Source organism: Lissotriton helveticus, chromosome 3_2 (assembly GCF_964261635.1).
Source record: "Lissotriton helveticus chromosome 3_2, aLisHel1.1, whole genome shotgun sequence".
NCBI lineage: Eukaryota > Metazoa > Chordata > Amphibia > Caudata > Salamandridae > Lissotriton > Lissotriton helveticus.
Window position 1 is genome coordinate 262,119,881 of NC_136062.1, and position 144,179 is coordinate 262,264,059.

General features: G+C 45.8%; 1 long non-coding RNA gene across 2 annotated transcripts; it reads left to right on the forward strand.

Annotated features, from left to right (window-relative positions):
- Nucleotides 1-7,145: 7,145 nt before the first annotated feature.
- Nucleotides 7,146-113,095, forward strand: LOC144826288 (uncharacterized). Of its 2 annotated transcripts, none has more exons than XR_013609762.1 (3): nt 7,146-7,224; nt 48,324-48,557; nt 112,634-113,095. It is a non-coding gene; the product is annotated as an uncharacterized LOC144826288 (long non-coding RNA). The 2 variants fall into 2 exon arrangements; XR_013609763.1 differs by having other exon boundaries at nt 7,149-7,228.
- The last annotated feature ends 31,084 nt before the right edge of the window (nt 113,096-144,179 follow it).

The following is a 144,179-nucleotide window of genomic DNA, read 5'->3' on the forward strand; positions in this document are numbered from 1 at the left end:
GAAAGGGTTTGTCATTGTGAATTCAATGACGGCAAACATGATGAAGCTGCTCCACTTCAATGTATTATTGCAGAATGAATTTCAAGCATTTCCCCATGTTAGCCTATGGAAAGAGCAACCCTCATAGGTAGTGAAAAACACATGGATATTCCTCACTACCTGGGCAGGGAACACATGTGTACCTGCCAGGCCTTTTACCTACCACTCGCTTCAACACTTAAAACGTACCCTTGGTGCTCTAGTGCTAGTGAAAGGTCCTCTCAGGATCGCTAGTGATTTAAACAGGCCAGCCTGGGCAGAAGTGCAATTGCACGCACACAAACCTGAAATGGCAGGCTGGACACATATCTAGCAACACCATAGGTGCAAGTGCACACACCTGCATGCAATGGCAGGCTTGACTCATGTGCAAGCATATCATTGACGCAAGTGCGCAGACCAGCCTGGAATAGCAGTTGGCCACATGTTTTAAAACATCATTGGTGCAAGTGCGCAGACCCGCCCAGTCGACAAATAGCACACCCAACCATATCAGCTGCATACTCCTCAACACTCGCTCCCTCCAAACATGCCACAGAAATCTGGTACTTCCTCGACTCAATCTCTCCCGACATCGCCTTCATCGTGGAAACCCGGACTAAACCCAGCTCTGGCCTGGACATAGCCATCTCCATCCCCGACGGCTACAAAATCACCCGCAAGGACAGCACCCATTGACCAGGAGGAGGCATCACCATAGTCCACAAGAACACCCTCCGCATGACCACCCACTCAGACGACCCAATGACAATCATGCAACACCTTCACTTCCAGATCCAGACCAACCTCAATACCAACCTCTATTGCACTCTCATCTACAGGTCTCCTGGCTCCCACCAAGCCATTGTCAACATCATCACATCCCAGGCTCTCGCATCCCCTGATTACATCCTACTCGGCAGCTCCAACTTTCACCTGGACAACCCCAGTGACCAGAACACCACATCCCTTCTAGGGAACCTCAACAACTTTGGACTCAAGCAGCTAGTCACTGCTCTGACCCATGCAGTGGGACACACTTTCGACCCCGTGTTCTCCGCTAGCGGAAACATCAACTGCAACCACATTACTGAACATCTTGGACCGACTACCAATGCATGCACTTTGCCTTCACCACACCCACTGTACACCATCACCCGTTCCGCCCCCGACTAGCTGGTACAAGGTCACCAAAGATTATCTTACTGCCTTTTCAGAACCACCACACAGCCGACTTTGGCAGATGCTAGCACCCCAGTACCTGGTGATCTCCGACTCATGGATCTCCGACTGCGCTGACACTGTCACACCTCAAGAAGGCACCCTGCAAGAAATATTCCAAGAAAGCTATCTGGTTCACTCCTTCCCTACAGAAGCCCAGACACACTTGTAAACGTCTCGAGAAGAGATGGAGGAACAATAAAACTCCAGAAACCCACGAAACCTTCAAAACTGCTGTCAACGCACACCACCTCCTCCACATAACCACAAAAGAAATGGCCCTCCAAGACAGAATATATGCAAATGCAGATAACAGCAAAGAACTCTTTGCCATCGTCAAGGAGTTTGCCAGGCCCAACATGGAGAGCACAAACATCCCCCCCTCTCAATACCTCTGCAACATATTCGGCACCTTCTTCCACCACAAGATCAGGCAGATCTACAACAGTCTGACACCTAAGACCCTCACTATGCCTGACACCACCACACCCAACCGCACCAAACCCCAACAGATTCTGATCATCTGAACCCCGCTCACCACAGAGGGCACATTCAAAACAATGAAGAGCATCCACTCTGGATCCCCTTGGGACCCTGCACGCACCACTTCTTCCATAGAGGAGCCACCTCAATCGCCCCAGAGCTTCTCGCATCATCAACTGTTCCATTGAGACAGCCACCTTCCCCGACGACTGGAAACATGCTGAGATCAACCCCCTGCTGAAGAAGCCATCCACCGACCCGACAGACCTCAAGAACTTCAGCCCCATCTCCCTGCTCCCTGTCCCAGCCAAGGTGATTGAGAAGGCCATCAATGCCCAACTCTCCGAATACAACAAAGTGAACGACATCCTGGACATCTCCCAATCCGGCAACCACAGCACGGTGACCACACTCCTCGCCACCACCGACGACATCCGTTTCCTCCTCAACCGGGGTGAAACCTCAACCCTCATCCTGCTGGACCTCTTGGCTGCCTTCGATACCGTCTCCCACTGCACCCCAATCATGGGACTCCACCACGCTGGCATCCACAAAAAAGCCCTGGACCAGTGGCGGCCGACATGGTTTGCCGGTGGCAGGGTGGGTGTGGGAGTGTAAGAGGGTGGGGTTGCCAGGAAGTGTGGGGAATGGTAAACAAAAAGGGACACTTACATTGCCACGCTTGTCCTGCGCCTCTGTTCCTGCTCTCAGAGGCACAGGAAGCACAGAAAAGGCTCCCTTGACCAATCACAACGGTGCAATGCAGAGTTGTGATTGGTTTTGAGCATGCTGGTTCGCGCTCAAAGAGGGAATGGGGGCTTGGGCTTGTTCTCCATGCAGGCTGTTATGTAGCCTGCATGGAGAACGGGAAAGTGTGCATGCCTGGTTTGGGTGACGGAGAGGGCCAACCAAACAGTAATTGCACACTTTGGACTGGGCAAACTACTCCACCCCAGCCCTACTCTGAGGGCAGAGCAGACCCGCCCACCCACAAAGCAACAGGAAACATAAAATAATAATAACTCAAAGTTATTATCTTTTTATGTTTCCTTTACATTGCACTGCTTAAAAGCAGTGGGGCAACACTCCTCCACCATTACGGAGGAGCTGCCCGTGCCCTGGACTGGATCCATTCCTTCCTCACTTGCCGAACACAGCGAGTCAGACTACCTCCCTTCCTCTCACTACCCACAGAGATCAGCTTTGGGGTGCCCCAGGGCTCCTCCCTGAGCCCCACCCTCTTCAACGTCTACATGGCCCCCCTCGCTGCCACCATCAGGAGGTACGGACTCAACATCGTTGCCCTAGGCCAACAACACCCAGCGGATCCTCTCCCTCACCAACGAACCCACACCTACCAGAATCAACTTCCACAGTAGGATGAAGGCTGATGCCACCTGGAAGAAAGACAGTTGCCTCAAACTCAACTAGGACAGGACCAAAGTACTCCTCTTGGAACCCACCCGCTCAGCTTGGGATGACTCCCGGTGGCGTGCTGCATTGAGAGCCCCCCCACCCTCATGGACCACGCATGTAACCTCGGTATCATACTGGAACCCTCACTCACAATGAACCATCAGATCAATGCCGTATCCTCGTCATGCTTCCACACATTCCACCTGCTTCAAAAGACATTCAAATGGATTCCAGCTGACTCCAAAAAAGACGGTCACCCACGCACTCATCACCAGCACACTCGACTACGGCAACACACTCTACAACGGCGTCAGCCAGAAACTCCTAAGGAAACGACAGAACGTTCAAAATGACACAGCCAGACTGGTCCTCAAGATCCACCACTGTAGCCACATCACTGAACACTTTAGAGAACTCTACTGGCTTCCAGTCAACAAAAGAATCACCTTCAAGCCCCTCACACATGCCTACAAAACCCCCCACAACGCAGGACTAGCTTATCTGAACCACGCCTCTCATTCCACATACCTGCCAGACAACTTCCCTCTGCCCAACTGGCCCTGGCCACCGTACCACGGATCCACAAGACCAGGTCTGTCTTCTACCTCCCCGCATGACCTGAAAAACCCTGCCTCTCCACCTCAGACAATCCCCGTTTCTAACCCAATTCAGGAAGGATCTCAAGACCTGACTCTTCGACAGAACCCCCGCACCCAGATGGATCAGCAGCCCCCCTCCTCCTCTTCAGTGACTTGAGACCCTCACAGGTGAGTAGCCATACTCTATAAACCCCTAATTGATTGATTGATTGTTTGATGGCAGGCTGGACATGTTTCAGCACATCATTGGTGCCAGCGTGCACACCAGCCTGCAATGGCAGGCTGGTGACCTGTTTCTCAAACATCAGGTAAGAATCACTTCCTAACATGGGTAGGAAGGGTATGCACACCTTCACACTGCATTTACAGTGAAAAAGAGAATCAGCAAAACCCAAGAGTTGTCCCATGGGGAGAGCTGACCCCTAGGTAGGGAAAACCACATGGGGGTTCTTCCATACCCGGGCAGAGAACACACATGTGTACCTGCACGGCTGCTCACCTACCCCAGGCTTCACCCCTCAGGACTTTCCCCAGGGCTGCTCTAGTGGTAGGAAAATATCTGTAGGGGGAACCATAGCTGTCCCCCAGCGCCCACAGCTTAGAACCATGGTGGAAGTAGGGTGACCAACCGTCCGTAAATTTCACGGACAGTCCGTAATTTCGTCCGTCTGTCCGTTGTCCGTGAAGGATTCTTTAACGGACGCCATTTGTCCGTAATTTTAACTTATCACACAGCTGGCCCCCACCTTCCTTCTTGACTCTAATGCTGCTGAGGTCGGGTGTAACAGACTCCTATGCTGTATGAAAGCTTAGATACCAAGCAGCACTGGAGAGGCACAGCGGGATGGCAACCCTCACACCTTCAGCCATTGATGAGCTGTTAAGAGGTGCTTGAAGGTGACTTAGAGGCGGGAGGGGGGGGGGCTGCAGCTTCAGGAGCTTCAGGAGCATCTATTCAGATGCAAACAGCCCTGAATGCATCTTGTATCTGCAATTGGTGTGAGACATTCCCCCTTTCTGCCCAGGGCCCTAAACATCCTAGAACCGGCCGAGGCAGCACGTGGTTCTCTTCACAGAGCTTAATTAGTCACTAAATTGTAAACAAACCTCGATTCTTCAAACATGCAGTCTATATTGTAATGAAATAAAGAAAGGGCACAATCGCACCCACACTGATTAACAAAGTATGGAGGACAATTAGTTAAATCAGTTCTCTTGGAGTATCTCCTTTCAGTACTGTACATCAGCGAGGGGGGGGGGGGTTAGGGGGGCAAAATTAACATTTTGGAAACGCAGCCTGTCTTCTCATTGTCTTGTCCAGGAGGGGGTGAGGAGCTCTCCCCCACCCTGGAAGAGACCAAGATGATACTAGAATACTGCATGCCCACCCCTGTGCCCACCCTGGTGGATGCTGTTCCCCCCCATGTGGTGGCTCCTGCCGCCCCACCCCCTGCCGGTGATGGCTCCTGCCCCCCCCCCCCGTGATGGATCCTGTCTCTGCCCTGGGTGGCTTCTGTCCGAGTCCTGGGATGGCTTCTGCAGCGAGGGTGAAGTTCTTGATGGGTGGGCGAGTGAGTATGTGAAGGGATGGCTGGATGAATTAGTCAAAGGGTGAATGGATGAATGAAAGATTGAATAGATGGATAATGGGAGAGGATGGATGGATTGATGAGTGAGTGTAAGGATGGAAGAGAGAAAAGGGAAATAGCTGGATGTATGGGTGGAAGGGTAGCTGGATGGGTAAAAGGGTGGATGGATGAGTGAAAGGATGGATGAGTGAAAAGGTGGATGATGAGTGGGTGGATGGATGAGTGAAATGATGGATGGATTGATGAATTGATAAGTGCAAGGGCGAATGGATGGACGGATGAGTGAAAGGGTGGATGTAAGGATGGATGAGTGAGTGAAAGGGAAGTTAGATGGACAATATGATGAAAAGAGGAGTGAAGGAGTGAAAGGATAAATGGATAAGAGAAAGGATGGATGAGTGATAGGGTCAATGGATGGATTCATGAGCGGATGAGCAGATGGATGAATGGGTGGGTGGGTGGATGGATGGAAGGATGGATTGCTAAGTGAAAGAGTCGATGGAGAGAGAAAGGGAGGATGATGGATGACTGAAAGGGTGGATGGGTGTAAGAATGAGTGACTGGGTGGATGGATGAGTAAGTGAAAGGATGGCTGGATGGGTGAAAGGGTAAATGGCTGGATGGATGAGTGAATGGATGGATGGGTAGAAGAGTGGATGGATGAGGGTACAGATGGGTAGGGTGAAAGGGTGGATGGATGGATAATGGTTGGATGAGTGAAAGGATGGATGAAGGGATGGATGAGTGAAATGATAGATGGAAGGATACATGATGGATAGGTTTGCAAATGGCTGAATATGTCTAGATATGGCTGGGCTTACTTATATACTATTGCGCGACCTCTGATGTGTCTGTAAAACGTATCCAATTGTCCTGAAGTTTTGTCCTGAATTTTGACCTCCTGTCCTGAATTTGTGTCCTGAATTTGGACCCTTTGTCCTGAATTTTTACACTCACCGTCCTGAATTTGCACCAATGCCAGTTGGTCACCCTAGGTCGAAGGGGCCCGCTACGGGCCCCCAAGGTCCCTTTTCCCCTGCCTGTTCATGGCAAGCTCGCCGAAAACAGGCGGGTGGAAAGGGACATCGTATTCCCTACGGCTGTGCCTATTGTAGGCAATGCGAGGCTCTCCACTGCAAAGGTGGGCTCAAGGAGCCCAAGGGATCCTTACGCCCGCCATTATAATATAGCAGACAGAAAAACATGCAAACGATGGCGGTCTTACAGTCATCGTAATCGGGCCCTTAGTTTTGCAAATTGTAATGCAAAGGGTAGCACTGTGTGGGAGAGCGAGGCCCCTGCTTGGCAGTGTGTGTAGGACACCAGGATGCACACTTCCTCAGGTACCTCTGGCACAAAATAATGTACGTGCAGTATGTTATGTTTTTCGTCAGTTCCTCTCAGTTGGAGGCACCTTTGGCCAATAGGAGTTGAAAGAGTTGTGGCCATCCATGTAATGGGGTCGGTGTGAGAGTATTAACGGTGCCCCCTCAGCTCTTTTTCCCCTGCACCGCAGAGAGTCACAAAGCATTGCGCTAAGAACGCGTCGTTTTTCCATGGCACCCTTTGCAAGTGCAGTCAGGCTCAGAGGACGTTTAGCACTCATGGGTTATGCTAAAAATGTGAGGAGACTCGCGAACACTCCCATCGCTGCCCATACTTACATTGTTTGCTCTTGGCTAAAAAACATTAATATTGTCAAAGCCAATAGCTCTCGAATCGCCGACCTCTATTGGCTTTGCCAATGCTTGTTGTCTGAACAATTGCAGCAATGGTGTATGGGTCTCCAAGTACGTTGCCATGGGTGCCGTGGCAACGAGAAACATATCCACAGGAACAAGAACGCACCTGCCAGTGACTGGGCAACATTGATAAGAGCAGCACCGGGCTTCGCGCCGGTAGGTAAACTTCTCAGCCTTTATTACCTGTTCTACAGTTTGTCTAGCTCACTCATTATTGCACGAGGAAAGCATGTCACAGCTCTTCTATCCTGAATAGTTATAAAGGAGTTCTGTGACGTCGAGTGACGTCATTGCTTCTGAAGCCAGCGTGGGGAGTGCGGGACGCCGCTCGCATCAGTAATCCCCCACCCTTGGAGTCCATAGATGTGCTGGGCTGCCGCCTCCGTCATCGGGCAGCACAGCGCCACCCGTCAGCAGGTGAGCATGTACCAACCACATAGGCATAGGCCAAAGAAAGGCGAGGTAGGGAAAAGTTGGAGGTATTATCTCGTAGGGATGGAATAAATAAATAGAAAACCTTCACATAACGATGTAGAGGCGTGCAGCTGTTCCGTATAGCGATGGGCAACCCAGAGAATTTTGAGTCCACCCAGGCTTCCTTTGTTGTGTAATATCTTGCCGAGTTGTGTTGCCACCTTAGCTGCCAATTTCCCAGTCTGCTTATGTGTGATATTTCTGTGTTTGTAGTGCGTGCTCATGTGTGACGTTCCCAGTCTCCGGGGTGACACTTTAATGTAAATGTTATCAATGGCCAAAGCATTAAAATGTCATCCACATTGGGAGAATTTCACCCTCCTGACGTAATTACTGCCTCATAGCAGAGGACTTGAATTAACAGCAGCAGAAAGTAGCCTGGTATAAATTAACCTCAGTGTGGACTCTTCAGGATTACTCTTGACAGTAAAACTTCCCTGAAGTGTCCTGCAACTATCACAACCTAGTGCAAACCTGCGTGCAATGTCTTTCCCCAAAGGCCTCTAGAGCCTGCATTGTTTGGTGTCACTGACGACTGTGATTTTAAAAAATTGGAAAGTAATGTGTAATGCGCATTGCACAGCATTGAGCGATAACTCGCTCAGGACACCTCCACGCCGCACGGCCCTCCAGCTGTTGGCGCGCCCCTGCCCTGCGCCACAGGCTCGCCCCTGACCTTGGTGCCCCCTCGCTGCCGCTCGTTCTTCCTCCCTCGCAGCTCTCCGCATTTTTCGCCAGCTTGTCTTAAATTGTACTTCTGTTTCGCCAGTTTGTCTTAACTTGTAATTTTTCTTTTAATTTAATTTTGTGCCTTTTGTTTGGATTGTACCCTCTGTTGTGTGCCCCCCGCTCCCCGCTTCCCACCGCTGCTCCCTCACGGCCCCGCCCCCTTTCCTTTCTGTAAACCCCATTGGCCACCCCGCTCCCGCCTCCCAGCTGCTCCTCCCTCCCACTTCGCCTCATATGGAGACCGTGCGTACGCGCAGCGGCCACGCGCAGCCTGTCTACGCCCGTCCGCATCTGGACCGCGCCCAGCGCCAGGACCCCTAGTCCCCGACGATGCCAGCGCACCCGACGTACCTACGACGCCGCCACCCTCCATGCACTCAATGCCGGCCGGAACCCCCCCCTGCTACCGAGCCACCCCGAAACGCACCCACGGACCCTTCACCTGCCAAGCCTGCCGACTCACCTACCTCCGGACCTGCACCGCACCCACCAAGCCAAGCATCAGCAACAACCACCTCAAGTGCATCCTGCTCAACACCCGCTCAGTCCACAGGCACGCCGTGGAACTCTGGAACCTCCTCGACACAACCTCACAAGACGTCGCCTTCCTCACAGAAACCTGGATGAACGCCTCCTCAGCCCCCGACATCGCCATAGCCATCCCGGACGGATACAAGATCACCCGGAGGGACCGCATCAACCAAACCGGAGGAGGCATCGCCATCGTCCACAGGAACACCATCCGCATCACGACCAACTCCAACGACACCTTCACCGCCGCCGAGCACCTTCACTTCCAGATACACACCGACCCCAAGACCACCCTCAGAGGCACCCTCATCTACAGACCTCCGGGACCACGCACACAATTCAGCGAAGCCATCGCAGACTTCGTCAGTCCACACGCCCTCACCTCCACAGACTACATCCTCCTAGGGGGCCTCAACTTCCACCTGGAGACCAACAAGGACTGCAACACCACCACCCTGCTGGACAACCTCGCCAACCTCGGACTCAAGCAACTGGTGAACACCCTCACCCACTACGCCGGACACACGCTTGACCCCGTCTTCTCCTCCAGCAAGCACATCTCCTTCAGCCACTCCACCGGACTACACTGGACAGACCACAGCTGCGTCCACTTCAACTTCAGGAGAACCACGACCCACCACCACCCGCAACAGGTTCCCCGCAGAAGCTGGATCAAGATCACCACCGACCAGCTCACCACCGCTCTCAGCCAGAACCCGCCCACCAACACGACGGACCCCAACGAATTAGCCTGCAACCTCACACAGTGGCTCACCAACTGCGCCGACGAACTCGCACCACTGAAGTATCCTCCCAGCAGACCCGGCAGCAGGAAAGCCTCGTGGTTTACCATCGACCTCAAAAACTCCAAGAAAACCTGCCGCACCCTCGAGAAAGCCAGGCGCCACGACCAGACAGCAGAGAACATGACCGCCCTCAAGAACGCAACCCGCAAACATCACCAGCTGATCCGAAGCACCAAGAAGACAACATTCAAAGAAAGACTGGACAACAACACCCACAACAACAAGGAGGTCTTCAACATCGTCAAAGAGCTCTCAAATCCCAGCGCCTGCAACACCGACATCACTCCCTCGCAAGACCTCTGCGACTCTCACGCCTCGTTCTTCCATCGCAAGTTCACCGACATTCACAACAGCTTCAGCGCACAAACCACGCACCCTACCGCCGAACCAGCGCCCCAACCACCACCCTCTGCACCTGGACCCTGTCAGCACCGAAGACACCACCCGCATGATGAACACCATCCACTCCGGCTCCCTCACCGACCCCTGCCCACACCACATCTTCAACAAAGCCGACTCCACCATCGCACCCCAACTCCGGAACAACATAACAGCTCCTTTGCATCCGCCACCTTCCCGGAGAGCTGGAAACATGCCGAGCTGAGCGTCCTCCTCAAGAAACCCACCGCGGACCCCACGGACCTGAAGAATTCCGCCCCATCTCGCTCCTCCCCTTTCCAGCCAAAGTCATCGAGAAGATCGTCAACAAACAACTCTCCACCTTCCTCGAGACCAACGGATCCCTCGACCCCTCACAGTTCGGCTTCCGAGCAAACCACAGCACCGAGACCGCCCTCATCGCAGCCACCGACGACATCAGGTCCCTACTGGACAACGGGGAAACGTCTGCCCTCATCCTTCTGGACCTCTCAGCAGCCTTCGACACAGTCTGCCACCGCACCCGGATACAGCGCCTCAGCAACCCGGGATTCAAGGAGCGGGCCCTGGAGTGGATCATCTCGTTCCTCGCCGGAAGAACCCAGAGAGTCCGCCTCCCCACGTTCCGATCCGCAGCCACCGAAGTCATCTGCGGCGTTCCGCAAGGATCCTCACTCAGCCCCACCCTCTTCAACATCTACATGAGCCCCCTCGCAGCCATCGCCCGCCAACACAACCTCAACATCATCTCCTACGCCGACGACACCCAGCTGATCCTCTCCCTCACCAACAACCCCGCCACCGCCAAAGCCAACCTCCAGGAAGGAATGAAAGACGTCGCGGAATGGATGAAGATCAGCCATCTGTAACTGAACTCAGACAAGACGGAAGTCCTCATCCTCGAATCATCCCCTTCGGCCTGGGACGACTCCTGGTGGCCCCCTGCCCTGGGCAGCGCACCCAAACCAACGGACCACGCACGCAACCTGGGCGTCATCCTGGACTCCTCCCTCACGATGACCAAGCAAGTGAACGCAGTCTCATCATCCTGCTTCAACACCCTGCGCATGCTCCGAAAGATCTTCCGATGGATCCCCACCGAAACCAGGAAGACGGTCACCCAGGCCCTCGTCACCAGCCGTCTGGACTACGGGAACACCCTCTACGCTGGAACCACAGCCAAACTCCAGAAAAGACTCCAGCGCATTCAGAACGCCTCAGCACGACTCATCCTGGACATCCCTCGCCACAGCCACATCTCGGCCCATCTGAAAGACCTGCACTGGCACCCCGTCAACAAGAGGATCACGTTCAGACTCCTCACCCACGCACACAAGGCTCTCCATGACTTGGGCCCGAAGTACCTCAACAACCGTCTCACTTTCTACACACCCACCCGCCAGCTCCGATCCGCCAGCTTCGCCCTCGCCTCCGTCCCAAGAATTCGGAAATTCACCATCGGAGGAAGATCCTTCTCCTACCTGGCAGCCAAGACATGGAACTCCCTCCCCACTCACCTACAGCTGACCCAGGATCACCTCTCCTTCAGGAAACAACTCAAGACCTGGCTGTTTGAGCAGTAGCGACCCCCCCGCCCCCTCAGCGCCTTGAGACCTGGCTGTTTGAGCAGTAGCTACCCCCCCGCCCCCTCAGCGCCTTGAGACCCTTACGGGTGAGTAGCGCACTATACACATTTTTGTGATTGATTGTGATTGTGATTGAACTACTTAATTTCATGTGGCTCTCTTTTTTGTGGTGAATAAATAAGAATGTATTTTAAATTAACAATGTTTAACTGACAAGCAGTCATTCATTTTGTGTGACTTCTCCTGCCAGATCTGACTTTTCAAATCACATCTCATTACATTCTGGGACTTGTAGTTTCACTTTTTCAATTAGGAATGTGAGTTTAAATACCAAAAGTTTAAGTGATGTTCGCTTAAAACCCCTGCTCACAACTGGGTGATGGTGGCAAACGTAGTACAGACTCTACTCAACTATGATAACTGAACTGAGTCTAGAGCACCTCATGCTGTATTAGTATCAAGGTGCATTTTGCACTTAACTAGCCACCTCTGGCTAGCCTTCCACCTCAGATGAAATCGGTTTGAAAATTCCGATCTCTCTGCTAATGTTCTGGCTGTTTCAAAATGATCATGTTTGTATAGAGGCTAGCAGGAAGGATGCCGAATGTCTTTTTTTAAACGTCACACGCCCAAAAATCAAGAGTACATGGCTGAAACAGAACGCGAGTGCCGAACGAGCTAATTCGTAGGAGAAATCACCAGAGCCTGGAGCCCGCTGCACTAGACAGCTGCATGAGCATCCAACTTGCCTTGGTATGCCATTGAAGACAATACGGATAATTGGTTGTAACACACACCAGTACCACAGGTAGAAATCCAACCCCTACAATATTCAGCAACAGATATTGATCCAACGATGTCCTATCATATTCCCATCCAGCCCGGAAGAAGACCTTGCACATAGTGATGGTCCCATTTCCTTAAGGTCGAAACACGTCGGCATTTCTTAGTGGTCCAGAGTAAAAGAAGATACAAAGGGACGCTGTTTGACTCAGCCAGTAGAGCCGGACTGATTGGACTCGCAGAGCTAAAGTGCTAAATAGTCTCTGGCCCCTATCAGGACCCTAAATATAGATATGTGCACAAATCAGAACAGGATTTAGTTCTGGCACGGTTAAAAGGATGACATTTCACAATAATCACAATTAGGATATATGGGAAAACCGTGTTCACCATTGATCTGTCTGTGTCTTAATGTTCTAACAATATTTTTCCACTGTTTAGTATGTATGAATGTTTTAATAATGTCCATCATTGTACAGCAAAATTGTGCCATGTATATATGTATTATGTGTAATGCTCACCTGGAAATATAGATGAGTTTTTTCAATGTACTAGGTGAAGGGAAACTTAATTGTTAAAAATTCTTCTTGACAAAGGCAAAAAATACCTAGCGAGAAACCACAAAGTCAATAAAAGGGACATCTGTGCATGAAAATATATTGTGATTGATGGTGTCAGAGGTAAAACTGTTGTTGATATATTTGATATTAGATTCTGGCCTCTGATTTCCTTAAATGAATCATTCCCCTTAGTTTGATATTCAATGTAGGAGGGCAGCATACTTAGCTAGGGGAGAAGACTTCCACACTTCTCTCCAGCAGAGAGTAAGTCTGCATTGGTCTTGAGGACAAATACATTTTAAGGCATGGGCAAAGTAGGCAATTGCCTAGGGACCCCACCTTCCAAGAGGCCCTCTTAGAAAGGGATTTTGCTCTCTATCTAGCTTGCCGCTGTATATTTCCATATCTCAGCCTCTCTCCGCCCTGCTTACCTCTCTCGACCTCTGAGTCTCTCTCTCTTTCTCTCTCTCTCTCTCTCTCTCTCTCTCTCTCTCTCTCTTTGCCCAGTAGCATCTTAAGGACTTTGGGGACACTAGAAAGACATATTTTAACTGTTTATGTGTGAACCCCATTTCTGAAAGTTTGTTTGGCATCACACAGCCTTCAATTAGCAGGAAATGGGTAGAAACAGGGGCCCCCAAAATGTGTCTGTGATAGTTACAGTGCTTATTGTAAGCCCGTAATTAAAGACTACACAGCTTTGGTATTCAGCGCACTGACTTTTTATTGCATTGGCTGTGGGCTTTTGGGTACCGGCACTAATTAATTTACAAAGTAAGCCCTGGATAGGTACAATATACAACCCATGGTAAGTAGCTACTCGTATAAGGCCCACAGAGGGAGTGCCCAATCCAGTGCCTAAACGAGGAGGCATAAAATATACTTGCAGGGGTGCACGGAGAGGTTACACTGTTGCAGGGAGACTTTTAACCCCCACAGTGGAATAACCACACAGACTATTCATGACAATGCAAAGATTGTGTTTGCTAACTGTTGCAACAGGGAGAAAACCTTTAGCGTACCATATGGACTGCACCTCAGTCCTACCCAGACCCTCTCTGGCTTTCTCAAATTTCTTCTCACAGGTAGGCCTTTTTATACATAATATCACAATGGTTTATTACACACAGTAAATAATAGTTGACTTGCAAGTTACAGATTTAAGACGGACAACAATTGAAGATATGTGACCTCATAACCCCGAGCTCCGACCTAGTCCATTATACATTCTTTATAGCACTCCTATCAGTGCTGAACAAACTAGCACTATTCTGCTTTTGAATGCATGTGAATTTCAATGTAAGTGAAATGTGCGCTTCCAGTATAGTGCACCTAAGACCTTCATGTGCTCAGAAACAAATTACTTCACTGCACCCGTTGTGTAATCAAGCACCTTAGCCTTGTGTGTGCTCTGGGCTAATTCGATGACATGAACCCATTGTCTATCCAGACCAAATTCTGATTGGAGGCACGGGGTACATGCCGGTGGACTTGTGTGCTGATGTCGTGAAAGCTTTCAAGTTTGTTAGACATGAGTTGGCCTTAAACAGAAAATAATTTTAAGTTTCCTATTCCACTGCATCCTTAAGGTAACTCTTCACCTTGTTCGTGTCCGTGCAGGGTTTTGACCTAAACTGTTTTTGAACCATATTCACCTGGGTGGTTTCTGCTTGGGGTTGTTGTTTCACTATATTCTTGTGTTTCATATTTTCTACAGTGTGTTCATCTTTCATATTTCCTACAGTATTCCCCCATCTAGTTGATATTTCAACTACTTCATTTAGACTCAACGAAAAAAAGGCAGTAAGGCTATCAGACAATTGCACTGGAATGTTATCTATATTATCAGTAACACAATCAGAAACGCTGAACTGTTTGTGACTGTACTGCCCATGAATCACCACATAAAAAGACTTTTTTACAAAGATAAAGCATGACCGTTTATTATCTAGACATATATTATTCTTAAGGGTTAAGAAAAATGCTATACCATGATCATCTCCTCAATTTCTTGTGCAATATTTCCATCATCAACAATATCTGCAATATTTACATTAAATCCAACCCAGATCTATGGGAATAACTGTTAGTAATACATAAGAGTCACGTATTTTCAATGAACATTTTCTTCATAAATTTCTATTCTTTTGTAGATACAGGCAAATAACTGCTTTGTCTCATTTAAGAAGCAATTGAAAACATTCCTCTTTCCCAGGCCAGATCAATAATTTTCAATCAGAGCTGATGTCAAATCACTTGCAACTTCTTCAGCGCCGTGATGTCCTTTCAGGATGAATGTTAGCGCTTTACAAATAAATAAATACAAATACAAATACAAATCAGCCCAGCCAATGTGTTTTGTCCTTGTGGACTTCATCATGGATGAAAAATTTAAAACATATACAAAAATTGGCATAATGCTGATCAAATATATATATATGTACAAACAAACAAATTGTCATACACCTTATTTATACAAGAAAGAAAAGTGAAGACAAATATACCCTGATTGCACCACAAAAAACCTTATATTCCCTTGTACAAGATCAAGTATCCATATTTTCATATACCGGAAATACTTATAGGTGTCAGAACTAGGACTCCAAGCAATTTGGTGCATTCAAGTTCATGTAAAACATACAGACTTTACAAGCAAGACAGTCTGGTTAAAAATTAGTCACCTCTACTACCCTGATCAAAAATGCATCTCCTTTCTCCCCCAACAACCACTTGCAATTTATCTCCAAAATCCTGGTATACTCCTATAGAAGTGGCCTGCGCTAAATATAAGCATATATCAGACCGTTATCTGTGGAAAGATATATAAGTCATGATAACAAATAGTAACTACAATGTTCATATGTGTCATGATGAGAGATGTACACAGCCTAGTTACTTACTTCAAAATGTATCTCCATCCCCATTTGTGTGTGTATAGCTCTAATATGTGTAGTTCTAGTCCTCCTTCAACAAAAGGGATAGGGTCTTCTCACAAGTATCTAAAAATCAATAGGGAATAAAATATAACCTATATCAGGCTGCTATTAGATTACTTTCATTATTAGTAGTTACCAGTTTCAAAAAAATAAAAATTAATAAATAAACCAGCATACACAATTACCCATTTAAAGAAAAACTACCGCCTAACAATCCCTCTAGCCCAACAATCCTACTAACTGAAGCAGGACCGGATATCCTAGGCACTTACTTTTGTAGCGCGAATCAAACAACAACCTCTATCTTCAAGAGTCAGGATGTTAGTGCCACAGATTCTCATTCAGTATTTAAACATATTTCCCAAACCAAAAGGAATCCACATTGGATTCTCTCCAATAAAACACTTATCATACATGAAAGACTATGTGTGGTACCGTGTTTTCACTCTTGTCTACCAGGTAGGCCGACCTTTCATATTGCTTCTGTCAACCCAGGATGGTAATATCCAACCTTCCCATAAGTCATTCTAACCTGCGGTCCAATCGAGGTTCCGCTCTCATAGTCACAAAAGCACACCATTCAAATCGGACAAAACAAGACCAGTTGTAGAGGGATGTATGACGTTACAACGCATGCTTTTACCACGCATGCTGTTACAACGCATGTATTACAACGCAAACCTTTACAACGCATTACACTTGGGGCTGCTGGATAGTGAATAGTTTAATTTACTATTCCAACACCAGTCCCCGTGGACACAAGGGAAGGTGTTGGATAGTAAATCAAAACTATTCCCTATCCTAGAGTGCCCCCCAGTGTAATGCGTTGTAAAGGTTTTCGTTGTAATACTTGCGTTGTAACAGCACTGCGTGGTAAAAGTTTTGTTGTAAAGGATGTTTCCCGTTGTAGAGATGTACAACATTATCAAATGGTCAACAAATGACTATTCCAAAAATCAAACACCTCTCTATATCATGCAGTCCCTATTTTCTTGCATGTCTTTCTCATACACAATATTTCTTCCCTGATATCCTGCCTATCAGTGAAGATGTATAGTACTCCTAATAAATAGTCATATTTTTTGGCATTAACTGGGAAGCGTACTACTTTGACATGAGTTCATTGCATTTGGGCCTTAATCCTCCACAGGTAGAGATGTAAAAAACACTGAGCTGTATCTGGGGGTACTTTTTTCGTGGAATTCAGTCTATCTGATCCAGCAGCATGAGGCATTATGGAGCACACAAAACAAGATTCTTTCGTGGTCTCTCAATTTATATCTGACATATGGTGGTACCACATATTATCTGACAGTTTAGTATGGGCATTACGGGTCATTTTGTGATTAGAGAGCTCTCTTTCGATGTGGAAGACATTAGAACAACAGAGTACTTTGGTGGCAAAGATAAAGGAGAATAGAATCAAGTGACAAAAAAGAAACATAAAAACAACAATACGTATCTTTTGTCTTGTCTTTAAAAAAAAGAAATAGTCCAAAGAATGCAGAAGGGGGTGATTTCACAATTGCAATCTTCATCCCCCTTTTTGTTCTCTTTGCATAGTTCTAGATTTTTGGCGTGAGGTTGGGTGAGACGCATGTGACTGCGATGAACCCAGGTCTTCCTGCAATCCATCTTGAGGGCAGAGGGGCTGACCATGGTAACTGTCAGGGGGCCCCCGAAGCGTTTGTTTTCCCTTTTGCGGGCGAAATTCTGTATATAAACTTCGTCTCCCACATGTACAGATGGAAGGTCAACCTTGGCATTGGCACGCTTCTCCCTTTTCCTTGGTAACTTGTTTGGAGATAAACCTTGAACGTTTCATTAGTTCAAAAAAATAAATGTGCATCTCTCCATTCAAGACTTCTGAAAACATTTCTCTTTATATTTTACTCCTTGAGACAGGGACTTGGATTTTCATAGATCTCCTTGTCACTATTTGATGGGGTGTCAAGTGATGGTCTGAACTGGGCGTATTCCTAAGGGAAAACAGAGATATTGGCAAGCAGTATAGTCATTTCTCATTCATGGTAGCACATAACTTGCTGATCTTGATCTTCAAGAGTCCATTCAGTCACTCAACTATGGCATTACTTTAGAGATGGTCTATGGAGGATAACTTATGCTTATTCCTAACTGCGCAGTAATATGCTCAAATATTAAATGCCATTGTCGGATCTTGTCCCTTCTGTGATTCCCCATCTTGGTATTACTTAATGAATTTGGAATGTAGCTGCTTATTTTGGTGTCAGAATGTATGCACGGTCCTGCTTAAATCAATTGGGTAAATGGCAACCCGCCACAGAAGGAGGAGCCAAGCCTGAGATAGCCGCCACTCACTTACTTGCTGGAAAGTTGCCGCCACCGCCAGGAGTCTCAAAGGGGCAGCCAGTTACCCGGGAGAACGCCGCCACCGCCAGGAGTCATCCTACAGCTGATAACTCGCGCCGCCGCTCCGGGACTACAATTCCCGGCAGCCTACTCGGCGGCGCATTCTGTGACGCCGCGGGAGCGCCAGGAGGCGCACAAAAGCTGCGCTGCACCCCGCTTCGCGGGACGCCCGGGCAAAGGGCGGGCCCTCTACGGCCCTCATCGGCACGAGGAGACAGGGACAGGGCCCTGAACTCTGTTCAAATCTCTCAAGTAAGTCACTATCTCCCAAAATCACCTGCAAGTATCTGTGATATCATTCTTCGTTTAGCCCACCACGTATCTACATAGACGCTATCTACAAAATTGCCTTTCAACATGTCAAAAGCAAAATTGATTGCCCCCCTCAATACCATAGACAATTATATGGTTCTGAAAGTTGCTAAGATTAATAATGACAGGAGATCATCTCTGGGGTTGAGTTATTCACCAGAACTGCCTATTGACAATACGCCTTTGTGTACTTCCGTTTTCGATATTAGTAACAAGGTGTTCCAGACTCCGGATAACAACTCATTGACCCAGCTTCTAGTAGCCATTGTAGAACCAGTCCCCGAGAGTGCACCTGAAGAAGAAATAATCCTCCTAGATGAGGAGGCCCCTGCTCCGGTCCCAGCACCAAGAGTAACGAAGGGGGGGAGAAGAACATACCCAAACGGGGCGGTCTTCGATCAAGCAAAAAGCGTCCCGAAGTATCCTCCCTGGAAAATAGTGGAGATGATACAGGGGGTACTACGGGAGGGAAGGTACACTTAGACGAAGATCAGTTCAAGAAGTTGCTAAATGCCGTAGATAATAAGATCAAAACTATAACTAAGCCACTCCTAAGTAAAATAGATCAGCTTACGGAAGAGGTGAATAGGCTGGGGGGTCTTCTACAAAAATCATTAGAAGAAAAAGCGAAAACCCCATTGCTAAAAACACTTATAGTTGAAACAAAAAATACTCAAACTGCCCCCAGGTTAGAACTACTGGAAAACACTCTCTTGAACTCCGTAGAAAGGACTGGTCCAGGGAGGGGGGGGCCGAGGGAATTAGATATCAACAACGGGGACTCGGCAGGGTCGAGCCAAAGAGAGAGAAAAGAAGATTCTAATTTAGAGACGGGGCCTGTAGAACTAATCGTAGAGGTATCTCCACTAATATTGGTCTTAGCAAATGTCCCCCAGCAGGAACCAGGGCAAGTTGAGAACATTCCATCCTTGATAAATAAATCACTACATTGGTTATCAAGGAACATGGCTTTTATTCCGGGAGGCAGGGATCAACTGGCACAAGAAGTAGTCAAAGCTAGAAGAGTTGAATGGAAAGGGGGATTGTGTGGTGTTACACCTTTCTGACCCAGAAGTGCTGCCAAACATTCTAGCGAATATATACCCCCCCCCAGCGCAGATCGACTGAAATTGTGCCACTAACTTTGGATTTCTTTTATACAAAAAAAGGTAATACTCTAAATCCAACTATGCTGAAAACTAAATGGAACCCTGTATTAAAAAAGGCCAAAACCCTTGATACTAGGAATAATTAGGGAATCCCAATGGAAAATAGGTTCTCGGCCCTTTCTGGTCTAAGTGAATGTGATTGACTGGAAGAATGGATGAGCATAGGAAAGGCTAAGGCTGTAGAGTCTCAATATAGCGGAAATGATGGCATTATAAAGCATCTAGAAATAATTTGCAGGGAGGGTAAGATACTCAACCCCTGGGAATATCTCCCCAGTATAGTAGAGCACATCCCACTAAATACCTCTACTACTATATGTAATGAGGAAAATAGCCCCTTATTCCCATTGTCCCCCCTAACCAGGGTGTATCATCACAAGAGCGGAATACCCTGATGAAAGGTAGCCTTAAATTTATTTCCTGGAATTTAGCGGGAATTCACCATAAATTAGAAACCCCCGAATGGTGTGAGTTTATTGACTGCCATGATGTTATTATGTTTCAGGAAACTTGGGCAGTTGCACCAGTTTTCCGGCAGGGCTTCCTAAATTTCTCTGTTCCTGCGAAAAAGAATACTAAAGGGCGGCCCTCAGGGGGGCTAACTATTTGGGTACGACAATCTTTACAATGTACCATCAAGCAGAGATCCGTTTGTAATTGTGACCTACTCCCACTTGTGTTCACCTGAGCTTACTAGCCAGTATATAAACACGCCGCCCTCCGCCTCCCTCATATCCACGGAAGCCGCGGACGAAGGAGGAAGCACAAGCGTGCTAGGGGCACAGTAAGTACGGCATAGCCGTCTCCACTGAGATGAAGCTTGTATACAATCTTTACCTTATGGAGCTGTAATATACAACTGTTGGGATTGAATTACATTATACTCCCTCTTCTCCCTCTCTGTAGTTGAGACCCCACCATACCCTTCTGTCAAAAGCTGGCTCATGAGGCATTGACCCCCCCATTGATAAGTATGCATTTGAATACCTCTAATCCCTGGTTTTTCCCAACCACCATGTGTTACTTATTCTGTGTGTGACTGACCGTGTGTTTTCTGAAGGAAATCCTTAATAATCTTCACAGTTTATGCATGATCCCCTACCTTGTATGTTTGTGTGTGTTTCTCATTTTTCATTACAGGTGAATTAGAGATAAGCGCACCTTGGGATCGGCGCATTTTTAATCTATTGTTCTTACCTTGCAGGCATACTACATTATTAGTGTGGTAGCATATGTGTTGTAATTATTAATTTGTAGTTACTCACATAGTCCTTTTTTGTTCACTTTTTTGTACATACACTTTTTTCTACCTTTGTGGAGAAACACTAGTGAGTGACAGGGGGATCTCCCCTAGGTCCTGACGAAGAGGCCTCGCGCCTCGAAACATGTTGACCCACTTAGGAGAGAGAGCCCATTAACCTGCTCCATCTCTCCGCTTCACTTTTCTTTTAATAATACCAGCCAGTGTTTAATAAAATTGTTTTTTTTCCACTAGGCCAGGTGTTTTTTAACTCACACTTATATCACTCCTGACCCCACTGACACTCACTCCAAACACATAGCACCTCCATCTAAAGGTGCTCCAGCGTATCCGCTTGTCGCAGCACTGCCCCGCCCCGCAGCGGGACGGGAAGACCCCGATGATGAAGCATGACACCAAGGGCCCTTTTGGTGTGTGAGGGGTATTTTAACAAAGATGTTGTATTCCAATGACATCTGGATACACATCCACCCAATGTGAGGTGGCCCTTTCTGATTAAACTACAACACCTGGGCTGATGGCCATAATTTGGCCTTATATAATATCTATGCCAGGGGAACTCAAGGGGGCAAAGCCTCGGATGTGATAGGTGCATTAGATAATGACTTAGAGATTCTTCCTCCACAGTACACTATCTTAGTGGGGGGAGACCTGAATACAACATTTGAACCTCTAGGACTCGAGGACAACGAACTGGCCATTGAGGAAGATACCAAATGGGGAGTTCCCCAATTGGATCTTCCGATGGTAAAAAAATGGACAGAAGTGGCAATACAGGTTAAGAGCTTATGCCTGGCCAGGGGACTGAGGGCAGTAAATGGCCGCACCCTGTCAGACCCACAGGGCAAGCCCACTTTTGATAATTTGAGGACAAGTAGAAGGATAGACTACATCCTTATAGATGTTAGAGATTGGCAAAAAGTGGTAGATATGCAAGTGACATCGAGATTGGAGAGTGATCATAACCCGTTGTGCCTGCTTTCTAACCTGGATCAAGGTAAAAATCCAACTAATCAGGAAAGGGGTGTTATGACACTAGATGTTGTTTCAACTAATAATCTCCGTCATATTAAATGGGCAACGCTAGTAGATAAGCCCGGGGATATGAAGGTTTTAGAGGAGATAGTTATCAAAGAGGTCACCAGACTACAGATTCATAGCAATGAATTACATTTTAATCAACTGATTGAAGAGTCACAGTCAATGTTCTTTGCTAACCTACAGAGGCTTTTTTTCAAACAAACCAAGCTGAGGAAGGGTCCTGGCCCATTGATAACAAGAGGATGGTATGATAAATCTTGCAGAAAAGCGCAACAGAAACTCAGTGTAGCATTGAGGTCTAAAATAGGAGTATTAAAGGCCAGGGATTATTATAGGAAAGTACAAACTACGGCAAAAAGACTGTGGGACGAGAACATATGGTTAGATCTGAAGAAAGCATGTGTCGCCAAACAGCAGAAAGAGTTTTGGGCCATCCTAAAGTGGGGCAGTGGGGGAATAGCAGACTGCCCGAAAAATCATGTAGCAAAGGAAGCATGGGTGGACTTTTTTAAACCACAATACGCAGATAATTCACCCCCTCCAACAGAATTGCCACTAGAAAGGGTATTCTATACTCATGGAATATTCTCATTGAAAGACGTAAACGAGGCAATGGACGGGGTAACTAGAGGAAGGGCGCCTGGAATTGATGGAATACCGGCGGATGTGTTTTTATCTGACAGGGCCAACTGGTGTAAATATTTTGTATGGCTTGGCAATGCCATCGCACAAGGAGCAATGATTCCAGCAACATGGAAAGGTGCTGAGATAATACCAGTTTTTAAAAAAGGGGATAAGGCCTTACCAAGTAATTACAGGCCCATTAGCCTTATCGACTCTGCACAAAAACTGATGGGCAGGATGTTGCAAAACAAAATACAAGCCTGGATAGATGATAAGGATATCCTTTCCCCGTACCAAGCTGGCTTCCGTCCATTAACTAGCTCTGTTGATCAGGTATTCCACTTTCTAACCATGCTCTGGAAAAATGTAACCTTGACAAATGGCCCATTATATGCTGTTTTCGTTGACCTAAAGTCAGCGTTTGACTTAGTACCCCGACAAAAACTTTGGGTTGTCTTGCGGGATCTCGGAATAAGCCCTGAATTGCTCACCCTACTTATGAGGATGCACGAAAATAACTATGCCAGGATTAGGTGGGGTGCACAGGGAGACGTCACTGAACCTTTCCCTGTGGAGCGAGGGGTAATGTAAAACGAAGGGTTCAGGCAGATCAGGTCGATTACCCCTTTCAAGGTTTGCCCGGCGTCAGCCGCTTCTCACCCAACTCACGATTATCAAATAAAGAGGCAGGCGCTGGAGACTGGAAGGCAGGAAACAGGAGTTTATTTCCGATGGAACAGAACACGTCAAATCAGACAACAGGGTATCTTCTCGAGGTGCTCTAACAAGTTTCTCTACGACTCCGTCTTTTATACACAGGTTTATGATGCACAAACATTCCTCATTGCAATAAAGACACTTTGAAGTACAAAAAGGGCATGTTTGGGATCCCAGCTCCAGGCCCATTCCCATACCGGCCGCTCTGATGTTGTTTTCCCCTCCCAAATGTGACATGTGATTGCAATCTGCAGCCGGACATTCCAACAGGACACGAGGGCAGGAGGGGGTAGTCTGATCTAAGGTTGGGCAGGCGATAAGATCACGTTTTGCTATGCGGGGCCGGGGGGTATATCCACGAGACCTAGTTTTATGACTTGGGACTGGGTCGAGAGGCCAGGTGTAGCCGGGGGGGTCATCAGAAGAGAGGAAGGGTGTTCCTGGGAGGAATGCAGGGGTGTCGGTCAGATCTAGGGGTGTGAAGGCCTTCATTAATCACCGCTCCTCTGATGTGAGGCGAGGTCCTACTGTAGGAAGCAATAAACTGCATCTGTTGGGCTAGGTGATGGCCTGGGATCAGGCCGGGCAATCAGGCAGGGAAAAGAGGTTACCGAAAGGGTCTGTTCTATGGGTGGGATGAAAGAGCGAGGGGGCAGGGGTTCAGCATGGAGGCAGGGTCGTGTTTAGAGGTGCGTTTATGGCCCGCGCAGGAGAAACCGGGGGCTGTCAGGGCGCGGGGGAATACTCGCGAGGCTGGGGAGTGGGGGAGAGAGAGAGAGACGCAGGCTATTGGCAGTGGGCAGAGAGGTCATGACACAAAAATGGCTACTATCTATGTTCGTGATGGGGCCTAAAAGGGGACAAGATGGCGGGGCCACTGTTTCGTGACTTTCGCTTTACCTTCAACAGTGGCGAGGGTGAACACAAATGAACGCCGCTTATGTACATATACATTGTCATTTTCCACAGTCGCCGCTTTTTAACATAAGTTAGGTCATTTCCGTGTTTATCATAACTGACGGGGTGTACATATAGTCGTGTGTTGTCAATGAAATAGCGTTTGTCAATACTGGTGGACTTGCATATAACCGTGTGCAGTTGATGCGACATACGAGGTGGAATACATATAAATTTACATTTGTCGTATTTAAAAAGTGACCGATGAAACATTTTACAGGCAAAAAGTGGTTGAGGGAGGAATTTAGTCCAATACAAGCAATTAGTCAAGGGGTGTAGAAAGTCCCGAAAAAAAGGGGGTTGGGGGTGTCTTCGCCACAGTGTCTTTTTAGTAGCGGGCCATCACTGGTAAGCTCTGGTAGTTCGTTTTCTTCCGTTGGCGCTGTTGAGCACCGGCGGTGGAGCTATAGGTCCAGCTCGGATCCTTCTTTACACGTCGCAGGGTGCGATCTGTCTTCTGCTGTTAGACCACAGTCCTGTTTCCTAACTAATCTTTTTAAGGGCACCTCATGCTGGGCACCCGCATTTCTTTTCTCCTTCCTTGGCAAACCCTATTCTACCTAAATGCTGTTCTTTTTCTCTGAGTCAAAAACCCATGTGAAAGGGAAAGGGGGGGTTTTGTCGGATAATCGAGGGAAGAGAGGGCGGAGTGGGACCAGATCTTTGAGACAAACCAAGGGAGCAAAGGGTGATGCGCAGGCAGGTCCATCAATCGGGCTCAAAGGGGCGGGGACTTCTGGCACACGCTGGTCAACAAGTAGAGGGCTTCAAGGCAGCCCTCCATTCCTTCATTTTCTGCGTTTGAGAGTGGTGCATCGTCCCGTTGCTCTGCGGCTCCATCTTAGGTCGAGGTCACACGTACCTCATGATCTGTGGCCAGGCTGTGCGTCAGGTCCGGCCCCTCTCTTCCGGTGACTGTGTGTCCTTGAAGGGGTACAAAACAGGTTTTAGAGAACTGACAAGAGAAGATATTTATACATTTCAATTCCGTCCCAAATCTAAGTAGTTGGGGGTTCGTTCATCGGTCACGGTCAGAAGTTATCACTGTGGAGCATGTATACAGGCATGTCTACTGAGTATGTGCTAAGCCTATTTGGCGTTCATTCATGACGTACAGGGAGAGATCCGACTCTTATTGACTGTGTACTTCATCAAATTCGAAATCGGATCCTTCGGTAGAGACTCGTTTTTCTACCCCAAGCCCTGGCAGTCTTCTATCATCATGAGAGAGGGGTAGAGGCTAAACACTCTTTTCTCGGGGAGCAACAGTTAATCAGGGTCATCAGTTATACTTCGAGTTTCCGGAGCTGGGGTCAAGCGGGAGGAACGGGGACGTTTTGGACCTCCGTACTTGGGTGCGGAGGGGTGGGGCAATCTGGGCATAGGAGATTGTGTTTCTAACGAGCTGAGAACAGAAGGCCACTGACATATAGTCCTCCTATAAAAATGGCCAGATTAGGGGACATCAGTCGTCTTACCTGTCCTTTCCTTCATAGCCAATTCGAGTTCTATCATTTTTACAGAAAGGAGAGGTAGTAATATGGCAAATTACAATTGTTTTAGTTTCTGGCAATTTGTCGAACACCTTTGTGTTCGAAAAACCAATTAGGCTCGTGCCGGCGGGGCACAACGTTACCACATAAAGGAAGAGGGAACAGGGGGACCCTCGGAGAGAGAGTCGTCCGCATTTTAAATGAACTATTCGGTACACGTACGACATGGAGAGAAAGGAAAGAGAGAGAGAAACGTGTACAATAATAGGCCATTTTAGTGCGCACACAACACAAAACAGTAGGGTCATGTTATATAGGAACACAGACTGAGGGACAACGTAAATCCATATACTACGTACACATGAATTCAGGTGGGGGGGGGTACATGTATTTACATACAGAACTCAAGACAAAACATAGAACAGTACTTGGCCAAAGATATTTCCTCCTGCATGCTGCGCATCCTTAGTTTCCTATTTAATTCGCCTGGCTGTCTTTTGCTGTTGGTCTCTGTTGCAAATACTTACACTTTCGTCAATTGTTCGGGAACTAACCTGGTCGGGCTAGTACTTACGGTGGGATCTTTGAATCGTTTTTAGCGAATGGGTATCCAGGCTGAGGCAACGGAGGGTGTCAGTTGGGAGAACAATGGGCAGCTTCGAGTTTCATGTCGTAAGAATCTACTCGTAGGTGCACGTCATTCTTGGTTGCATTATTCGGGGGCCGGTTGGAGTCATATTTTTGTCATACTGCAATAACCCGCCAAGTTTCTGCTTCAGGCCACCCCTCCAGTCGCTGGGTACAGAGAGAGAGAGAGATGGTCTTTTCTAAGTAAGGGAGTGTTATATCCATGTCTGTTCGTCGTGTATAGGTACTATGTTCAGACCCCCTTTTTCCCCATTCCATCGGCCGTTCAATCATCACTCAAGTCGTACAAAAACATCTCTCTTATCAGGTCAACGCGTGCAACGTATATCCAGTCGAGTTACACACATCCGGTCATACACGCGTGCATTCATATCACCCAAATCCGCGTTGCTTAGGTCTTCTCCACACTTTAGTCGATGTTCCGATGCGACCTGCAGAAAGAAGGGGAAGAAGAAGGGGTGGGGGCAGCGTTTAAAACACATCCGCGCGCATAAACCCAAAAGGCTTTTACTTACCACGTATTCGACCTATCTCCGCGGGGTGCAGTCCCTTCCATCTCGGCGTTTTAAGCCCAGAGGGACTGGTGGTGCGGGAGGCATAATCATTGATGGACTGTATATTGCATAGATCGCCCACGTGTGGTATTGCGGATCTTGTGGGGGGGGGGGGGGTCGAAACAAACGGGCAGTCAGTGTAAAGTGGGGTGAACTCGTGTTCTTCCTTCGAGGAGGAGGGGTGGTCTACAGTTGTACCGGGTCTGGCTTATGGGCATCTGAAACAATTTCCCTGAGATATGTGGCATATAAAGAAAAACAGAACATCGGGACCTTTGTCGATTGCTTTATGTTGCACAGAAGTAAAATATAATTTTAAAAAAAACAACACACGCAACGAACTTGGACCATTCATATTTGCAATATTTCTGGGTACTTTGCTTTTTAACCTTTAAGTGATCGAATTGCCTTATTTTGCCGGTATTTTACATATATCGGAAACAATGGTCATGTTTTCGAACTTACCAATCCAAGAGCTACGACTATTTTTGCTTTTCCCAAAACTTTTAATTAAGAAAATGCTGACATACAAATGCAGGCCTACAACCACGTGGGCCGGCCACGGAGCAGACTGGAACTGTACCTGAGGGCATATTTATTTGAGGAAAACGTAACTGAGTTGGTGGTCGTTTTATTTCATCAAGGTACGATAAGTGCAATAAAATTATATCGAAAATTCATTGTGGGCAAGTACCATAAGTGTTGAAAATTCGAACTTTCAATAATACTGTAATCAATGACGCGTCAGAACTTAATATCAAATCATTGTCCGAATGTTCAATCAATACTCATCCCCTCCCGCCATGTGCTTAAAAAAAAACTGCATACATATCTCTTGATATCAAATCTGAGCATCCGGAACACAACAGGGAGTTGCGGGTTTCGTTTGTATCGGCGCCATTTTGGGTGGGGTCAGGTGGGTCCAAGTATAGTCAAAATGTCTCCACCAACTCGTGGTCGGACCAGAACCTCTTTCGGCAGTCCAAAAGTTTCGTTAAGGGGCAACAGAAGGGACCGGTGACATGAACCATCAATCAAAGAAAAGGGAGGGGGCAACAATCTTTCCTACCGGGTCATACTGATGTTCCACCGGAACTGATCAAATCGGTAGTCTGCAGTATTTTTGGTCATTCAAAACTGAGGCTGGCGCCAGCATGAGGGCGCCAACGTCTCGTGGCTACGTCTTGGTCGTTCTGCGGGCAATCATGGCAGTCGTTCCCCATCGGGGGCCTGAGGCCCCTGCAGTTCTCGTAGAATCTTCAAAGCTGAGGAGAACGCTTCTGGACGGAGGACTCGTTTTTCTAGCTGGCCAGCGACCAGGCCATCCTTGCACGCCAGGCTCATTCCTGCAGGGTCGACCACCATTTTTAGGAGTTCTGCAGCTACCGGCAGTCACTGGGTCGAAAGAGCAGACGGATTCCAGCCTGCCGGGCGAGGCGTCGTTGCACCGCCGCAGTGGACGAGACCCTGCTGGGTGAGTGGAGCGTCGCTGCACCGCAAGAGTGGACGAACCCTTTGCCGGGTGCGTGGAGCGTTGGGGGTGCAGCTGAGGAGCCTCCACCTGGGGAGGTGGGAGAGGCTCGTCTGCGCCGCCTCTCCCTCCCAGTGCACCCCACGCCGTCTCGCTGACATTCGTTATGGCTGGACCAGGCGATGAAAGAGGGGGGGGGGTCAGAGGCATATGCAAGACATCCCCCCCCCCGTGGCCTGCAAGGCGCCGGGAGAAGAAGGGAATGGGAGGACCAGTTCATTCCGGGCCGGGCCATTCACCCCACGACTTCTCCGGCCGATGGCGGCCAGCCGCTCTTTACCACGGCCACAGGAGCGGGTCCCCCGGTCAGCCAACCGCGGGGCTCGTCGAGCGGAACGCTGATACATCCTGGGGGCAGGCCTCGGCGCGTGGTGTCGCCTCCGGGCTACTTGCACAATGGTCCTCCACCCCAGGCCGCCACCGACGCTACCTCGCCAGCTGATGGCTTTTGTAGACTTTCTAACGCCCAAAAAACCTACTAAAAAGTAGCCCAAAGTAGCCCAACATTGCTACTTTGAGGAAGGAGGGACAGGAACGGCGTCAAACAGGCGGCGAATTGCATTGTGGGTTTGGTGTTGCAGCCGTTTGCCATGTAAATAGTTGTTTAATATATAGTTGTAAAATAAAACGTTTTAACATGTTCCCTTGCTGGAGTGTTGTATATTTCTAATATTTGCCTAGGATTTGTCGTTATTCGGGCGGAGTGGGCGGTGGAGCCGAGCTGTCTTGCAGTCATAGCGTTGAGTTCGGCTCTTCTCACTAGTTTCATATTTCCTGAGGGGTTGTTCCTAATGTTTCCATTTCAGCGAGGTCGAAAAGAGATCTCATCAGTGGCCTACTGATGTTGCTCGATTCCTTTTGCTTTTCCTAACGATTTTTATGTTCTTTAATTTGCTAGCACGATACAGCGGCTAATCCGCATTTTTCTTTATATATGTCCTTTTTATTAGGGGTGTCTTCCGGTGGAGCCAGATGGTCTACCTCTAATAAATGGTCCGGGCTGAACCAACTACTGATTAATGGGGAGAATATAGGCATGACGGGTTACAACGGGGACAAAAGTCTGCACTACCTATCCTTCACTACTTTGCGGAGACTAGATAGAATATTTCTATTCTACAGTATTCGCAAATAGGGAATACCCAAAGAGAGAACCAATTCCAAACAATCAGTGTTCGGACAAACAATCAATCAATCAAATGAGGAATAAAAATAGGCGCGACGGGTTACAACGGGGGCAAAAGCCTGCGCTACCTACCCTTCACTATCTGCAAAGAGAGAGGTCTTCCTGTTCCTCCCTGTTTGTAGGCAGAGAAGATCCTTTCAGAGAACCAATTCCGAACGATTAATGTCCGGTCAAAAAATCAATCAGTGGGGGATAAAAATAGGCACGACGGATTACAACGGGGGCAAAAGCCTGCGTTACCTACCCTTCACTATCTGCAAAGACTAAACGGAGTATGGCGACTCCGTGCTTGTTTGCAAATAGAGAATGATCCAAAGAGAACCAATTCCAAAACAATAAATGCTTGGGTAACAATCAATCGAATGGAGAGGGAAGTAGGCGCGACGGGTTACAACGGGGGCAAAAGCCTGCGCTACCCACCCTTCACTATCTGCAAAGGGAGAATACTCCTATCCTTCCCCGTTTGCAGACAGGGAATCTCTCAGAACACAACAATCAAATGCGTAATACTAGTATTTTCCAATGACAATCAAACAATCAATTCGCAATTTGTCGTGTTACACGACCTTACCCGGACCGCATGGACAGTTTCTCGTCTTCCGTTTCCAGCGCCCGATCGTCCTCTATTCTCCGTAATTGCTGTGGCACTCCTGATGGTTCCCAGTCAGGACCGTAGATCACTCGAGAGAGGTCTGCTCGGAACCAGTGAAGTTCGGATGATCGGCTGCCAGACAAGGGTCTATCGGGCAGGAGCTCTTCCCGATCGTTGCAGTCGTTCACTCTGTCGTTGGGACCTCTCCCACTGGATCCACGTGTCGCTGATGGGCCCCACGTTGGGCGCCAATTGTAAAACGAAGGGTTCAGGCAGATCAGGTCGATTACCCCTTTCAAGGTTTGCCCGGCGTCAGCCGCTTCTCACCCAACTCACGATTATCAAATAAAGAGGCAGGCGCTGGAGACTGGAAGGCAGGAAACAGGAGTTTATTTCCGACGGAACAGAACACGTCAAATCAGACAACAGGGTATCTTCTCGAGGTGCTCTAACAAGTTTCTCTACGACTCCGTCTTTTATACACAGGTTTATGATGCACAAACATTCCTCATTGCAATAAAGACACTTTGAAGTACAAAAAGGGCATGTTTGGGATCCCAGCTCCAGGCCCATTCCCATACCGGCCGCTCTGATGTTGTTTTCCCCTCCCAAATGTGACATGTGATTGCAATCTGCAGCCGGACATTCCAACAGGACACGAGGGCAGGAGGGGGTAGTCTGATAAGGTTGGGCAGGCGATAAGATCACGTTTTGCTATGCGGGGCCAGGGGGTATATCCACGAGACCTAGTTTTATGACTTGGGACTGGGTCGAGAGGCCAGGTGTAGCCGGGGGGGGTCATCAGAAGAGAGGAAGGGTGTTCCTGGGAGGAATGCAGGGGTGTCGGTCAGATCTAGGGGTGTGAAGGCCTTCATTAATCACCGCTCCTCTGATGTGAGGCGAGGTCCTACTGTAGGAAGCAATAAACTGCATCTGTTGGGCTAGGTGATGGCCTGGGATCAGGCCGGGCAATCAGGCAGGGAGGAAGAGGTTACCGAAAGGGTCTGTTCTATGGGTGGGATGAAAGAGCGAGGGGGCAGGGGTTCAGCACGGAGGCAGGGTCGTGTTTAGAGGTGCGTTTATGGCCCGCGCAGGAGAAACCGGGGGCTGTCAGGGCGCGGGGGAATACTCGCGAGGCTGGGGAGTGGGGGAGAGAGAGAGAGAGACGCAGGCTATTGGCAGTGGGCAGAGAGGTCATGACACAAAAATGGCTACTATCTATGTTCGTGATGGGGCCTAAAAGGGGACAAGATGGCGGGGCCACTGTTTCGTGACTTTCGCTTTACCTTCAACAGTGGCGAGGGTGAACACAAATGAACGCCGCTTATGTATATATACATTGTCATTTTCCACAGTAAGGCAGGGCTGCGTCCTGGCCCCCACCTTATTCTCTCTCAATATCAATGGCATAGTAGACTTTTTACAGCTATCTCCGACAGATGCCCCGATACTAGATGGGGTGCGGGTTCCAGTATTAATGTTTGCTGATGACACTTTACTGGTCTCGCGGACCCCTAGTGGTTTACAAAAGACAATAAACGCTTTTGGTGATTTCTGTCGGATCCGAGGCCTGGAACTAAATACATCAAAGACTAAGTTTATGAATCTGAACCCTGCAAAGCAATTTAAGGGGAAAATGCATTTTAATGGGTCTCTATTGGAAGAAGTGAACGCCTTTACCTATCTAGGTATTTCCCTACAGGCCAACATGAACTGGAAATCCCATATGGACTCTGTGGTGTTAAAGTTCAATCAATTGGCCGGGGCTATAGCACAAAAACATAAATCTTCATTCACAAAACCCATCCAGCCAATAATGGAGATTTACAGTATGAAAGTGTTGGGCGCCTGCCTATACGGATCAGAGCTATGGGGCTTTACCAATCTGAGTATCTGAGTACTCTGGTCATTGCAGAAAATAAATTCCTTCGTCGAATGGCTGGTCTCCCGCAGAGCACTCCTTCGATCCCGCTCCAATATGATCTTGGGAGGAAAAAGATTGAGGATATGGCCAGATTGCGTCCCCTCCTATATTGGAGGCGTATAAAGACTACTCCTGAACTGGGACATTACGCAGCTGCTCTTATGGACGTTGTAAGCTCTGATCGGTTCTATAACATATCTTGGCTTAAAGAAATTAGGAACTTGCTCCAAAAATTGCACCTAGGTCACCTGTGGACTGCAGTAGACCCGCTAGTCTTTCCATCCAAGGCATTATTGAAAAAAATGTATTGGGATATGATATATAATACTGTTTTGACTTCTAACCAATCATCCATGTTGACATCACAGTTCTTGGATTTTAAAATTATCCCCAGATGCGAACAGTATTGGGATTTGATTTCCAAACCCTTGGATAGGAAGCTGTATTTCCAGTTTAGAATGGTCCCCAGGCAATGTAAATATTTGTTCCTATTGTAAAGTACATGTAGAGGACATCCCACATTTTCTTTTTGCTTGCCCACTATATGCTGCCCCAAGAAGTAGATGGCTAAAACCGGTTTGTAGGAATTTGGGGACAAGGAAACATCTAGAGGCACTAAGGATATTAAGATCAAATTGTGCCCCCATCCTTGCTATCGCTGTAGCCAAATACTTGGGGTGGGCCTGGATAATACGTACGCGCATTTTAAACTGCAAATAATTGTGGGAAATGTAATTACAATGCTAACTCAATTCGTCAAGGCCCTGCACTGTGACTCGGATAATAATGTATGATTTTTATAAATTGAAATATTCGCCCGCACTGTATAAATTGATGGTATTTAATATGTATTTTAACTTGTTCTTAAAATTTTAGTGTAGTATTTATTCTGTTTAGCTTAGGGAAACATGCTTTTATGACAATGCTGTCGAATAAAGTATTAAACTTGAACTTGACTTGATATTGGCAAGCAGTATAGTCATTTCTCATTCATGGTAGCACATAACTTGCTGATCTTGATCTTCAAGAGTCCATTCAGTCACTCAACTATGGCATTACTTTAGAGATGGTCTATGGAGGATAACTTATGCTTATTCCTAACTGCGCAGTAATATGCTCAAATATTAAATGCCATTGTCGGATCTTGTCCCTTCTGTGATTCCCCATCTTGGTATTACTTAATGAATTTGGAATGTAGCTGCTTATTTTGGTGTCAGAATGTATGCACGGTCCTGCTTAAATCAATTGGGTAAATGGCAACCCGCCACAGAAGGAACCTGCAGTTACTGCACCTACCTATCATATCTAGATGAAGGGCTTTAAAGGTACCTTGTGGTCACGGAATGCATCACTTTCAGGGTGGGATTAGGAAAAACTGTTGGCAGATACTACAGTTGTGCAGATACATGGTAATTGTGACATGCAAATTGGGAACAAACCATTCCTGTTGAATCTGTGTTTCCAAATACTCTCTGGAGATATGGGTATGGATGTGATCCAGAGCAATCGCAAGAACAGCCTGTGGCATCACTGGTTTAACTGTACTTGTTGCCTGCACAGTAGGGCATCCCCTGACTGGATGCATCCTCTATTTTCCCATAACTGTGTTTCGTGCAAGGGAGCAGCCGCCTGCAGTTCTCTCAGGTGTCAACTTGCTGTCTCAGTATAATGAGGTGTGTTGTTGCCAGTGGTAGTCTTGGATTCAGACTCTGGGGATGAGCAGTCAGGTCACCAGAACAGGGGCAGGTTTGATGGCACAGTTAAGGGCGTGTGCCTAGCTGCATCTTTGACTGCTTGATCGACTAGTGCATTACCCCGGGGCACATAATCTTGTCGACATGTGTGCGCTGCACACTTCACCACCACCACTGCCTGTGGTAACACGAGTGCCTCTATTAGTGCCTCTAAGAGGTTACTATGCATCCCAGGACAACTGTATGATTTAAGAAACCCTCTCCTGCTCCATCTCATGATACTGGAGTGTACAGTGGTTGTTACATAATCTGAATCTGAATATATGATAATGACTTCTCCTTTTTGACGTTAAAGAACTTCTATTACTGCCGTTAATGCTGCTGCTTGGGCGGAATAGTGTGCTGGTAATGTCAGCTGCTCCACTGCCTGTAATGTATATGAGGAACTTGTTCTTGTGACTACTGCTGCTCCTCCTGTGTATCTAATTTCTTTCTCCTGGTCAGTGGTAGAAGAGGCATCAACAAAGAAGACCATGCTACCTGGTATAGGATCCTCTGTTGCATGATTACATTCGTTGGGACTATAATTTGCACATCTTCCTTAGAGTCTAATTTTGGGTGGGCACAGAATGTCACATGATTCGCTGTATGGCACTTCACAACTTTCAAAGAAAGCAGTGATAGTATCACCTCATACCAAGACACTCTCTGAGTTGTCATCAACCAAACCGGAGGAGGCATCGCCATCGTCCACAGGCACACCATCCGCATCACGACCAACTCCGACGACACCCTCACCGCCGCCGAGCACCTTCACTTCCAGATACACACCAACCCCAAGACCACCCTCAGAGGCACCCTCATCTACAGACCTCCGGGACCACGCACACAATTCAGCGAAGCCATCGCAGACTTCGTCAGTCCACACGCCCTCACCTCCACAGACTACATCCTCCTAGGGGACCTCAACTTCCACCTGGAGAACAACAAGGACTGCTACATCACCGCCCTGCTGGACAACCTCGCCAACCTCGGACTCAAGCAGCTGGTGAACACCCCCACCCACTACACCGGACACACGCTTGACCTCGCTTCTCCTCCAGCAAGCACATCTCCTTCAGCTACTCCACCGGACTACACTGGACAGACCACAGCTGCGTCCACTTCAACTTCAGGAGAACCACGACCCACCACCACCTGCAACAGGTTCCCCGCAGAAGCTGGAGCAAGATCACCGCCGACCAGCTCACCACCGCCCTCAGCCAGAACCCGCCCACCAACACGACGGACCCCAACGAAGCAGCCTGCAACCTCACACAGTGGCTCACCAACTGCACCGACGAACTCGCACCACTGAAGAATCCTCCCAGCAGACCCGGCAGCAGGAAAGCCTCGTGGTTTACCATCGACCTCAAAAACTCCAAGAAAACCTGCCGCACCCTCGAGAAAGCCTGGCGCCACAACCATACAGCAGAGAACATGACCGCCCTCAAGAACGCCACCCGCAAACACCACCAGCTGATCCGAAGCACCAAGAAGACAACATTGAAAGAAAGACTGGACAAAAAAACCCACAACAACAAAGAGCTCTTCAACATCGTCAAAGAGCTCTCAAATCCCAGCGCCTGCAACACCGACATCACTCCCTCGCAAGACCTCTGCGACTCTCTCACCTCGTTCTTCCACCACAAGATCACCGACATATGATAATGACTTCTCCTTTTTGAAGTTAAAGAACTTCTATTACTGCCGTTAATGCTGCTGCTTGGGCGGAATAGTGTGCTGGTAATGTCAGCTGCTCCACTGCCTGTAATGTATATGAGGAATCTTGTTCTTGTGACTACTGCTGCTCCTCCTGTGTATCTAATTCCTTTCTCCTGATCAGTGGTAGAAGAGCCATCAACAAAGAAGACCATGCTACCTGGTATAGGATCCTCTGTTGCATGATTACATTCGTTGGGACTATAATTTGCACATCTTCCTTAGAGTCTAATTTTGGGTGGGTACAGAATGTCACATGATTCGCCGTATGGCACTTCACAACTTTCAAAGAAAGTAGTGATAGTATCACCTCATACCAAGACACTCTCTGAGTTGTCAGAGTTGTCTTTGACTTCTGTACTATGGGAAATATTGCATGTTCTGCATAGAGAGTCAAGGGTGCCCCCATAATGATGGGGGTGCTTGTGTACACTGCAAAGGCTGCAGTGGCCAGAGCCTTTCAAAACTGAATCCAGCAACCCACTGAGGAATGCAATGGGTTTTTCCCCTAGCGGATACTTCTGTGTGAGTGCAGCTGTCATCACCTGGCCTTTACAAGGGCAGAATAAATAGAACTCCTTGGTGTAATCAGGAGTTCCCAAGACTGGAGTATTTGTTATTTCAGTTTTCAGCTTCTGAAAAGTCTAATTCATCTCTTGTGTTATCCTGTCTTCTCTGTCTCTTGCCTGTATGATAGCAGCGTACAATGGTGCTATTAACATGCTATAATTAAAAACTCACTATCTCACTAAATTACAGAGACCTAGAAACCTTTGCATTCCTTTGACAGTTTCTGGTTCTGTCATTTGGCGGATGGAGGCTGCCCTTTAAGGTGTTACACATCGACCAGACACTGACAGCAATTGTCCTATGTATTGGACTTCTTTCTGGCAGTACTGAAATTTCTCTCTCTCAACTTGGTATCCTCTCTGGCCAAGAGTGGTTAGCAGGGGTATAGGGGCATATGTAGGTAAATCAATTTTTGCAATTCTGAAAATGCGATTTTCTGCGAATCGCACTTTTGGACTCGCAAAACACGATGTAGATAAAAAATCGCAATAAAATAGCGATTACCAAAAAATCACAGAAGAAAAGTGTGATTACTCAAATAGCGATTCCTTATTAGCGAATTCGCTAATAAGGAATGGCAAAAACGGGAAAAACCCATTCAGGTGCAGAATGATGACATCACAACCAGGAAGTGTGACTTCCCATGCTGTACCTGATTGCCTGCACCTGTTCCTGAGTCAGTTGCTGCCTGAAAGACAGTAAGGAGAGAGTGTGGTTTTGTCTCTGCAACTCATACAAGCTGAAATGGAATCCCAGGGTGGGGACAAGCAGGCTTAGGAACACAGCAGGAAGAGAAAACAAAAGTTCTCAGAGAGGGAGCTCGAGGTGTTGACTGAGGAGGTTGTGAGGCAACATGACCTCCTGTTTGGGAAAGCCTCACTCCATGCTCCTGAGGCCAGGAAGAGAAAAATTTGGAGTGACATCCAAGAAAAGGTCAATGCCATAGGCGTAACCGAGCGTACCACTGAGGACTTAAGGAAGAGGTGGTACGACATGAGGCAGAGATCAAAGGAGAGGGTGGCCACCAGACTGGCAGAGGCAAAGGCGACTGGAGGTGGTACCTCAACTGCACCAGATCCGATGCCCCTGGAGGAGTTGGTGGAGGGCACACTCATGCCTGAGTCTGTGACGGGTGTGGCTGATCTTGACAGCTCCGAAAATAGAGACACCAAAGAAGCTAAGATGCATGCCAATATCCCCAAAATATACCCATCCCACTCAGAGCCCAAAATACCCATGCATGAATAGAAATCCAGTCCATGTGTTGAGGGTCACCCAGAATTGCATTATGGGAAGTGTAGTCCCATGCACTGAAACTTGGTCCTGTGACACATACAAAGGGTACATAGGGAAGAGTCATACTAGCAATGTGCAAAATAGACAAGTAGTCATGTCATTAGTAGTATCAAGAACTTTAATGTCTTGAAAAAAAAAATTGACACACAACTCATGTGTGCTATTATTTTTTCAGCTGGACCAACAACACAGGACATAGTGGCTGCAGTGGGGGAGACAGCAACAGATGAGGAACGGGCAGGGCAGGAGAGGTAGGGTGCCGCAAGGGGCACACCATAAGCGCCACTCAAACGCGCAGAATTGTTCCAGCACTACAACCAATGGCATCAGTGTCTACGGATGCTGATGAGGACACACAGTCTGCTCAATCCCAAATCCCAAGGCAAGGCACAACACAATCCTGCGCACCAACCGCACCCGGCAGTGGTGCAAGACAGAGGGCACGGGCCACCACCAGCAATGCCTCCTCGAGTACACACTCAGTCTTCACAGGCCTGGAGGGCAACATGTTGCGTGTATAGCGCCTGCAAAGCAAAGGGATAATGTCAATCCAGCGCCAGCTAGCACAACATAACCGCCACATGTCGGAGCTGAGACTTGGGGTGACAACCATCGCACAAGTTTCAGAGGCTAATCTGAGGGGGAAAAGAAGGGATAGGCAGGCCAGGTGCAGGAAACAAAATCGGCTACACACCCGCCTGGACCAGTTCAGTAGGGTTGTCAGCCGCCATTCAAATGCAATCTCCATGCTAGCACGGAGATGCATAAGCATGCAACATGAGATGGCACACTGCTGCCAGGATGTTGCCAGGGGCCTGATGCAGGTCACACATGCACTAGATCAACTGCGGGCTGTCGTCACCAGGGGAATTGGAACACCAGGGAGCTTGGACACTGATGGGAAGTCCAGCAGGAGCACACCGACTCCACCAATTCCTGCTGAAAGGCGCAGGAGTGGGCGCCAGGCCAGAGCTGTGGATGACGAAAGTGAGGCAAGTGTGCAGGCTGAAGGAGGGGCATCAGGGCGTGCTCGCCGGAGGTGAAGTGGCGGCATGCATCTATGACATCTTGTGAGGCAATACATGCCATGAGGAGTAAATGACTCACTTCTATGATGGCACTGTGAGGAAAATAACATGTGCTACCAACATAGTTACAGTCACACTGTGTTACTTTTCACCTCCTGCAGTTAAGGGAATAAAACGATTTTCTTTGCATCAACATTTCACCTAGAAGTAGTTCTGTGTGATGTCATCACGTCTCAGACGCCCGGCAGCTGCCCCGGCTCCACCTGCACATCTGCGTTGGGGAGCTGGATCCTCCTCATCTGATGTGTCTGCATTTGTCAGATCCACTGGGGTGCCCTTCTTGGTAGCGATGTTGTGCAGCATTGCGCAGGCCACCACAATCTTGCAACATGTCTCCTGGCTGTACTGTAGGGTACCTCCACTCTTATGAGGGCACTGGAAATGGCTTTTGAGGATTCCAAAGGTCCTCTCAATGGTGGATCTTGTGGCTCTGTGGGCAGTGTTGTAACTCCGCTCTGCTGCTGTGGATGGATTGAGGTAGGGTGTGAGGATTTAGTCCCGCACAGCATATGCACTGTCTCCTGCAGGGATGAAGAATTTTGATGTTTATTGATTTACTGCCAGTTCAGACATTACATACTAGTGTTTGTGTGTGCCATACAATTATCTAGCAGGTATCCCTCTCCAAACTCGCCATTTGTGAGCCTGCGATGTAAACCACAGTGTCGGAAAATGAAGGAATCATGAGTGCTCCCTGGGAATTTTGCTTCAATATCTGTGATTACATGTTTAGCATTGCAGATTACCTGAATGTTTAAAGAATGGTATGATTTCCGGTTTCTGAACACATACTCATTGTGTGTTATGGGGGGGACAGTGCGACATGGGTTCCGTCTACGCAGCCAATCACGTGGGGAAATTGAGCAATTTGGTAAAAATCTTGTTTTGTCTGGCCAAGTTCCTGCTGTGTGTTTGGGAATTTGATGTGGTTATGCATCCTCTGCTTGATAGCATTGAGGAAAGCGTGAAAAAAGTGCGAAATTGCACTCTGGGAGACCCCTCCTACTGCGGCTATTACCCCCTGGAAACTCCCTGATGCTAGGAGGTGCAGTGAGCACAACACCTGTATGTGTGTGGAAATGGTGTGTGCCCTGTATGTGGGGTGCTCCAGCATGGGTGTCAGCTCCTCTATCAGCTCCAGGATACTCTCTGGGGGCAGCCTGTAGTGCACATGGATGTCCTCCTCAGTGCACTGGAAGAGGGTGATGCGTGTCCTGTAGATCCTCTCCTGGCGTCTCCTTCTCTCTTCAGCCTCTCAGATACGCAGCCTCCTGGCTATTACATAAAGCCCAGCCATTGTGAGAAGCCACTGTGCCATTGTGGGCCAGTTTAAATAGGTTGCACCTGGTTACCACCTGTTCTGAGTTGGCGGTATTTGAGAAGTGCAAAATAGCGAATTTCGTAAAATCGCAAATTGCTATTTTTACCTACATAGCAAATTGCGAATTTGCATTTTGCGTGACGTTGTTTGCGATTTTCGCAATTATTTGGATGCAGCTTGCGAATTCGCAATTTAATTTGCAGAATCCATGCCTCGCAAAATTGCTAATCGCTAATTTTGCGAATAGCAATTTTGCGTGGCACAATACTTACCTACATCGCATCACACATTTTTGCGATCGCAAACACCCTGGATTCTGCGAATCTCAGGGTTTGCGATCGCAAAACACCTACCTAAATATGGCCCATAGTGTCTCTTTTGCACTGCTGCTCAGTGGGACTACAGATCAATTTGTCATTGCCATATTGAAACAGAGTGCTGTCACATTGGAAATTTTATAAGTTCTTTTTTTTATTGCTCTGTTGAACACGCTACCGGACTCACAATACACTTGGGGTAAACGAGAGTACTAGTGCTGAAACCCACAATATGAGAATACTATCAGATAGTGGCTGTCTGAATGGAGAGGGATGCTAAAGAAGGCATTCTTTAAATCAAACCTGGTACCCTGTGGAATATTTGTCAAGATGATGGAGGAGTCAGGGATAATTGGGAAGTCTGATACCACTATGTTATTCAGGCGGCAGGGGTCTTGAACCATGCGCCAAATTTTACCCGTAGATTTCGTGACTGGGTAAATTGGGGTGTTACAAGGAGACAATCCAGGGTAAATCACTCCCTGTTCTGACAACGCCTGAACAGTAGGGGCCTTTCCCTCACCTGCTTCCTTGGACAGGGGATATTGCTTAACTCTGGGTAGGAGGACACCTTCCTTCAATGTAATTCGGAATGGCGTGGCAGTATGGATGAGGCGAACATCTTGGGGACACTTAGTCCAAAAGGTTTCTGCCACTTGGGACAGATTTGCTCCTTAATTGAATCAACCACTCTGCTTGGTGTGGGAGTTCTTACTTCTAACACTATCCTTAATGGTATGTCCTCTTGAAAAAATTACAATTGTCTTTTTGGGGTTATCATCAAACAGCTGGTCATCCAGTATCTCTCTAACTATTTTTCCTGGCTCAAGGACAATGAAACCTGGCCAAAAGACATGATTATGGTCGCTGGCTATCAGAGCTTCATAGGTTGGTGTTGTTTTCAAAGCCTCTGTCTGTAATATCAATTCAGCATGTGACAGCCCAGAGTCCTGTCCCTGTTGTCAAAAACAAAATTCTTTGGGCAATTCAACCTCTCTTCCCAGTAACCGTGGTGTTTCTGCAATAATGGTATATACTGCTGTAGTATGCTGTAGTGAAGGCCTCCCTATCAGCGGGTCATGCTCTAATCTGGTCTCTGGTGGAGGAATCTACCGTTAGTGCCATGATTCTGGCTGGTGGGTCACCAGGGGTGGAACAAATCATGGTACCATCTGATTGAAAATGAATGATTATATTTAATTTGGCCATCAAATCTCTCCCTAACATATTATCTGGGGCAGCTGAAGAGAACAGTAGACACCCATTAATGTGCCTCCCTCATACTTCCATCTCCACTGGCTTGGTAAAAGGAGCCCGTGTAACCTCCCCAAAGAATCCATGTGTGTCCATTGATCTGTTGGAAATTGGACGGCCTCTCTCTCTAATACAAGATTTGGTTTTCCTGTATCTACGAGGAATGCATGCCTTTTGTCATTGATAGCTACCGTCACAGTGGGTTCCTAATCTGGCCTGTGCATTACTGATAAAACCGGACACACAGAAATACCCTCGAGGCATCCTCACTGTGTGTATCCTCCCACAGAATTTATCTGCAAAGAACGTCCTTCCCTCAAAACTACACCTCCTTGTCCACTTTGAAGTGAAGTCCCCATGGAAGGTGCTTGGTAGTTTTACTGAGGCAGTTGCTGCTCTTGATGCATCACTGGTGGCTGCACATTTTGCGAGGATGTCTGGGGCACATATATGATTTGTGTGCTTGGTTGTGACTGTATTGTCATATTTCCTGCTTTATTGTAAGTACCTACTCTACCATTTTGCCCTCCCATCATTTTGTTTTGAGGTCTTTAATAAAATGATCAAACGTCAGACAATAATAACATGCCTGATCCCTTCTCTGAGGACTCATCCGAACTCTTCGTATTCCTCCTCGTCCTCCACTGCAATTTTCTGGTACCCTTACATTGTTCTGCTGCTATGAGTACTGTTGTTGGGTGGTTCCTGGGACCCATCCCGCAGACATTGCAGTCATCTGAGTGGCTGCTGCTACTAAAGCACCTTCCATTGCTCCTTTCTTCACTGGTGTCTGCTGCACTATCATGGCTGCTGGTTACTCTGGGACTTCCTGTTTGTTCCTTTCTTACTCTTGCTTTTTTTTGCAAAAGTGGATTATGTGTGCTGATATTTCTGTCCAGGGTTTGGCTTCTAGTGCCACTATGTTGTCTAAGCTGTCCTGCATGTCAGAAGGCAACCCCTTCTTAACTACTTTATAAAAATAATACAGCGTTACCTCCTGTCACCTCCCAACTCTGATATACTTCCTGAGTCCATTTTTCATTTATCTTATTTATCTATTGTGCGCAATTCTCATTTGGCTGCACAGACTGAGTTATGAAAGATCTGATGTCCGGCTTGTCGAGGTACATTTTCCTTAGCTGATCTCAGACTACAGTTCTGACCAAATTAAATAGAGACCCATCACATCTGGGTTTAGTGAGCAAATGTTCCATACGCCAACCTTTTGAAATACTATGTCATTCTCATTCCCTATGAGGGAACTAAGCAGGCTCTGTATGTCCCTTGATGCTAGGGTGATACCTGTAGTTTGTTTTTCAAATGCTTCCAATGTTGCCAGTCTCCATGCACCCCTTGTGTAGTCCATTTCAATAAGGGGCCTCTCTTGGATATCATGGGTGGGGCAACTTGCTTCTGGGGTTTAAAGCAGTTCCCCCATGCTCTCTGTTGACAATGTATATGTACATAAGCGGCGTTCATTTGTGTTCACCCTCGCCACTGTTGAAGGTAAAGCGAAAGTCACGAAACAGTGGTCCCGCCATCTTGTTCCCTTTTAGGCCCCATCACGAACATAGATAGTAGCCATCTGTGTGTCATGACCTCTCTGCCCATTGCCAATAGCCAGCATCTCTCTCTCTCTCTCTCTCTCCAGCCTCGCAAGCACCCCGCGCCCCGACAGCCCCCGGTCTCTCCTGTTCGGGCCATAAACGCACCGCTAAACACGACCTTGTCTCCGTGCTGAACCCCTGCCCCCTCGCTCTTTCATCCTACCCATAGAACGGGCCCTTTTGGTAACCTCTTCCTCCCTGCCCGATTGCCCGGCCTGATCCCAGGCCATCACCTAGCCCAACAGATGCAGTTTATTGCTTCCTACAGTAGAACCTCGCCTCACATCAGAGGAGCGGTGATTAATCAAGGCCTTCACACCCCTAGATCTGACCGACACCCCTGCATTCCTCCCAGGAACACCCTTCCTCTCTTCTGATGACCCCCCCCCCGGCTACACCTGGCCTCTCGACCCAGTCCCATATCATAAAACTAGGTCTTGTGGATGTACCCCCTCCGGCCCCGCATAGCGAAACGTGATCTTATCGCCTGCCCAACCTTAGATCTGACCACCCCCCCTTGCCCTCGTGTCCTGTTAGGACGTCCGGCTGCAGATTACAATCACATGTTACATTTGGGAGGGGAAAACAACATCAGAACGACCGGTATGGGAATAGGCCTGAAGCTGGGATTCCAAACATGCCTTTTTCGTACTTCAAAGTGTCTTTATTACAATAAAGAATGTTTGTACATCATAAACCTGTGTATAAACGACGGAGCCGTAGAGAAACTTGTTAGAGCACCTCGAGAAGATACCCTGTTGTCTGATTTGACGTGTTCTGTTCCGTCGGAAATAAACTCCTGTTTCCTGCCTTCCAGTCTCCAGCGCCTGCCTCTTATTTGGTAATCATGAGTTGGGCGAGAAGCGGCTAACGCTGGGCAATCCTAGAAAAGGGGTAAAAACGACCTGATCTGCCTGAACCCTTTTTCATCACTCTCCACACTCTGGTGTATGGATTATATTCTGTCCGTTAGTTTCCCAAAACTGCTCTGGGTTTTTCCTACCTCTCTCTCCTGATTTTGCTTGTGTTTGCTTGTGTCTCCGATTCTCACTACCTGATAGCCAGTCTTGCGAACTCTCCGGTGAGACTATTACGCTCTCCTTCTGCTTAGGGAGGAAAGTGTCTTCTGCTTTGTTTTCTCTCTTGAAGTGCAGGCTGATGTCCCACACCTACAGTCCTACGACCATAGTCACTCCACCCTGCATCCTCTACCTTCCTTCGCTGTGGGGTAGACACTAATTCTCTAATTACTCTTCCTGTGTTATCCTTTTCTGCAGCAACTGCGACTTTGCTGATGATATTTGTGACTGGTCACTACTATTCCTTGAACTCTGCTCTTTGTTTTGGTCCTGCTGGAGAGAGGTTAAATCTCGGTGCAGTACGAACTGCGCTTCTAACTGCCCTGAAAATTGGGACTCTCCTACCCTTGTTTACTGTCTGGGAGTACATGCCTTCTTTGGCCTTGGCTTTTATGGGGTGAACTTGGGGGGGGGGTTCGGGGACTGTGGAGAGGTTCCATTTTCAGGGTTCTCAAATCCACTGCAGCTACTTGATGCTGTACCAATGGGTAGGTACTGTGGGTTAGGGGTCTCATAGGATCATACAGGGGTGGGGGAACATGCGAGGTACTAGAGGTATCTTCCTTGAGGAGTCTTTTGACTTTTCGCAAAATATTCTCCGTGAAGAATCCTCCTTGACTCTATCTTCAATACCTTCTAAAAGTTCAAGACTTGGGACCTGATTATGAGTTTGGCTGTCTTGGAGCAGATCGCCACGCCAGCGCCCCGCTCCAAGCCCGTCTGCCAGATTACGAGCCATTTCGTGGTTGGGCAGGCGGTGGCGTAGTCCTGCAGCAGTGTAGTTCAAAGGCTCATTTGTGAGCCTTTGAACTGCATCGCCGAGGGAGCGCCAAAGCAAGTTTCTGCACGACATGGACTTTCTAGTCCATGCCATGCAGGAACTAGGGTTCATGCACACAGAGGGACACTCCATCTCCATGTGCCCCCCTGCATGGACCCCTATTCACAGGGGCACTAGGGGGCCCTGTAGGACCCTCTTACTTTCCTGACCGCTACCAATTTCATGGTAGGATCACTGCCCTGAAAAGTATGCAGGTCAGGAAAGTCATAATGTGGTTGGCGGTGCGGCAGCAGCACCACCAGCATATTGCTACCCCAGACTACAGCACCAACGCCGAGAGCTCACGGATCCCCGGAGTTTGCGGCGGACCCATGACGGTCCAACTGCAAAGTTGTAACACGGCGGTCAGACCACCGCTGCGGTGGTAGCCGCCATGCCTCTACGGGTTTGGCTATCCCATGGACCGTCAAACTCGGAATTAGGTCTTTATTCTTAAGGAGGTATTCAAGGTGCAAGGCATAACAATTCAAAATACTATTTGAAGAAAGAGGAATAATGTCAAAACAAATCTTATACATTTACAAATTGTTAGAACTAGCAGTCCCAAGAGATTTGGGGAACAATTTAATCAAATATCTTTCAATACAAGCCAGCGAAGCCAACTATTAACTTGTAAGATAATGGAAAAATCAAGTGAGATCATTGAAGAATTTTTGACTCTCCATTTTCTAAGTACTGCTACAGGTGCTTTGGAAAAATTAGGCTGCTTCATAATCCTGCAGACATGGACTGGGTTTGTGAATTCGGCCTGGTGGACTAAGTTTTTTTTAGTATGTATTATTATTGAGGAATACAGAGAACAGAGTTACAGCTCACTTTGATAGCATCAATTGCAACTGAGAGCTGGCACTTCCTACAGTGGACAACAAGACCTAGAACACTTTAAGCAGCTAGATTGTGCTGCCAATGCTTGCTGACTGGAAGAGCAAACCTGTACCCACCAACCTCTGCCTGATACCTGAAGAACACATTCCACTTCTGCAGATTTAAACAGCGAAAACTGCCATTCCAAGGCGCGCCAACCTCCATCACGTGGCACTAATACCAAACAGTCTAACCTTACACTCTGCTTGGCCGTGTAACACAGTTCAGGCCATGTGGGCTGAAGGCTCAGTTGCAGGCCCCAGAGCTGCAGTTGGTTCTTTTAATAAGTCTGCTTCCAAATATCCTTAGGTCATGAGGCAGGGGGTGAAGCACTACATATGTTTCAGTTACTCCCCACTGTAAGCAAGGTCAAATACCCATTACGTGTTGGTCGGTGCTATTCCTCTACCCCAATGTTTAGAGACTTGTTGTTTTGGCCAGTAATAGTGCAAGTGCCACCAACTGTCTGTTGCTATCCTCATGCTCCCAGCACAACAAAGCCATCATGACTTCCAAGCAGAGGTCCTCCTTCACCATTTCTGACAGAGTGACACCAACCTCAGCCCAGTAACCATGAACATGTGGATATTGGCATGCAAGATAAATATATTTTGCATCAGACACACCACATTGAAAACAGTTTTAATGCATGCCTAGCCTCATTTTACAAAGACTCAGTAGAGCATAACATAAACTATAGAAATAGCAGATATAAATCATACGAAGTTTGCTGCTCGATGACAGTCTTGGTGTCTGAGAGAAGAAATACTGCCAGACCTCCCTTTATTTTTGAAGTTAGTGACACATCCAGCGCCTTCCTGTTGAACAGAGATGTACAGCGGCACAACTAGCTTTCAGGGTGTGTCCATGGCCAGCAAACATCCAAGCATTGTGGTAAGCATTTGCGGTACGCTCAAGAACGGCCTTTAGCCCATATTATAAGGACGTATCTAGGGTGTGCACTCTGTTCCCTCTCTGAATTTTCTGATGTCTATGAAAAATCTGTATCAATACAGATTCACCCATTTATGAATGTGTAGTTTGTTGAGCTGTGAAATTGACTTGTGTTCAGAGGTCGGCGAGTCGGTGAGTGTAGCAAAGTCAAACCCTTCCTTTCCCTCAGTCTGTGCCATGCCTGTGCCGTGCTATATACCGTATTAATCCTATTTAAGGGAGTGTGATTCAACACGCGTCCTCCTAGGGATGCGCCACAGTCTTCCATTCTGCACTTATTCGACACAGAGGGGCGGCAATGTCTGCATATTGAATACTGTCGCACCGGGCAAATAAAGCAGATAGAAGGGTTCATGGGAGTTCCTTCCTACGGATGCAGCTCCATATCAATCAGGGAGCGGTTGATAATGAGGCCAGCAGAGCTGCACTAGAGTGGGATCATCCTGCAGCTGGTTTTGTAGCTCCCCATGACTTGGGTGCTTTTAATGGTCAGTTGGACAATGAACAGTTCTAAATAAATGTTTGCAGTAGGTCTGCGTATTTCTAAAATCTATAGGGGCAGATTTACAAGTCCCTTGCGCCACGTTTACGCCGCTGTTGCGTCACGCAAGGCGGCGTAAACGTGGCGCATCCCTACGAGGCATTTACAACGTGATGCATCTATGGAGATGCGTCACGGTGTAAGGCCCTGCGCCACATGAAACCTGCGTCAGGTTTCATGTAGGCGTTCCGGTGCAGGGGGGGGGGCGTTCCGTCGCAGGAACGCCCCTGAAAAGTGACTCAGTGAAATCTACAAGATTTCACTGAGTCACTTTCCCAACGCTGATGTGTCAAAACCCTGCGCCTGCTTGAAGCAGGCGTAAGGCCTGACGCACCACGTTGAAGATAGGGCAAGTTGGAAAACTGCTGGAGTTGCGTGCCGCACGCAACACAACTTCAGCACTGCGACAACTTTACGCCCAAGATGCGACACGCATCTGTTCATTCCTGCACCATGGTGCGCCGCATTGTAAATGCGGCGCATCATGGGTGGCGCAAGGATGAACTTGCGTGCCGTATCTTTCCTGGCGCATCTCTGCCGATTTGCAGAGATGCGTCAGGCAATGTAAATCTGCCTCATAGTTTGGAAGCGCTTTTTATCTTTAACCAAAAATATATTTGCACATTTTGTGGCAGCCTATCTTATATTGTGTGTAATGCAGGTTTCAAATAATAATGTGCAGATTTGAAGAAAGAAGAATGTAATGTCAAAACAAAGCTTATAAACTGACAAAGCATTTGAACTAGCAGTGCTTTCTGCGACAGGCAGGGACTTCCTAGTACTAAAAATACACAAGTCACTATTCCCTGCTGGACCAAACAGGATTCCTATGTTAAAGGAATACTTTCTACATTTTAAAGTCTTTACATGTTCTTCTGCACATAGGGATGATCCATACCACTGGTTCAGCCTTGGCAGACTGCAGAGTAAGAAGACATTGATAGAGTGGGCAGTTCCTCTGAGCCCAAACTTCCAAGTGGTCCAGCCCCTGACCACCTTCCACAAGCACAACCAACGGACCATTGCACCATCAGAGTTTGCCAGTCAGAAGGTGGTGCTTGTTCAACCACTTGACAGTGCCACTTCTGTTCCAGCTTCTCTGTTGAGACTACTCTGCAGGTATGTAATACTACAGGATACTCCTAGCAGGCCCATGTGATTTTATGAATTTTCTCACCTTCTTCATATCTTCATTATTTGTGTGGTTCTTAGAAACAAATATGAGAAACAGGGGGAGAAGGAGGATTAATGAGACTAGGTCGGCCTCCTTGGGTTCAGTACAAAACAGTGTGGATTCCACTTGTAGGACCCTTGGACCTAGCTCAGCTACAGGTGTATGATTGCTTTGAATCAGTGTACCTTCTAGAAAGAAAAATGTCTTTCTAGTGTCCCCTCACTCACCGGGGTTTCCCCACGGTGACATGCTTCATCATTGGGGCCATCCCAGTTCTCTACGAAAAGGGGCGTGCTGCGACTCACGAACTACGCAGGAGCACTTTAAGTGTGAATGACTATGTGTGGTGCAGAAATGTGGTGGAGTGGGTGTGTGTGAGTATTAAAAATACCATGCTTAGTGGGCCTAACTGTTTTATTGAGCTCCTATGCAGGTATATTAAAAGTGGGGTTAATGTCACTGTAGGGCAACCTATAATGTGATTGACTCAGTGATCGATATGGTCGACATGTTTCATGCTACCCCTAGCATTTCTTCGGGACCATGCAGGGACCAGCCCTGGATATGCCACTCCTAAATCCCAATTGTGGGAACAGTGAATTTATAACAATAAAAAGTTGATTTTAGCATGCATTTATATTAAAAATACATACGTTTCTCTTTAGTAGAAGGTGCTGAAAAATAAAGCATATTATTAATAACAAACCTTCCCTGTGGGAAGGCACACATAGTATATTCGCATGCCGCTCGCATTCTGTGCTTAGAAAGATGGTTTGCCACCTTACAACCAACACGAAGAGTGTGAATTTTAATGACGGAACCAAATGGGAATTAAGACAGATGTCAAATTGCAATACCAGTGGGGTAGTATATATGATCACCTGCACTTGCAATTTGCATTATATCGGAATGACCACACGCAAGGTGAGCACCAGGATAGTAGAGCATCGTAGCACCATCAGGTGCAAAAGAACTACAACAAGAATGACAAATCATTTCATTGAAACGAATCACACTCTCAACGACATGAGGTGGGTAGTGTTGGAAACTGCCAAGACCAGAGAGAATCAAGAAAGGTTTCTTCATGAGCGCGAACAAAGATGGGTGTTCAAACTACGCACAGATACGCATGGTTTGAACGATGACATCCCCTGGGGTGCATTCATATGAACTTTCTCTTGCCATATAAACAATTATCAAAAGGATTGGATAATAACAATGAAAGTTACTTCGGTGTTCCCTTTCTGACATACTGAACCCATTCCAAGATATTGTTCCCCAACCTAATGTGAACTTCGAATATCTTGTATGGTACCACCATTGACTATGATTCTGAATGCCATCACCATTGATTCCGTGTTACTGCGTACTAATACTGAGTACTACCCAAAATAGTCCCTGTATAGACCACTATCTATTGCTTTTACCGTGGATATAACCACTGACAATATCTTGTAATACTCTTCCATACATATTAATCCGGTAATATCAGAGCAATTCCTATATAAACTACCTCCTATTTATATGTTTACCGTGGGTACAATCACTCATAATATCCGATATTATTCTCCCGTTTTCTGAATGTTATGGTAACATATTTAAAATAATGCATAAATTATTATGCGACCTGAGGTTTTATTTTTAGTTTTATTTTATTTTTATTTTGTAACCTCAAGCCGTTTTTCCGCTACACCAAGTTCGAAATACGAGCATTTCTCGGCAACTCCGAGTAAACAAGCCGTTTTCGATTTCTATACCTCGCGGACAAAGGCATCCTCTCAAGATGGCCGCCGCGTGTGCAACAGTCTAGTCCCTGAGGGCGTCTCCGCCCTAGTTCTGAGACAGAGATTTACAAAAACAATACGCCTGCAGGGCCCGGGTAAGATGTGGGCCCGGGGAGGTACTTAGTAGGTACATTTGCGCGATTTCACGAGATAGGAAGTAAGTACTCCATGTTTGTGAAAACGGACAAAGCCAGTCCAAAGAACGGCGATATTTGAAACTGTTTACGAACTCGTAGGTCTTATTGATATTGACCTAACAAACATTGTATGTATTCATCGTTTTACAGCAGTGTGTCCCATAAGTGAAATTGACCCCCAGCGAGACCATGAAGTGTCAATTTTCGCTTCAATAAGTAACTATTGGAGACCTTTATTTTTCTGTGTACCTGTTATATGTTATGTATGTCAAGTGTTTTGGTCACATCAAGTCCTGTCTTGTTTAATTGTGTGAATTCACGAACAAACACCACAATCTTTTGGACTAATTTTGGTAAGCCTGCACGCGCCAGTATGGCGCAAACCATCTTTCTAAGCACAGAATGCGAGCGGCATGCAAATATACTATGTGTGCCTTCCCACAGGAAAGGTTTGTTATTAATAATATGCTTTATTTTTCAGCACCTTCTACTAAAGAGGAACGTATGTATTTTTAATATAAATGCATGCTAAAATCAACTTTTTATTGTTATAAATTCACTGTTCCCACAATTGGGATTTAGGAGTGGCATATGCAGGGCTGGTCCCTGCATGGTCCCGAAGAAATGCTAGGGGTAGCATGAAACATGTCGACCATATCGATCACTGAGTCAATCACATTATAGGTTGCCCTACAGTGACATTAACCCCACTTTTAATATACCTGCATAGGAGCTCAATAAAACAGTTAGGCCCACTAAGCATGGTATTTTTAATACTCACACACACCCACTCCACCACATTTCTGCACCACACATAGTCATTCAGACTTAAAGTGCTCCTGCGTAGTTCGTGAGTCGCAGCACGCCCCTTTTCGTAGAGAACTGGGATGGCCCCAATGATGAAGCATGTCACCGTGGGGAAACCCCGGTGAGTGAGGGGACACTAGAAAGAAATTTTTCTTTCTAGAAGGTACACTGATTCAAAGCAATCATACACCTGTAGCTGAGCTAGGTCCAAGGGTCCTACAAGTGGGATCCACACTGTTTTGTTCTTAGAAACAACCCTTTAAATCAGTAGCTGCAGACCCTTATCTAAACTCTACTTCATTCTGCTCTTTAATTTCCCATGTCTGGTACTCCATTGTCGCAGTTAGGAGATATGTAGTGACCCTGCCGCACACTATAATGCAGCAGTTTTACCTTCTTGAGGCTGAGAGACTAGTGCTTAAATTGAACCAGTGGTTTCTGGTGCTCGGCACCGGCACTTAATTGCCAACAGCGGCACTTATGACAGTCTTGCCACATGGTGGTGCTGTTTGTACTATTTATAGATGAGCACAGAAACTGTTGTTTATTAATTCAATGTACCTTACGAAGATGACAAATATCTGCCACTTATGCCATTCTTATAGCGTTGGGGGCCTGGAATAGTCTGAATTGTCACACTTGTAACTGTGTGATGGTTAGTAGGTGTGTTTGTACAGTCATTGGCAGGGCAGCGCTGGCATGGGCAATGGGTGGTGCAAGTGGCATCCTGACAGGGGCCCTGGCACTTCCCTTTTTACAAATTAAACACTGTGTGAGACTACAGACAAGTTGTGGATTCCTCACATCCTGATATTAGGTGTGAGAATGCCATCCACACTAGTGTAGGGTGAGTTGAGCCAGATGTTTTTGTTCAACTTCTCTAAACTAGCAGAAGGTGAAAAAGTCAGATACCCTAATGCAGTGCTTAATTTTTAAAACAATAAGTTCCAAAGCCCAACGTTTTGCGCAGAAGCCTGTGAACAGTGTTTCAAACATTGGGGATGCTGATTACCAAGGTGCGTAGTTTTAAGTCTACCACATGCCTCAGCCACCCACCCCCAGACATTCTCTGCCTCTTTATCTCTCTCTTGCAGGTACTTTTCAATCCCTTCTTTCTCCCTTTGCCCTGTGTTCTGTCTTTCTCGTCCTCTTTCTTTCCAACTTTTGTGTTTTTCTCTCCCTCGATCTGGTTGAAACTGAGACGAGGAAAAATAAATGCTCGCCCCTAAACATGAGGGCCGGCAGGCCCCACCGGCAACAACCAACTCAAATTAAATGCTGCTTAAAATTTGCCCAAACAGTTTGCCATGGGTTTTAAAATGTTTAGAAAGACAATCAAAGTTTTGTTGTTGTTTTCTCTCCAAGAACGATTGGGTAGAATTGATGCCCTTGACACCATGCTTAAGTGTATCAATTTACTATTGAACAAGGACATAAAACGCCACCTGAATGTAGCATACCTAAAGCCCCTCAAGTACAAAGCACAGTGACAAAGCACAGTTAATAAATAGTGCAGTATAAAAAAACAGTAGGCAAATGCACTGATAACATTAGTGGGGCATGGCCTCTCCTAGGATGTGCCCGTAAAACAGACCTTTTGTCTTGAATTTTTACCAGAATTTTTACCCATAGTTCGGAATTTTTACAGTCCTGACTTGAATTTGCCTCCATGTCAGGTGGTCACCCTATAACCCGACCTTTGCAGACTCTTAAAACAAAAGCAAATGGGCAGTATTTTTTTCTTGGAAATGTTGTAACCCTAGAGCTGAGTCAGCAAAAAAGTAATGTCAGTCCTGGTGAGTGGTGGGGACCTTGTGATTTGCAATCTCTACCTTTTTATAAGGCCACACTTCCCCCTATCTCCCTTTCTCTCAGTAAACCTGCATCAATCAAGTAAAATAGAGCAAGGAGCTTCCTGATACCTCTAATCTCTATTTGCAGTTCTTGGCAAAACAATGATGTAAGTCCAGGGGTAGGGCGGTAGGGAACACTAAGTTTCTGGGAGGGGAACGGACAGCTTTAGGGAACCGCCAAGCCAGATTTCCAGCTGGACTCTTAGAGCCAGTGCACAAGCCGAGCCATCAAAAGATGTTAACAATGTGACAAATGGCATGAACAAATGTGATAAAGAATTTAAAAGGCGTTTGGACAAAATATTGAGTCCAAAATATTGTGTGGACAGTGGACAACAAATCGTGTCAAGAATATAGAGGAAAAGAATATTGTGAAGGTAAGTTTCTATGGGAAAACAACATTTTACTATACTTAACTCCACATATATGTACCTTGATGATATATTGTCAAGGTTTGTAGAGCTGGAAATAAGAATGGTAAATATATACTTACCTATTTGCACTTACCTTCTCGATGTGTTGACCCTTGATATTTTTGACATGATGATCTGTCCACACAATATTTTTTCCTCTATATTCTGTAAGTGATCCCTGTAAAATGACACAAATATATATTTATTCAGTTATTCTATTATTTTTACTCAATTAGTAGAGTTAGAATCTTAAATATGACATTATATACACAAGTTTATACATGTAGGGGACTAGTAGTGAGATTTCTGTCTAAGATTGTGTTGAACTTCACAAGTTACTCCTTACGGAGCTGTAACCAAAGCAGCAAACGCTGCAGGAGCAACTAAACCTCTTTGTTTTTAAGACAAAGCCGTCCACATAGCAGAGCTGTCTGGTTGCGGGAGAATTATTGGGGACGTTCTGAAAGCTTCCCTGGGACTGCATTCAGCCCATTGCTTATCAATTAATTTGTGAACTCACATTAGCTTGCTTTCATTTGCTGGCTTTATTTGTTTCAGGCTCTCCAGCATGTCTTTTTCCCTCCTGTGAAGCATAGCCTGTTTAGCACCACTCTGACTCGCTCTTTGTATTGTTCCACAGGTGCTCATTTTCAGGGAACTCTGTTTTTTCTTTTTCATGAGGCAGTCCAGGAGAGCAGATGTGTGGTTCAGTTATCTTCTGTATGCTTATGCACAGCAGTAAACTGCTGTATTCATTTGAAAAAGGTTTCCTACCTCCTATCTTTCTGCTTGACTGATTCTATTTATCACTGACCCTCCAGTTCATGAATCTGTGTCTATCAGCTTGTTTATTTCAGTCAATGCCCTTTACTAATAGCATAACTTAAACAGTTCTCTTCCTCAATTTCGGACTGATGCCATGGGCACTGGAAGCAGGGGAATCGGGGGCAATAAAACACTGCCAAAACAATCATGCTGGAGTTCAAAAGTGAATGAGCAATAAACAGGTCTTTAAACATTGTTTTTATCTTGTCACATCTGCTGTTCATAAAAAGATAGAGGTCAAATGTTAAGCTCTGTCTCATAGGGAGCTTGGTGTTTACTTTTTCTCCACTGCAAAGTGACAAGATGTATGTGACGGATGTATGTCAGTACAACGCGATCTTTTAGATCGCGGTACTTGACATTGCAGATTTTACAACGCAAGTCGTTACAACGACTTGCGTTGGAGGGCGCGGATTTAGGAATTTTATAATTCTATATTCCAACACCAGTCCCCGTATCAGTAGGGAAGGTGTTGGAATATAGAATTACAACATTCCTTATCCCACAGCGCCATCCAGCGCAAGTCGTAGTAACGACTTGCGTTGTAATAGCTGCGTGGAAAAGGTTGTGCGGTGTAAACACCGCGTTGTAAACGACATTTACCGTATGTGACTATCTTATTAAGGTATGGGAATGTAAAAAGGATGTAGGGTGTTATTTCCTTCTAGCACACAACAAAATGTAAATGCCTTTAAGGGAACTGTACATATATTTCAGCATATATCAGAATTAGGAAAGCACAAATGAAGCACATTCTTTATTAATTCTCAAGTATGGTGGAAACAGATATTTTAATAGGATCAAAACAATCCATACAACAGGTAATGCTGATTTCCACACGTTAGAGTTTGTGTGTTTTATAGTTTTATCAGTAAAACTGTATGTCTGTGGAAATGTAATGGTCATTTCAATTGAAAATGTGCATCATGCTACCATACCATGCATATTTCACTTTATGCAACTACACTCTACACCACTCCACTCTACGATATTCAACTCCACTATACACCACTGTCCTTCACTGTGCACCACTCCACTGTACAACACTCTACTTCACACCATTCTACGCCACTGTACACCACTCCACTCTATGCTACTCCATTCTGACACTCTACTCCACTCTATAAATTCTAACCACTCCACTCAACTCAACTATTTTACACCACGCCACTGCATAACACTACTTCAGTCTAATCTGTACACCACTCATCTACTTCACTTTACGTCACTTTACTCCGCGACACTACTGCACTGTACTTCACTCTGACAAGCCACTCTATGCCACTCCAATCTACTGCATTCCACCCCACTGGATGCCACTCTACAACACTCTGCTCCACTCTACAAAAGTCTATTCCTCTCTATGACACACTACTCCACTCTATGATACTCCGATTTATGACAATCCGCTTTATGACACTCCACTCCACGACATTCTACTCCACACCACTATATGCCCCTCCACTCTACAACACTCTGCTCCATCTATGCCACTTCACTCTACACCACTCCACTCTACTTCACTTTACAGCACTCCATTCTACTGCACTTTAACCCCCTCCACTCTGTGACACTACTCCACTATTTGTCACTCCACTCTATGACACTCTAAAACACTCTCCCTCTACACCACTACAGTCTGCACCACTCAACTCGACTCCACTTTACAGCACTCCACTTTTTCCCACTCCACTCTATGACACTACTGAACTCTACTCCACTATTTGCCACTTCACTCTATGACACTCTACTCAACTCAGTGACACTCCACTCCACTTTATGCCACTCAACTCTACAACATTACTCCACTGTATGACACTCCACTATACTCCATGACACTCAACGCCACTTCAAACCACCTTACTCTACACCACTCTATTCTACTCCACTGTATGACATTCTACTCCATTCCACTCTTCACCACTTTACTCTACACCCCTCCACTCTACTCCAGTGTACTTCAGTGTACACCACTCCACTCTACTCCACTTATGCCACGCCTCTCTACGACACTACTACACTCTATGCTACTCCACTGTATGCCATTCTACTCCATTCCATTCTTCACCTCTTTACTCTACCCCTCTCCACGTACGCCACTCCAGTCTACAACACTACTCCACTCTGCTCCACTGTACACCACTCCACTCTACAACTCCGCTCCACTCTTTGAAACTCTGCCACTCAACTTTATGACATTCCACTCAAATCTGCTTTACGCCACTCAATGCCACTCTACTCTACTCCACTCTGAGTATATACTATACTCCATACCACTATATGCCCCTCCACTCTACAACACTCTACAACACTGTATGCAACTTCTCTCTACACTACTTCACTCTACACCATTCCACACTAATCCACTTTACAGCACTCCAGTCTTCTCCACTTTAAAGCACTCTACTGCACTTTCCGTTTCACTCCACTCTGATACTCTACTTCACTCTATGACACTCCAACACCACACATCACTCCACACTATATCAATCCATTCTAATCTACTCTACACCATTCCACTCTACGCCACTCCACACCATGTTTCTCTATGCCACTTTACAACACACTTCAACACACTGCACACACTCTATCACACTCCACTCTGACACTCCACTCTACAACACTCCACTCTACTCTACCATACTGTACTCCACTCTACGCCGCTCCATTCTACGACACTCTACTCCACTCCAGTTTATAACACTCTACTCACCCCCACAATATGCCCCTCCAATTTACACTACTGTACACCACTTTTCTCTACACTTTTTCACTCTACACTACTTCTCTCTACTCTACCTTGCGGCTCTCCACTTTACACCACTCCGCTGCACTTTACATTTCACTACATTCCACGACACTCTACTTCACTCTATGACACTCTGACACTCCACTCCACTACACTCTATGACACTTTATAGCACTACACTCTATGCCATTCCACTCTATACCACTCCATTTTACGCCTCTCCAATCTATGACACTACATGCCACTCTAAGCCACTCCACACCACTTTTTTCTACACCATTCTGCAACACTCTGCTCCAGTCTTCAACACACTACAACACTTTATCAAACTCTACTCTGACATTCACTCTACTACACTCTACTCCATGACACTTCACTCTACAATACTCTACTCAACTCTACCACACTCTACTCCACTCTATGACACTCCACTCTACTCCACTCCACTCTACTCCACGCCATTATACGCCCCTCCACTCTATGACACTCTACACTACTGTATGTCACTACTCACTACACTACTTCACTCTACACCACTCCACTCTACTACACTTTACGGCACTTCACTCTACTGCACTTTACCCTATTCCACTCTACGACACTCTACTTCACTATATGACTCTCTGACACTCCACACCACTCCACTCTACTCCACTTTACCACAGTCTACTCTATGCCAGTCTAGTCCATACCACGCTCCAATCTATGACACTCCATGCTGCTTTATGCTACTTTACTCAACTCCACTCTAACACACTCTATGATACACTGCTCCACTCTATGACACTCCACTCTGATATGCCACTCTATGACACTGCACTGCACCTCTGTGCCACTCCACAGCACTCTACTCTATTCTATACCGCTCCACAATACGACACTTTACGACACTCCACTGTCTGTTACTCCACTCCGCTTTATGACACTCCAATCTACGACACTCCACTCAATGCCACTCAAAGCCTTTTTGCTCTTTTCTATGCCACTTCACACCATTTTGCTCTACGACAATCTATGACACACTGCTCCACTCTCTGACTCTCCACTCCACTTTACAACCCTCCACTACGCTACACTGCACTCTACAACACTCCACACCACTTCCTCTATGGCACTCCAGTCCATAACACTCTACACTACATCACTCCACTGGGCAACACTGTACACCATTGTGCGACATCACTGCACTCTACGCCTCACCACTCTATGAAACTCTGCAACACTGTACTTATTTCTACACCACTCCACTCCTTTCCACGCCACTCTACTCCACTGTGACATTCTACAACCCCTACTGTACAAACCCACTCTAAGAAACTCTACACCACTCTACACCACTTCACTCTACACCACTCCATTCTACATCATCTCCACTCTACAACACTCCACTCTACAACACTGGACTTTATGTCATTCTACTCGGACCCTCGACTCCACTCTATTTCACTATATGCCCCTCCAATCTACAACACTCTATACTGCTTCACTCTACACCACTCTACTATTCATACTCTACACAACTCTACTCTACTCCACTCTAACCCAATCTATGCATCTCCACTCAAGGGCAATCTGCACCACTCTACTCCACTGGCACTCTCTATTCTACTCTAATCTGCGGCACTCTACTTCTTTCCAGTCTACAACACTCTACTACACCCCACTCTACTCCCCTCCACTCTATGCCATGCTGCAGTACGCCACTCTATCTACGATATTCTGCTCCACTCTGATACACCACTTTATGCCACTCCACTCGAATGCACTCTTCTCCATTTACCTCCACTCTGTGCCACTACACTATACGCAACACCACTCTCCTGTATGACACTCCAATCTACGACACTCCATGATACTCTACTTCACTATATGCAATTCCATGCCACTTTCCTCTACTATACGCCAGTCTACAACGCTCTGCTCCACTCTACAACACTCTACTCGACTGTCGGACACTCCACTCTGCACCACTCTGCTCCACTGTGACACTCGATTTTACTCCGCTCTAGACCACTCTACTTCTTTCCAGTCTACAACACTCTGCTACACCCCACTCTGCTCCCTTCCACTCTATTCCATGCCATAGTACGCCACTCCATCTACGACATTCTGCTCCACTCCATGCCACTCCAATTATGATACTCCACTTTATGCCACTCCACTCTTATACTCTCTACTCCACTCACCTCCTCTCTGCGCCACTCCTCTCTATGCCACTCCACTCCACTGTATGACACTCCAATCTACGACACTCCACGACACACTACTCCACTATACACAACTCCATGCCTCTTTTCTGTACTCTACACCAGTCTGCAATGATCTGCTCGACTCTACAACACTCTAATCCACTATGTGATTCTCCACTCTGTGACACTCCACTCTACTCCACTGCACCCCACTCTGCCACACTTACTACAATCGTCACCACTCCACGACAATCCACTACACAACATCTACTCTACATCACTCCATTCTGTGGCACTCTACTCCACTCTACGACACAGTACTCCACTGTACAACACACTCTACACCACTCTACTCTATGCCACTCCACTCCATGCCACTCCACTCTGTTACTCCACCCTATGCCACTCTACTCTGTGAAACTCTACTGTTGTATAGCTCCTATATATCCTTATATCGTGTTAAGTTAGCATAGGTACATTTGAGATTTAAACGCCATTTTTCCTTTCTTGCAACTTCTGCACACGACCCTTAATTGTTGACTTAGCTTTCAACCTAGTGGTTTGCCGTGGTGTATGTGAGAATAATATGTTATTGCTCTGATATCAGTTTTGTTTAATAAACCATGTCTGCACGGAGAGTGCTGAAGTTTCAGGAGCAACACGATATGGAATTGTTATGAGGTCTGATCTCCACGCCTTCATAGTCATAACACAAGTGCAGCCTTTGCCAACTTGGGCTTGAGGCGGGATTGATATTGCTTTGCACGAGAATTGTTAACACACTTGATGCGGTGCACATGCAGAGAGAGCTGGTGTATGCTGATGTGATTCCTTCATGCTAGGACACTAAGGTATGGGCCCGCCCTAAAACAACCCAAAGAGACCTTCTTAGCTAATAATATAATATATGTGTTAGGGAGGGTGAGATATAAGTGTTGTTAACTCTTATTCATTACAGCATGTTAACATGCTGTCACCATTCGCTTTTTATGTCTTAGTAACTATGCTGATAATTTTGATACTGATAATAAGTATACTTGTATTATCTAAGATACTGCGCCTGAGAAGACGGCATTAGTGAATAAACATTTCAAATGCACATGTGTCTTCTTTACTCCATGTTCTGGTTTGTAATGATAATATAACGAAAGAGTGTTCATGAGTCCCACGTACCCTGAGGTACTGTAAGTTCATGTTCTGGTTTGTCTAAACATTGGGAGTTTGATATGTCCAATGAGACACTGTAGCTAGCTCGGTAAGGGGTGAGTTGGTTGCTAAGGTAAGTTTTGGGACACCCTAATTTGCCGAGGTTCCACTCCTCTGTGCACAGTTCTGTGTGAGTACAGAAACCCTGCAACATGGCGCCCAACGGTTTCGGTGGTCTTATATCATGACACTCGAGTAGTTTATCGTTCATGCCTTAACCCCTTCACATCCGTTTCCGGAAAACGGGGTGTCGGTGAAACCTACCTGTTTTTTAAAATAGGTCTTTATTCAAGCTTGATTCTTTCTTAAACGGTTTCTTTGAATTACTACCCAGTTGTGCTACAAAGTATTCTTTGTGTTTTCTTGTTTCCAGTGTTGTCATGGCGGCGGTGGCTATTGCGCAGCATAGTCGCGTAGCGGTACGCAATCATCTTCAGACGTACCAAGTCCCAGTAGATGGGATGGCTGTCATTTTCGTGGTATGTGCAGATCCGGCGTTTCCTTACGAATTGTTTTACTCTTGGGTTACGTTTCCGGCTGTGGACGCTAATTCTGGTTTGTTCCACTCCTACACCGCCTCGGATGTCCCAGCTGAATATACGCCGTACAGGGCATTGGAAATACCTATTGATCATTGGCAGCATCGAGTTTGGTTTGATGGCGCCCTCCCCCACTCTTTGTCACCTGCGAGGTTAGGTCCACTCTCAATTCCAGGTACTAATTGGCCTGCGTTGGGTGGCTTTACCCCGCACCCGAATCACGGGGCTTGTACCCTGGCAGAAATTCGCAGGCTACATGTAGTTTCCATTTCCGTGATTCGTGCCTTAGTGCAATACATCGGTCGACATCTTCCTGGTGGTCCCCAGGGGGGTGCGGCCGCTCCCATGGAACGAGGCGGAATGCGTCTCAATCCAGTGATGGTTAATTCGGTTTTTGGTGCGCGTCCAGTTGACAACGATGACTTCCCATTCTGGCTAGCAGAGAAGTTTGATCAACTGGAGGCGGTTTTTCCGAATTCTACTCCTGCTGATAAACATAGAATGTTAACGATTACTCTACCGAAGGATATAACTCCTGAACTTGCTGACTGTGAAAGCTGGGGGAAAACGTTTGCGGCAGTTTATACGAGGTGCTTCGGCACCCCGTCTATGAATGCCCTGCCTGAAATCATTAGACGTGTTCAGAATGATCACGGTCCAGAGGCAGCGGTTGAATTGGGTATGCGCCTGTGTGGTTAATTTGAGATTGTAAGTGATCTCATTCTCTCCAATGTTAAAGGAGATGCAGTTGACTTTCAGGTGTCGAATGCTTTGGCTGCTCTGCCCGATGCCGACAAACCCCGCCAGTTAGCAAAGATTGTGGTGGCCGCTTATAAGACAATTGGCCGCACAAGTAGAGGTCTGAAATATTTTCCAGTGAAAAACAACCTCAGGGACAATCTGCAGTGACAGATGTCCAGCCCAAGTCCAAAAAACAGAATTGGCCTAAGAAACAGACACAGGGGAAGCAGACTAGGCAAACTCAGGATTCTGTTCCTGCAATACAAGCTCCTGCGCCGGCAGAAAGAGTTTATGATTTGCGCGATCGCGCGATGATTAAATCACCTGATCGTTTTCAGGGTTCTGATCAACGCTCTCCTCGTTCCTTTCAGGAAACATCGGCCCAGAAGACCGGTGGTGGAGGAGGGGGTGGACGTGGACGTGGTGGCCAGCAAGGACGTGGTCAGTCCCGCCAGACAGACGGCGCAGTGAAGCAGGAGGATTCTACGCCTAAGCGTCCGCAGTTTGCGAAGAAGAAAGTCGCGGCCTTAACAGCGCATAGATATGCCACAGATAGTGAGAACGCGGCTTCGGAATCTGACGTGGGCTCTGACCTTGCTGGACAGCGCGGCGGAGATTACCATAGTCAGAGAGGCGCTCCGTCCACTACTGAGGGTGACAGCGACTGAAGTTTTTGTTGTTATAGAAACAGCCGATACGAGATTGGCTCCCCCTGAAAGACTTTTTGAAATTGTCCTGTTAATTGAAGGTGACATACAGCGTACTGTCAGAGGGGTATTTTGGGAGAACCTTTCGTCTACGTACGACATTTTGCTTTCCGAGGCTGACTGGCCCCCACCTTTTGTGCTCGCAGCGCCGCGAGGGGAGGAGGTAATCCTTCCCAGTTTCGCGCACACTGTCTCAACTGAGCATGCGCAGCATTTTGCAGAAGAGTGGGCTCGGGCTCTCGCGCCGGCTCTGTACCGTAACCAATGTGGTTGGGACAAATTGTCCCCATGCCACGAAATTCCTTTGCGGTCTGAGCCGCAGCCTCAGCCTCAATATCCCATACGGCGTGAAGCTAAAGCGGCCGTCGCAGAAATCCTTGAACAATTGGAATATCAGGGAGTTATTGAAACGTGTGTGTCACCAATGAATAATCCCCTTTTTACTGTGACCAAACCTGACGGGTCATATCGTTTGGTATTGGATTACCGGCATTTGAACTCGCATTGCCGTAACTGTGCAGTACAGAATACTCACGGCTCTGCCCTAGTGGATAGTCTAGTGCGTAAGCGTTTCAAGACAACGCCTGACATTTCCAATGGTTTTTATGCCCACAGACTGGATGGCTTTAGCTCCCAATGGACAAGTTTTACGTCCGCTGGTGTGCAAAAATGCTTCCGGCGACTCCCAATGGGCTACAAAAATAGTCCTGGGGTCTTCACCTCCAGAATAGTCACACTATTGGAGGGAATCGATCCGGATGCGTGTTCTTATGTGGATGATATTTATCTCACAGACGACGAAATTTGGATGCATCTGTGTCGAGTGAATTCCATAATTTGTACCTTTGCAGACATGGGTTACAAATTTAATTTTGCAAAATCGCACATTGCAGAACACACAGTGTTGTTTTTGGGCTATGAGCTCAACAATGAGGGTAGAGGTTTGGCTCCTCACTTCTTAGAGAAGTGCGCACAATTGCGCGCTCCAACAACACTGAAAAAATTACAATCTTTACTGGGCTTTTTGAATTTCGGCAGAACTTACATTCCGGATTATGCCCAGCGTATCAAGCCTTTATATGCTTTGATACAACCAACTTTCTCCAAATCATGCTGGCTGCCTGAGCATTCAGCCATTTTGCTATCCTTGCAGGCTGATCTGCTCGCTTCTAAATATTTACTGACTCGTGATAACCACACCAACCTGGTAATAAGAATAATTCCCGGGACGGTGGGTTTCACATACCTCACTTTTAATGAAGGTGACACAGTACCTATCGCTTACAAGTCACACTTGTACACTTCGGCTGAGATGCGGTTTCCCACAGTGGAAAAAGTTTTAACTGCTGTACAGATGGCAATTCTAAAAGAACGAGCTCTGTCACAGGGGAAACGCATGCTAGTGGTAACACCCTGTCCTCATTTGGAGGCAGTCACGAAAGCCAGTGTACCAAATTCAAAGGCTTTGCACCCTCGGTGGATTCAGTGGGCTGCGTCATTGTCATCCACGGATGTCATGTTTATTTTTGACGCTTCCTTACGGTCGCAGGAGTACTTGCAGTATGAATTCGTTCATCCTGCTCCTCTGGCGATGCGACCTTTGGAGGACTTCCATTGCATCATTTACACTGATGGGTCGGCGCAGGTTGCGCATGGCTCTAAACATGCCTACGTTTCCGCATGCGCCATTGTGGTCGGTGCTATGTTGAATGATGAGTTCATTTCCAGGGAGGTACACACGTTGCCCCTGGGCGATTGCACCGCACAATTGGCAGAGCTTCGTGCTCTCTTACTAGCTTTGGAGTACGCAGATCCAAGTGTTACTACTCTAATTGTAAGTGATTCTTACTACTGTGTCCAGTCTTACAATGAAAACTTGTTCTTTTGGATTCAAAATGATTTTCATGATTCCAAGGGTAGCACAATAAAACATAAAATGATCTGGGTTCGAGTGGCAGAGCTTAAGGCTATGTTGCCACTCGTTTATGTGATTCATACTCTCGGTCATCAGCGCGTGGGAGTTCACGCTGTTGGCAACTCGCTTGCTGATGAAGCGGCGAAATCAGCAGTATCTACATACTTAGTTGCAGCAGTTACTAGGTCTAAAACCAAGATTGATAGCGACATCTTGGCAGCGATTGCTGCCTCTGAGAAGGGAAGTAAACATCCTGCGGGATTCCCTTCGAAGTATAAATACCACTTAAGTCCCGAAAAGGTTCCTTTTGTGACAATTCCTGATGTTGGGGAACGGCTGATTCCCAACTCGGATCGCAGAGCAGACTTGATTACAGCGGCTCATGAAGGTGTGGCGTCTGCGCATGCGGGCGTCTCGGCCACTGTAACTCAATTACAATTACGTTTCTGGTGGCGGGGACTGTACAAACAGACGCGTGATTATGTCCTTCTTTGTGACATATGCCAGCAGATTAAACCTTCAACTGCTACGCGTCCGCCTCAGACTCAGTTGTACATTTCTAATAAACCGCTAGGCTGTGTTTATTTAGATCACTGCGGTCCATTTTCATCTGATACTGCGTATAAATACATCTTAGTAGCAGTTGACTCATGCACACGCTTTGTGTGGGTATGGCCACATCGCAGCGCTGATTCACGGACTGTCATTAGAGATTTGCGTATCTTTATAGGGATTTTTGCCTGTGGTACCTTCCATTCGGATCAGGGTCCGGCTTTCGCCTCTAAGGCGTATAAGGATGCCATGATTTCGATGGGGGTCCAAGTCAAGTTTTCGTCACCCTACAGACCTGAGGGTAATAGTGTAGTTGAACGAATGAACCGTGATTTAAAGCAATCTTTGACAGCCCGAGTTATAGGCACTGGCAGAAACTGGCTGGCTCACCTCTATGGCGTGCAGCGTGCTCTTAATAATCTCCCTAGAAGGTCTCTGGGTGGGCGGACCCCATACGAAATGCTCTTTGGCATCAAGATGTACGTCCCTGACCTTGACGGTCTAGACTCTGTGGTTCGCGCCACTTCCTTTGACGCAGATGAACATTGCAATGTTTTACAGAATCTACAAAAGACCAGAGACAGTCTTGCAAAGGAACATTTGCCCTCCACTTCGGATGATGCGTTGCAGATCCCGGTAGTTGGCTGGCTACCCCAAGTTGGAGAACTGGTTCGAGAGAAGATCGACAACAAGAAAGAGTTTGGTCCCTCCTATCGAGCTCCAGTCCCAGTGCTTGGAGTGAAGGGCACAAGAACAGTCATTTTACCACCACTTCCAGGTCGTAAGGAAAACAGGTTTATTTCTATTGACAATGTCAAGATACACAGAGTGGCCGATTCTTCTTAGCATGACACCGGCTGTTTCCTGTCCTTCCATTGTGAGAAATTCAATTATGCCCACTTCCTCTAATATTGAACCTGAAGTGGCCATCGAATTACCTGCTGTTTCCAGTCCATTATTAAATAATTTGCCCGGAACTAACATGGATGAGACAGACTATACATACCCCACTGATTTGTCCATGCCTGACCTGCAAGCTCGTTTAGCCACGGAATCCGGATTTTCATTTGACTCTGCTTCCCTTGCCTCGAAAAAACCCTCTCAAATTGCGGTATATGCTAGCCTGTTTAAAAAACATTTTTTGATTCCTCCTTGGATATACATTTGGCTGGTCCTTTTTTCGGTTTACCTTTTTATGTCAATTGGTTTTGTGTTTTATTTTTTTCGGATTATGAATGGACACTATGTCGAGGAGAGAACTTGCATTACTCATTTAAATGGAACATTGGCCCCACTTTCCTCTTCACATTCTACACACAGATTAAAAAGAGACTTGACTTTGGTTAATGGTTAACATCACAGCATGGCCTGTTCTGGATGGAATCGCGTGGGATGCAGTTCGTTTTCAGATTCATGGCCCAACGGAAGTCGTTAATGTTCCTAATGTACTAAGAGTTAATATGGGGGATGTGGTGAAACAAAACATTCGTTCTGATGATTGGGATGTTAATGCTGTGGAAAGTTTGTTTTCTGATTTGAAATACTATGCTGCTTTTGATGCGGAGGATTTATATTTAGAATCTGCTAATTATGGTGAATTGTTCTGTTACCAACATTATGGCAATCACTTCTTACACAAAACATCTTCCAGAAGGGAGGCTGTTAATTTTACTCAGTGGGAACATTGCCCAGCTCCTACACAAGGGAGTTCAGAAACGTTTCTTAAAAAGTATACTTATTTCACTGACTTTAACCAGACCAATCCCGAGTCCTTTTATTTTAAATTTCACAAACAGCCACTGTCCAAGGTTAGACTTACCGATACAAAATTGTTGTATTCGAAGGCCTTCCTAGATCAATTAGTTACTGGGGGCTATGAGTTATGGAAGGAAACAATAGACCTTAAATCAGTTTGGGGTTCAAGGGCCTGGCAGGTACGAGGCACTGAGGCTTTGCACCGTGCATGTCTCATCCCAAATCATATGTTGTTTTTAAATGAAACCATTTCCCAGACCACATGCTTTGGATTGGCTACGTCTAAAAGGTTAAACACCCCGTCTTTCCCGGAGTTGGAGGAATATGAGAATTGGAGTAATTTTACTCAATTGTCCATTAAAAATATACAGGCTCTGCTTCTTAATTCCTCCTTTAACATTTCCAGTATGAATCCCAAGGGTTGGCTGCTTTGGCACCGTAGTGCTGATTCTTGCCAAAAAAGATTTTTAAATATAACTAACGGTTTTCAGACTGTTAGATCTGATCCCCGGTTTGATTTGAGTCATACTGTCACCTCTTACTCTGTGGGCAAGTTGTGTCAAGCTTGGCTGAAACATTCGACTTTACCTGCGGTTAAGTATCACCTTTCCAAACTGAATGCAGACGTGGATTTGAATGATTTCATTAAAGGCCCAGCTAGTGGCAGGTCGAAAAGGTGGTTATATGGGGTTTACAATGAAATTTGGAAACTCTCACAGATTGAGGCTGCTTCACGCCTTAGGGCTATTGATCAGGCGAATCTTGAGAAAGTGCTTGCAGTGGTTGACAATAGCATTAATGTGCTTTCCTCTAGAATTTACACATTAGATAATATTGTGTCGTCTGTTGTTGATATTGTGCATGATGAAGTGTCAGTATTATACCATGGTCAAAATCAATTACGGTCAATCATGCAGTTTGCATGGACACTTCAGACTCTGAAAATGGGTAAAGTTCCCTGGGGATACATGAACGTTTCCTCTTTATTTGCACGGTTTAATTTGACAGACAAACAACGCTTGCTTTCAATGCGTGATGCTTCCTTTTCTATGCTACATATTGAAAGGTTGGAATCTTTACCTTTTTCTGTGGCAGAAGCCACTGCTGCTACGTGGCTTATCCACGGTTTAATAACGCTGCCTTTTGCTTTATATAAGTTTTCAAATTGTATGAAATATGTGCCAATAGGTCGTTTTGAACCCTTAGGTAGCGGTTTTCTTCATGAGGTCTGGTCACTCCCATACACATACAGATGTTTCAAGGATGAACAGGAGGTTTATCTAACAGGGGATGAGTGTACTGAGACGCCAGATCATTCTTTGATGTGCAGACACATACAGTTACACGGTTCATGTAACAAGGACCGACCGAATATGGCTTGCGTTTTACAGGGCACGCCAGTTCCAGCTATCATCCCCACGTTTAAATTGTTAGAGAATGGTAGTTATTTAATGCTCAATAATGAAAACTGTTGTGGTTTAATTAAAGGTATAGCTTTCATAGTAACAGTTAGTGAGCGAGTTATTTGCTGCAGAAACGTTCTTTATCCTCCCACACGTGAACATAGGGAGTCTTCCATTTGGCCACAGATACCGACCTTGGGAGCAGAATTCAGCGGCATGGCTAGAATAAGAGCTCTATTGTCCCAGAAAGAGGTGGCCTTGAGCTCGGCCCGTGAAACTTTCGTGCTTCACATTGCTAACACCCGTACGGAGGTTCAGGCTCTTTTAAACACTGATTTGCCTTTGCATTTCGGAGCCATGGTCCGTTCTATCTTTAACGCATCCTCCACAACGGGCCTAGCGCATTTTTTTAAAGTTGTTAGCGGTGGTCTCGTGACTTCCTTTGAGAAGATTTTTGGAGTCATCCCTGCCTTCTTCCATTCTATTTTTTCATCCTTATTTGGAGGGTTCCCGTTTTTACTTGCATTAGCGGCTGGCGCATTGGTGGTTTTCTGCCTTTTTAAATATGGATGCCCTTCCTGTGCAAGACCACGCTCAGCTGCTACTGACGCGGTTTCGCAACCGCATGCTTGATTATTATGGCACACTGCCGTTGGCGACTCTAAGCACGGCGTTTGGATTATCTTTTCGGTTCTCCTATTTCACCTGTGTCCAGCCTGTATTTCGCTGCCTGACCTGTGATTTCCTTTGGGCCATTGATTTGTGTCTCTGCGGACCAATATCTTCTGACGTCGATTTTGATCAACTGATGAGTCCTATCATTGCTCACGAGTTGGTTTGTTCTGACGAAAGGATTATGGCCTTGGCGGTGGCACATGGACTAATGGGTCCCTGGGATGTGTTGTCGGCAGCGCAAAATTTCTTGGAACAAAGTTTTCTTGAAAACCCACCGAGCTGTCCTCTGATGGTTATAGAGGATCCGGTGCTGGAAGATCACGTATGTTCCTTTCATCTTTTAAATTGGATGGCTGAACTGTTTTCGGATGAGGACAGTGACTTCCTCCTGGAGGCTGTTGCAGCTTACTTTTCATATACAGTCTTATCATAGACACTGCCTCACATGGACATGCTGATTGATAGCATTTCCTTGATTTTATTGACTTTTGGTCAAGACATTTTATTTTTGCTTGCCTATTGGCTTGAGCCACATTATACTTGTGGGCTATTTTTTAGCATTAGTTTTTTATAATTGAATTTTTATTCATGCTCGTTTATATTTGGATTCTGCTCTCATGTGATGGCACTTCTGTTATCTTATTTAGTCCGTTCTCGGATCATGGAGGGGTGTTGTATAGCTCCTATATATCCTTATATCGTGTTAAGTTAGCATAGGTACATTTGAGATTTAAACGCCATTTTTCCTTTCTTGCAACTTCTGCACACGACCCTTAATTGTTGACTTAGCTTTCAACCTAGTGGTTTGCCGTGGTGTATGTGAGAATAATATGTTATTGCTCTGATATCAGTTTTGTTTAATAAACCATGTCTGCACGGAGAGTGCTGAAGTTTCAGGAGCAACACGATATGGAATTGTTATGAGGTCTGATCTCCACGCCTTCATAGTCATAACACAAGTGCAGCCTTTGCCAACTTGGGCTTGAGGCGGGATTGATATTGCTTTGCACGAGAATTGTTAACACACTTGATGCGGTGCACATGCAGAGAGAGCTGGTGTATGCTGATGTGATTCCTTCATGCTAGGACACTAAGGTATGGGCCCGCCCTAAAACAACCCAAAGAGACCTTCTTAGCTAATAATATAATATATGTGTTAGGGAGGGTGAGATATAAGTGTTGTTAACTCTTATTCATTACAGCATGTTAACATGCTGTCACCATTCGCTTTTTATGTCTTAGTAACTATGCTGATAATTTTGATACTGATAATAAGTATACTTGTATTATCTAAGATACTGCGCCTGAGAAGACGGCATTAGTGAATAAACATTTCAAATGCACATGTGTCTTCTTTACTCCATGTTCTGGTTTGTAATGATAATATAACGAAAGAGTGTTCATGAGTCCCACGTACCCTGAGGTACTGTAAGTTCATGTTCTGGTTTGTCTAAACATTGGGAGTTTGATATGTCCAATGAGACACTGTAGCTAGCTCGGTAAGGGGTGAGTTGGTTGCTAAGGTAAGTTTTGGGACACCCTAATTTGCCGAGGTTCCACTCCTCTGTGCACAGTTCTGTGTGAGTACAGAAACCCTGCAACACTACTCTATGCCTTTTTACGCCACTTTACTCCACTCTATGCAACTCTCCACCCCCACTTTATACCCCCACTCTGAGATACTCTACATCACTCCACGCCGCTCCACTTTAAAGATATACCACTCTTTGACACTCTCCTCCACTCTAAGCCACTCTACCCCTCCACTCTATGCCACTCTACACCACTCCACTTTATGACACTCTACACCACTAAACTGTACTCCACTCAAATCCAATCTACTCAGGTCCTCTCCAATCCACTATGCTCCACTCTGACATTTTATTCTACTTCACTCTACTCCTTTCCAGTCTACAATCATCTACTATACTGTACAGTACGTCACACTATGCCACTCCACGCTATGCCACTCTGCTCCACTCTACACCACTTAACTGTCCTCTACTCTGCGATACTCTACTTTATGCCACTTATCTCCAATACACTCTACTCCACTCACCTCTACGCTGCACCACTCCACTCTGCGTCATTCCACTCTGAAGCACTTCACTCTGCTCCACTCCAGTCTACCCCACTCCACTTTACCCCACTCTGAGCATGCACATTGCCTATGTTTCCTTGATGTGCTCTCTCTGCCACTGTTTATTCATCAGTTTACACTTCAGTCTTGGTGGTAAGAGGATATTGTCCTGTGCATCCCCCAACTTCAGAATCTTGGGGGATAAATACCCCTGATCCCTTACGGTTCCTACACCCATGGTCAGGGGGGATAACCCTGCTGGCCACAGTCTGCCCACTGTCATAGCTTCACAGTTGAGCCCAGCTAATCCGGGCCCCCAAATCCCTTCATCCATCATAACTTTAGTCAATCTTCAATAACCACATTCCTTATACACCGCTTCTTCTGTAATCATGAAGGTCATGCTGCTGATAGCAGTCAAATAGAACCCAAAAAAGGATGCCTCCATTAGAGTGCGCTCTGTCGCCACTCTGCATATTACTTTCCTTGTTTGTCTGAAATTTATAGCTGTAATCTACCCTCCGAATACCGATGAATGGGCAGAAACTCCTGAACTCTCTGCAGCTTTAACCTAGCTCTGCCTCCTCAATATATTCTTCCACTGCTGATGGAAGAGTGGGGGTAAATACATTTTAAAAAGTATGCTGATGGCCTTCCTCTTCTACCACACCCAGAGTCCTTTGAAGAATGATAGTGTGGGAGCAAACGAGAGAGCAGTAAAAGTTAGAAGCCAATGGATTTTTCACTGGGACATAGCTAGGCATATGGCTCGAGCGAGTCTTGGATTTTCAGCGCCTTTGCTACCTCTATTTCCAAGGGTAAACTCAACATGGTGAGCACGGAAACACACTCCATGGGTGTGAGGAGTAGAGAGAGAGAGAATTATCCTTTGACGAGTGCAGTGGAGGGCATCTAGCTGTGAAATAAAGATCTGATCTGAGGGAAAGGTGCGGTTTTATCAGGGTTCTCCACATCTGCTCAATGTGTCTGAGCATTCCTGCACTTCTGTCTTCATCATTGCACAGTGGAACGTTTACAAGGGGGGGTTTGATGGGAACTGCAGATGGTCTCTTCCTTATCTGGTTTGAAGCTATGTTCGCCAGGTGCCAGTCAGTGATTTTATGGAAATGAACTGGCGCAGTCATGATTGAATAATGAATATAGATGTTTTCATGTCTTTCAATATAGTAACTGTTGAACGGTATGTATAAACTTACCAGTAACGTCTAGGGTTCTACACTGCATCCACTTTAGTCATAAAGAACATTTCAGCCTAATTCTTTTTAGGTCTAGCCTATAAGTAGGAACACTTCGACCAGAGAGCTCATATGCCGACAAATCATACACATGCACATCATACATATATAGTTCTGTACAGATACAGAAAGGGGTTTTCGGAAAGCCTCTTTGAGCCATTGGCTACAGTGGTCCTGGTGGCTGTAAGCATTGGCATTTGGGGTCAGGCCATCAGTGTGGTTTTAGCACCAACGCATTTCTAGAATGTGGACTACCAAAACCAGTAGTCTACACATGCATTGTAGTTAATTCTTTCTCTTAAATAAATATTTCATTTATATTTTTGTATACTCAGGCCCACTCTGCCACACACTATCGATTGATGGCCCGTGTCCATGTTGGTTTTGCAAATGCTTGTTGAAATGTGTTGCAGGCTGTGGCAAAGTCATAACTTTCCAAGGTGACTCTTATATTGTGTGAGCACACAACTTGACAGCCATCCTGGAGTTATTTAGATAGTGATACAGACACCTTAAGCTTTTTAACTATGTTATATTATCATTTCACAAATTTACATGAAGAATTACAAAGTTGGCATTAGGTAGGACCCCTTCAGCAATTGACTTTCATGCTTTTTTCATTGTTTGCCATTTCTTAGATGGGCTGTCCAACAAGGCCCATGGTCGTTTGAGGATGGTTATATTGTTTCATTTGTGTTCCCATTAGGTTTTGATGAGGAGGCCATTGGATAGTTTTTCTGTTAGACTGCGGAAACGACATGTAGTTTGAGACATATTTTGTGCTCTTTGATGTATATACTTTCCAGGCCAAATCCATTTTAGTTTATTGTTTTTATGTTAAGTCCAGAGTTAGGCAAGACCTTTTGACTTTACTAAACTTTTATATATAATTAGGGCTCCCGGTTTTATGGTATTCAATTTTTTATCATTTCCATCTGTATTTCTCCATATTTATTTTTGGGCCATTTTCTCTGTATTTATCCACATTTATTTTGTGTTGTGCGTATAAATGAAGTTGAAAAACCTGTACATTTCCATATTTATTTAACTGACGCGCACTCATACTTTGATATCTGTCGTGGTTTAGCTATTTAAGCTGTCAAATATTACTTAACAATACAACCACTGGTAAATACTAGCAGTATATCATACATGTATGTTGACAAATACCGTTATTTAAATACATTTCATCCTGTTTTTCAATTTCCCATGCTGTCCATATGCTCAGCTGCTTGCCTATAACTCATCAAAGACAGCATGGAGAGTCACTTAAAAGGAGCACAATTTCTGTATTCATCCACTTTTAAAAATAAATGCAGACATAAAACACATTGTTTTCTGTCTGTATTTATCTGTAAAAATCCGTACAAACGGAAAACAGGGAGCCATATATATAACATACAAACTTAAATGGACTTTCAGCTTGCCCTCTTAATTGGCCTGTTGTAGCATCTATCACATTTTTATTCAACTCATTACAGCATGGGACAGTGGGTCAGACCTCTAAAGCCATTGGCTAACATCACCATGAGTGATGTCAGGGATTACTGTGGCAATGTGTGCTTTTTGAGACAAAAAAAATATTTTTGATTTTAGACATTTTCTATTTTAATACTGGTAAGGACATTTTCTATTTTAATACTGGTAAGGGCCTGGCCGCTCCCCCATCAATAAGCCATTCTGTAGTATGTAACTTCACCCGTCATTGGAAGCAGCATGAAGGAATCAAACCAACAGGAGTCCAATCCAGCCCCACTTCCTCAGCAGGGATGACCCATATGCACCCTGACTATCTTTGGAGACTATCTCATCCAGGAATTCTGTAATCTCTGCAATTCCAGTTACAAAGAACAAACCTCCTCATTATCTTCACAGTGTGCCTATGTGTGATAATAATGAGTGATAATAATAGTTCTTTATTGTAAATACTTTCCTATGTGAGCTGTTATATAGTAGAATACAAATTTTAAAACAACCGTTAATTAAAATGCTAAAAACACAGGTATTCTTAGAATCCTAGTAGTTTCGGCGACCTATTCTAAATTAGCCAGGGCAAATTCAAAGTTCAAAAAGTTCAGGCTTGTGTTGGCTTTTCAGTTTTTTTTTCTAAATTAATTACATATTTGATTATTCGACAAATGAATTGTGGATCCGCTGAGTCCAACGCATGTAATATCGCTGAGCGGCATGTGCGAATTCCTTTTTCGTTGGACTTTACCCTAAGTAGATTCCGGCGATCACGATCCATTACTGGACAAATGCAGATTAAGTGGATGATGTCTTGTGCAGCTGCACCACATAGAGTACAGTCCTTCGGGCCCGGTGTCCTCCAGCCGGGTTGGTCAGCGTTTGTTAGCAGTTTTCCCATGCGTAGCTTTTGATACTTTAGTTTTAAATGCGATGGAAAAGCAAGGCCTAGATAGGGAGCTGGTACCGGCCTTTTGTAGGATTGTATTATCTTCCAAGCATGTGCTCGGTGTCTTAGAGTTGTTTTGTCTTCGATCAACGAGTGCATGTTGACTGCCTTTTTTACGATCTGTTTGAAAGATGTTACTGGTAACTTCCTTTTCCATATTGACGCCATCTCGGTAATTTTCAGGGAGGAGTTTAGGTACTTCGCGTACTGGGATTTGGAGTTGCTTTGCAGAACTTCCCAAATTTTGGGAAAAGTTTGGCTTTAATAACTGTAAGTAGGGGTGTAAACAGAGGGCCTTTTAGCTGCTTGGACAAGATGCAAAATGCATACAGTAAGGGTTTACCTTTCTTTTCGATAGCGTCAAAATGAGTGGAGAAGATGAACCGTCTATCCAGATATATCCCTAGGTATTTGTAGCTATCCACTACTTCCAGATTCTTGTTATCAATTGTGAAATTCAGCTGTTTTGTACGACGATGCGTTATTATCATGACCTTAGTTTTTTTACTGTTTATTTCCATTAGATTCTGTTTGGTATATTCAGCCAGTTCATGCATGAGACGTTGTAGTCCTATTTTAGTTTGACTGAGGAGGACAACATTGTCGGCGTAGGATAGGTGCGTGAGGGGCAAAGTTCCTAGCCGTGGAGGATGTGCATTGATCCCATCTAGCCTTGGTGTCAAATCAGCCATGAATAAATTAAACAAATGGGGCGCCAAGAAGCAGCCTTGTTTTAGTCCTTCACTGCTTGTGATCTTCCGTGTTAGCCTTCGGCCATTGTCGACCTTAACCTGCATCCAGGTGTTGGTGTAAAGGTCCATTATTGGGTTTAAGATTGTATCCGGCAGACCCTGCTGCTTTAGTTTGGCCCATTATGTTTTTCGGCTAACACGATCAAAGGCCGCCTTAAGTCTACAAAACATAGATGTAATGCTTGACGCTCATGTAGGCTTTTTTCAGCTATCAGACTCATTGCTATGGCGTTTGCCATGGTGCCTATGCCACGGCGAAACCCTGATTGATTTACGGGAATTTTGTTGTTATCATAAGACCATTTTGCAAGGTCGGTTAACACCAGTGACGAGTAATATTTAGCCTCGGCATCGATCAGCGAGATCAGGCGGTAATTTGCTGGATTTTTTCGGTCCCCGCCCTTGTATATTGGATTGATGATCGCGCCTCACCAGCTTTCCGGAATCCGACTGGTGACATTAATCGTCCGGAACAGATTGCTAAAGCTACAGGCCCAATAATGGGGATCTTGCTTGTAAGTTGCCTGGGGGATGCCGTTCGGTCCTGGTGCGCTATCTTGTCTACTTTTCTTTATTATTTGCAATATTTCTACATCTGTGTATACTCGAGATGTTTGGCCTAAGCCTGCCTGCTTCTTATACGGGATATTTACCAGATCAAACACCGTGGTGGACTGAATCTCTGTGTTTGAACTTTTACATACAGAGATTACTGTTGATGATGGCTGCGTTATGGGGTTTATTGAAAATTTATCCATGGCATTTCCGAGACGCAGGTCGTACTTATAGTACTTGTGGTTCTGTTCAATGAATTTATCTGTGACCAGAATGCACTGGAGTCTGATTTTTTAGCATTGTACAATACTTTTGTCCAAAAATTGATGTCCTCATTTTTTTTCTCATTCCAAATATGTTTCTTGTATAATTTCTTTAGGAAACGAACATCCAGCCATACTTTGGATTGGGAACTATGTCCTTGTACTCTCCTCAATGACTGTCTCAAATGCCTTCTCAAAGCATGTGATGTCTGGCTGAGGTGGCTGTTCTTATTTCCATTATGCCTCATTTTGACATTGACTCCTACCTTTGGTAATTTGTTCAAGAAGGTGGTCCATATTTCAACGGTCAGTTGGTTTTCTGGGACAAGCGTTTGCATTAGATTTTTTGCATCTAGCGCTATTTGTGTTAGTGTGACACTCGTCCACCTTAAATGTTTCAGATTTATTGTTGACATTTCCCCTGCTAATATTGGGGCCTTTAAATGTTTGGGAGGAATTATTTTAATTTCAATGTGCTGTGCCGAGTGATCACTATCAGGAGAGCATATAATTAGAAACTTCTTGATTAGCCCTGAGAGGGGAAGGGAGACTATAGTGTAGTCCAAAATTGGGCTTGAGCTAGGACCAATGTAGGTGCAATTTGCGGGTCTGTCCTGTTTTATTCTCCCGTTTAGCACGCGCATGCCTAGCTGTTCAAGATCCCACATCATTTGCCGACCCACTTTGTCCATTCTTTTCGCCAATGGGAATACCTGCATTTCTACAGCCCATAATTCGTTAGCAGTGATGATGTTATCTTCGTCTTCATGGGGGTGTAATAAGTTAGCAGTAAAATCTCCGGTGAGAATTTTCTTCCAGGTTGGCTGATCAAGACGAAATTCTGCTATTACTTCGCTGACTTTTTTGAAAAGCTCTTCTTTAGTCTTAGTTTTCGGATGAGCATATATGTTGATGAGTATGATAACTCCTGTACTAACGGGTTGACTCATTTCCAATTTTATTATTTGTACGTCAGCGGTAGTCGTGGATAATTGGGAAGACTTGATTTTTAGTGCTGTAGAAATATAAACAGACAACCCCCCCCCCCGTTAGCTCATCCATAGTGCTGAGTTCGAGTGGCACTAACATGATGGCCTATTCTACCTGGAACATCGACTGGGGCTGTTAGCCATGTTTCCTGTAATACAATCATTTCATACGTGTCCCAGAACTCCATTTTTCCTTTGTCTCTTAAGATGTCTTTTGCCCCGGCGATATTCCAAGATAGAATCTTTATGGGGGTTTGGTCGATGTTACCACCCTATTTATAATTTCATTCTTCTCTTGTTCCACTGTTTAATCTTTGTTGGTGTTCAGATTTTGTGTTTTCCGCTCCCTTGGCACCTTGCAGTACTGAGTATGTAGTACTTTTTTCTGGTGAAATATTTTTTTCTCTTGCGGCGCCTTTGATTAGGAGAGGGAGCGGGTAACCTGGTGTTACCTCTTCTTTGAGAGTGATTCCCCACTCCTCAAATCTAGTGGTTTCATGTAATATCTCATTGACAATTTCTACATTCCTCCAGGTTGCTAGGGTGCTTTCCTTTACCATGTTTTTACCGGAGTTTACGAATTCTATTGCCATTAGGTCAGCAGATGTTATGTGTTGTAAGCTTGGGAGTTCAGTCATCAGGCGTAAGATATTTCCTCTATTCAGGTAGTCTTGTGGGCCTTGTGATTGATAATTTGGAATGAGTAGTATCCTCCCTTTTGTGTTTAATGTTTTGTCGTGTATTTGCACGGAAGGAGTCAATACTTGCTTGTTTGTCCATCGTCTCATTACGGCTTTTTTGTCTTTAACATTAGTGTCATTGGGTAGTTTTTTTGCGTTGTTCTTATTATTATCCTTCCCAATATGATCTCGAGACTCATTTACTTTTGCAAGTACTTTTGGATTATCTTTCTTCAGACTGCTTGATCCAATGTTTGTGGCATGTTCATCGGCAGTTGTCAAATAGACTGGACTCGACCTTGTTTCTTTTTCCGTGCCACCAGTAATCTTTGGGCCGTCTTGATCCATGATTATCTTGACCAATAGTTGGTCTTGCAAGCTCTTGTCGACTTTCACTTTAACTTGCCTAGAGTTTTTGGTATTCAGTTTGTTCTGAGTTGCTCTAGGACAGCCTGTTGTTTGCTGGACGAGGGATACTTTTTGTTTTTTATTATAGGCTTTGACTATTAACTCCCTGGGTGCCCTTGTTTTCCCGTCCTTCTAGAACTATTCTCTAAGTCCTTTATGGTCTGTTCATATTCCGGCTGTGTTGTCCGAACTACTTGTTTTAATTTGTTCCCAGTGTTTTTAGATAGGTCCATTGGGCTCCCAGCTGTTCTGTTTGTTCGTAGTAGTTCGTAATCGTTACTCTACTCTCAAGACTCCGGATTACACTACTCCTTTCTGGGGAGTAGGTCACAAGTTCATCATCATTACTACCCTCTCTGCATGCTGATGTATTTAATCTTGGTACAAAAGGGGTGGTGATGGACGGAGCATCTGAACCAATCAAACACTCACACCCAGTCAACAGATCTGGGTTTAATCCATCACCATTCTTTAGCCCACTCTGCCACCCCAGTTCAGACATGGCCATATGCAAATCAGTCTGACCCTGTGCCTCATGGGAACAGTTCAGCCCGAACTGCCAAGCCATGCCTTCCCTGGACCGGAAACAAGCTTCCGAGGACCGGTTTCTGGCATTTCAGCCGTCTTCAGCCCGGCTTGCTTGAATCCAGTGGCAAAGTGAGAAAGGGACTCACGTCTGAGCATACCATGCCAACTTATGGTGAAGAAAGTGGTACAAAAGGGGGTGGTGATGGAAGGATCATCTGAACCAATCAAACACTCACACCCAGTCAACAGATCTGGGTTTAATCCATCACCATTCTTTAGCCCACAGATCTGTTGACTGGGTGTGAGTGTTTGATTGGTTCAGATGCTCTGTCCATCACCACCTCCTTTTGTACCACGATGTATTTAATCTTGGCACGAGTGCTTTCCCACTGAATTGTACTTACATAGAGGTGGACTGATGTTGTTCCTCATTAATACTTTGGTTTTGAAGTTTTCTTTGATTCTTGTCCGTTGAGGTAGACTCATGTTCTTCCTCTTTAGTAGTTTGGATTTCGAGTTTTCTTGGGATCTTAAAAAGGTTGAAAATTGGATAATTGACCAAGGCCTGCTTGTTTGCAGGTCTAATATTTAATTGTTGATTTCTGGCTTTTCTCGCACGTTTTTTTTTTGTCGTTTGGTTAGGACTGGCTGTTGGATTTTTGTAATTTCTATCTGGTCCAGTTTTGGTTGATCTATTTCAATGATCAGTGGATGACTTTGTTTGATCAGATCCAGGGATTCATCCTTTGGTAGTTTTGGGTCTTCAGTTAATTCTCCAAATGTTGTATTTTTTGGCCTCTTTTGTAAAAAGTTTAGGTCTGTTGATTGTTGTGATTTTTTGGGGGGATTTTTTCCATCTTCTTTTCTGTTTTAACTATTTCATCATTGGACGTGACTTTTTGGTGGTCTGTGATGATAGTATCTCTTCCTTCAAGTGTGCTAAAGGTGCCATGGTGTATCATGTTAGCCGACTCACAATTTGAACGTTTGCATTCCAGTAGGATGTTTTTAAGTATTATTGGTAACTCCATTAATTTATCAAGTATAGGACAACATGTGCAGTTTGGGAGTTGGGCCGAAGATTAGGCTGGTTCTGGAAGTTTGCAAGTGTGTTTGCCAGGATGACGATTTTATTGTTTATGTCTGAAATATGCTCGGCGATTAGACTCATGAGATTTATTTGAATATCGAGTTTATCGGACTGCATATTCAGTGTTGTAATGGATGTTTCTAATATTTTCCCCAGAGCGCCATGTAGTTTTATTATAGATTCCAAATTGTGATCAAGTTTTCCCTTGAGGGTTTTTTCTGCCTGCTGACACTGGTTGGTGTTGTAATTTTGTGTGTTCGTTGTGCTTTTTATATTTTCCTCAACAGTTTCCCATGCCATGTCAGCTGGATGTTCCATATTTAGTTCAGTTGATTGACATGTTTTTTTAAAAGCTTTTGTGGATGCTAGATCAGCCATGTTCCGACATGCTCGATATCTCTATTATTGTTATTTCCTGTCGAGCTTCTTGACATATTTTATTAAATGGATCCGTTGGTACTTGTACTTCCTGTTCCAACCCACTTGATATCTCTATTATGTTTTCCTTTTCTAGTTCTAACATCAGTTGTTTGCATGTATGGCTGCCAACTGGAGTTTTTTCTTGCACATCGTTAGATGAAGTTGTAGGCTTATTGAATATTTTGGTTAGCTTAGGGTCTGTTTCACTTGTGTGTTTGATTTGTTTGTCGTGGGTTGACATTGCGCTCAATGCTTGTAGAAGTTCCTTGTTGTCAAAAAAGGTTTGAGATGCCAACCACGAGTCGCACACCTCGTCATTTTTATTGAAATCGACCTTATCTTGAGTTAATCGTGACTCTTGTCTAGGCGTTGAATGGTTATTTGGTTTTTCCTTATACACTGCGTCTGGTTTGCTTATGTCATTGCATCCTCGGTCGTACCCTGAACCCGGGGGGCTCCCCGCCCCATATTGGTCCAGATTAGTGTCGCTGATTAGTAGTGCTGGTAATACAGTTGTCCTTATTACTATGGTTTGGCTTATATGCAGTGTGGGATTTTCCAATGGGTTTTCCGAGGTGCTGTCCATAATCCTGTCCATGGAACCATGCGATGTTTTGTACTTTGCTTGTTCTGGCTCTTGGCCGTGACCTCCCCATTCTATATGTACTTGAGATTGTGATTGAATTATGTGCTTGTTGGTCCCCTGGTATGTTGGCCTATGCGCCTCTTGGGCTGTTGGCTTACTCTTACCTAGTTCTTTGATTCCGATGGTGTGCACTGTGCTAAGTGTTGGGTGAGACGAGGAAGTTGATGTGTCGACCGTCTGTGAAGTTACTTTGTACGGTGTCAGTGGTTTTTGGAGACCATTTGACGTTGCTGGCATTGTGTAGATTGCTGCAACTGGGTCTTTCAAAAACGTGAATTCATTGAGCCAAATATCGAGTACATCGGTGGAATCAATGGGGTTGTAGGTGGATTAGCTACACTACTCTGGGTGTTATTGTTGGCTGGTTTTGATTTGGTTTTCCGTTTCGTGGGTTGTGGTGGGTTTTTTCGTGTCCTACCCGAACTCATTATTCCTAGAAGAATTGACGTAGAATTGACGTGAGCCGACCCCTTGCTACCAGTGGAACCAATGGGACTGGTGTAGTTGTACCTGGTCTTTTTTTTTTTTCTTTTTACTACTGTGCCAATCTGCCTCTTCCTCTGCCGTCAAGAGAGCGTCTCTTTACTTTACTTTACTCTGTGGCTCCAACTGCTATTGTTCCAGAAGCAGTTCCGGAAGAAGATTTGTGTGCAGCGGCTGCTGGCAGTTGGTAATTATTAATTATAATTAACTCCGGGGTTTGCGTGAACACTTACTCGCTGCTTATGAATAACCTCGTCTATGTCTTTGTGCAGCATGTACAGCGTGCGGAAGGGTCTGTGGGTCTGGGGCCAAGAGGAGTTGGGTGTGGGTTAGTCCGTCAGATTGAGCTGGCTTAAACCACCTCCCCCTTCCCCTTCCCGCACTCCCCGCCTGGGTTCGCCGACCGGGTCTGCCTGGGTCTAGTTGATGGTTAAAGTGACGTTCTACCCCCTGCGCTTCAGACCGTGTTTGATTGATCAAACAGCCCGAGGCTCCTCAAGTGGAGGTGCAAAGATGCAGGGGCTTGGAGCACCCCTAAGGACTCCAGTTGCTCCTTGCTAGTTTCCCTGCTGTGGGGGTTTGATGCTCTTTTTATCCGGCCTCAAAGCCTCAAAGCCTCCAGACTCCCGAGCCTGCGGCAGCAACAGTTCTCAGATTGTCTGCAGGTTGCTTTAGGGATCCTTTTCGATGTGGTTTTGGAGGGTTTCCCGAGACCCTCGTCTTGCCCCAGGGCCAGCAGTTCCGGGTACCAGGGTCGGCAAGCTGTAGAGTCCCTGGCAGCCTCCCAAATCACCAGGGGCTTCTAAGCCCTTCTCAGCCTGCCTGCCTCTGCCTCTATGTGCCCCAGACCGCTTCTGTGCAAAACGCTGGCAGAAGCAGACCACCAGCAGCAGATAACAGATGCAGCCACGGTCCCTGGACGTCTTGCTGCTGGCGTCTTTCACCTGGCGTCTCTCCGCTCCTAACCAGCTGCTACTGTGGCTCTCGGGATCCGTGTTCCCACGCCTGATTTGGTCGGTGGTGTGTGGGGTGTGAATCCCGGAGGCTCCTGCACCGCTTCTCTTCGCTTTCTTCTGTTTTTTACCGCCTCACCGCCTGCACTGCCTGTGCTCGCGGTACTCGGCAGTGTAAAATGCTACAGGGACCGTGTGCGAGTTCTGGGTGGCGGTATTCCTGATCTCCGCTAGCCGCTCCGCCGGTCGCCCCCACCTCACCGTCTCTGCTCTCTTGCTCACTCTCTCTCTGCCCGGTCACCTGGAAGAACCGGAGTGGAGCATTAGAGTGTGCCTATGATGTCTTACAGAGGCTTGCATCACAACATGGATCTGTGGTGCATGTTCCGTGCTCTCCCATGAAAGCCCGATCCTTCATTGATACTAATGTCTTTTAAGGACCTGGTAAAGGGCATTCAGCTTGGAGGTGTGTGGCTTGGGATGGAGGTGGTGCCAGCTTCGAGTGGACCTGAATTCTATGGTTGGGGCTCTGGTCTCCTCCCACCACATTCCAAATCTATTGACGTCTTCCATACACTAGGGGGCTGTGATGTGGAATCTGTGGAGGTGGTTATGCATACTGTGTGCCTGTGTAGGAATTTGTAAAACAGAACAGTTACCCAATAGAGCCGCTGGGCACTGTGGATCAGAAAACTGTTTAAAATAGCCATGTTTTAATTTGATTCCTGACAGAAATGTATTTAGAGATGGAGCATGTGAAAATAAATGGCCAATTCCAGTGTTAGCTGGTGAAACTGAGAAGGAGCACCCAGAAAGATTGCTCAATTTCACCGCAGGCATGGAGAGCTTTGTTTGAAAGACTGAATGGTGGGTGTGTTGAGAAATGTGGTTGCGAAATGTTGATTGCAAGTATAAGGTGCCCCGTTAATAAATGGAATTATGGACAAGGCAAAGAGATTTTAAGATAACTCTTGTTAGAAAATATTCTTTTTGCATGGTTTTCCCCTACTTTTTGCTAGATTTAATTGCTGGTGTATGGACTCTGAACACTGGGGCATTGCCATCCAGGGTCCAGTGAACCCTAAAAACATGTAGAATTGGCTAATCCTTGATTGTAAATTAGCTGTCAATGATGAACTGCATGATATTGTGCCACCACTAAAGTGACAATGCAATCAATGCATGTCTTAAGGCATGCTCCTGAATGTGCAGTTTTTAAATTTCAAATGTGAACTGGAAAATAAACATGTTGCCAGGCCTAAATCTTCATGTTTAACACTTATAATTCACCCCTAAGATAGGCCCTAAATGCCCAAAAGGCAGGGTGCACGGTATTTAAAAATTTGGACACATATTTTCAAGTTTTACGTGTCATGGAATTGAAAAATACCTAAAGACTTTTTCTGTGGTTAGGCTGGCTCTCCTATAGAAAAGCATTTGGTTACATTAGAACACCTTAAAACGTATAGCCCCCGTTTGAGAATAGCTGGAACCATTGTTCATGTACTCAAATAAATAGAAATTTAGAATCCAATGTGTGGAAAAGTCGGATTATAAATTACTATTTTGAAAATGCCACTTTTAGAAAGTTGGTATTTTCCTGCCTAAAGCCTCCAGTTGCCTTTTAAGAGTTAATCCCAAATTGTCACCTGGCAGCCTAATGGGAGGTGTGAATGGCTCCCAAGAAAGGAAACAAAAGGGCATTGACTGCAAGGCAGTGTGTCCTTCTCCTGACAGGATGGCCTGGGGAATGTGCCCACCTACTGCACAAGCTTCAAATAGGCATCCTCTGTCAAAGGCAAATCTAGCTCACAACTATATCTACCCTGGCCACAGTGGCACCAATCCCAGTGGGGCGATAACCTGTTGCAGAACTGGTCCTTGTTTCTCTAGCCGAACCTCAGGGGTGTGCGCAGAACTCTGACCAGTGGAAGAAATATTCTGTCATTTTTGGATGTTGCCAGAGCACTGGGGGATTATTGAGGCCCAAACCCCAGGAAGTGATTTCAAAGTGGGTTGCCCCTTGGAACTTGATAGAAAGTTTCCACCACCTACAAGCTAGTACCAGGCATACAAGTGCCACCCCTGGATACCTTCTTCAAAATACTGCTGAACCTGAAGTAGACAGTAGTAGAACTGCACCTGCTGAGCTCTCTGGACTTTAGAAAGAGGACTGTACCTATGTAACCTACAGTGAAAAACCCCATGGCCTGGATCTGCTGCCTCTTGAACCTAGGACTCCAAGGACTAGTTTGATAGCCTCCTGTTAAGCTACGTAGACACAAAGGCTATAAGAAACCCACCTTCTTGAAGTTCCCAGCTGACCAGTTCCAACTGGACTTGCCCTGGACCTTGCTGGTGGATTACCCTGGAGTGGGTCCTGACTCACCCCCACGCCTTAGAGGTGTCCTGTGACTTGGGGCCCATGGATAAGTGTGAGATTGTACTCCTCCAGTCTAAGGTTGTGACATAGAAACATTTTCAAGGATTTTAGCCAACTGAAACAGAGATTACTAATGGTCCGCTACCAACATCGCACTGATTTTAGGACACAACTTGCTGGTCTGCCCCACTGAGAGGATCCTAACGTTCAAAAACATTTCTAAGTCCGAAGGTAGAAATCTTCAACTGACATGCTCACCAAAAAGTTCCAGGAGGCGAGGCACTTTCCATTAAGCCTAGGCAAAGCACCACGCTACGCTTGCGTAGTTTGTGCTACTTCGCACTACGCGAATTGCACGTAACACAGTGCAAACACACGTAGCGTAGTGCAGCGGTCATTTTTTGCTTGCTCGCGGTCCTCAACGTCAAGGTGGCGACCGCAAGCAAGCAAAATGACATCCCGGCGAGACTTTTTCCTCGTTCGCGATCAACAACATTAAGTTGCCGATCGCGAGCGTGGAAAATACACCTCCCGGCGAGCTTCTCAATGCGGGGAGGTCAGGCTTCTCATTGCGAGTGGCTGCATATGCTCGCGACCGCTCGCGATGAGAAACTACCAGTCCGAGTTGAGAAAGCTGGCGCTAGAGTACAAATCTACTCGAGCGGCAGAAAATGACCACTTGCACTGTGCAAGATGCAGTTTCCACTGATTGCACAGTGCCGACAAGCATCCGCCACTGTGCAATCAGTGCGAACAGCAATTTGCACAGTGCACTAAGCAGTTCGCGTAGCTCGCGTAGTGCGAAGTGCACCTCGCGTAACTATGCATAGCGCTATTTTGCAAACTACGCCCAGGGTTACTTTCCATGGGTGCAAATTTCTCCTGCTCAAAGTTTTACCACCAGAAGTCAACGACTTCACCGGGACTTTGTTCGATGGCTGTCCAGCCAGTCTCGCCACAGCCTGCTGCCTTGTCCCGCTGAGGATTTTCGACTTCCATTCCTGAGTCTAAGTCAGAAGGTACAATTTTCACATGGACTGCATCTGGTCCCTGTATTTGACTTGCGCACAGTCTAGTGCAACCAGATGTGAACGGTGGCACTTTTTGGTGCTATAAGCATCAGATGTTGTCATTTTGGTGTCTGTTTGCTCATTAAAAGTTTATCTAATTTTATAAAATGGAGTAGGGGTTTTGTTATATTTTCTACTTTTTAACTGTATTGGTACAGATAAATCCTAAACACCTTTCTGTCAATGTTAAGCATGTCTGATCTGTGCTACATCTCTTGAAAGGAGAATGGAGAATGGCAATACAACCTTTCGACTCCATGCCTAAATTTCAGCTTCCTCGACAACCCATTGTGGGTGCTTTTTCATAAAAAAGAACAGCCTTGAACCAACAACTGTCCGATGAGGCCAGACTTTTATCATTCCCTGACAGACAGACCAAATCCAATCAGGGGTCTGCTTCTTTTGCATCCTGGGTGCCCCTCCAATCCCAGTGCATGTTTCCTGCATGTTCACTATGTGATCAGTCCATGTGAGGAGGGCTCTTCCCATCTCTTGGTACATGTCTGTCCTATCCACCAAAGATGAATTTTTATTAACCAGTAGGCCCAGACCATCACCTAGCAGAAAGGGAGAGAGTCTACATACAGATAGGAGATGGTGCCTACTCCAAACCACCAAGCTTCTTCTGAGAACAAGGAGGGGCATGGGGGAGCTGTAATGTCCAGCAGAACTGATACCAGCTCGGCTCACATTAAACTAAATGGCTCACCATCCTTACCCAGTGAACCTATTGGCTCTCAATACACACATACTGCATACCACAGAGGTAAAAATACTCCAGGTAAAGGAAACTGCACACACTCTACCAGGAAGGAGTTAGTAGGCAGCGCCTCATAACGGCTACCAGAGTACAGGTACCCCTGCATATAGACTGATGCTGCCACTACTGTCAGTGTACCACAGCCCAGGTAGAGAAGGCAGTAGCCACTCTCTTTAGAAGAGGGATGCACTATACATGCTCCCTCAACCTCCGAGCCAAGCTCTATGGTCTCAATCCATGTGAACAGGAAGAACCGCAGTGAACATGACAATAACGTGTGTCCACTGAGGGTCTTCCTGTTTACATGGGTTGAGACCCTAGAAATCAAGAAAACTTACAGTACTTTCAAGTAATTTGCCTGGAGATCAGTATAGGGCAAGGAAGTATGCTTTCCTGAGTCGTGCAGAAGTCTTCCCGTCCCAACAACCTCCTTTATCTCGGCCTTCATTTAGGGAATACTGTTTCGCAATTAAATTTGAATCTAGTCTAGACTCAGATTTTTTTTTTCACTTTCTTTATTGGGTTTTCTCCAAATCGGCAGTGCACAACCAAAACAACATGGTTACATTTCGTCCACCTCAGCTGAGGCGAAAAAACGACGCTGTAAGAATATACGATAATAACTACATTCGTCACCATTGAGAATCCCCTCCCCCCCTTGACATTATCTTCAGTAAGTCTTCTCAGTAAATGTTCCATACAGAAACTTACCCAACTGTAGGAAACCCCCCACCTAACCTCCCTTCCCAACAGCCCTTCTGCCTGCCCAACCCCCCACCACCAGGCCTATGTAACTCAAGGTCCATGTAACTTAGTGTTCATGCGGGATAACCCTGCGTCTCCCTCTCTTGTCCTCGGTCCCTCCCCTCTCCGGAGGACTGCTTCATTATACTGTCTATAGAGACTTGGGAGGCCTGTCCCCCTATCTCCTGCATCATTGCTCCCTATGCCAGTAACACCTTGGGCAGCTTGGGATCCCTCCTGGTATTCCTTATATGCCCCTCCTCCACCAGGGCCCATTCACGTAAATCCGCCCTCCATTTTGCCAGTAGCGGTCCCTGCTGCGATAACCAGTGAATCGCTATACACCTCTTAGCTATGACTAGACCCAGGACCAGGAACCGCCTGCTTATCTTCCGTTTCGGGTCCCTAGGAATCAAACCCAGTAAACAAGCGCGTGGATATAATTCTATAGACCACCCCGTAACTCGGGTCAGATCCCCAATAACCTCCCCCCAATACGTCTGGATCTTTGGGCATGTCCTTACCATATGCAGAAAATCTGCCGGGTCATAGCGACATCTGGGGCAGTGCGGTTTCCTGGAGCCATCAATGCCGTGCAGCCTCCTGGGCGAGTGGTATGTCATAAACCACTGAATTATGTACTGGATTAGCTTAAAGCGATTGCTCACCGCCACCTTCTGTACACGGCTGTGTATTTTTTCCCAGTCCAGCGTCGTGACCTCCTGTGTACACACCTGCTGCCATTTATCTTCTATGGGTAGGGGGCCGTTCTTTTTGTCGTCCCTCAACGCTCTATAGAGGAGAGTAAAACACTTTCTCCCTCCCGCCATAGCAATCATGGTGACTAGGGTGTGGGTGTGCCCCGGGGCGTCTGGAAATGTGGGCCACAATTGCCGTGCCGTTGCCGCCAGTTTGGCATACTGCAAAAATTGCCCTGTTCCCAACTCGAAGGTGGCCACTGCCTCCTGATAAGTGATAAATTTATCATCCGGGTAGAGGTCCGACAACATTAGGCAACCCCCCGCCTGCCAGGCCACTACTGACATCACCTGGTCAATCCGAGCAAAGGGCGGCATCATCCAGAAGTCCGCCTCTGGCGCAAAGAGTCTATCCCGAATTATTCTCCGGACCACTCGGTTCCAAATTGCAGCTCCAAGCCGCACGAGAAGGGGACCGCGCTCCGTGAGCCCCCCAGCCGCCAGAACAACGCCCCTAGCTGCCGGTCTCCATACGTACCTGCCAACAAGGACCTCTCCCAAGAGGGGTCCGCGTCCAGCCAAGGAATGGCATGCTGAAATTGCGATGCAAAATAATAAAGTTCCAAGTCTGGGATTTCCAACCCCCCTTTATCACAGCTGCGTTTCATGACCACTAAACTAACCCTGCATTGCTTCCCGTTCCATAGTAGTTGGACCAACATTTTATCCCTAAATACCCTTTGCGGAATTTCAAAGTAGGAGCCTTGCATGGTATAGAGACATCGGGGCAGGACTACCATTTTTATTAACGCAATCTTTCCCATCAGGGATAGGTTAAGAGTGTCCAAAAAGTAATACTGCCCTGCAGCCCTCGAATTATCCTCCCCATATTGTGTTGATAGAACACTGCCTCTGTCCTCCCGACCCATATCCCCAGTTAGCGGACTGTGTCCTCAACCCATGGAAACTCTAACGCTGGACGTTGGTCCACTCCCCAGTCGCTATCGGTCCCAATTGCGTAGAGTGTTGACTTTGTTCTATTAATGTGAAGCCCAGAGGCCCCTGCGAATTGGGCCAGCGCGGCTAACAATGCCAGCAATGACTGGGATGGTCGGTTTAGGTATATTCGCGCATCATCGGCATACAGTGACACCACATGCTCCGAACACCCCACGCTTATGCCCTGTCCCACCAGTATTTCTCGCAGATGACACGCCAATGGCTCCATTGCCAGAGCAAATAGCAAGGGGGAAAGCGGGCAACCCTGCCGCGTCCTCCTTGATATGGAGAATGCGTCGGACACGTAACGCCCTGTACGGACCCTCGCCATAGGACGAGCGTATAGCAGCTTAATCCAGTTGACAAATCCCTCCCCTAGGCCCATCTTAAGCAATACCTGCCAAAGGTAAGCCCAACTAATCGAGTCAAACGCCTGTTCGATATCGAGGAACACCAAGGTGCTCTGTTGTGACTGCAAGATTGCAATATGTGCGCTAGGCTGCGGATATTCCGCAACTTATTTCTGCCCGGTATAAACCTGGACTGTTCATCATGGGCCAGCCACCGAAGATAGAGGAGGAGCCTAGGCGCCAACACCTGGCTGATCATTTTAAGATCAACATTTAGCATTGGGATGGGCCTATAAGAGCCGGGGAGGAGGTGATCCTTCCCGGGTCTGAAGATCATCACAATCAGTGCTTCCCTCATGCTCATGGAGTCTGAGAGTATACCACGTTCCTCCGCCTCCATTGTGATCTCTAGCAGCTTGGGGATCAGCACTCCGCCATACTCTTTGTAGAGTTCCGCTGCCATACCATCCATTCCCGGGGACTTTTCTGTCTTTAGGTGGGCGATTGCTGCTCGAATCTCCTCCTTACTAAAGGGACCCCTCAGGGCTTCCTGACTTTCCACGTCGATACTAAGCACTTTTTCTTCCACCAAATAGGCCTCCACTGCTTCCAGGGTCGCAGGTGACTGGAGTATATTTTCTTAAAATGGGCTAGGAAAACATTATTTAATTCATGTTGGGTATACACCATCTGCCCATGGTCATTTGTAAGTGGCAGGACGGGGCAAGGCTGCTTCTCCGCTCTAATCAGGTGTGCTAACAGCCGCCCTGCCTTATCTCCTTCCGTGTACCAACGACCCCTACTCGCTGTTCTAGCAAATTTGCCTAGCGAGTCCCATATGTCCCATATCTGCCGCAGCACGTCATCCCATTCCGCTGACCTATCATTATTCGTGGGAAGTTCTTTTTCCAACGCCGCTAACAATTCCTCCTGTCGCCGCAAGTCACGTTCCAACGCTTTTTTAACCTCCACCTCCATGGACTTACATATCCCCCATACCACCACCTTCACGGCATCCCACTCAGTCGCCCTTGTGCTAGCGGAGCCCCAGTTGACCTCCATGTAATCATCCAGCCCCTTCGATATGGCGTCTTTATAAATTGGGTCCCTAAAGGCTTCTATATTGAGCCTCCAGATCGGCTCCTTAGACCTCGGTCGGGCCAGCGAGTATGCAATTAGGAGCGGGGAATGATCCGATAAATAACGGGCTAGGTATTGCGTCTCTGCTACCCGGTATACTGCCGGCTTTTAAATGAAGAAATAGTCCAACCTACTATAAGTATTAGCAGCAGGATTGTGACATGAGTACACTCTACGTCTAGGGTTACGGCGGCGCCACACATCCAGTAAATCATAATTGTGAAGCATATGGCCCATCGCTTCCCGAACTCTAGGCTTGGCATCTAGCTTTGGAAAGAATCAGTCAAGCTCCCCATCCAGGGCACAATTAAAGTCTCCTGCCACTACTAGTTCAGTATCCGGGTCCAGATCCAGCTGCCCCATGACTCGGCTCAAAAAACCCCCATCATTGCTGTTTGGGGCATAAACATTGACATGGCATAAATTGCACCCTTCTAGGGTCCCCACCACCACCACAAACCTCCCGTCTGGATCCTGTTTAACATGCACAGCCTTAAAGGAGACTCCCGGTGCCACCCAAATAAGCGCTCCCCGAGCAAGCCCTTGAGTAGGATGTAGCAAAAAACTGACCCCTCCACCTGCGTTGGATGAATTTCAGACAGTCTCCCCATAGGTGGGTTTCCTGGAGTAGGGGGGGCTATACTGACCCCAAAATGTCTACGGTATGATGCCGCCCGGATCCTTTTCACCCCATTATTGAGCCCCCGCACGTTACACATGATCAGATTGCATTTCTGGTTATCCCTTGGCATGAGTATATAGTCGACCTCTCAGTCCCCCACCTGTTGTGTGGGGACCCCCCAGTAGCCTCTTGTCTTGTCCCCCTTGGAGGAGGACGCCTTCGAACCCCCGCATACCACCATAGACCAGACCCGGCAGCAACCCCAACAACCTCACATCTGGAAACCCCAACTCCCCCCGCCCCCGTCCATGTCAGACTGTGTTTCCTGCACCAGACAGAGTGGAGAAAACTGGTTCTGTGTCGGGATCGTCTCTATTTCCACATGAAGAGTGCCATCTGGTCCCACCACGATACGTCCTCCGTCGACTTGCTCTGGTTCCCACCTTCGTTGTCCTTCTGTGTGACGTTGCTGGCTCTTCGGCTGATTGCTCTGACGCCGCTGCTCCTGCCTTCCCTGATTTTGGTCTGGGACGGCCAGGACCAATGAGTCCATCCAGTCAGTGCCAAAGAAGTGGACCTTGTCTGCGTACTGCACCCAGAGTCGTGGCGGGAACATCAGGCTGTATTTAATGTTGTGGCTACGCATCCGGTGTTTAACACCGAGGAAATCATTCAATAGGTCTTGTACTTTTGTAGTATAATCAGGGTAGATATGAATGTCATGGTGTTCAAATCTGGGCGGGCCGTTGGCACGGATGAGCTGCAAGATCATGTCCCGGTCCCTGAAGGTTAAAATCCGGGCAATAAGAGCTCTGGGCGGGGATCCTGGTCTCAGGGGTGGCCCCAGGGATCTATGTGCCCTTTCCACCACAAACATTTTGGAGAGCCTGAGGTTGGGGATCACTCTGCTGATCCAGTCCTCCAGAAAGAGATCCGCTGCCGGCCCTTCCACTTTCTCGGGGAATCCCAAAAAGTGGAGATTATTAATTCGAGAGCAGCCTTCCGCGTCTTCCACCCTTTCCTCCAGCAGGGCTGTATGGTCCTGAAGCACTGCCACAGTCTCCTGCAGCTGCCTGACCTCTGTCTGCAAAACACTCAGGTCTCCCCCATGATGGTGACCCTGTCTGCCACCTTCCTGAGGTCCAGTCGCAGGTGATTAATGTCCATGGCCATCCCATCCATTTTGGACTCTAATGCCACCCTGGAGTCTCGGATCACTTCCATGATATCTGCCTTGTCCCAAGCGGCCGAGTCCTGGTGGGTTCCTTGCTCTATATCTGTATGAAGGCGGCCCGCCGCAGTTGGCCTCGGGACCGTGTATTGCACAATTTTATTTGATTGGGCACCTCTCAGCGGTCAGTCTCTCCCCATACTCAGCGCAGCCGCCCCAGGATACTTCCTGGATGGCTACCCGACCAAAAGTCAGCAGTGCCCCAAGCAGTCCAGGGTAGGATTATTTTCAATAGTCCACCTCCCCTTTGGGGTTTCAGCAGTGACTTTAGCAGTCAGGCCCCGCGGCCGTCGCTCCTTGCTATTACCTGGCCTTCTTACTCTCTCCACCAGTCTCCACGGACCTTCACAGTGTGTTACCCTCTCGGGCCCGGCCGGACGTCAATTCTTGAGAGTTACCTGGCCCTCTGCCACTCTTCTCCAGCTGTGCCGGACCGTACCGGAGTGGTATCCCTGTGCACCTGGTCTACCACCAACTCGTGGGGCAAACTGATCTGGCCCAGTTCCCGCTCACCAGGGGGCCATGCCATTCAGGGTGGTGGCCCTCTCACCTCTGTACCCGGGGTACTGCCTCCGCCCCCTGGCACTGCACCCTTCTGTAACGCCCCCAAACCTTTGCTAAGTCTCTGTCTCCCGGCTCACCTGCCGGGGTGTAGTCAGGCCTCTCCTTGCCCCTTCAGACTCTGTTGCCGTCAATCTTCGGCCTCCAATTTCATGTGTGCAAGAGGGAAAGGGGCAAATCCTGCATTGGATGCGTATGGCAGCACGCCACCACAACAGTGCCCTGAACGCGCCCCCCACGCAGTTCAGGCCCACGCTTGGGACCCCAGGCAATATCTTCTCAAGCTTCAGGTGCAGGTTGCGTAGCCTCTGCCTCAAGCCAGCGAGGGCCTGCCAGACGCTGCCTCTCACTCACTATTTGGGTCTCCCCGCCATGCTGCTAATTGATCTCTGCGGCTGAACTCACAGGGGGCATAGGGTCGCCATTGCACACACCCGACGTCCGCCTCTCCGCTCCTCCCGATGGTCACCGCCTCCTAGATCGGGTCTCTGTCCGGGCCGTCCCTGCCTCAAGCCCTGCCGCCGTGACCCCTCCTGATGCTCATCGTCAGTCCACGGAGACCCGCCGTTCCGTCTGTTCCTGCACTCACTGTCTACCAGCGGGTAGCCCTCCGCCTGGGGACCGCCGTAATAATCACGGGTCGGGACTCCACGGGATTGCACGCCGCTGCCACTGCCCGCCAATTCTTCCCCTCTTCACAGGATAATGGCGGCCACCATTACGGGGACCAGGACTCCCCCGGGATCACTACAGCTCGTAGCGCCGGTCCACTACCGCAGACTGCCACCACAATAGACCACCGGGTCAGGGGAGTGTTCTGCCACCAGTATGCAAAATTAGGGTTTCGAAAACACCAGGTTTATGAAGGATATTTACCATTCGGGGCAGGAGCGCCGCAGAAACACTTCTAGCCGGCCATTTTAGCAGGCCCTTTATTATTAAAGGGAAATTGTGGTTATCCTACATAGTCCCAAAGACCAAACTAAAACAGCTGCTACTCCCTGTTATGATTAAGAATCAGGTGCTGCTTTCTGCTCAGTAGGAGCCATCTGGGAAGGGAGAAGACAGAGCAGCATCTTCTTAAACAGTTCTCTTCAACAGTAGTATATAATGAGATTATGAATAGGTGCCCCAAATTGATAAAAGTGAAGTTGTAACCAGCTTACGCTACCACACAAACCTCTTTTGGGGTAGGGTGAGTTATTACAGACTATTTGCTTTGACCTTGCCCTAAGGCCACCACATGGATAGATTTACTGCTTAAGAGAAACCCCTCTACCCTTTTCTCTCCATCCCCTTGGCGACTTGAGGCTTTCCATATTCTGAGAACATTGTTTTGCTTCTTATCCATATTATAGTATGGAAGCTTTAGTAAGCCTTTTCAATTGCACACAGATGCTTCTGCAATTGTTATAGAGATTGTTCTATCCCAGCCATACCATACCATAGAGAAGCTGCAAGAGAATTCCTATTTTTGCATGATCACTTTTATTTTATGCTAACTGGTATTGCTGGTTTTTTAATTCTACACATTGCTATCCTGTCACCAGTTTATGTGCTCTGAACCTTAAAACATGGTAACATTGGTAACCCCCCAGTTAGCATATTTAACTTTCCAGGAATCCATAGTATATAGCGTTCAAATAAAATACAACTATTTGCTAACTTTGGTTTGGGGTAAGCTACAGAAATGATTCAAACACTGTTTTTACCATTTACAAAAAATCCAATTCAGCGGTAAAGCTAGATTTTTGATAAATATACAGGAAATGTTTGTTATGTTATGCAAATATGTAAAGTGCACTATCACCCATGATGGTATCCTGGAGTAAGTGTGAGTCTAGGCAAACATAGGGCCTATTGGGACGACTCAAAAACCCAGGTCTTCACCTTCTTGCAGAATTCAAGAAGTTGCAGGTTGTTACATACTTTAGGAGTGATGTAGGAAAAGGCTCAACTGCCGGATCTGGTTTTCCATACGTGTGGGATGTTTGCAAGTATGAGTCCAGGTGAGCAGATGTGTTTAGAAGATTTGTGAACGCAGATGCAATTGTTGCGGAAGGCTGTGCCAGTGTTATGTAGTACCTTGAAAGTGTGGATGAGGAGTATCAATTGTGCATGTTTGTGTATGGGGAGCCAATGGAGATTCTTCAGTTGTAATGTGATGAGAGTTTGACATTGGAGGTTGAGAATGATTCTGGCTGTCAAGCTCTGAATGGTCTGCAGCCTTCAGGGTAAGTTTTTTATCCCGGCACAGAGGGTGTTCCCATAGTCCAGCTTGCTTGTGATCAGGATGTGTGTCATGGTTTTGTGGGTGCTGATGGGGAGCTAATTGAGCATCTTCCTCTGCAACTTCAGGGTATAAAAGCATGAGGTGGTGACTGCATTGACTTGTGCGGTCATGTCAAATTTGCTGTTGATGACCAGCCTGAGGTTCTTGGCATTGGTTGGTGGGGATGGCTGCCGGACCTGTTGGCCACCAAGTGGAGTCCCATGATGAAGTACTGTCCCTGAATTTGGTCTTTGGTGGTCAGCTTTAGCGAGTTGAGTTGAGATTTACAAAGTACCTTCGCACTTGTGACGGAGGGCCCGCAGTCATGGGGTTGTCAACGCACTTGGTGCAGAATTGCCGCAAAGAGAGTTCCAACCAACCAGTGGTGGGGTTCTGACTGGTGAACACCAGCCTGCCACCACGAGACAAGTTTCTGGACCCCTCAGGTGGGAGCCTTTGTCCCTTTGGCCAGAAACAGCCTTTCCTGGGCAGAGGTGTTCAAACCTCTCCTTGGTAAGGAAGAGCCATCTGTGGCAGTGTAGCTTCAAAGGCTGGAAGACAGGTGGGATACATCAGGACAGCCCAGAAGGTGTGCCTACCTCTACCAACCACACCCTCAGGTGGGAGAGGTGTAGTGAAGCCCACTCTTCAGTGTCCGCCATCTTGCAGATGGCAGCCAAACTTCAATCAAGGTTATGGATATGCCCACTCCCCCACTTAGGGTGAGCACCCTAGGGGTGTAATCACCCTCAGGACAGTAGCCCATTGGCTAATACCTTGAGACCCCTAAACTGCCCCCTTATTACAGTATTTAGGGCACAGCCCTGGACCCAGAATTCAGATTCGAATAGACAAGAAGAAGAACCGAAGAGCCATGCTGCAGAGAAGAGGACCAAGACAACTGCTTTGGCACCAGCCCTACTGGCCTGTCTCCTGCTTCTGAACTGGGGCAAGCTGAAACCAGCGATTCCAGCAGCCTCCAAGAACCCTTGGTACCTCCCATGCATCCAAAAACACTCTGATATCCTTGGACACTGAATTTGTCCAAGAGCACTCTGCACCCAATGCCCACGGCCCGAGTCTGAGTGGCCCAACAATCCAGTGAGGTCCCCCCAGTGATCCTGACCTGGAATCCAGCATTGACAACCTCCTCCAACCTTCTCCACAATGCCTGCTTAATCATCCTGAAGGGTCCCCCAGACCGCGATCAGAACCGGTGAGAAGAACCCGATGCGAAAAGACACCCCTGCCCCAGCAGCCACTGAGTCGTGAGGTGCCTAACCAATGATGTCCTGGCATCCAGCAACTCTCCAACTTCATCTTCCAGTCATTGGTTCCCTTCTTCCATTTTTCTGGCTCCAGCCTGCAGTCTTTTCACTCGACACTGCATAAGTACCATGCACCCAGCCACCCCTGCACCGCTCGTGTTATGGACTTGGTGCTGCCCTAGGACCCCTTTACCATTACCTTTACTTTCAGGAGATTGCCTCCCAAAACAACCCAGCCTTCCCATGAGCAGCCACCCACGAGGAGCCCCTTAGCCACATTGGCTAACAATGACACCCTTGCACTCTGCACCTGGCCGCCCTAGCACTGGTGGTGCACCTCGAGTGCTGACCTGAACCTTGGGGATCCTTGGCTCTACCCCCCAAAACTCAGTTACCAAAACTGTTTACTTACCTGCTAACCTAACACTTTGTTTTTCTCCATAGGATTGTATGGTGGGGTTTTCTCTGAAAAATGTTCTGTGTTGAACCTGTTTTGTACTGCAGCAGAGTAATTTAGTGTCTTCAAAAGAGTTAACCTGCTTGCTAATGTACTGCAATGCCAAAACTGTGTGATTAGTTTGTTTTGTGCACAAAAGTAACTGAAAAGTAACTAACGAGTAAACCTAAGTACTTTCAAGTATTCTGAAGCTCTTGCAGCCCATTTATTTGACTGCAAAGTAATTGGTATGCTCCAACAAAACCAATACACACTGTATCTTGAAATGTTTAATTGTATTTAAAGTTGACTTAGGCAATGCTGAGGTCCGCTTAGGTGCCTTAAGAGACAGCAGATTTGTTTGTTGATTTAAAGTTTGGCAGACAGAGGGTGTTCCGTACGGATGGTAGATGGCATTGCTCCAGCCATCCCCAGGGGCCATCTGCCCGCCAAAACTAGAGTTATCCACCAGTCCGTAAATAACTCTTAACATTGACTGTTAATGTTGAAAGATTTGACTGACTGCTCCCTCAAACTTTTAGTTTTTCATTGTTCAAACACAAACTCCCAAAGTGATAATTTGTTTTTGGAAAATGAAAAACTAATGACCCCATACCAAGAAATGTTTCCCCTATAGTGTCTGGTCATTATTGTTTTGTGTGTTTTTTACTGTCCCTCACCACCTTTTTTACCTGGCAGTATTGACCAGGAAAAAAAATCCATCTGATTGTCCACTTTAAATTGCCTGACCTCCGACCACCTATACTCTGTCAGGCCTTCGGAGGAGTATGCTGGCTGCAGAGATGGAGTAAGCACCATCATCTACATTCTTTCGGACATCTTGCAACTGAAGGAGTCGAATTCCACATTCTAGATTTTACTCTGGAACCCTAGGCTGATGTCTCTTTTCTGCATGAAAGTGTGGAGGGGAGGGAAATCGTTAACCAATCAACCATTTCTGTTCCAATGAAATGTGACTCTGAAGAATCACAGACTCCCAATCGAGTTTAGTAAATTTATTACAAAGCCAAGAACAATTGGACAAACAAGCACCTCAAGACGACGGTGTAGAAATACATTGGAACTAATACAAAGCCAAACCTCCGAGTGAAGTTGAGACGGTGCAGCATGCACAGAATAATCAGATACAGAAAAGAATGGCTCCAACATCCATATTTCCCTTCATTGGAGGTTTGTAAGTGAAAAGCATTAGTCTATTCCTACACTACCACTAATGTGCCATCCCTACTTAGCATTTCCCTAACAAGTTCTGTAAAGGTGTCAGCACGTGAAGAGTTTCTAAGAAGTCCTTTCATGTTGAATGGGCCAAGTAACATAAAGCTGTGGAGCTCGTTCTAAGATGCTCTCTCTCTCTCTCAAGGCAAGTCAGAAGTCCCCAGACTCTGGCCCTAACTTCCATACATGAGCTTGCAGGTAGCATCCCAAAATGCAACGCAACATCACACCATCCAAGCCACCTCCTTGTAGATAACTTTCCACAGAGCAACAATTCTCCCATGCCTGGGCTTGATGGCCTTGATTCCCAGGCTCTCTCTGATAAGACAATACACTGTCCCTCATTATCAGCATCGCCGTTCAATGTATCTTCTCTTTCCTAAGCTTAACTCCTCAAACAAAGACATTATTCTAACTAACAAGGATGAATTGTTCCACCTGCAACAGAAACATGAGAAAGAACAAATTCCACATGCACATGAAATTCACTTGCAAGTTTAATACCAGAGCTTCCAGTGAGAAATACAGTTTAGGCCTACAGAAATCAGCCAACATAAGAAATGGCACATCATTTCATAAAGGACCCATTTAAATGAATATTATTACTGAGCATGTTCAAATCAACACATCACATTGAAGGACTGGACTATTTAAGGCCCAGCGGTGCCAGGGAACAACACCTAAAACCTTCGTGGGATACCTGTTCTGGCGCACTAAAGACAGAGACACGGGAGACTTCCTTCGGCGTCAAAGATCAGCGTTTATTACTGCAGGGATGCAAAAGTCATGGGAAGTACAACAGAGTGTAGGTTCCAAGAGTCTACTTCAAATTGTGTTTGTGGTTCGCTCTCTTTTATACAAGATCTTGTCATTGCACAATATGTAAGCAAAAGGTTACGGCTCAGTTCCCACACTAAAATTCAAAAGGATCGCTTTCATGTATTCAGAACCCCGGAACATAATTACATTAACACCAACAGTTCCAACTGTGAAAGCACATCTTCCCATCATTAGGTACATTCCACTTGAGTTGTAAATGAGCAAGAGCAAAGAGACAAGAACAGCTGCTAGGAAGTCAGGGGCACCTAAAGGAAAGAGTGTGGGGGTAATATTGGAAACATGAACATAGGATCAAAGAGCTTGATCCCAGCACGTGCATGGCTGAAACAATAGGCTGGTACGGCAAGATTACCCTCAAGCTGAGCCATTTGCCTCTGCAGTGTCATTCCTCCGGTCATAAAGACGCATGAAAGGAATATGCGTCTTCCGTATGGCTTGGGAACTAACAGGTCACGATGCGGACAGTTGCCTGTTCACTGACTACGTGAGGGCAAGAAACAAAATGGATGCCGTATCCGAAATGGAACCCAAGGGTCCAGATGTAGAACCACGTAAATGAGGCGAACCATGCCAGGTAGTGTAGTGAAAACGCGTACACTTACCGAACTCGCCATTTACGGTTCATAGATACCAAACTCGTCCATATTCGGCAATGCCCAAAACACCGTAACGATTTTCACGGAACCTCAGACGCTACTTTTGCCCTCATGTAGGCAAGCACTAGTCGAAATCAGAGTCGATCTCGATATTCATCAGATCATTCAGGTGTTGCTGGAACATTATTCTATCCATCAATGCCTCTCTGGAAACAGATGGCCTTCTTATACACGTTGTAGCACAAAGGCCACATAAGGCAGGACCACACTGTACACAAAGACAACACGTGAACAGAAATGTCGTGACAACCCCTATAATCATCAGAATCTTCCAACCCCAAGTTGACATTAGGCCCCAAAACCATCCTAGAAGCGTCCAATCTCCCTCGTCCACGTGTATGGACTCCGAGATTTTGTGCAACTGGGAGATGGCTTGATAAACCGTTGGAGCGTTGTCAGGTATGAATATGCAGCAGCTCGAATGGATGACCTTACACACACCACCTCTATCCGCTAGAACAACGTCTAGAACCATACGGTTCTGTAACGTCATGAGCCTGTCCGCTTGAAGCTCTGCTGTCAGATTACCAAGGGCACTTGCAGTTATGTTAGCAGTTGACTCTACTACACGAGTTAACTGTCTCAGATTCCTGCTATTGACCATAGGGCCCCAAAACGGTAGGAAACCCTTGAAGAAGTCTCCTGCTTCTTGACCGGAAGTATCCTCTTTACTAATGACACCTCTCACAACTCTGGTTTTGTGATAGTCGGCGGCAACAGTGAAAGTCGGGGGCAAGAGATTTGCAATATAGCAGGTACCTGAGAAGTCGTGTGGTAACCACGTATATGCTCGGTCATAACATACAAAATAGGTACCCTTGGCAGTCAGAAGGACAGGGGAAGAAAGCATCGGTAGAACGTAAGTATCCACACAAGCACTCTTCCCAAGCTGGGCTCTTGGATTTCGGCCACGACCTTGCAGACAAAAGTGGCCTAGGTGAGGTACAATCCATATTGAAGGTGAGCTTTTAAGCTGTCTATCACCCACTGATATACTATACTCAGCCTCACTAAGGTACTTGTAGGCCTGCACTTCCTCCTTTGGGATGAGCGTAGCATCAAAAATGTCTCTATCTAGATCAGCAATCGCTGTCGCCAGAGACTTATGAACGGGCCAGGACCAAAGCTTGCTGAGCGTGGTTCTCGATGGGGGTAGGAATCTAGTGCACTACGGAACATGATTTGGAATGCCCGAACTGACCCTTGGGGGCTGTACGGGAGAACCAAATATGGAATACCCCTGTCCATGGTATGCGGCATTAGCCCACACACCCAACAGTTTGTAGTATTTACCACCAACTGATGCTGATGCAAAAGTTGCACAAAGGAATTGTTTCTAAATTCTGCACGTCTGACTTGTTCATGTTGGGGCAGGAGATGAAAGGAATGTGAAGAAACAGTGGAAGCGAAATTCAGGTTGTAGAAAGGAGGAGTAGGTGAAATGGAAGGTAATAATAATTGAATCCCAAAATATACTCCACCCACCAGTAGCATTGAAACGGTTAGGAACAACATAAAGATCTGAAATAGAAAACACTTTGTACGAAACACTTCTGATCCTTGCGCCAACATTCTCTCTTTTTCCGACAGCTTCGAGAAGTCCATCCTCTAAACGAAACCGTCCGTGACGTTCTTGACGCACTTCGTTCTGAGTAGCGATTGCCAATTCCCAGGAGTTCCCAGAAATCGACAAAAGAAACCGACCTAGTGTCGATAGCTGCTAAACAGAAGGAAGTACCCGCACGGCCCTACGGCCAACCCAGATGATAGGTTAAGTGAATTAGAATCACTTCAATAATAGTCTCTTAGCTGTCTGAAAGGAAAAGGTAACCACAATATAAAATGTCCACAATGTTCATGACAACGGTAAGGTGTACTGTAAATTCCAAAGGATAAAAACAGTACTCTTTTATTTGTCCTTAGCGCGTGGTCGAAGAAAGTATCGACTTTTCCCGGGTTGAGTCTGATCTTCAAACAGTGGATTGGATGGCGAACAAGTGTTCGATGGATGGTCCAGGCAATTGTTCAGTACTTGTATTCCCCAGTGTTGAAGGAAGGGAAATTGTTTGAGAGGAAGCAACAGGGGTGTCAGATAACACTGAAGTGTTCCCTATGGTTTGAGCTTCGCTAAATGGGACAAAGCGTTGGGGGACGTCAGTTTCAGACGAGGAAAAGCCTTTATGTATCCATGTGTCTGCCGGCAGAGGAAGCGGAATCTTCTTGGTGTGGGTGGCATGCACCCAGTGTTTCCGTCCCTCCAGTCGAACCGCCGTCCTCGTTGCTAGTAGCACCTGGAAGGGTCCCACAAATCTCGGCTCAAGATGGCGTTTTCGTCTGAAATTTCTAGTGAGGACCCAGTCCCCTGGTTGGAGCCGGTGACCAGGACCCTCTGTTTGTGACGGCAGAGCCTCAAAGACCTGTTGATGAATCAAACTCAATTTAGCAGTCAGATCATATAGATAGTCGATTAACATTGGATATTCAAGTCTGTTCAGTTCTTTAGGCCTTGGAACCCCCCAAATGTTCGCAGGACGGCCGAACACAATCTCATATGGGCTGAGCCCTACTCAAGAGTGTACAGTAGCCCTGGTCGATAAGAGAGCTAGAGGCAGAGCGTCGGGCCATGATAGACCAGTTGTTGTCTGAATTTTAGCAAGTTTTAGTTTCAGGGTGCCATTGTATCCTTCCACCAAACCCGCTGACTGAGGATGATTAGCACTATGGAACTTCTGTACTATACCCAAACCACGACACACACTTTTCATCACACTTCCCACAATCTCACTTCCGTTGTCCGACCATACAATCCGAGGCATGCCGTATCTGGGAAAATACTCTTTGAGCAGAATTTTTGCTGTGGACAGGGCAGTATTATCCTTAAGGGGGTAAGCCTCAATCCATCTGGAGAACGCACATACTACAACCAAAACGTACTTCAAATTGTTGCATCTCTCCATATGGATGAAGTCCAATTGGATAACTTCGAAAGGACATGTAGGAGGGGCAAAATGACCAGGTGGAGTGGGGGTGCCCTTGCCGGGATTATGCATCAAACATACCATGCAATTCTTAACCACTCTCTCTGCACATTTAGTAATCCCATCATTCTTCCATACAGGAGACAACAACTTGCATATGCCCTTCGAGCTAATATGTGCAGTGCCATGGGCCATTGTAACAACAGCAAGCACGTGTGCATCCGGTAACATCCATCTCTGTTTCTCTGACAAGTCAACCCAACATCCATTCTCGTCTAACTTTCCCGTGCTTTCTTTCCACTTAGTCTTTTCCATTTCAGTGGCCTCATTCTGTATTTCCTTCACACTCTCAACCGTGTCCTCACACATGCTAGTCTCTGCTGGCCATCTTACTGAATTCGCAACGTACATTCGATTTGTCAGATCTCTAGCTGTCTCTTTAGCAGTTTCGTCGGCAAACGCATTACCATGACCAATATCATCTGTCACCTTTCGATGCGCACTACATTTAATTATGGCCACTTGCTTAGGCAACGTGAGTGCATCTAAAAGGTCATTCACAAGCTGTCCATGCTGAATCTTCGTACCATGCGACGTAAAAAATCCTCTTTCTTTCCACAATCGCCCAAAACTATGCGCCACACCAAAAGCATACTGGCTGTCGGTAAACACATTCACCCGTTTCCCTCTGGACAACACACACGCTCTCGTCAAGGCGATCAGCTCAGCAGCCTGGGCCGAATTCTGACCCAATCTTGTGGTTTCTACAACCGTACTCAATGTCACTACAGCATACGCGGTCGTCACATCACCATTCGGCAACTTAAAACAGGAACCGTCCACATACAAAGTACCATCGGGATCTACCAATGGAGTATCTTTTAGGTCAATACGACCCTTTGTTTCCTCTTCAGTTCTTAGATAACAGTCATGCGGTACTACATCACTTGACTCCGTGTTGATCGGCAATAATGTTGCTGGATTCAACACATTACACCGTTTTATCCGTATGTGACTAGCCAGTAACGTCAGCTCATACCCAGACAACCTTGCGCTCGTCAAATGTTGAGTTTTCGTTCGGTTCAAGAGAGTGTCAACTGCATGTGGAACCATCACCGTAAGCATATTATCCATGACCAGACCTGCGGACTGTCGAATGGACGCCGCGGCTGCCGCTGTTGCTCTTAAACAACTCGGCAAAGCTCTAGCTACTGGGTCTAAGGTCGAAGAAAAATATGCGCGTGGGCGCTGTTTGTCACCAAATTGTTGCGCCAGAACACTCAACGCACAACCATCCCTCTCGTGAACGTACAGTGTAAACGGCTTACTGTAATCAGGAGTACCTAACACGGGAGCCGAACACAACGCATCACGTAATGCAGAAAAACCTTTTTGACACTCTTCAGTCCATGGCAAAGGAGTCGGAACATCCTTGCACGTGAGAGCTAACAATGGTTTCGCCAATAGTGAAAAATTTGGGATCCATTGTCTGCAGTATGACGTGATACCTAGAAAGGCACGTACATCTCTCTGAGTTTTTGGCACAGTCATTCGGGTAATCGCTGCAATTCTCTCTGGGGTGAACCTTCTCCCTTCTTTTGACAATAAGTGACCTAAGTAGGTTACTTCTTGGCAACAATATTGCAGCTTGGAAGGTGACACCTTGTGATGTAAGTCACATAAATGCCGCAACAACGATACTGTAGCAGTTCTACAAATATCTTCGGTATCAGCAGCTACCAACAGGTCGTCAACGTACTGAATCAAGGCTGCGCCTGCCGGTAATACGAATGAATCAAGTTGACTTTTGAGGGCTTGACTGTAGATAGACGGACTCTCACAATAGCCCTGTGGTGCACGTTTCAGTCTAAAACTGCGACCACCTAATGAGAATCCGAATAGGTCTCTGCTTTCCTCAGCAATCGGGATACTAAAGAAAGCATTCTTTAGGTCGATCACCGTGAACCAGGAGGCAGAAGCTGGAATCAGGGTTAGCAAAGTGGTGATATCAGGTACCACGGGAAATTGTGGAATCACGATTTTATTCACCTCTCTCAAATCGATTATGAAACGGTACACAGGAGGTTTAGATGGATCAGTGCGTTTTAAAATTGGTAGTATAGGACTATTACACACATTTCCTCGAGTTTCTTCAACTACATCCTTTTTGATCAGGTCGTGTACAATCGCCAATAGCGCCCGTTCTCCCTCAATGGAGATACAATACTGTGGTATACGTGGCAGTCGCACATTTGGTTTCAGCTTGATCATAAAGGGTGGGATGTCCAAGAGACCCACGTCATTGGGACCTGTGGCCCATAGAGACGCAGGAAGGGAGCTCAATTCCGGGGGGAGTTTATCGATCGACAAGTACATAGGAGAGATTACTCTTCGACCTAATGTAAGCTCCACTCTTTCAGGGGAGCAGTACAATGTCGCATATAACCAATTTAACAAATCCAAGCCCAAAAGATTCTCACCACAACCAGTAGATAGAATCAATGGAGCCTCCAACTCACGAGGACCGATAGTGAGGGGCAAAGGGCTGGAGACAGGATTTCTAACCGGGGTGCCAGAGAATCCAACGGAAACATTTGTTAAGCCAGACAAAGGTGCGCCAGGGAGTTTCGAATGCATGATGGAACTTTTCGTCGCACCAGTGTCTAACAGAAAAGGCTCGACTACGCCAGATGTAGCAACTGCGACATAAGGCCCGCTCTGATCAACCGGAACTAATACTACTCCCTCTCTTTGTCGGTGGTTGTCCTAGTAATGATCGTTTGCAACAGTCTCATGTTCAACGTAGTAATCGTCCACATGATATTGTGTTGATCTAACTGACCCCGCATTTCGCTGGTCAAAACAATTATTCGTATCTGATGAATTCTGAGGGCGATCGTTCTGATTGTGAATGGTACCGCGGCCTCTACCTCGAGATGCCTGCTGAGGACCACCACGGCTTCCTCGTGATGACACACCATTCAGACGGTCACGCAAAGCGGGACAGTCGTATTTTATATGTCCCTCTCTTCTACAATATGCACATTGGTTATACCCAAGCATAGATCTAAAGTCAGAGGAGTCAGGACGTGACTGTATTCTGGAGGATTGTGATTGTGGTCTATATTGCTGTTGTAAATCAGTGTGATTTGAACGCGGAGGATACGCTTGCTGCAACAAAACCTTCGTTTTCATCTCCTTCGTTTTCTTATCTACACGATCACTTTCTTCTTTTTCCCTATTCTCATAATATTGAGCCATCGCTAATATCTGTGCCGTGGTTGAAACAGCCCATGCACTTTCTGAATTTTTCAATTTGTTGCATAGTTCTGGCAACAAATTCAACACGAATTTGTCAACAAACAACCGTTGGCCTCCCTCAGTGCCCATATCCTGACCACTATGATCGACAAATGCCTCTTCGAATCTAGTAAAGAAATTGGAGACACTCTCGTCCTTCTTCTGCTTACAAGCTGCTAATTTATCCCAATTTACCCTCATCGCCGGCATAAGCGTTTTCATGAACGTAATTATTCTCTGGGGCAGATCCGAAATTACCTGCTCTGGCTTAGCCCCACCAACTTGTCGGCCATCAGCCGCTATTATTGCAGCCCAATCACCGCCTAACTCATTCGCATGATTTTCCTGACGAATTTTCGCCCAAACGGGCTGTGGTACAACATTACCGAACAGCATGTCGATGTCGGCAAGGTTCATAATAGTAGCATCTACTAATTGAGACAACTCCTTGTAGTAACCCGCCGGATTCTTGCGTGGATCAGGTAAGGACTGTTTGACTTGTAAGACTTCTGATCGCTTCCATGGGAGGTGTATCCAAACTCTTTGGAAATGCGGAGGGATCGGAGGGGCAGCACCAGGATCACCTGGCATCCATACCGGCGGAACCTCTCTCATAGGGTACTGACCAGGAGCCGCTTTCCAATTCTCAGAGTCGTCATCAAACGCCACTCGGGAATGCACTGTCGACCTATGGGCTAACAGTCGCTCTAAGGCACGTCGTACATCTCCACCTACAATCATACCGCTCAAAAATTGACTCTGAAGTTCAATCATATCGGGCGGTACGTTATCTAAATTGTTATTATACCATTCTTCCCTCAAAAAGTTACACATTTCTTCGAACACGAATCTCTGTGTAGGCTCATTAAACTGAGAAAACGTCTCAAAAACCATGCGTGGAGGGTAGTTGGCAGGATGTCTTATCCACCTATGTGCCATTGTCACTAGCGTCTCTTTTTCCCTCCCACTAGGGATCTGACTCCGTCTTTGGGGAGTTTCAGAAGTATCGGATGGAAATAACTGACCAGAAAGCGGTGAATAAAGGGTAGCAACAGTGTTAGGGATACGATTACGAACAGAAGGAGAAAGGAGAGCAGGAGCCACAACGTTTGAAGTGAAGGCAGACACAGCAGAAGCAGGCAAGGTAGTCGGGGTGGCAGGGACAAGAGGCAGAGAGGGTACAGTCAAAGGAGCAGTAGGAATAGAGACAGGTGGTGCGACAAATGTGGGACCAACAACTGGCTGACCCTCAGCCGCAGGAACAACAGGAGGGACAACCGGAGGAACAACGGGCGGAACTATAGGAGGAACTACAGGGGCCGTAGCACCCTGTGCATAAGGGGGTGGCGATTTCATCAAATACTCTAACAGGGGATCCTCCTTCGAATCCTCTTCTTTCTTATCCTGACTAGTTGGTAAAACCGGATAACATTTGTCTATCCTCATATGATGTAGTCGAGTGGAAACTTCTATTTCTTTTTCTTCTTTATCTCGCTGACATTGTTGTACAACTTGCATTATCGGAACGAAACCTTCCCTTCGATCCTTTTTAAGCTGTTTGATTTATTTCTGCTTGGCCTCTTTACGCCACAACCGAAAAGAATCAAACATAGCTGGTCTAGCTTTCCTTTTGAATAATTTAGCTTCAAGATTATCTAAAATCGTAAGTTCAAAACTTCCATGCGGTGGCCAACTAAGGACACCATCTTTTTTCGTGTAACGGACCCAATATTTATTATAAATAATAGGACCCACACCATGTCGACTATAGAGCTCATATATCGGAGTTCCAACTGGAGGTATCGGACATGAGTCCTCCAACCGGGAATCCTTGTTGCAACATTTAAAGAGACCAAGAAATCCACTATGGCTAGGCATCGTGCACACTAACCTAGTATCAAACTTCAAGGGTTACCGAAGCACTAATCCTTCGTGGAACACAAAACCCTCGGTTTTTGGCAATTGCAATTGTCAAATAACAACTAAGAACCAACAACTAAGAACCACAAATGCAATGGAACCATGCATACAACAAAGCTTAAAAAGGCTCGACAACAACTAAGGACTGGGAGCGACCCACAAATACTTAACTGAAAATACAATGGCGTCACCCGGAAGGCCCGTCTATCGTCTCGCTTGTACGAAAGGTCTACGCCAGGCGTCGAAAACAGGTCGACAGTCAGGGCATCAGTCCGCCGCAGCCGTCAGGAGGCGGGAATCTTCGCGGGAAAAATCTTCGGACCACTTATTTCGACAACAGGATCGATGAAGCGGGGTGCACCTTTTCCTCGGAGATTTCACACGAAGTTCCTCACAATCGTCAGGCTTTGGACCGGTACCGCCGATGTCGCCCCGCGTTGGGCGCCAACTGAAGGACTGGACTATTTAAGGCCCAGCGGTGCCAGGGAACAACACCTAAAACCTTCGTGGAATACCTGTTCTGGCGCACTAAAGACAGAGACACGGGAGACTTCCTTCGGCGTCAAAGATCAGCGTTTATTACTGCAGGGATGCAAAAGTCATGGGAAGTACAACAGAGTGTAGGTTCCAAGAGTCTGCTTCAAATTGTGTTTGTGGTTCGCTCTCTTTTATACAAGATCTTGTCATTGCACAATATGTAAGCAAAAGGTTACGGCTCAGTTCCCACACTAAAATTCAAAAGGATCGCTTTCATGTATTCAGAACCCCGGAACATAATTACATTAACACCAACAGTTCCAACTGTGAAAGCACATCTTCCCATCATTAGGTACATTCCACTTGAGTTGTAAATGAGCAAGAGCAAAGAGACAAGAACAGCTGCTAGGAAGTCAGGCACACCTAAGGGAAAGAGTGTGGGGGTAATATTGGAAACATGAACATAGGATCAAAGAGCTTGATCCCAGCACGTGCATGGCTGAAACAATAGGCTGGTACGGCAAGATTACCCTCAAGCTGAGCCATTTGCCTCTGCAGTGTCATTCCTCCGGTCATAAAGACTCATGAAAGGAATATGCGTCTTCCGTATGGCTTGGGAACTAACAGGTCACGATGCGGACAGTTGCCTGTTCACTGACTACGTGAGGGCAAGAAACAAAATGGATGCCGTATCCGAAATGGAACCCAAGGGTCCAGATGTAGAACCACGTAAATGAGGCGAACCATGCCAGGTAGTGTAGTGAAAACGCGTACACTTACCGAACTCGCCATTTACGGTTCATAGATACCAAACTCGTCCATATTCGGCAATGCCCAAAACACCGTAACGATTTTCACGGAACCTCAACATAAGCACATTAATTGTAAGAATTTTCGTTAACTACATATAGGAACCCTACACAAAAAGGTATTCGTCTAGACACATAATTAAGTGTGAATTTCTTCATGTTTACTCTAAAATACACCTAGCACTTCACTTTTCACATTATTACACACAATCTAATGACCCAATGTTAGCACAATAAAGATTATGGGCCAGATATAAGTAAAGTACATTTACCGATTCTAAAATACCAAATTTTACCGATTTGGTATTTTAGAATCAGTAAATGCTATGTAGCAAAGAAATTCGGTAAACGTTACCGAATCGGTAAACGTTACCGAATCGGTAAGATTCGGTATTTACCTAATCGGTATTTACCGATTCGGTAATTGCCATTCATTCCTATGGGCCTGGAGGCCCATGGGAAGGAATGGCAATTACCGAATCGGTAAATACCGATTCGGTAAAATGGGGGACACATTCAAGGGTGCCAGGGTGTCCCTTTGACACCCTGTTGCACCCCTGAATCATACTTGTGTGCAGATGTGGCAGACATACATGCCCTTTGGGCATGTATGTCTGCCACATGGCACAGTTGAAAATGCACAGATTTGCATTTTCAAAGGTATTCGTTATTTACCACCAACTTATAGTTGGTGGTAAATAACAAATCCTAAAATGGGAAAAGCATTCATTTGAGTGCTCCCTACATTGCAAATTCGGTAATTTACCGATTCGGTATTTTAAGGAATCGGAAATTTACAGATTCCTTAAAATACCGAATCGGTAAATTACCGAATTTGTAATTTAGGCCACCTACATCTCAGTAGCCTAATACCGGTCGGTACCTGCCGAAATTCGGTAACTTCAGCCGTTACCGACCGGTATTGGGCGACCTTCATCTGGCCCTATATGCGTGAGTGAACTACCTGTGGTTATAATTCACCCCTACAAATGAATGAGCAAAATCACGCTCTAACACATTTAAATCAGATGGGTGGTCCACAAATGTGGCCATTGCCATGAAGTATGCTCTCAGCCAAACTGTAAATCAGCCCCACTGTCTGAAAAAAAGTAAATGGTCATCTTGCAAGCTAACAAAGCTGTAGGGGTACAGGTCAACAGGCTCCATTGGCTGAGGCAGGTAATCCAATTGGCATAGTGTAGAAGGCTGATAAGAGATGACACATCATCTCTGGAGGACAATCTGATTCTCTTAGAGACAGCGGAGGGTCATCGGAGACACCAAGTCACATTCACATTTTGCAACATTTTTATTGCGGGTTTTTTAACTAAAACTGACCCCAAAAACATGTTGGGATGGGCTATACTCCTAATTCGCATGTTTAACTTACCTTTAAGTCCCTGTTATATGTTCCAGTGTGTACCCAGGGCCTATAAGCTAAATGTTACTAGTGGACTGCAGAACCGATTGTGCCACCACTAGAATGACAGAGCAAAACATACCTGAAGGGCTCCCACTGTTGCCCGTTGTGCAGTTTTAAAACTGCAAATTCAAACTGCCAACATAATCTGTTTTGGCAGAACTACCCTCCTTTTAAATGTTATTAAGTAACCCCTATGAAGGCTTTAAATGCCCATAAGGCAGGATGCGTGGCATTTAAAAGTGGGTAATATAAATGGAAGAAAGATCCTGCCATGTTGGCTTTAGGTAGAGAGGTGCACTGTGGGATTGGTTGCAGAAGGGCACATAGGAACTGCTGCAAAAGTGGATACAGGTACTCCAGGGACCTTTTTCCCTATTGATTTAGGAGGGGCCAGGAGTCACACTCACCCACAGGCTCCTGGGCACCCTCTTCAGAACAGTACAGGACTCATGGAAGACAGAAGAAGAGCTGCACATGTTGTTCAAACCTTTGAGGAGAACCCTAAGGTCTAGATATGCTCACGCTTCTTTCCAAGCCAAAGGAATTAACTCCAGGGGTCAGTTGGCTGACTTCCTGTTAAGCTGCCAGGCCACAAATGCTGCAAGAAGAAAGCCTAGCTGACCAGTTTCCACTGGTGCTGCCCTGGACCCTGCTCGTGGCTTCTGTTGGAGTGAGTCGTGATGCACAAGTACTGTTCCTGAGATCCTGGAATCCTTGGTTGGTGCTATAGTATACTCCTCCTGTCTAGCCCCAAAACTTAGAAACTGTTTGCTAACTTTTTGCTTAGAGAACTATCGAAGGACTGGGAACAACCTGCTAGCAGATCTGCAGTGTGTGCATCGCCAGTGGGCCTGACTATGCTGCAGCTCCTACAATGTTCTTCACAGCAGCAAATCGGCTTTAGCTAGACATGACCAGCATCCAATGGCGTCAAATCCCTCTTGGCTACCGACTGCAGTCTTGCCCTGCTGAGGAAATTGGACTTCCAGAAAAGACACTAAGTGTGAAGTGAGAATGCCTCATTGAGCCTAACGCGAGCAGCATCCGATTGACGTTAATGACTTCCTGGCCACGAACTCTGGAGTTTTCCTGCTTAAACTTTTCTATTTTTATACATTGGAATGGAATTTTTATTTAATTGTGGTTTAGACCTTTTAAATGTTTTGGAACTTCTAAATGCTTTATACATTTTCTTATGTTAAGGCAGTCTGATCTATGCCATAGCTACCAGGGATTGAGTTTAGGTTTAAATTACTGAAACCTTTACTGGAACGAGAATTGATACCATTAACTGCCATTCAACCCAACTAACTTTCTCACAAGAGTGAGCTGGGGGTCTGAAGCTTTAATGAGTTTTTTTAATTCTCGTGTTGGTTTTCCTTGTTTTTTGTATTTTTGAGACCTCTATCACATGATAGTTTAAGTGTAAAGTGCACTGATACCTCTTGCTTAAATGTTGAGTCATAAAAATCATGTAAAATGTTCCCCCATTTTTTAATATAGCCTTATAGCCGCCGTATCGGGCTATACCGGCTATTAAAGGCCCTCTCCAGCGTTAACAAAAGAGCAGGTCTTTAATAGCTGGTATAGCCCAGTTACAAGAACGTTGTGCCACTAGGGGGCAGAATGTTCTAACAAATTAAACAAAGGCCTCTCGGAGCCCTAGGGGATTAAAATCCCCTCGGGCTCCGAGAGGCCTTTGTTTGAACAACATTGGAATGTTGCTCTGCGGCCTTTCACCAGCCCGTAGAAACACGGAGCACTCTATTGTCTGCAATGGAGTGCTCCACATTCCAATGTTCTAATATATATTATTGCAAACACTATTTTAAAGATTATAGGCCTCATTATGATTGGCAAGGTGTACTACCAGTAATTCCTATTGTTAAAGGGAATTTGGAACACACATTCCCTCCAAACAGAGAGTGTGATATCTCTGCACAACCTTATTATACAAGATATTTGTTTCGTACACTTTTCTATGGTGAAGCCTTCCTAATTTAAAAACAATGTAAAAATAACGAAATGTTATCTGATAAACCCACTCATTGCTTGTTCTTTTCTGTTTTTGGTTGTTAGAATGTCTAAGAAGCCTTGGGGTACAATTGTCCCCCCACCATTTCCTCTGGGTCACCAGATACTGTCCAACAATGAGATTCAACAAGTTGTGGACAGGTTGCATTCGAGCCCAAGATGTACAAGCTGCGGGACGGCTGCCCTTATTCGACGACCAAAAAATAGCAAATCTCTTAGCCCAGAAAGATTAATCAATCTCTTTGAACGACTTACCCTTCATGCTGCCGAGAAAGCCCCAGATCAAAAGAGAATTGCACAAGGCAAAATGCAAAATATGGGTATTGTGAACTCCTACGCCTGGAAAGGGTGGAATTAGAAATTCCTTAAAATTGGAATAGGGATGAAATAAAGCAAACAGTCAAGCCTACTTTAGCAACTGAGTTTTATTTTACTTTTTTATTTTGCAAAGGCTTACTTTTTAATGATCAAGATGAGATACATTTGAGAATAAGATTATACACAATACTGGAAATATTTATCAGAATGTTTCATTTAACAAATCAGCGTCTGGATTGCAATCCTTTGTGTTACCACATTTATACCTCTGATGTCATGAAGATGTGTTTGTTTTGTCATTTCTTTATACTATTTGCTTTTATTCAGGTCAGTAGACACCGGAGAATGTCAACACGTTTTACAACAGTTCGAGGCAAGGCATTGTCAGATACCTTCTTACATAAGACAGCTACCACACCACAGCGAGTAAAATGAACAATGAGAGCAAAACGTAACTACAGCTGGAAATATCCAAACAAAGCAAAACCTTGAAGCAGGCCTTTTACTTTCTAGCCCACAGGTGGTGGCACCTTCAACCAGAACGCATCAGACTAAGGGTCTAATTCGTCTACAGATGGGAAATATTTGAACACTCACCCCTTCAAATGACACCTACCAGACTGTTTCCTTTTTTCATGCACTACATCTTGCCAATGCACCTTTGCTCGGAGAGCGCCCTGGGCTAATCCAAATTTGGTGACCCCTTCCCCGCACTCGTCCTCTTTATCTGCCTTTGTATTGACAATTAAGAAGGGGTGGGAGGCAGGTGAGGTGGGCAAGATTAAGGAGCTCATGAAAAACAAACGCATATCAGAACAGGACTCCAGCAGCCTTCAGGAAAAGGGTTCAAACGCACCACAGGAGAAGTGTGGCTCACTGGTTAGAGGCGGCAGACCCTGAAGCAGAGGTCAGACCCGGGACCAGGGTTCAATTCCCGACGCGGCAGGGTCTTGAGCCCAAATATCCACGGACTCGATAATTTTAGTTTCGGTGCCTACTCGAGTCACAGGTTCACACTCTGCAGCTCTGGGCATTAGCTTGCTTAATCTCCACTACAGCCCCCCAGCGGCGGGATGCCTGGCTTTCACCTTGGGGATGCCCAGTACAGGTATCTCACAGGGAAAAACCAGAACGGGTTCCCAAGGCAAGTGCCGAGATGCCTACGGGTAATTGAGCGCTATATAAGAACGCTAAATAATAATAATAACTTTTGTTTGGACCTAAATCATAGGGAGACCGCTGCAGGGGGCTCCAGCGCCCCTCTGGAGGTCAGTGCCCTGGGCGTTAAAGGCCCGTCCAGACCATGCTATGGAATTTCAATGATGTCGTTTGAGTAGAGTAAGTGGTTTACTGTTGTAAAGGTTCGTCTGCAGGTGTGGTCATTACAATTCCGTGACAGATTTTTTATGTTGGCAATGAATTTGACTATCTCTTTATTACGGCCCCATGAAACGCACTCAGTAATATTTTTTGTTTATGGAAACGTATGTTCGAGGAGGTACATCTCAGGCACTGGTAGAAGGTACCATTTTAGATTGTTGACTACATATTTTTGATTTGATTATGGTCGTAAACTCGGGTAAAACACAGTTAAATGATGGAAAACTTGAACGGATGTCAGCCACTAGTCATTGCTCTCAGGGAAGTACCCTCGGTAGGCCAGGTATGCCCCCAGGTACCCTCGGTAGGCCAGGTATGTCCCCAGGTACCCTCGGTAGACCAGGTATGTCCCCTGTACCCTTGGTAGGCCAGGTATGCCGTCAGGTATCCCCAGTAGACCAGGTATGCCCCCGGGTACCGTTGGTAGGCCGAGTATGCCCCAGGTACCCTCGGTAGGCCAGGTACGCCCCCAGGTACCCTTGGTAGGCCAGGTATGCCCCAGGTACCCTCGGTAGGCCAGGTATGCCCCCAGGTACCCTCAGTAGACCAGGTATGTCCCCTGTACCCTCGGTAGGCAGGTAGGCCCCCAGGTACCCCCAGTAGACCAGGTATGCCCCCAGGTACCCTTGGTAGGCTGGGTATTCCCCAGGTACCCTCGGTAGTATGGTCGTAAACTTGGGTAAAACACAGTTAAATGATGGAAAACTTGAACGGATGTCAGCCACTAGTCATTGCTCTCAGGGAAGTACCCTCGGTAGGCCAGGTATGTCCCCAGGTAGACCAGGTATGTCCCCTGTACCCTCGGTAGGCCAGGTATCCCCCAGGTACCCTCGGTAGGCCAGGTATGCCCCCAGGTACCCTCAGTAGACCAGGTATGTCCCCTGTACCCTCGGTAGGCCAGGTAGGCCCCCAGGTACCCCCAGTAGACCAGGTATGCCCTCAGGTACCCTTGGTAGGCTGGGTATTCCCCAGGTACCCTCGGTAGGCCAGGTATGCCCCCAGGTACCCTCGGTAGGCCTGGTATGCCCCAGGTACCCTCGGTAGGCCAGGTATGCCCCCAAGTACCCTCGGTAGACCAGGTATGTCCCCTGTATCCTCGGTAGGCCCGGTATGCCCCCAGGTACCCACAGTAGACCAGGTATGCCCCCAGGTACCCTTGGTATGCCGGGTATGCCCCAGGTACCCTCGGTAGGCCAGGTATGCCCCCAGGTACACTCAAGTTTCAAGTTTACTTTATTTGCATAGTTAATTAAAACCATTGCAATACAAAAAATATACTCATTTAAAAACTATCATGTACATAATTAAAACTCTTGTCTCTAAAAAGCCATATTGTCTGGATTCTTGAATCATATACTCAGAGTGTTCACAGACCCCTTGCGTTTATGCAAGTGCTATTTCTGGTTCGGTTCCTGTTGTCAGTAATTCTGGCATCTTGCTGCCGCACAGTCTCAGATATTTTACTGTTCTACAGTTCAATTGTGGGTTGCTCGGTTCGAAACATGCTAGCAAAGCTTGCCTCCTGGTGCGGATCCCTCGTTGATTTAAAGGATTTTGAGAAATTTAACTCGTTCCTTTGTAAGTTCTTTACAGGAGCATAGGTGCAGCATGTCTTCCTGAGCCAATCCACATAGGCGCCACGCAGAGCCAGCTTGGATCCGAAGCCAGGGAGGGAGATGCTTGGCACAAGGGAGCAGTCCGAGCATATATCTCATAAAAGCAATTTTTTTGTTTTTATCATAACCCCAGTTGAAATAGGTTTGTATGCCGGGCTTCGTGTATGTGTTCAGGGTCATCCTGCCATGGGATCTCTTTGATAGTGCATCCTTGTCCTCCAGCCATGAGAGAAGTTTCACAGTTTTCCATACTAATTTTTTAAAAGTATGGCTGGTTGTCGGTATCTCCCAGAGCTGGTTTAGCCTCAAATTATGAAGGCTACTATATAGATATTCCGCGGCTGGTAATGCGGGGTGCGATTGTAGCTCCTTCCACAACTGTTCGATTAGTGTGCCACATTCTGCTCTTCGCACTTTGTCCCAAGTGATGATGAAGGCCCCTTGTCTAGCAAATGATTGTTTCAGAATGCCAAATTTGAGTCTAATTTGGGCCAGTGAGGTGTATTTCGGCAGCCCGAAGATGACCCTATATGCCGTTGTTACTGTGGCATCCAGTATTTTTGCATCCTTCCCTTTCTGTACCTCACTGCCATAGGTGATTGTTGGCAGGAGTTTTGCCCGAGCAACCTCAACAAGTGGTAGGATCGATGGGCCTGTTAATTTAGAGTTTAATGTTTTTAGGGTAATTGCCAGAGCTAGACCTTTGTGTCTTATGCTGGTCTTCTGTGCCACAAACCAGCCTCCTGTATCCAACTTCACACCTAGATATTTATATTACATTGTATCCTCTATTCTGGTCTCGCCCCAGAACCAGGCAGCAGTTTGACGTCTTTTCCTCCTGGCTTTTGACGTCTTTTCCTCCTGGTACACTCAGTAATCCAGGTATGCCCCAAGGTAACCTTGGTAGACCAGGCATTCCCCAGTTACCCTCGGTAGGCCAGGTAAGCCCCCAGGTACCCTCGGTAGGATAGGTATGCCCCGAGTGCGTGCCTCTTGGCACGCTGTGTCCTACGTTTGAAGCTGCATTTCACTAGACTAGGCTTGTCTCCCGGACAGATAGGATGGGACAGGTCATAGCAGTGATGGCAGTTCTGGCTGGACTGCACCTTTTGGGAATGGGCCTCAAAATAATGATCAGTGATCTGGAATAATAAAACTATCAATCACATTTTGTTCTCAGTATCTTGCTGTTTTATACTAGAAATGACAATTTCAGCAGAATGCTTTGGGGGAAAAGTTTGAGTCTTCACGCAAACAGTGAAACGTATCACTACATCAGAAATAGACTTGTGTACTCTATAAGTACATTAAATCAATGTAATCAGTAATAAACATATTCACAGATTTGACACTTTTAGTGCTTACATGGTTTATTATCAACTCCTACATTGCATTTGGTGAAATCGTTTGTTTTAACAATGAAACCAACCACATTAAATGCCAATTTTGAGACTACGAAGCCTGCGGATTGCTGTCTAGATGTGTTCTTCGAATGTGAGCTTTAGCGCTGTACTAAGATTCTAACACGGCAGAGGTAGTGATTTGCTGTGGGGCTACACACATTGGGCCTCATTACGATGTTGGTCGTAAAGGCTCCGAACAGCATTCGGATTTTCCTAACAAGTGTCGGAACCCATTTTTCTGACTGACTCAGAAACATTTCTGACCGAACGATTACGATAGAAGGTAACCGTTCCATCTTTCTGACTCGGTTCCGACCGGCATTCGGAGACTCCGAGGCGGTCAGAGCCGAATCGTTCAGGTTCTATGGACTGCGTTTCCAGCCGACCTATTACGATGTTGGATTCGGACAGCATTTCCGAATCGGTCTGTCTGACATGGAACAGCTGTCAGAAACTGAATTTGGGGACCTGTAGCAGGCCCCCCTTCACTTGGAGTCCTCCAGTTGGGGCTCTTGGGGGTACTCTTTACAACCATGCACAGTGTGGCAGGCACCATGGGGTGCCTGCGACAAGGTGCAAAGTTTTGTGCAACCACCCCTTTTTCTAAAGGGACCCTGCGTTGTCGGTCGGAACACAGGCTCCCATTGGAGTCAATGGAAGGCCAAACGAACAGTGGGGTATATTATCAAGGGGTTTTATCTCCGCTTTTTTGGCTTTAAAAGCCAAGAAAGCGGAGATAAAATTATCTCCCTATTACCAAGCTGTCGCTAACACCAGTTAGCGACAGCTAATAGGAGATAGCGACCATCATGGGCCCCACTTTGCATGTCAGTGATATTTATCACTAATGATATGCAAAGTGGGCGTGCCAAGATGTTAGCGACTGGAAACAGTCGCTAACATCGCTATCTCCTATTACCAACTTTTGGAGATATTTGCGCTAAGGGCGAATATCTCCAAAAGCTAACACCTGCCCTGAGCAGTTCTTAGCCATGTTATCCAATGGGAGGTGGATAACATGGCTAAGAGCATTTGCTCGATAATGCATGAATATCGCTGACTTTTCAGCGATATTCATGCATTGCGGTCGTTTTTTATCGCATTTGCGATAAACCTTGCTAATAGCAAGGTTTATCTGCGATAAAAATCGCCGATCTGCGGCGATAATTTTTGTCTCTAAACAAGTTAGAGACAAAAATTATCGCTAGTTGTTGATAATATACCCCAGTGTTCGGAAACATCGTAATCGGTCTGTCAGACTTGCTGAACCCAAGTCGGTAGGTAACGATTCCAACAAGGAGTCGGTCAGATTGCTTTCCCACCGACATCGAAATGAGGCCCATATTTGTATGTCTTTACAAGCATTGATCCTTTAGATCATGTGACCTTCTGGCAGTCCTAGGAGTGGCCCTGGCCCTCATTATGAGGCCAGAATATCTAAGCAATCCTCTGGTTCTTTCCAGTGAATGAAGAAACATTGGCCCTGGCTTTACAACAGTGTGTAAATGCTCCCAGTGAAACAACCAGGTCCCCAGACCTGCGGCTGAGTGCAGAGGCGCTGCACTGCCCCCACCTGACCGCCTCCCCCAGCAGCAGAGGAGCAGCCGAGCTCCCCCAGCCTACAGCCCCCCTGCCTCTCCCTCCTCCATCCCCGCTCGCAACCCACAATCCCACACACTCAGTGAACCTTAGTACATCTAATAAAGTGACCCTTTCATCTGCCGTCCAAGATTAAGACTAAACACCATCCCTCTTACATAGGTGCCGAGAAGTCCAATGTCATGTGATGTGTAACACCTTCAGCCATTCTTGCATTTATAGCCCATATCACTTTGCATGCTGAGATTTTAACTCCATATTTACAATGGTGAAACCTCACTTGTAAGTCCCAGGATAAACTCGACTGCTGTCTAAAAATTCAGGCCTGATGACGGAGTTACTTGGAGGCTATGCTTTTGATAGACAACCACTTAAAAAGAGAACAGCACATTCAACAGTTTAATGTTGTATCTCTCCTTACAAGGTCTGGCCCAGTGAGACGACACAGAAGCTAGTCTGACACTGTCTGGCCTGTGGGTGGAATGGTCAGTCATGTAAATACACAGTGCGTGAGTTCTATTGGTAGTCTTGCTATGCTGCTCTTCGACAATGAAAACGTTTTCGTCTCCAAAGAACCTGTCCTTTTAGTGCCCCAGCATGACATTTCTTTACATAAAAGATCACTATTCTCCACTTAGACTGGCTCCCACGCATACATGTTTCTTGTTATTAACGTTCTCGGGAATGACGACCGATTGATGAGAGGTTGTGTATGTATACTTCTGAACTGTCGTAATTTCCTTCTTTTTATTCAACTGCACGTCTTGAACCACCAGAGGGCACTGCAGTATTTTGGATCTTTTCCTTCCATTAGCCTGTCAGAATCTTAAGAGTAAAGCATTCTTTTGATTAATGTAATTATTTTTCAAATCGCATGTGTTTTAGGCTCACATTGGGGAAACTAGGTAAATTATTTCCTTTCACTGTACTGAATATTGAGAGCTCTTGTAGCGCATTATGTTTCTCACTGTACAGTAAAAAAAATTCAAAAAGGTATGAATTGGCTTTTCCATTAAGACATTTATTTACATTGGTATCAACTATACAGTCAATTAGGCATGTCAGTAATTGCATTTCTTAAGTGCAAATAAAGTCAGCGCTGGAGTATCATTATACATACGGAAGCGCCCATTATTTGTAAATTGTATCTGACCTCTGACTTTTGACCTTTGATATACAACCCAACACATTAACTCTCTTCTTAACTGATGCTGTCTATAGGGCCTGTATGATGCTGCATTAATATTATTATGGTCATTATTATTAGTTATTGTTAGTTGCGATAGTGTGCCTAGATTTATTGCATAAGCAATATGCGCGGTGGTGTTAGTCCTCACGTCTTCTTACGGATTCAAAGAGAGATGATGGGCAGGACCCCCTGGACATCCAATGAGAGTGCGGATGGAAGCATCCTAGGAGGAGCGCCCCCAAAGACATCCGGCACCCTCTCCAGACGAAGCCCTGTTTTATCCAGGGGGTCTGCAGGCCAAGGGCAGTGGTCACCCAGGTTCAAGCGTGCAACTCTGTCTCACTTCTTATGACGACACAACGTAGCTTCTAGCAGTTATGGCAGAGACTTGACTGGGTTAATTTACTATACTATTGTCAAGCTTATTATTTCCGATCTCATTGTGATTTTTGCCATTACTTTGTTATCTGTGTTCTGTATGAACATAGTGAATAATAAATACTTATACTATATACATTATTTGTAACGCTGAATCTGGTGGCTTAGTTGACTAATGCGCCCACTGTAGGGGCAACCTCATGGTCACAGGTACAAATCCCAGCGGCTCCCCTCAGCCCTTCATCCTTCTGAGGTTGATAAAATGAGTACAATGGTGTTGGGTAACTACAAACATCCGTTATTCAGTATCAAGAGGCCTATGGGTTAACATGTGCTTTGAAGATATACGTTATGTTATTTATCTTTCGTTTGTGTGTGTAAATTAGGGAGTAGACCACGGGAAACTCAGGCACCAACCTAAGTCTGATTTCTGTTACGAGTCCTCCAGTGGTCCTTACTCTACTGTATTGTAAAGGAGGAGTTCATGGGACCTTCAAGGTCTTGGTGGCAAGAGAAATGAGCCCAGTGTGACAAAAAATCCTCTTGTGTAGCAGTACAAATCGACCATGGTGCGCAGGTACACTGGGCACTATAGGCCTGAGAGACTTTATTTTGGTAGACTGAAGATCTGTCTCTGTTACATAAAAGACAAGAAACAATGGTTCCTGTGGAATATATACTTACTAATGATTGGGAAGAAAAGGCGAAAATCACATTTGGCCAGGGGTTATAGTTTTTTTTAAAGTTTTTTTTTTTAATTAATTTTATTGATGCTCAACAACAAAGCACATTGACATGTCATCAGTCATCTTCTCAGTGTGCAGTATAACATAGGGGTAATCACAGTTCAACATTGTGCAGCAGGTTGTGTTACATCTTTTTAGCATGTCCCCACTTCCCCGTCATTACATTCATATCATAACATATGGCCATCATGCGGGATCGTCATCTGCAGTATCCACCCCCGTCATTTCCACAGTGTCCAACTGTCTCAAATATTCTATCAGCGGTTCCCAATAATCCACCCGTCTTGATCTAGGCGGCAGTTCCTCCTCATATGTTTTGAGGCGCTCCTTGCAGTATGTCATATCTGCCAGCCAGTCTTTAACCCTCGGGCTACGTTTAGTGTCCCAGCAAATCGCCACCCGCCTTTTCGCCAGAAACAACTTTTTTTTCCGTGCAGGCTTCACACATCAAGTTCAATTTATTTATGGTTTTGGAACTCAAATAAGATCCACATAAAAAGGACAAAAGTTAAAAACATAAATTTTCGTACAATAGGGTATGGGATACAAATACACAAAGTCTTGTAAAACATCAGGTAAAATCACAGATAAAAATCGTAACATCAATGTGAAATTTTAATATATATCTAAAAAGCTTTTAAAAAAGTTAAAAATTCTGTGGCAAAACATTTCATTTGGTGGATTATAAATGGCGTCTATAAATGCGGTGGCAGACAAAATGGATAGTTGTAGGCAGATTGGTTTCATCCACTTACGCCGATGTAAAAAAAGAGCCGGACAAACAAAGAGCATAACATCCTGGATTGAATTATTACATAAATTACAGACTGGGGAGGAACCATACCATTTGGACAATACATTATTCAGTGGAAGAAGACCCTGCCTTAATAAAAGCCAAAAACGGCGTACTCCATGGGGGAGGTTCCAAGTAATATAAGATTGTACTTTACTTATCAGACAGGAGTCAATAGCCGGAAAAATGCCTTTCTTTGAAATACGGGCTTCCCTGTCCATAGTGAAACTTAATTTCCAGGTGGCCTGTTTCAAAATGGCCTTTAGCTGATATGATGATAAAGTAAAAAGTACAGATCCGTCCAATTGAAGCAGGTCAACCGAAGTTCTAAATTTTTTTACAATTAATGATTGCTCATTTAGGGTTCCTAGTAATTCTTTCCGAATAAGAGATCTTAATGTACCAGGTTCACCCTTTACAAGGCTTGTAACCCATCGCATATCCCTGCAAGGCCCTGAACCCAACTGCGCAGACCAAATTCCAACCTAAGAGCGGCCACAGAACAGGCAGAGTTAATTGAGGTTAGATATCGCAAGATTTTACCTTCTGTTATATTTTAAAAAAAAACATTTTCCTAAGTCAAGTAGTTCAATACCGTACAATAAGGAAGCTGGGATTTTAGCACGGAAAACCTCTAGTAAGAATGCAAAGTGTCTTCTGCCTGTGGATCTATAAAGGGAGATTAAACTTTTACCTTGTGCCATTGCTTTCCGAATATTGTTTCCTATATGTTCCTTGTCGCTTGAATTTCCACATATTGTGTTTCATAGGAAGACATATGATTTTACCACTTCCAATTTTTGTCCACCTACAGACCAAGCATAACTCCCATACTTCAACTTTTTCCTTCCCAACATGCACATTACTTTACTTTTGGACACATTTATCTTTAAGTGATGGGCCTCTGCATATTCATGTAATACCTGCAGACGATTATTTAATCCCCTCAGTGTTAAATCCAGTATTAATATATCGTCGGCATATAGCAAACAGACAATCGATTTTCCCCCCAATAATGGGGCGATACCTTCACTTAAAGACAGAGCATAGGGGAGGTATATATAAGGAAAATAATAAAGGGGCCAATTAACAACCTTGTTTTAAGCCGTTTGTCATAGTAATAACTTGGGATAGACCTCTTTCCCCTCCCATCAAGACTCTACACCAAGTGTCAGTATGGAGAGCTCGAACTAACTCCAGAAGGGTGGCCGGCATGCCAAGGTCCGATAGTTTCCTCCACAGCAAAGGACGATCTACTTTATCAAATGCTGCGGAGAAGTCAATGAAGGCTGCATACACTTTCCCTCCTCGGACCTTAACATATTTTTCAGTTACAACTTGCAATGCCGTTAGATTATCCATGGTTCCATGCCTTCGCCTAAACCCAGTCTGTTCAAAGGGTAAAATTTCACCCAAGTCCACCCAATCATTAATCTGCTTCAAGAGGCATTTGGCAAAGACTTTACCTACGGAATCTAAAAGTGCAATTTGTTGGTAGTTATGTGGAGCATCTCGGTATTCCCTCTTGAAAAGGGGGACTAATATACTCCCTTTCCAAGATGGGAGAACGGTTTTGCTTGCAAAGCAGAATCTAAACACCGGAAAAAGGATTTTACTCCACATTGCACTATTTTGTTTTAAAACTGAAATTGGAAGCTCATCCGGACCCATCGCCCCGGAGGAGCGCAAACCCTTGATGGCCAATTCATTATCTTTTTCAGAAGGCGGTCCATATGGTAAGAGGTCCTCATTTGCTCCACTACAATCAATTACAGTTCCGTTACTTGCGTAAAGGTTCTGGATATAACCAACCCATATATGCTCCTCAATAGCTACTGGAAGTGGTCTAGATCTAGCTCAACAAACCTCCCCGATGAGAGACCAAAATGTTCTTACTTGACCTTTAAACGCAGCTTCCCGCAATTTAATCCATATACTATCTTCCCTCTCTTTTCTCATCTTAACCTTCACCCTAGTTCTCCTTCTCTTTGGTTGTACAATTCTACGATATCTTTCGGAGGATTAGGTCAGATACTGTTCCCTAATTAATTAATTTATTTCAATATTAAGTAGACGTAGAGATCTGGGAGTTACTTTAATATTACCTTTTTGGTTTGTTTTTTTTGCAATTGAAATCACCGTATTCATAAAATCAGCAAAACATGCTATTTCAAAGCCGTTCCAGTTAACCAAATTTTCCACGGCAGCCTCTAGAATACTTTCCAAACCCCTAATTGCCCTAATATCCCAGTGACATCTCCCTGATTTCTTTCCAAAACCAACCGATTCACTGTTTAATGACCAAGGATCGGTCTTAGTTGGGTTTAAATTTACGATGAGAATTAGCACTTTATGATCGCTATGGAGTGTATTAGAGACCTTAAGAGCTTTCAAAAGGGAGAAGGAGGTACTTCCCACTATCACATAGTCTAGAATGGATTCACTATTATTTGATTTATAGGTAAAATTCGCAGGTGTATCTGAGGGTAACCTTCCATTCGCTATAATACCTTCAATTTCTATCAATTCATTAAGGAGCAGTTTCCCTCTCTTATTTGTCCTGATGTTTCGCGGAAAGAGGGCTTGAGGAATCTGCAAGGATTCTTCTTTATCCTTATTTCTGAACATGTCTAGGCTAAGGTTGGAGATTTTACTGTTAAGATCCCCTAGCAGAATTATATGAGGGGTAGGTTCTGCTTTAATGGCTTTCTTTATGTATAAAAAGACCTTCTTTAGAAGTGCATTGTGGCAGGCATCTGGAGGAATATAAGCATTTATCAGGATCAGTGGTTTACATTTTTCAGCGTTGTCGAAGTTAAACAATGTTATTGCCTAAAAAAGGTTGCTAGGGTCTATGTAATAAACATAATTCCATTTTATCTTATTAGACAACAGGCAAGCCACCCCGCCCCTTGCATGTCCTCTCCTAGATGGAGTAGCTCTGCCATCTAGCGTAAAATAATCCTTACCTGCAGGCTTCACATAGGTAATACCAAGTAAACAGACCTTTACTGTGCATTCTAGTGCCACTTGCAACATTTTGGACATTGCCCCCACAATCTGCTCCCAATATTCTTGCACTGGTGCACAATTCCATGCCTGATGTAGAAAGTCATCCTCCTCCGCCCCACACCTCTTACATGAATGCACGTCCCGCAGCCCTATTTTCCAGAGTTTGTGTGGCGTGTGGTATACCTGGTGTAGATATTTTAGATGTATAATTCGGAGGTTGCCATTTGGAGGGAGGAGCGTGGTAATCACACAACTAGATGACCACTCTGCATCCGTTAACGGGGTGTCTAATCCTGCATTCCATAGTCCCTTAGCTCGGGATTCCCTCTCACTTATCTCCCTCTGCATTGCTCGGTATAGACGGGCTACCATATGTCTACTTACAGGCTTCGTGATTATCTCCTGTAGCGGTGAGAATGTACTAGGTTCTGCAGGGAAATCTTCGTAAAGCGTTCTGACCGATGCTCTAAGCCTGTGGTAGTTGAATTTAAACAGTAGTGTCTGATTTGCAATATATGCCAGTTGCTCCGATTCTATAAATATCCCATTTACATATAGGTCCCCCATCGTACTAATGCCCGCTCGGCGAAGCATAGCCACACTGCCCGCCTCTTGGGTCACTGATATCTCCGGGTGATGCTCTAGAGGAAGAGCCGGTGCGTACAGAGGTGCTTTCCCCGCTAGGTTACAAAGTTTACTCCAGGCCACTGCCGTGGTCTGTATCAGATTCATAGCTGTGGGCAAAAGGTCCAGTTGGTGACCTAGCAAGCCATTAACCAGCGGGGTGGGGTGTGCTATCCATTCCTTCACCGTCAGATGCGGCAAATATTTCTCAGAATGGTACCAATAGTGGGCATATTGTGCCTGCGCACAGAGATAGCATAGTTGGAAATTGGGAACGGCAAACCCACCCTTATCATAGGGCATGGTGAGGGTTTTCCAGCTTATTCTAGCCTGTTTACCAGCCCAGACCAGCTTTGTTAAATGTCCCTGAAGTGTTTGGAAAAAATGCTGTGGTAATGTGATCGGTATATTATTAAACAAGTACAGGAACCTGGGCAGTACCACCATCTTCACTACAGCTATTCTGTCCGCCAGTGACAATGGGAGCCCTCTCCACCTTTCCACTTGAGTGGCCAGCCTCTCCAGCGCGCACCCATAGTTAAGTCGGAGCACCTCTGCCTTCTCATTATGTATCCAGATCCCCAAATATTTGGTTGCCTCTCTGCCACACCAGCGGGAATTCTATCTCTCCACTTTCTGTAGAAGCCGTTAGTGGTACTATCAGCGACATAGCCCAGTTACTTTGTAGGCTGGAAAAAAACGCCAAAGAGGATATATTCCCATAGCAATCTGGGCAGATGGACCAACGGGTCTCGCACATATAGCACCATGTCGTCTGCATACAGGGAAATGCCCAGCTGCCGTTGGTGAAAGCGTAGCGCAGCATCTGCATATTTCTGTCTGACCTTACATGCTAGTGGTTCTAGCACAATGGCGAACAAGAGGGGGGGAGAGCGGGCACCCCTGCCGTGTGCCCCGCCCTATACGCACTGAGTTAGACAGCTTGCGATTTATGCAAATCTTCGCTGAGGGGTGTGAGTATAACAGTCGAATCCAATTAACAAACACAGGCGGGAGACCCATTCTCTCCAATATCGCGAACATATAACTCCACTCTACCGTATCAAACGCTTTGGCAGCGTCTAATAGAACCGCTGCCGCTTTCATGTCTGGGTGTAGCGTATTTATCAGTGCGAAGATGGTGCGACTATTATGAGAGGTGGACCTCCCTGGGATGAACCCAGCTTGGTCGGACAGCACCATCGTTGGCATTAGCGGGGTTAATCGGGTGGCTAATATTTTTGCAAGGATTTTAGTGTCAATGTTAATCAGTGATAGAGGCCTGTACGAGTCCCATCTGTGTGCAGGCTTATTTGGTTTTAATAGGGTGATGATCAACGCTTCGCATAATGTGGGGGGGAGGATACCGCTCTCAAACGCCTCATCGTGCATTGCTAGTATGTGTGGGCTAATCAGCTCACTATAGGCCTTGTAAAATTCTGCAATCAGGCCATCAGGCCCCGGCGCTTTGCCATTAGGCAATGCCCGAATCGCTTCTTGCACATCTTGTACACTGATAGGCTGAGATAAATATTCTCTATGTCCGTCCGCCAGCCACACCAACCCTATGTCTTCTAAATAGGCTTCTAGGTCTTCTTTACTTCTCCCACCGCCGGAGGCATACATGTTCTTAAATTCACGCATAAACATGTTCACTATCTCTGTGTTATCATAGTGTGCAGTGCCATCATCATCTTGGATGTGCGTGATGGTAGGCTGCGTTTCTCTAGTGAGGAGTTTTAGTGCCAGCGTGTGACCCACTCGTCCACCCTCCCCATAGGCTCTAGCCACACTTCGCTTCGCCACATAATTAACCTCGTCTTGTGCGTATTGATCATACTGAACCAACTGTTCTTTCAGCTTTGCCAATATCTCATTCTCACCCATGCACTCATACTCGCGTTCCAATCTCTGCAATTCCTCCTCCAACCTTTGCAGTTGATTCCGTATATCTTTGAGTATGCCTGCTGTAGTTCCAATACATATCCCTCGAATATTGGCCTTGAAGACCTCCCACAGCACTCCTGCACTCTTTACAGACCCCACATTGATATTAAAATAAGACACCACTGCCTCACGCACTGTCTCTTGATACACAGGGTCCAGCAATGCTTTAGCATTGACTCTCCAAATATAGTCCCCAGGGTCACACCGTGGCACCACTATAGTCATCAGCACCGGATTATGGTCCGATAACGTCCGGGGCATGTGTGTGACAGAGCACACCCAGCCATTGGTTTGTGTGCTTACTAACCAGTAATCTAGTCTGGACCAACTGACATGGATCGTGGATATGTGTGTTCCCTCCCGTGCTTCTGGATGTCGTACTCGCCAGGGGTCAACCAGGTCCCATTCCTCCATACAAGCCTTCATTTTCCCCTGTGCTCTTACATGTGGCTCAGTGGTGCCAGGCGATCTGTCAACCGTGTGGTCTAACACTAGGTTATGATCTCCGCCCCATATTACATGCGTTTCCGCTAGCTCCCGAAGCACCCCTCTCATTTCTCTGACAAACTGTGGGTCATCTATATTTGGCCCGTATGTGTTTAGCATAGCGACCTTCTTACCTCGCAACATTCCCTTCATCATTACCCATCTGCCACTATCTCCTGTCTGTATGTCTTCCACTGTGAATTTCGTCCCTTTTTTAACAAGTATCATTACCCCGCGTGCATATGCTGAGTATGATGATGCTGCTACTACTTCAGCCCATTGTTTACCTACTCGTTCCTGTGATTGCCTGGTGAGGTGCGTTTCCTGAAGCATTGCTATGGCTATATTATGCCTTGTGAGGAATGCCAATACCTTTCTCACCTTTCTCGGGTCATTTAGCTCCCTCACATTTCAGGTAATCATTTTTATTGCATTTCTTGTCTCTCTATCCTGCATCAGGACTGCACTTTATTGGGCCTCGTCGCTGTGTATCATCCATCCCGCCACTTCTACTTATTCTGCCCCCGCTCTTTGATTGTCGTGTGCCATAACCAAACAACCCCCTCTCGAACCACTTCCCACCCCTTACCCACTCCCGCATCCCCCCTCATATTTCCCCCACCCAACTGGGGCTTAACAAATTGCTGTGTGAGTGACACGTACAAAAGAGTAATGGGGATCACCCACGGGGTTGCTACCTAGAGGACAGATTCACAGCTCCCCTATTTCAACCCCTGCGCCTTGCAGGGGAAATTTTATGCATACAGTTTGCCACATGTTAACCAATTTCCAAGTTCATTTTGACTTATACATATTACTCATGCAGACGTCCAGCTGCTAGCTCACTCTACATCGGATGTGCGTCCGTGCTGCCGTTCAGTCTCTTCTGCTCCTGACCTCACTTCTGAGCGCGGGTGTAGCATTTTTAGGAAGTCCTGCGCGTGCTGCGGATTAGTAAAAAAGTGGGCCTTACCCTCATGCATGACCTTAAGCCTAGCAGGAAAAAGCATAGAGTACGACATGTTCATACTCTGCAGCTTCTTCTTCACCTGTGCGAACTTCCTTCTACTTTCTTGAACCGCTACGGTGAAGTCCGGGTAAATGGAGACCTCTAGGTCAGCAAACATCACCTTCCCTCCAGGTCAGATAGCCGCTTTTCAGCTTCATTGTGGCGTTCTTCATGTTTCTCCGATTTGTGCGTGAGGTTATCTAGCCTTGTGGACATCGTGTCCATTTTTGTCTCAATGGACGTGAGGCTACTTTGTATGCCCAGCAGGATACCTTTCAAGTCTTCTTGCAGTGGTTCAGTTGGAGGCACAGCGGTGGGCGTATTTTGTTTTTCCATTTCAGCCTGCGTTCTGACCGGCCTGCGAGATTCAAAGCTGATCTTCGGTGCTTGTTGTCCGTGCGACCCATATCCCTCTTCCTCGCTTCCTGCTTTGTCACCCTCCTGCGGGCAGGGAGGTCGCCATTGACAGCTCTTGTCATGCGTAAATGCCTGCCTCCTTCTTATTTTAGTGCATCACGTCTTTACAACTGGGGTATATTTTATCGCTTGCTGTGTCTAAACTCCTCCAGGCCTTTATATCTTCGTAGCAGGCAAAGTAATCTCCACCATCGTGCCTAGGTGTTGCCTCCTGATCGATTAGCACGCCTTACATCGTTCGCCTCGGAAGGCCAATTCTAGCCCCGCTACATGGCCGGCACACCCAGCCTTCGCCGCAACCCCACGTCGCAGTCGCAGATGTCACCAATGCTCTTGTTGTGGCCAGCCACTATCCCTCTCAGCCACGTGCAGATCACCTCAGTAGTAGCACTGGTCACGTCCTCTCATCAGGCCTGGTTATAATGCTCATTCTGCACTCACAACAGTCCGCCCATGTGTTTCTATGTGTGCTGCCGTCTTTGAATTCCAAATCCCTGTGGGGTGTCTCATGCACTGTGCTCACGCCGCACCATTATCACCTTGGGCACTGCTGTTGAAGCTGCTGAATTGCACCTCAGGCCCCTACTATATGAGGGCTCTGTAGCCATGTTGCTCAAGCGTTCTACACCTCTATGACCCCTCACAGCCTGTAGCTGCAGTGCGCGTCTAGTTCTCCGCCATTATGCCTCCGTCAGCTTTCCGCCGCATAGTCTGCCATTTTGTGCCCGCCAGCCCATTGTGCCGCTCCCAGGGTGCTTTCACTCACCCCCTCATTGCCGCCGCCGTTGTGTGCTTTACTGTGGCAGTCTCTCGCGTTACGCTCCTTTCCAATGATAATCCCGGAGCATTAAATCTTCCGCGGCCGCTGTCTCCGCCGGCCTCTCCCAGCCCGGCCAACTACACGGATGTACCCACAGCTGATGCAGCGATGGTCTCGAGCAGTTCCGATACTGGAGCGATGCTCAGCTGTTCTACTGCTCCCGATGTGGTTTTTGGACACAATTTATAGCCGTGAACATGCTATTTTCATCTCTTTTCTTCCCCGCTGCGCTGGAGCCTCACAGGGGAGCCGCCATCTTGTTCGGCACCCTTTAGCGCCCCCCCCCCGTCCAGGGGTTATAGTTGATGTCACAGAGAAAGGAACACTCATACACTGACTCAGTTTTTTTTATAGTTGTATTCAAAAGTAAATTGCCAAGTTTTATAAACATATAAAGAAACTATTTACAGTTGTATATGGTGTCCCAAGTGAAACATGAACCTAAATAACATAAGTGACGTTGTGTGACAATATTTACAAGGTTTCAAAGGTTTTTTGTTTTTGAAAGGGACCAAGGTTGCATATTTTTCAAATACAAAGTCCCTATATAATGATAGAGTACAGTTTCAATGGTTCGCTTTTCCTGTTTCTGTCGACGACGTTTCGACCCTATTTTGGATGTAGGGTCTCTTCAGGACCTACAATGTTAGGGACATCTAGGGAAAATGGGGTCAGTTCATGTCACATGTGAAATACTGTCTCTGCCGCCAAGGGATCAGGTTCATATGGAGAATTTCGCTGTTTGATACTCACCATGGAGGAAGGGTCCATGTAGATGACCAGATCTCTTCGGAGCTGAGCACCCAGTCATTCAGGACAATCAGATGAGCCACTAGGAAGTATGGTTGTACATATTCCACACCCAGTCCTCATCAAATGTAGATTGGTAGAATTATGTAATAGACACTCTGCACCCCTCCGGGCCAAAGAACAGATTGAAGCTGCTGTGTGAGATTCTGATCCATTCACCTTTGTTTATAATGCAAGTTAAGATAGATTAGAAATGTAGGGCCAAATGAACTTTTATGAAGGACATCGGATAGGTTTCCTTATTTGAGGTTGTCAAAAGCTTTAAAGGTGTCAAAAAGGATGACCAGCAAAGGGCCCTCGTGATATCCTGGGAAGCAAAGTTACCTTTTCAGTGTTATTGTCCACGGACTTCCCTTTTTATGGACCCTATTTTTTTGTTTTTAGGACTCTGCATGCTGTGGGACTGCCAGTGTGCGTGCTCATCTTTTAACAATGTTACTGTAAAATTTGTTTTATTCAGCTGTCCAGTAAGTTCATTACAAGTTGAAGGTGAAATTGTACCAATGATGTAGAAGTTAATTGTCATGTGTGGGCTGATTTGTGTATTTACACCACCTACATATATCACAAACATGGATAGGTGTCAGGAACACCTCTTTGCTGTAGCTGGGCTGCAGTCTAAAAGCAAAGCAGTGGCATATGGAAAGGAGAAATGCCATACTATATAGGAAAACCTATTTTTATATACCAATAAGTTTTTTCTAAAGTATAACTTGTAATACTACTGGCCTGGGTGCCTTGTAAATCAAACGTGGCACACAACATATCAGCGAGAGTGCCCTGAAAGTAAATAAAAACCCTAAAGATGTCTACATTCTGTAGGTTAAACTAAATTTTCCAAGAATATGTCGGAGTATGAAAATTGCGATTCTCATATTAACATGACTAGAGAATCTGGATTTCATTAAAGACTCGGAGGCTGACATTATGCATTTACATTTAATGCAGACCCCAAGCAGCCGCATTCATCACAATATAAACGTTCCAATTAGAACAAAGGCAACAGCTAAAGGCCATGAGGCAACAACAGACAGCCTCTTTTAAATGAACAAGGATAAGTTCTTAGACGTCAAAATCCAAAAAACTATCTTCATAACTTGAATGGATGTTCATAACTTGAATGGAAAGAGCAGGAAGATGAAGAGATTCATGAAGGAAAATCCAACGAAGGAGAAGTCGCAATCAGGACCACAATCAGGCATTATCTGAAGAGATAATGAAATTAGTCCAAGAATCAACATGTATAAAAAAATTCAAACATGTCATAATAATATCAAATATATAAATACAAAGAGTCATAAAACATGCCATAAAGATCATAAGGCATTACAATAAAACTGTGTAAGGTAACAATATTAATTGGATTGCCACCGGAGGTGGGAGGGAGGGATAATGTCAGCCTTCGAGTCTTTAATGAAATTCAGATTCTCTAGTCATGTTAATATGAGAATCGCAATTTCATTACAAGACCGGCGGCTACATTATGCATGTTGGAAGCTCCCTAAGACAGTATCAGACATGTGTTGGATAGGTTTACAATAGTGACGAGCGTAGGTACTGGCATTAGACCAGTCAGCAGCTTTCAGAATGTCATCCAACTTACCTCCGGACCAAAGGGATTTGCTGGCCATAGCACCTCTAAGGGAATGAGCTTGAAATATACTCAAGTCAACACCAGCTAAGCTCATAGCGGACTTAATCCATCTAGAGATAGAAGAGGAACTAATTCCTTTGTGTGGTTTAACAAAGGAGATAAGCAATTGATTAACACCTAGAGGACGGAGTTCAGACATTCTAAGGTCATATTCTTTCATGCATTCGACATCGCAAACTTTGGGATAAAGGTCAAAACGAGGATAAAATATGGAATTTGACATAGTTTTAGTTCTTTTATGGATGTCGAATTTAACACCAAGCATATTGTAGGAACAATAGGTAATATCCAGAGCCCTAATATCCGAAGATCTTCTGCAAGAAACCAGGCATAAGAAAGTAGCTAGCTTAATAGAAAGATCCTTCCTGTTAAGGAGGGAGTTGGACGGCCAATTAATAAAAAGATCAAGAATCAGATTAACATCCCAAAGCGTTTCATATCTTGCTTTGGGAGGTCTTTTAAGACGAATACTTTTCATAACTCTACAGATGATGACATTTTTACCGATAGTCTTGCCATTGACAAGAACATGACCCGCAGAAATCGCAGATCTAAAACAGTTGATGGATCTATAACTAAGACCCCTTTCGAATTGTTCAACCAGGAAATTGGTTACGTCAACAATAGGGGCCTCCAAGGGATCCAAGTCCCTTTCCAGGCACCAACATACCCAGAGTTTCCAGATTCTATTGTATCTGTAATGTGTGCCTTCTGTCCAAGACTCCCGGAGGAGAGTTGAAGCCGTCTCCGAAAGGCCTGAGATTTCATTAGATCTCCTGACACTCTCCAGGCAAGAAGGGTTAAACTCCCGTCGAGAATTAAGGGATGTATTCGGTCATCTATATCTGTGAGAAGATTGTTCAGGGAAGGAATCAAGAAGGGGATACTGCAAATCTTTTCCAGAATGGTATGGAACCACGCCTGGGAAGGCCAGTAGGGAGTTATCAAGAGGAGGAGACAACGATTTAGTCTCACTTTCTGAAGGACCCTCTGAATCATTGCGAAGCGGGAGGAAAGCATAACGTCTGATATCTTTCCAGGATTTCCAGCGTTGAACGCCAGAGCACCCTGGTCGGGCATCCAGCTGAAATAATTTTGGAGCTGGCAGGTGAGTCTGCTCACAAAGAGGTCCACCTCCAGAGGACCCCAAATTTCGTTCAGGGTTTTGAAAACGGAAGGGTCCAGCTTACAATCGCTGAAATCTATGAGGAATCTCGAGTTCCAGTCCGCAGAGGTGTTCACTGCACCCGGAAGGTATTCCGCTTTGAGAGCAATCTTGTGCTCCAGACAAAACATCCAGAGTTTCCTTGCTAGATCTGAGAGGTCTGCAGATTTGGTGCCTCCTAGGCGATTGATATAGGCTACCGCTGACATGTTGTCCATCTTCAAAAGGACAGACCTCCCTTGAAGGGAATGTCTGAAGCTCATGAGAGCATAGAGCCCGGCGGTCAATTCTAGGTAATTTATGTGGTGGAGAGATGCTTCCGGAGACCAAAGTCCTCCGGTATTCTGACCCAGAAGATAAGCACCCCAGCCATGTAGGCTGGCATCCGATTCCAAGAAGAATTCTGGTAGGTTAAACAAAATTTTCCAAGAATATGTCGGAGTATGAAAATCTTAATTTCACATCTCCACTTGAGAAAATGCAAGGAAAATATTATTTTGAATTTAGTTTCAAAATATGATCTGAAGGTGAAAATAGATATTTTTTTATAACTGTACTTTATGCTGCCTGAACTAAAGCTGGTTTAGAACCAGCTTGTCTCTCAGCGCCACCTGCTAATCATTCCTGGATGAGAGTTAGCAACAAAGCTCCCAGATGCTAAAGTCTGCCAACAGGGTAACAGTATTCCCCTTGTGGAGCACTGCCCAGATTCTATTCCAGATTTGCCCAGCTGGAGGATTTTGAGAGCCAAAAAAGTAACCAATTCCAAATGTTAAACCTTAGACCTGAGTAAGGCAGCAAATCTATCAGCAAAGGGACCATGATGGATGCAAAATCCACCTTTGACCAACTAAAGGCTTGTGACGCCAAAACCAAAGTCTTCAGTGGGACCTTAGCAAATCTATATGCAACTTCGAGGGACCGGTGCCTTCTTCAGCCTTTGGTAGTTTTTGAGATCCTAAAAAAAGACAAAAGCACTAATATTGAGTCTGGCAGATGGGTTACTCCATCATAAATGTTACAGATATCCTGTCTGCATTAATACAAATGCATTACATCATATGGCACTTTTAATAAGGTAGATCAGATTTCTGTCATGTTTGTGATGAAGTAGCCCATGCGCCAACTCTAAATCAAGCTCAAAGTAAAAACTATGACTAGGACAACTCACTTAGGGCCATATGTAGGAAGCCAAATTGCAATCGCAAAAGCTGAAATTCGCTGAATTTCAGCGTTTGCGATCATCGCAATTTGGGCAGTATGCTATGTAGCAGACAAAAACCCACTCGCAAAATAAGGAATCGCAGAATTTGCGATTCCCTATTTTGCTAATGCATTTGAGGAATCCCAAATTGTGATTCTTTAAATGTAATGTAGGAAGCCCCCACGTTGTGTGATTTTGGCTTAAGGAATTGCAAATTACCACCATCTTCAGGTTGGTGGTAATTTGCGATTTCTTTGAAAAATTCACTTTTTTGCATTTTTCAATGTGCCATGTGGCGCACAAACATGCCCTTAGCGCATGTCTGTGCGCCACATTTGCACACATGCTTATTTCAGGGGTGCAACAGGGCGTCCTATTGACACCCTTGCAACCTTGAAATTGCATTCTCAATTTGCGATTCTCTAATTGGGAATCGCAAATTCAGAATGTCTTTCCATTCATTCCGCTGGGCCTTCTAGCCCACAGGAATGAATGGGAAGGTATTCCTTATTTGCGAATCTCAATTTGCGATTCGCAAATAAGGAATATGTAGGATTTGCAAAATATTTAGCAAATCCTAACTAAGAAACCCTTAGAAGGATTGGCAGTGCTGGTCTGCCAGACATTCTTCCATGATTGATTTGAAAGTACTGCACTCGTAGAGATTATGCCCACCAAGAAAAAATGAAACCACTAAATGCACTTGAAAAATATGGTGCACTTTCACATGTGGGTGTTTTCCCAAACACATTATAGCTACTATTAGCTTCAAGAACATAAAGGCATTGCTGAGCAATGTTGTAATATCATATGTTACGATTGTTGTGAACTACAAAACTTTGATATCAAGAAGAAACATATGAAACTGTGAAATTCACTCATTTTAACCCTTTTTGCGTCTTTCAAAATGTTCAGCATGTAAGGGTCAAGGATGGCCTATCTTCGGATGGTAGTGGGATGGACATCAAGCTTCTACACTGTAACCTCGGAGCAAGAAGACCTAGGTTCAAATCTGGACAAATATTGTGATCTTGGACAAGTTATTGTCTGTATTTTTCTCAGGTCACCTATCTGCCACAAGATTGTGCACCTAAAAGCAATTAGTTTCAAGTATACGTTATCCAAGAAAAAAGTATGATTTCATATTGAACCAATATCCGCTTCCTACACCGATCTCCAGTGGTCAGATTCCAGGAAATGGTGGATCAAACTTTCTAAAAAAAAAGTCACTCCACAAACTGTAGCTTCTAAGCACCAAATGATCAGGTGTTCTAGTTACCAAATGTAATGGTAGTTTGTTTACCAACCTCAAAAGGATGGAAGAATGAGCTGACCTTACTGGTATTTGAACTTGAGACCAGCAGGTACCTCCATGTTTATGAAGTTTTTACTACCAGTGTAATAAAATTGCATTTTTCTTTTAAGAATTACAAATATCAGATTGTCAAACTGTTTTTACCTTCTATTATTACCACCACTTTTTCAAAAATTGCCTGGCATTGGGGATCATCATGGCCAGCTTATTTAGCAGACAATGAAAGTAATGGAATATTTCACAACATGCCCTTTCAAAACCTATGGATTTATATGAGATTTACGTGAAAATAGTGGCGTGAATTGCCCTCTTTAGCACCATGTTATCAAAACTCCCAAAACCTCGCTGATGACATCTGGATCCTTTGCTTGGTGCAATTCGAAGCTCGGATTTGTAGTCCAACCTTCAGAAACCAACTTTTATGTTATGTGATTTTTATGGCACTTAGTGGTATGAATGGACGAACAAATGAATGAATAAATAAATAAATGAAGGTGGTTTGTATAGCAATCAGTTACTCCGAAGAGTGGCCAGTGCTAAAGAATATGAAGTTCAATCATCCTCTGCCACATCTTTAGCCCAGTGAGAAAAGCCATGTCTTGAGCCATTTCTGGAATAACAGTTTATACCCAAGGGACAGAGGTTCCAGAGGTAGTTAATTCCAAGCATTAGCTACCAAAAAAAGAGATAGAGCAGTCCCCTTTCATGTCCACCTAGCCCACGGCACTACTGCCAGGGCAGCTTTAGCTGACAGAAGTGTTCTGACGAGGCGATACAACTCAAATCTTGCAGAGAGATAGAGCATGCCAGAAGAAAAAGGGCCACATGAACCAGAACCTAAGACTTAAAAAGAATCCTCTTCTTAATTGGGAGCCAGTTGAGAGATCTGGGATAACCAGAAACTGAAGCCCACCAAGGACGTTTTCATAATTAGGCAAGCTGCAGTGTTCTGGACCACTTGCAAACTACTGATAAAGCCTTCTGGAAGCCCAAGATAAAAAGCATAGGCCTGATCCAACCTAGACAGCTAACCAGTTAGCTGTCTCACCGGCCCTGCCAGCAGCCTAGAGCCACCGGTTACTAATCAACCTGGCCCTTACATATCGAATACTGTGGACATTTAAACAGAAATCTGAGAGCTCACACAGCCCAGCTTATATATCCCCAGCCTGAAGCAATATAGCTGCCGTCACTGGTGCTTCCTCCTCACTTTCACCTCAGTCCTGATGAAGACCCCGCCTCAATGCGTCAATTTTGCTGTTCCATTTAGTGGTCGAAACGTCAACACTTCTTTATTTTATTGTCAGGCATATATGACAGACAATGTATATCTGCAATTATGTTATGATTTGACATTTAATGTATTTGGCAGGAAAATATCTGGGTAGTCCTTTATCTAAGTATTTACTGATGTATATATATGCGCACTACTGTCCTTTCTCACTATCCTTTTCATGCACCTTCACTTCACCTTTTTTGTGCACCTGTTTGTTGAAAAATATTTAGTTATGATTTTTCCTGTACTTTATATCTTGATTCATTCCAGTGCTGTGATGAAATAAAATCACACCCATCAGTGAAATAACTGTATGGTGGTGTTCTATTTTGTTCAGATACAATAGATTAATTCTTGCTGTGTCTATCTGCAATTACTCTAGAGCATAAATGAGATAGTGTAATAAATATTGTGCAACTCATATCAATTTAGCTTTACTACACAGTTTGTATCTATGCAAGGGATAGGGATCTATTGTTAAAGGGGAGTGGAGCCTTGGGGGTTTGGGGGGAGGTAGAGGACGAAAGCAACCAACAGATATTTTTGTCTGGGATACCCAAATAAACTGATGTCCTTCCTGCAATTGGTTTGCAGTCTTTATGAAATTGTTTTTATTGTAAACGATGCAGGGTGAGGTTAAGAACGTCTTAGCACTGTTTATGGCACACATATCATATATATATGCATGCTGGGCAGCATGACTCCAAAGTGCCACCAGTACCGCATGTAGTCTAAAATAGGGTCCGGACTGTAGCCAGTCCCCAGAGGGAGGCATAGTTAAACAGTGGAGCAAAATGCATGGCTAGGCCACAGAACCACAAAGACTCTCATCTTGCAGTCTGGCATACACCTTTGTAGACAGGCGTGTAGAGTTGGGAGACGTGCAATGTCCCTCCTATTTGTGTTGTCATGCTGTGCTTCCAACCTAAATTGGTTGCATCCCCATGGGCACACCTTTGTTCCTTATGAATAGGACTCAATATTTTCTTTCACTCTTAATTCATTTGAAAAAAATATGTATTTTTATTTGAATTTTCTTTCTTTTGTTGAAATTGTTATCATTTCAATATAAATGGTTCTTAGGTTATACTCTTTTTAGTCATGGCCCTTTAGGCTCCTATGCATTTCGGGCTAGGCAGCCCTTCATCAGGGAGCATTGCTGTGAAGAGATCATAATACACATGTATTTTCACACATTGTAACATTTGATATGCCATTGTTAACTCATAATTGACTATTTGTTATATTTTGTAAAAAGGCTTGTTTAGTGGTTATGATATAGTGATTTTTGTGCATTTACATGCATTGAATTGTCACTCTGTGTACGGCGTATGAAAGTGCTAGTGCCCATGTGCTTAAATGTATAACGTGACCCTGTGCCACTTTATATCACGCGTGTAGTTTAATGGCCGATACTTACGGCGTTCATATGACTGTAGCCGCTTGTTTCGTCAATGAGGAAAATAAAGATATTTCGTAACAACGCACTGTGATCACTCGATAGTTGGGTTATTCATTTACTGCTATTCATAAAGACACTGTACCTTATTCTTCGTGTCCGAGTTCGTGTCATTCCTTTTCACGACTTGCGGGCTTTGTGTGTCCCGCGGATGTGGGTATTTCCGTATTATGTAGCGTCTAAGCCTCTAATTGGTTAGACAAGACGTGCACGTGACCGCAACTGTTCCATGCTATCTGTGAACACTGCGAACGGACTATACGTTTTGTTACTTTATTATTCATAGTATATCGGTACATGAGTAAAGCAAAATTAGTTTTCTGCGTACAGAGTACAACGAAAATGAATTCTATTGTTATGCGACGATTATTGGATGAAGTGAGTATTTTTTTATGTGGGACTGGTGTGTTATTGAACCTATAACAACTTATGGTGGTGTTAATAAAGATGTGACATTCAATGTTGTGCTCAGTGTTGATGTAAGGATAGTTTAGATGTGTGTCCATATGCTGTTTGTGAATATATTTGCAAAACTAATGTACCAAGGTTACAGAAACTGTACAGGACTAATATCTTATGTTGAATTGATTTACAAGTAACATACATATTCCAACTGATCGTTCAGCAAAAGATGTTTAGTGTTGTCCATCCCTTCTGCTCTCTGCACTGTTTCCAAAACCAGAAATCTCAGTTGTGATATGTTGTGATGCTCCTCTAGAAAATGTGCCGCAATTCCAGACTTCATGTTCTATGTTTTGATGTTAGATTTATGCTAATTTATACGAGTCTTGATCTTCCTTTCAGTTTTTCCACGTAGACTTTGCCACATGGGCATTTCAGTAGATAAATGACGTTAGCTGTGTCGCAAGTTGCTATTGCTCTCAATTTGATATTATACCCCTTCATTGGGTGTTCTAAATTGGTACCCTTTATTACGTTGTTGCAATTGTTACAGTTCATACGTGGTTCAGTTTCTTTTGCCGTTTAGGTATTTTTCTGCTGTTGTTTGAGCATTTCTCCCATTTTTTTGTTCCTCGTGTATGCGAACAGCGGTCGTTGTGCGAACAGTGATTTGAAATCTGTTTCTATTCCTAGGATTGACCAATTACAATTGATAATTTTTATAAAGTTCATGCTCATGTTGGAGAATTTAGAAACTACAACGATTCTGGTGTTCTCGTTTTTAGGAGCTTTTTTCAACAGTTCCATTCTGTTACTTAGATGTGTTTGCTGTTTGGCTTTCTCTATGACGTAATCTGGGTATCCTTGAATTTTAGGCCCATTTCATCTATTCTATGGTTAGATTTGTTTGGGTCCGATGGGATCCTTTTCACTCGTAACATTTGAGAGGCTGGTAAGTGGTCTTTTAGTGATGTTTGGTGAAAGCTTGTGTAATGTAGAATGTTATTTTTGTCTGTAGATTTACGAAATATATCGGTTTCCAAACCATCCTTGGTTAACTTGACTTCCACAACTAAGAATGTTATTTTTTCTTCCGACATTTACCAAGTAAACTGTATACGGTCGTCTATGTCATTTAAGTTCTGCAATGCTTTCTCCAAGTTCTCCTGTGTGTTCTTCCATATGATGAATACAGCATCGATGTATCTTACAAATAATGTTATACTGTTTTGCCATTATGGTTTTGATAGTATATGCTCTTCTTTATATTGTTGCATAAACAGATTTGCATATACCGGGCAACACAATTGGCCATAGAGGTAGCTGCTAGTTGAAGATATCAATCATTTTTACTAACTCTGATACAAGGTAAAATAGATTAGTTCCATCAGAAATATTTGCATTTGTGTGTTCAGTTCAGTTTTCAATAAGGCTTGTTCCACAGCTTCAATGCCTTGGATATGTGGAATTGAAGTGTAAAGAGATTTGATATCTGTTGTGCACAGTATTATCCTTTCGTCATTATTGATCTCAATGGCCTGTAATTTTAGTAGAAAATATTCCGTATCTTTTATATACGTGTTCATTTCCTTTACACTGGACTGTAGATATCTTTTTTTTTATTATGGGTTTTATTTTTCCAACACAATAAACACAGGTTCCGTAGCCTACATCCACAAAGTGGCCGGCCACTGTATGAAGATGATAAATCAAAATATACTGAAAATTGCATGACAATGCACAGCAAGTCGCCTACAACCACAGCGGGCCGGCCGCGTCAAGCAGTTATCTAGAATCATTTCACTGTAAAATGTAGAATACAAATATGAACTAACAGCAAGTCTACGTGTTGCACATTGTGGGCACAAAATAAAAAGAAAAAACAGGCGATCAGAGAGCATTGCACACTCGGACATAACAATGTTAGAAATTATATAAATCAGGATCCCCCAAAGAGGGACACACTAGAGATTTGCCATCAGGCTTAGGGCAATAGGGCAGTTACGCAGCGCCAGAGCACACCAATCAGCACAGCAACATCACCTCGTACAATCGGACGCGCAGAGACATATCAGAGGTGGACGCACATCGCGCATATCGCTGTGGGGCAATGCACTAAAAAACTGTGACCATCAGAGTAACGAAGATCCCCAAGCAAGCATCACAAGGTTTGATCTGCCAGGACTACTTCATCAGTATCAGCCGCTCTTGCTAAGAGGTAAGTTGTCAGCGGCGACCAAATGTCGCGAGGCCTAGAGGAGCTAGGTAACAATTCAGCATAATTGGAGAGCTGTTCCTGGCAACAAACATATTATTTAGCCATTCCTTAAACTTGGGCGCCCTCCCTCTGCCCCAGCGGCAGGCCACTCTTCTCTTTGCCATTAACAACGCTAAAGCTATATACTTGCGGGATGCCGGTGGGACGGGTTTGACATAGCCCAGTAGGGCCACCAGTGGTGTGTCATCCAAGTGTACGTCAGTCATCTGATGCAGGGCAGTAAAGACCTGTTCCCAGAAGGTCCGGACCGCCGGACAGTCCCAAGCTAAATGTAGCATGTCCGCGTTTGACGCAAGGCACCTATCACAGGCATCGGAGTCTCGCAGCTGATATCGGTGCATTCTGGCTGGCGTGTAATACAACCTGTGTAGGTATTTGTAATTTATGACGCGCAGTCTACTGCTAGCAGATATGTGCTCAGTTTGGAGACAACAACACTCCCATTGGTCGTCAGTAAGCACAAATCCCAGCTCTTCCCCCCACCGCGCCCGGGACTGCGGAGGTGGTACATCCCTCTGCTCCTGACTACCACGATACAGAATGAGACCAGTTTCGTAGGAGCTTCGCCTTGCAGGAGTAAGTGGAGGGGTGCCAGTGTGGGGGGCTCTGCCGGAAAAGCAGCGTGTATGGCTCGGATCCCTTGCCGGAGCCGCAAGTACAAAAAGCTGTCCAGCGGCGTGCGGACCAGATCTTGAAAAATGCTGTCCGATGTGTGAAATTGGCCATTTTCGTACAAATCACACCAGGTAACAAGAGACGCCCTCTCCTTAAGTCTATGAAAAAACGTCTCCTGCAGAAGCGGCATTGTGGGATGATAAACTAGAGGCAAAAGCGGAGAGTAAAGTGAATCCGCCCCTAAGAGCCCCTCAATGCGTCGCCACGCAGAGATCGTGGCATTCACAGTATTCTGCGTGCGCTCTCGTGCCAGCAGGCTAGCAAACAGTACCCCTTCTATTGGGACCGGATGTGCAAGCCAATGTTCGGCTGCTAGTTGCGGCATAAATTGGGGACGCCGTATCCAGTAATATAAGTAATAGGCCTGGGCGCTTATATAGTACAATTTTAGGTCCGGGATGCTAAAGCCACCCGCGGCATAGGGCCTGGTAAGAACCGCCCACTGAAGGCGAGCCTGCTTCCCCCCCCAACACCAATCTGATCAGCTCAGTTTTCAATAATTTGAAAAAATATCGCCCGGGTGGTACGGGATATTAAGAAAAAGGTAGAGTAATTGCGGGAGTATGACCATTTTAATCAAAGACGCTCGCCCAGCCAAGGACAAAGGGAGCTTTATCCACCGAGATACATTGTCGGCAATGCGGGTCAGTGAAACCCCATAATTAAGTCTCATGAGTTCCTCTGTATTTCGTGTGATGCCAATCCCCAGATATCGAAATTAATCTTCGCACCATTCCAGCGGATAATCCAGGGGAAAGCGTTGCACCGATTCCGTTAGGGGAAAGAGACATTATTTCCCCCAATTAATTTGGACTCTGAATACACCGCCAAAAACAACAAACTCCCGGAGGATCACGTTGAGATTGGTGCAAGGGTCACGGGCGTACAGAGTGATGTCATCGGCATACATGGATATAAGGATCTGCCGCAAGTAACATCGCAGTGCCATGTCGTTATGCCGTTGTCTTAATCGTGCTGCCAGCGGCTCAGTCACCAACGCGAATAGAAGAGGAGACAAGGGACATCCCTACCGGGTGCCTCGAGCAATCGGGAAGAATGAGGACATGCGCCCATTAATAAGTACCTTAGCGCCCGGCTGACAGTACAGGAGTCTGATCCAGGAAATAAAAAAAGGGGGAAAGCCCATCCGCTGCATAATGCCAAATATATAATCCCATTCGACGGAGTCAAAAGCCTTGGTGGCGTCAAGAAAGACCGCCGCCAAAGGAAGATCCGGGCAAATGGTATCCAAGACAGTGAAAAGAGTGCGCAAATTATGGGAGTTGGACCTCCCCGGGACAAACCCAGACTGGTCCGGTAATATCAAGTGATCGAGCAGTAAACTCAACCTATTGGCAATAAGTTTCGCCAAGATCTTCGCATCGCAATTAAGCAAGGAAAGGGGACGATAAGAGCCGCTCAGGTGAGGCGGCTTTTCGGGCTTCAAAAGGGAGACAATGAGTGCTTCTCTCATGGACGGCGGAAGGATCCCCACATCCAGAGAGTCCTCAAAGACTTCGCGCAGGATAGGTGCCATCAGATCTATGTAGGTTTTGTAGAACTCGACAGGGATGCCATCCAGGCCGGTGGCCTTGCCCGATTGCATGCCCATGATG